Here is a 144,179-nt window from a genome sequence, read left to right as displayed (position 1 = left end):
CGCACTCGTGGTCGGAGCAGAAGCCAGAGACCAGAGACGAAGCTGACGCCGAGGCTTACAGGTCCGAGGTCTGGAGAGAGACTGCGAGACCGGGCTCCCGCACGAGTACAGCGCTGCTCCGTCGGGGGGACGCTCCCCGATAATCCCGCTAGCCCCTTTATTCATGAAGCCCTGAGGTCTGAGAAGGGTTGGATACTACGCTGCCTACCAGCACAGGAAGACGGCGGCTGCTACGGTGGGGAGAGGAAGTACTAACAGCCAGCGGAGACAACAGGCATAACAATTAAAGTCCCCTCTCACACAGCAGCAAAAGTCCGGGGCCAAACTACAAACAGCAAATAAGAAAGAAACCCCTCCAAGACCCAGAGGTACCTGGTGATGTCTGATACATATTAATGATGTTTGACACTTACTAATGGACAGTTTGATATGTGAATCTCTGACTATCTGGTACCTAATTTCAATGGACAATTAGTGAATATAATAGTCTAATTCACAGCTAACCAAAGCTATTTTGCTTAAGGGAGGCTAAGGGAGAGGTGCTAAGAGAGGATAGGAGAGGAGACCACCCATAGGAGAGGCGGGATACATATGCATACTCAAAAAAAAAAAAACAGGGTGATTTCAGATCCAGCCCATTTGCAGAGGAAATCCCAGACGGATGTGACACGGGAAATAATAAAACCCTGTCTTTTAACATAGTCTAAAATGAGACTATGCGAGCGGGATGCAAAACGTAACTAAAAAGCCTAAGACACGCTCAACCACAAAAGGACAGACTGATACTAAGCAAGTGGGAGCTATACAACTATATTTTCCCCCCACACATGTGAGTAAACAAGATAAAAATATAGTCTCTCTAACAATAAAGGTAAAGGCCATATTCAATCCTCTCCTTTAATGGCAGCAACTCCTAAAAATGTAATACCTACACACCCAGAAGGAGAAGGGGGACCACGGAACAAGGGAGGTGAAAATATTACAGAGCCAGAAAAAAAACTACTAATATGGACATCAAAGATCTTAGAGATCTTATACGGGCCCTCCCAACTAAAATGGAGATTGAATCCCTGATTTTAAGGCTGGAGGAGAAATATCAAAAAGACATACACAACGTAAAAGAGGAATTAAAGGAGGTCTCCAGTAAAATACAAAATGGGGAAAAAACCGTATTCCAAGTAACAAGTAGAGTGACGAAACTGGAAGAACTGAGTGAGCTAAACCGAGAACGAATTACCCTACTACAGCTACAAATAGAAGAAGCAGAAGATAGGAGTCGTAGAAATAACATAAGGATAAGAGGACTACCGGAGTGTAAAGAAGGAGAAGGGGAAAATCTAAGAGAGAAAGTGTTGGATATAATAATAAATCTTTTGCCCGGACGTTGACCCCATAAATATCGAGATAGATCGGGTACATAGGGTCAATGGGCCTAGACAACTAGATGGGAGTAATGCCCCATACACACGTGCAGATTATCTGCAGACTTTTGTCTGCAGACTTACCAAAACCATATAATATGAGGTCAAACCTAAACACTTTCAATTTGTATGCAATCCGGCAGGCCCTTGCACTACATAGAAAAGGTAAGTTTGCAGACAAAAGTCTGCAGATAATCTGCAGGTGTGTATGGGGCATTAGTCTCGGGACGTATTATGCCGCCTGCTAAGATACCAACAAAAGGAGGCGATCTTATGGAAAAAAATAAATAAAAAAACAAAATTATACCCGCGCTACACAATGTGAAAAATTAATGTAATGATATGCAGCTGCTGCAAACACAAAGAAAGTCTTAGGAAGATGTGATAAAAAAACAAATTTATGCAGCGCTAGCTCCAATAAAGTGTTTGAGTGCTAAGGTACATATAAACAATGATCAATAATTTATAAAGTGCATATAGGTGAATTATCATAAACACAACAGTGCTAGGTGCTAAAGAATATCTATGCAATGACCAATATAATAAAGTACATAAATCCACATGAGTGATTAAATACAGTCCAAGTGTATATTCAGTGCTTGGGAAAAGGAATCCTTATAGTGATCCAATTAAGGTGCCAAGGTGCCAAATAATTCAGGTGCTTGCAAAGTGACAGGTGCCCCTCAAGGTTCCCTACTCACCAGATTGCAGATAAAAAAAAGACCTTCGAGATTATTGCACATTTCCATTCTTTTATTTAACGGTGGAAGCGGAAGCAGACCCAAATAAGTTTGAAGGCTACATAGGAGAATTTTTGGTCCTTAAAGATCCCGGGCAATGTGCAATAATCTCGAAGGTCTTTTTTTATCTGCAATCTGGTGAGTAGGGAACCTTGAGGGGCACCTGTCACTTTACAAGCACCTGAATTATTTAGCACCTTGGCACCTTAATTGGATCACTATAAGGATTCCTTTTCCCAAGCACTGAATATACACTTGGACTGTATTTAATCACTCATGTGGATTTATGATCTTACGGAAAACATGGGAACTAGGCATAATTGACCACGAGAACGTCAAGATTAAGATATTACCAGACGTTTCAAGACCTACTCTACAACGTAGAGCCTTACTACGTCCCCTACTGGAGAAAGTGAAGACAGAAGGTTTTACTTATAGATGGGGATACCCCTTTTCAGTAACAATACGAACGGGGCACAAATCCTTTATACTGAAGACCCCAAAAGATCTTGATGGACTTTTTAAACTGGTGGAGATGAATCCAATACAAGTACCTAATTGGCTAATGGATTTGCCTCAGGGTGTTTCCACCTTCAACTCAGCCAGCCATAGAAAGGGAGAAAAATCAACTTAAGGAGACTGAAGAGGGACAGAAAAACTCTACGAAAATTAGCCCCTATACATTGAAACTCAGAATTTTACAAGAGGAGTCTAGAGAAGATGATAAAAGAGGTTAAACGGACTAGAAGTGGAGAATTAATGGACTGATGGAGGACTGATGATGATTTACCATTCCTTTTTCTGCTCATGAAGAAGTGGTTCCTTTTTTTTTTTTCTCAGAGAATACACGGAAACTATACACGAAACTCAGAAAGGACCTTATCTAAATGTACTCTCTGGGATATTGAGGGAAAAGAAAGGGAAATTTTCCCTTTTATTTTATTTTTTTTACTACACAATGAGATATTTCATCACTTGGCTGGTGGGGGGTGTTTTATTTTGTGTTTTTTTTTTTTTTTTAGTTTTTCTGGTTTTATATAGAGTGGAGAGAGTATATTGAATTTGCACCCGAGCCCCCGAAAGGGGCCTAATGAAATGTATTTATGTTTATATTTTGTAGTAATTCGTTATATTTATCACCGGGCGGATTATGGGGGAAATGGGGGGTTTTTGTACTTTTTTTTTTTTTTCTTAATACACTTTTTATACTTGCACAGATTTAATTATTTTTTTTTGACTAGGAATCCCCATACTGGGGTCAGATGAATTCAATTTTTTTTTATTGGTTGCAAGGCGCGACTTCTATATACGTTTTCTTTCGTGCGTGAGGAACATTTTTTTTCCTATTTATTTTATTTATTTTTTTTTCATTTTAGCACAGGTTTTTTTTTTTAAAAAAAAATCGAATCACTTTTATTGCTGTCACAAGGAATGTAAACATCCCTTGTGACAGCAATAGGCAGTGACAGGTACTCTTTATGGAGGGATCGGTGGTCTAAAAGACCCTAGACCCCTACACTACACTGTATTTAAAATGGAAAAAAATGCATTTTTGAATACAGTCCCTTTTTAAATTTGGCGCCTTTAGCAGCCGAGTAACCCGGACGTGATATCATGCACACTATAATAATGTCACTGGTCCTTCCCCCAAAAGTGTCAGGTGTCCGATCTGTCCACCGAAATGTTGCTGTGCTGCTAAAAGTCGCTTATCGCCACCATTACTAGTAAAAAAAATAAATAAATAAAAAAAAAATGACATAAATCTTTCCCGTAGATTGTAGACGCAATAAGTTTTGTGCAAACCAATCATTATACACTTATTGGGGGTTATTTTTTTTACCAAAAATATGTAGCAGAATACATATTTGCCCAAAATTAGGAAAAAATTAGATTTTTTAATTTCTTTTATTGGGAATGTTTTTTTTTTTTTAGAATTGTTGTTCTTTTTTTGTTTATAGCGCAAAAAAAAAAAAAACGCAGAGGTGATCAAATACCACCAAAAGAAAGCTCTATTTGTGGGGAAAAAAGGACATCAATTTTTTTCGCACGACCGTACAATTGTTAGTTAAAATAAACGCAGTGCCGTGTTGCAGAAAATGGCCTGGTCATTAACCACTTCCCCTTAGGTGGACATCATCTGACGTCCTGGGCTTTGAGTGGGATATCTGAATGATGCCTGCAGCTGCCCAGACGAAGTCTTTTGATGACGAAACGTTGGCGACTCCAGACGCCACGTCCACACGCCCCCTTACGGAGCCGGCTGCTTTACATTGCTTGATGCTGCTTTGGACATTTGCGGGATGCCGCTACCTGGTCCTGGAAACAGCACGTTCTATGTACCTGTTTTTTACCTTCTCATTGTGAGTAGTACTCTTTTAATAAATTGGATTTTATATGTTACGGAATTACGCTATGGGCTCTTATTCTTTTTATATACTCATGCTTATATGATGGAGTGATTATGAAGCATTGGAGCTTGACAACCGCTGGTGACATTGGTATAACATCTTGCTGGGAGAGGCTGTCTCATTAATTTGAGTAGCCAAGGAGTTCTGGTAAGCTGCTTGTGATACTTGTGCACAGAGGTGTCCCTATCCTTCACTTTTCCCTGGGTGTCACTGAAAACGATTGTTCTTCTCAACACTTTGCATGTGGATTCATTTTCATTTGCATCTTTGTTTTGGGACTTTATTCAGTATTTTGGACACTATTTTGCTTATATTGTATAAATTTTTTTGTGGTTTTCCACTTGTCACACTATTATTCTAATTACTTTAGCGCTGCACTTTTTGTAAACATTTTTCCCCATTGCAAACCTAGCTCACCTACCCCCAAATTCTGCAGTCCTCCCCCAGCTTCTACAACTGATGTCCGCATAGGAGGATGTCCGCTGAACTGTCTCCTATCCTCATCAGGTGAAAAGGTCTATACCTAGATATCTAGATATAGAGCCTTGAGGGTGGGCTAAATCTGTCTAAAGCAGGGGTAATGAATTAAAATTCAAGGAGGTCCGGTTGCTAAAATTTTCTTTGGGCCGAGGTCCGAATCTGAAGTCTTTGCTCTCAGAAAAGATGGGCAAAACAAAACGTGTCCATCAGCGTTGCTCTGAACATAAAATATGCCCATCAGAGTGCCCCCTAACATAAAATATGCCCATCAGAGTGCCCCCTAACATAAAATATGCCCTTAGCATAAAATTTGCTCATCAGCAGGACCCTTAACATAAAATAAGGGACACGCTGATTGGCACATTTTATGTTAGGGGGCACTCAGATGGACACATTTTATGTTAGGGGGCACTCAGATGAACACATTTTATGTTAGGGGGCACTCTGCACATTTTATGTTAGGGGGCACTCAGATGGACACATTTTATGTTAGGGGGCACTCAGATGGACACATTTTATGTTAGGGGGCACTCTGATGGGAACATTTTATTTTAGGGGGCACTCTGATGGGCACATTTTATGTTAGGTTGCACTCTGACGGGCAAAACAAAACGTGTAAATCAGCGTTGCTCTTAACATAAAATATGGCCATTAGAGTGCACCTTAACATAAAATATTCCCCTCAGCGTGCCCCTTAGCATAAAATATGCCCATCAGAGTGTCCCTTAGCATAAAATATGCCCATCAGAGTGCCCCCTAACATAAAATGTGCCCATCAGAGTGCCCCCTAACATAAAATGTGCCCATCAGAGTGACCCTTAACATAAAATAAGGGGCATGCTGATGGGCACATTTTATGTTAGGGGGAACTCTGATGGGCACATTTTTTTTTTTTATGGGGCACTCTAGAATGAGCACTCTAGCACTCTAGAATGAGCACTACAAAATATGCCCATCAATCTGCACACTTTAAAAACCTCCCATCAGCTTTAAGTGCAGCTATGACCACATTGCTTTCTCCCCTTGTGCTCCACATACCTGGAGCCAGGAGCCTAGCCAGAAGCCGCGAGCAGGTGGGCGGGGCGCGCACATAATGCCACGCCCCAACTCGCTGCTTGGCTGAATGGGAGCCGCAGTCAGGAGCGGGGGGCGGGGCGCGCGAGACGTCACGCCCCTACTCGCGGACCGACAGGACACCGACCGGGAGCCGCAGCGCAAACACAGCACGTCACTGGTTGCTGGGACACCTGCGGTCCCAGCAAACCATTGAATGAATACAGGAGGTGGCCTCGCGGTCCGGGTGAAAGCATCGTGCGGGCCGCCAATGGACCGCGGGCCGCCATTTAGTGACGGCCGGTCTAAAGAATAACATAAGAATAATAAGACAAAACTATATATTTTTTTGGTTTGGGATTGAGTGGAGAGGGATTAGAACACTTGTCAATTTTTTTTATTGCTGCCTGCGCCCCCAGTAAGGAGATTCACTCTCTCTATTTGTCCTGTTTACCGTTCTCCTTGAAAGTGAAAGTAAAAGTAAAAGAAAATCCCAAATTTTGGGTTCTCCCTAGAGAAGAAATAGCGGGGAAATCTTCCAATGACAACACTAGTTCTGGTGATCTGAGGGTCCCCAAGGAATTCCCTTAATTTGCAGAGATTTCCTCTCACTTCCTGTTTGGCTATGGGACAGGAAGTGAAGCGAAATCTCTGCATGGGACACAGATGGCGATAAAAAAAATCTGCCAGGGGTTATAACCCTCTCTTACTCTATCCGAAATGAAAAAAAAAGTTCTGCCTATAGTTCTACTTTAAGGCAGTGGGAAAAAAAAGGTAAGGAAATTTTGTGTATAAGTATTTTTACTCTTTAAGGTCCATCTCCTGCAAAAAAAACTTTTTTTTAGTCAACAGTGGAAAAAATAGAAATGAAATATTGAGGGGGGTATAAATACAGCTGCACTAGGAGAAGCCCAAAGTGACAGCTGCAATAATTATTGTTTTGTAAAATCCAGGGAGAAAGGATTACCTAATATCCCAAAACGAACCCTCCTCCAGGACATTTCGCGAGCCTCTCCCATCCTTTGGAATAACCTAGCCCAATCTGTCTGACTGTCTCCTACTCTGTCCGCTGTTAGACAATCCCTGAAAACCTTTCTCTACAAAGAAGCCTATCTGGCCCCCACCTAATAGCTGTACTTTTATTTTCTCAATCAATTCATCCTTCACAGCTATTACCCTTTGTATCATTTGACCCTCCCATTTAGATTGTAAGCTCTAATGAGCAGGGCCCTCTGATTCCTCCTGTATTGAATTGTATTGTAACTGTATTGTCTTCCCTCATAGTGTAAAGTGCTGCGCAACCTGTGGCCACTATATACCGGTAAATCCTAATAATAATAATAATATTAACACATATTCATGTAAAACTCCATGTATACAGCAGGTTTCTATGGGTCAGTACAGGTTGTACGGCAGATGCAATCTCTTTTAATATAGCAACAGCTTTGATAGTCCTTGTTATCAGCAGTCTCTGGTAATTATTCAGAAAAGATCGGCATTTGGATCTCTGATCATTTCATAGAGAATAATAGTTGCACAAACAAATCATGGAAAGGACTAAGTAACCTGTTAACCAGTTCTGGACCGGAAGGATTTGCCCCCTTAATGACCAGGCCCTATTTTGCGATTTGGCACTGCGTTACTTTAACGGACAATTGCGCAAGCGTGCAACACTTTCTGCTATATAACATTCCCAAAAAAAAAAAAATTAAAAATCAAAATTTTTTTTACATTTTATGCCAATTTGTTTTCTGCTACATATTTTTGGTAAAAAAAATTGCAATTAGCGTATTTTGATTGGTTTGCGCAAAAGTTATTGTGTCTATTATCTACGGGAAAGATTTATGTCATTTTTTATTGTTTTTTTTTTCTTCGCGGCGATCTGCGATTTTTTGAGGGACTGCGACATTGCGGTGGACAGATCGGACCCCTAACTGACATTTTTTCACACTTTTGGGGGTACCAGTGACATTACTACAGCAATCAGTGCTACAAATATGCACTGTTACTGTAATAATGACACTGGCAGGGAAGGGGTTAACAGTATAGGTAATCAAGGGGTTAAATGTGACCCTAGGGGATAGATTCTAACTGTGGTGGGGGCGTGGCTTCTGAGATGACCACAGAGACATGTGGTCCTATATAGCAGGATCACATGAGCTCTGCGATCATCCCAGGGAGAAGGACGGTCGACTGTGTTTACAACAGCCGACCGTCCTTCTCTCTCCGCAGGGAACGATCGCAGGTGTCAGGCGGCAATCGGAGCTGCCTTACACACGCGCCGGCTTCCCCGCTGATGTTTGGGGGCGGGAGCGTGCCGCCGCCGGTGCGTGCTCGCCCCCCAGCTCCTCTCAGGCGAGCGTTGTAGGTCTACTTCGTTTTGCCTGCCCGAGCCACCCTGCCGCAGTAAATAGGCAGCGGGTGGTCAGGAAGTGGTTAAACCAAAGAAATTAATAAAAATGGTTGTGATTAATAAAAGTGTGTTTTTTTTTTCTTGAATTTGTCCCTATTTTACCATCCTCGCTATAATTAAGTCACAACTTATATCCACTAAGATATTCTCACTCCTTTCAAGCCATGCTCACTTAGGCCCTCTTCACACCTGAGCATATTTCAGCTCGTAAAACGCTCATCTCTGAAGTCTCAAAATGCCCAACAAGCAAAATCCCATTCATTTCAATGGCCCTTGTTCACATCTGAGTGTTTTGTCTCCTGAAGCAAAACGCCTGAAGCTCAAAAAAGTACGTGAGCTGTCGATGCCTGCCTCCAAACAACTGCAAAAAATGCCTGAAAAAAAAAAACGTCTGAAAAAAGCCAGAGAAAATGCATGTAAAAAAGCCCCAAAAAAACACCTGAAAAAAGCCCCCCAAAAAAACCTGCCTGAAAACGATACGCTCAGGTGTGAATGGAGCCTAAAGCTGGATACACACTATCCAACTTTTGTAGTTAGATTTCCTTCAGATTTACCTTTTCTATGTAGTGCAAGGGCCTGCCAGATTGCATACAAATTGAAAGTGTTTAGGTTTGACCTCATATTATATGGTTTTGGTAAATCTAAAGGAAAAAGTCTTCAGAAAATCTTATAGTGTGTATGGCCCATTAGGGAGTTGGGGGGTGTAATTTAAAAACTTAAATGAATTAGCCTAGGTAATGTTTGAATAAAAATCAGCTTTATAATTAATATAGTCAAGTCAATGTTGGAACAAAACACACATGAAATAGTTGCCTTTATCTGATTTTCTTTTGATTTTATAACAGGTCAAATGTTAGACAAATATTTGAGTTACATGCTCACACATTCCACTCTAGCAACAACCCTATGCCCTTTAAAGGTTGACTGCATAAGTATTTCTTGTTTTTCTGAATACAGAAATCAAACATCAGCAGCTATTTTCCCTGAACATGTAATGTTAAAAAGCCATTCCTACATTTACATAATTATCTGTCCCGAATTTTCATGGGCGGTCCAAGTTTTGAATACTGATTTACAACTTCACATTATAATAACTGATTTATGGTTATTGTTTTAATTTAACACTCTACACTATATTATTATTTTATATTGTAGAAATGAATTACTAATATCAGAAATAACATTTGAATCCATTTTAATATGTCATGATGAGATTATGACAATAGTGCTCTATTGTCCTCTAGAATAATAGCATTCCTGGCAATCATCTTAGATCCTGTGGAATTGTCATACAAATACTCCTGAGAATCAAGCTACAACAAGATGTAGGCTGTAAGGACACATGTCAGAGTTTCCCCTTAGGGAAAGCAAGCAAGGAGAGGAGCAGGACTTTATGAACTATGTCCATTCCTGGCAATGGATGGAGGACTTTGGGGAAACCCAGTAAGGTACATTCTATTCCTCAAAACGCTCCATCTCTCCAACTATTAACTGTTGCCGTTTGTAACTTAAGATGTGTACCATCTCCAGGGATCAGGATATCCAATGTTGACACTGGCAAACTGCTTATGTAAATCATTGTTCATCTCCTAATCAATATTGAGAACATCTCCTGGTAACGGACTTATGTGAGTGTGGGTTACATACATAGTTACATAGTAGGTGAGGTTGAATAAAGACAATAGTCCATCCAGTTCAACCTGTGTAGGTGTGTATGGCCGTAATAATTTCTCATACCCCTGAATGTTCTGATCCTTGAGATGTAAGTCTAAGAGTCTTTTGAAAGTAGCCATACTTCCTGCAGAGACCACCTCTTGTGGTAGAGAATTCCACAATCTTGGAGCCCTAACAGTAAAGAACCCCCCACGTTTCCTGAGGTTAAAACGCTTCTCCTCTAATCGCATTGTATGCCCTCGAGTCCTCATGCAATCCTTGCGACTGAATAGTTTTTTTTCTGTGGGGACTGTCTGTATGGCCTGTAGCAGGAATGTGGAAGCACAGCTACTGGATGCAGCATAGGTCAGACCTACTGGAGGGGGGGTGCTAAGGGGGCAAGCCACAAGAACTTCCAAAGTCCCTGGATAATCCCATGATTCCTGGGACAAATCTACAGTATCTCAGTCTGCTAATGGGAACATTTTCTTGCCTCAGCATGAATAGGTAGCCAGTACATGTGCTGATCACACAGCCCAGTATGAGGCAGGCCACCATTGCACAAAACAATTATCATTACCACATAGCAATGTGTTTGTGTTAATATAACAGCAACAATAGCTTCAGAGTTTTCCAAATAAATTATATGAAGGACCAGCCTGTAAGGAGGTACACTCAGAGACTCAACCTCATGTGGGCTTGGTGTGCATAAGAAAGAGTTTAGGATCAAGCATGAATATAAGTCATCTGACTTTGGGTCAGTGACTCAGATAGTATCAATGCAGAACTAAAGTGCTTTTAAGAAAGCTTGCTAGCTGGTAAGCTTTTATAGCAGAAAAGATTTGTCATGTTCATGTAGGCCCTCTACAAAATAATCTGGGGTGGGTGACGGGACAAAGAGAAGGCAAACTTATTAAATACTTTAGCTCTCTGTATATAAAGGAGCATAGGAGAGCTTAAGTCCATAATAGGAATAATATTGACAACCCCAAATGGCTCAAACGTGATATGGTCCAGATATTTTTAGACAGAATAAAGGTAGATAAAGCGCCTGGACCAGATGGCATCCACCTACGCATCCTAAAAGAATTGAGCTCTGTCATTTTAAAGCCATTGTTTCAAATTTTTAGGGACTATGTATTGACTGGAATAGTACCGCTGGATTGGCATAAGGCCAATGTGGTGCCCATATTTAAAAAGGATCAAAGTCTTTACCAAGTAACTATAGACCTGTTAGTTTAACTTCTATAGTCACAAATATACTGGAGAGTTTAATAGAAGACCGCATAGATGAGATCTTGCTGGAAAAAAAAAAAACATTTAAAGTTTAGCACTGCCCCCTAGAGGGCTGCTGAGAATGACACTTTCTGGATTCCCCTGGGTTACCCGTTGCACAGTTTGTAGGAACTTAACACTTTAGACACTTGGCTCAGACAATGAACAGTCCAGGGGCATTGTTTTTTCATGTTTTATTTTAGAACTGGGATGGGAGAAGGGATGAGTGGGGTATGAACTATGCACAAATCTTGAGGACAACTGACTGTAGCATGTGCGGCAAGGCCGCTGCTTCACCTTGCCACTGAAGTGAAGATAATGAATATGATCCTGAATTAGTTCCTCTTCAGGGTCCTAGCTTGGCACCCCCTTTCTTACTCTTTGCGTGCTAGCCCCTGTCCACTGACTCTCCACTGGAGTGGTCCCCTTCCTGGGCAGACACCTGGCAAGCTTCCCGGTACTCATGGACACTGTTTTTCCCAAGGTTGCTTTGCCTTTCGCTCCACTTGTCAGTATCCTGGACGTCCTGGCTCAGCACCACACTTCTGGCTCACTAGGCAGACTGCCTGTGACCACCTTCCATACAGACAGGAGGGGAGACAGCCATCACCCTCCTCCTGGGACCTGGCTTCCCTCCCAAAGACACCCTGTCGCATGTGCCCATGGCTTTTATAACATATCCCAGGATGCGCCACTGTTGTGCCAACCTATTGGGATAGTCATAAAAGCCTGTGTGTTACTGGCTGGGTTTCCTCCACCGTCCAACAGGCTCCCCTATTGGATACAGTGGGGACACTCCCTCAGACCAGATGAATCACACATGGACACATGCAACAGGCCTAGCTACTGATCAGGCTCCCCTGATAAGCAGATGGAGCAAACTATAGTTTACACCAACTAGGACCTATCTAGGAGGGTGCTACATAAGCAAAAGACAGCATGGATTCATGAAAGACAGAAGTTGTCAGACAAATCTGATTTCTTTTTATGAGGAGGTAAGTAAAACCTTAGACAAAGGAGTGGCTGTGGAGGTGGTATACTTTTGCAGAAGCAGTTGACACAGTTCCCCACACACGGCTAATGTGTAAGGTAAAGTCTACAGGCTTTGAAAAATCAGTTTGTGAATGGATAGAAAACTGGCTAAAAGGTAGAATTGAGAGAGTAGTGGTCAATGATTATTATGGAAAGGTTATTAGTAGTGTACCTTAATGTTCAGTGTTGGGACCTTACTTTTTAATACCTTTATAAATGATATAGGGTCAGGGATTAAAAGTACCATTTAAGTCTTTGCAGATGACACCAAGCTAGAGGAAGTGGAATAACTTCCCTCCAGGATGTCTCCAACTTACAAGACGACCTCAATGCACTGTGTAATTGGGCCACTGTGTGGCAAATGAGGTTTAATGGTAATACATTTAAAGTTATGAACTTTGGGGCTAAAAATATGCATGCATCATACATACTAGAGGGAGTGCAACTGGGGAATCCATAGTGGAGAAGGATTTGGGGGTTTTGGTAGAGTATAGGCTTAGTAATAGCATGCAATGCAAAGCTGCAGTTTTCAAACCAAGCAAAGTCCTTTCATGTTTTAGGAGAGGTATGGACTCCAGAGAGTTATAATTTTGCCCCTGTATAAATTATGAGTATGACCTCACCTGGAATATGCAGTTCAGTTTTGGGCACTGGTTCTCAAAAAGGAGATTAGGGGGGATATGATCAACATGTACAAATACATAGGGGGTCCATATAGTGAACTTGGTTATGAGTTATTTACTTAGTAGAAGTTAGGATCTATAATTTTCATAGGTGTATTTAAATGATAGAGACAGAATATAAATAAAAAAATCCATAAAAAAACACATGATACAAATGTTATAAAGTGAGGTGCAGTTCAGTGCGTAAAATATATATTTGATCCCTTGCCAACCAACAATTATTCTGGCTCCCAAAGACTGGCTACAGTATGTGCTTATCTGGTACAAAGATTAGTCCTACAAATTAGGAAAGGTGCTCCTAACAACAACTCGTTATGTGTATAAAAGACACCTGTCCACAGAATCTCTTTATTCCATTCAAACCTCATCATCATGGGCAAGACCAAAGAGCTGTCAAAGGACTTTAGAGACAAGATTGTAGACCTGCACAAGGCTGGAATGGGCTACAAGACCATCATTAAGAAGATTGGTGAGAAGGAGACAGCTGTTGGAACAATTATTCACAAATGGAAGAAATACAAAATAACCCCCAATCACCCTTGGTGTGGAGCTCCATTCAGGAGTTTGCCTCATGGGGTAAGGATGATTATGAGAAAAGTGAGGAATCAGCCCAGAACTACACAGGAGGAGCTTGTGAATGATCTCAAGGCAGCTGGGAACACAGTCACTAAACAAACCAGTGGTAACACAGTAAGCCGCCATGGATTGAAATCCTGCAGTGCCCACAAGGTCCCCCTCCTCAAGAAGGCACATGTACAGGCCGGTCTGAAGTTTGCCAATGAACATCCAAATGATTCAGAGAAGGATTGGGAGAAAGTGCTATGGTCAGTTGAGACCAAAATTGAGCTCTTTGGCAGTAACTCGACTCGCCGTGTTTGGAGGAAGGAAAATGCTCACTATGACCCTAAGAACACTATCCCTACGGTCAAGCATGGAGGTGGAAACATTATGCTTTTAGGCTGTTTCTCTGCTAAAGGTACAGGCCGACTTTGCCGCATTGAGGGGCCAATGGACAGAGCAATGTATTGCAAACTCTTGTATGAGAACCTTTTTTCCTCAGCCAGAAGTCTGAAGATGGGTCATGGATGAGTCTTCCAGCATGACAATTACCCAAAACATACCGCCAAGGCAACAAAGGAGAGGCTTAAAAAAAAACATTTGGGGCTCATGCACACTGCAGTTTAAAAAATAAAAAAGGCTGCTTTTATTTCAGCTTGAAGAAGCTTGTGCTTTTTTGTGCTCTTGTGAGAAAAAAAAAATGAATTAATTTGTGTTTTTGGTTTGTGTTGCTCAGATACAGTATATTCCAGGGTAAGCCTGAGGTACATAGCTGGGGGGAGTACGTTTGGGGTGGGGGGGGGGGCACGTTGCTGTAAAAGAGCTAAAGAAAAGTGTTGTAGCAAAAAAACAAAAAGAAAGACCTACCATTGCATTTCACAAAGGTAAAGCACAATTTGTTAAAAAAAAGATATGTGGTCACAGCATACACTTTCATTTTCAACATCAACATTTTCAACAAACCCCCCCTGCCTCGCTCATCCCCCCCTTCCTAAACCTGCCAGGCTGCATGCTTGGATAAGGGCCTGGTATGGATTTTGGGGGGGTGGGGGGAACCCTACGCCGTTTTTAAAAAAAATGTTGCCGTGGAATTTGGAATTTCTTTTTTTCTTTTCATTTTATTTTTATCTGCATTTCCAGGAGCCGGCAATACATTACAGCCGCAAGCAAATTTAAATGACAATGTCAGTATTGCTGCAGCAGGTTCCATGCATCATACGTTCCACTTTGCAAGCACATTAGGGAACCCCTGGGCACGATATTTAAAGGAATTTTTCATTTTTATTGTTTCACTTTAAGCATCATTAAAATCACTGCTCCTTTAACCACTTGCCAACCGCCGCACGACTAATTACTGCGGCAGTCAGCCGCTCCTGGGCAAAGTGACGTAGTACTACGTCGCCCACCCATGAGCCTGTAGGGGGCAAGCGCGCACCGCCGACGGCGCGCTCCCGCCCCCGCTTGTTCCCTGGGGAGCCAGCTCGTGTGACCGGCGGCTACGATGTCCGCTGGCCATTTGCGATCTCCCGCAGGAGATGGAGAAGGACAGACGGCTGATGTAAACACAGCCATCTGTCATTCTCACAAAAGTAATCACAGAGGTTATGCGATCCTGATATATAGGATCGTATGTCTCTGTGACTACATCCCAAGCCACGCCCCCTCCACAGTTAGAATCACGCCTCTAGGGACATACTTAGCACCTTGATCACCAGTAAAGTTAACCCCTTTCCTGCCAGTGTCCTTTTTACAGTAACAGTGCATATTTATAGCACTGATTACTGTAGTAATGTCACTGGTACCCCCAAAAGTGTCAAAAATGTCAGTCAGGGGTCCAATCTGTCCTCCGCAATGTCGTAGTTCCGCAAAATAAAAAACGCAGATCGCCGCCATTACTAGCTAAAAAAAAAAAACAATAAAAATGACATTAATCTTTCCCGTAGTTAGTAAACGCAATAACTTTTGCGCAAACCAATCAAAATACCCTTATTGCGATTTTTTTTTACCAAAAATATGTAGCAGAAAACAAATTGGTCTAAAACATTAAAAAATTTTGATTTTTACTTTTTTTTTTTTGAGAATTTCATATAAAAAAAATGGGAAAAAACTGAATTTTTGTAAAATCTTACCTGTAAAATTCCTTTCTCTGAGTCCTCCGACAGTCGCCGCCCCCGCCCCTCTTTTGGGGTTTAGGTGCTCTACTGCTATTCCACTGAAACTGAAGTAGGAAACAGGAAGCAGGAGGGTATAGACTGAGGGGACCACCCCCTGGGGTGGGGATATGTTAAAAGCTTTAATATTGACATATTCTGTTGCCTAGCTACTCCTACGGAGCAAAGTCTAATACCCCATTGTGACGAATATGAAGATGACGGCGACTGTCGGATGACATTACTACAGTAATCAGTGCTATAAATAAATAAATCCACATCAAAGAAAGTAACCTTACCAAAGGAAGGAAACCAGCTGGGCAACATGAGAAAAAACTTGCTCAACGGGAGCAATAACCCAGGAAAAAAACAAATAACCCAGGGATAAAAAGAAATCCCAAACAGCCCAAAGGTCCAAAACAAGGGACCCTAAGGAACCGCCGCACTAAGAACCTTGTGGCCAAAGGAAGCATCTGCCGATGCTTGAAAATCCACTCCGTAGAATAGAGTGAAGGTGTGCACGGTCGACCAAGTCGCCGCTTTACACACCCGGGCCACAGAAGCCCCGTGACGACAGGCCCAAGACGTACTCAGAGATCTGGTAGAGTGCGCCTTCACAGGCATAGGGGAAACTTTTCCCTGCAAAGCATAGGCCTGTTCAATGGCCTGTCTGAACCAATTGGCGACGGCAGAAGCCGACGCCGCTACGCCCTTCCGAGGACCCCCGGAAGGACAAACAAGAATCCGACTTGCGAAAAGATTCAGACAATTTTAGGTAAATCCTAATCGCCCGAACAACATCCAAGGAGTGCAACTCCACCTCCATCGGATGTTTAGACTTCGCGCAAGGCGAAGGCAAGACAATGTCCTCATTGAGGTGAAATTCCGAAACCCTCTTCGGAAAAAAAGAAGGGTTAGGTCGCAAGACCACCTTAACCAAGTGAGTGACCAGATACGGACATTTGCAGGACAAGCTGCCAGCTCCGACACTCTGCGAGCCGAAGTGATCGCCACCAAAAAAGGTGACCTTCTTGGACAACATAGACAACGAGATCTACCTGATCCGTTCAAAAGGACCATGTTGTAACACGGACAGAACAAGATTCCAGTCCCAAGGAGGCAGAGGCACCCTCCTAGGAGGGACCAGATGCCCCTGAACAAAAGTGCCAACCAAGGAGTTAGATGCCATAGGACGTTGAAAGAGAACGGCCACCGCAGACACCTGACCCTTGATCGTAGCCAGCGCCAAACGCTGGCAACACCCTTTCGAAGGAAGGACAACACCCTAGACACCGAGTACGGGCGAGGTGAAAACCCCCTGGACTCACACCAGGCAAAATAGGCCTTCCAAGTACGGTAATAGACCTTCCCCGAGGAAAATTTCCTCGCGTCGATCAAAGTGTGAATGACCTCAGGGGAGAGACCCCTATCCCTCAGGACCTCGGTTTCAACAGCCAGGCCGTCAAAGCCAGCGACTGTAAAGCAGAATGGAATATCAGCCCTTGAGACCGGAGATCTTCTCGAAGAGGCAGACGCCACGGGGCGTCGACCGCCAAATGCACGAGGTCTGCGCACCAGGACCGGCGAGGCCAGTCCGGTGCCACAAGAATCACTGTGTTCTGGTTCCGAGTTCAACCTGCGAAGGAACCTGGATAGCCATTGAAAAGGTGAAAACGCATACATCAGTCGGTACTGATGCCACGGAGCTACCAACGCGTCTGACGCGTCTGCCCGAGGATCGCGCGGCCTTGCCACAAATCTTTTCACCTTGCTGTTCAGACGAGACGCGAACAGGTCTACCTCCGGAAGACCCCACTTCGCGCACCACATCTGGAAGACATCCGGGTGGAAGGATCATTCCCCCTGGTCCAGGGACTGGCGGCTTCAGATAATCCGCCTGCCAGTTCTCCACCCCCGGAATGTGAACCGCCGATATCGCCGGGACGTGTGTCTCGGCCCAAGACAGAATGTCGGCCACTTCCCGAGCCGCTCGGGCTCTCTTGGTGCCCCCTTGGCGATTGACGTAAGCCACCGCCGTGGCATTGTCCGTCTGCACCCGAACCGGAGAGCCCTGCAGCCCGTCCGGCCAACGTTGAAGGCAGAGATTCATCGCACGCAATTCCAGAATGTTGATCGGAAGGGAGGAGACCACCCCCGACCAAGTTCCCAGGGCGGACAGAACGCCCAGAACACCACCCAAGCCCGACAGACTGGCATCCGTGGTGACCTCCGTCCACGAGAGAGGACGAAAAGACTTGCCCCCCGACACCGCCGGGGACTGGAGCCACCACAGAAGATCCCTTCTGGTGTGATGGCCCAACGAAATCTGGAGATCCAGAGATTGCGGTCGCCCGTCCCACCTGGACAGGATCTCCGCTTGGAGACCCCGCGTGTGAAACTGGGCGAAGGGAATCGCCTCGAAAGCGGAGACCATCAATCCCAGACATCTCATGCGCGTCCAGAGTGACGAGCACGGAACGTCCCTGAGGGACCTGACTTCTTCCTGAAGAGTCCTGAGTTTGTCGTCCGGTAGGAAGATCTTCGCCTGGACCGAGTCCAGAATCATTCCCAGGTAGGGAAGACGAATCGACGGACACAGCGTCGACTTTGGAAAATTTATCGTCCAACCAAACTCCTGTAGAGTCAGCATCGTGATGGACAGGTCCTCCACCAGACCCTGGCTGGTCGCAGACCGAACCAGAACATCTTCCAGATACCCCAGGACAGAGATGCCCTGGGCTCTCAACAAAACCAGAAACCGGTGCAAGCACCTTGGCGAAAAACCGTGGAGCCGAAGCGAGACCAAAAGGTAAAGCCACGAATAGGTAGAGATCCTCCGCAATGGCGAATCGAAGGTACCTCTGGTGACCCTCGAAAAACAGGATGTGAAGGCACGCATCCTTCAAGTCGATGGAAGCCATGAATTCCCCCGGAACCAGGGCAGCCACCACCGACCGCAGGGATTCCATGCGGAACTTGCGAACCCGCACAAAGCGGTTCAGAGCCTGTAAGTCCAGAATTGGACGTACCCTGCCCTCCTTCCTGGGCACAGTGAACAGATTGGAAGAGAGCCCCCGAAATCTGTCCCGATGAGGCACCGGAACCGCCTGAGGGAAAAAATCTGCTCTCCGGCCGAGAGAGAAAACTCGATCTTGTAGCCAGAACGAACCCCCCTGTCCCGAACACGGGCCAACCAGGGTTGAAGAAAAACCGAGCAAGCGTCCCCCCACCCCAGAACTGGGTGAGGGTGCCCCTGCAGGCCGCATTGTTATGGGCAGCGGGTCCGGACTGGCTGGACTTCTGTTTACCTGACCACGGCTTCTTTTGGGAGCCTTGACCTTTGAACGGCTTGCCCTTATAGTGCGCCCAAAAGGCACGAAAGGACCCCTGAGAGGGCCTAAAAGAAGCATGCTTCTTACCATGAGCAACCTTAGCCTTGTGGGATTGGGGCAAGAGTGTGCTCTTACCACCCGTGATCCCCACTATCAGTGTATCCAAGGATTCTCCAAAAAGGCGAGATCCATCATAGGGCAGATTGGCTAAGGTCTTGCGCGAAGAGTGGTCCACAGACCAACACTGCAACCAAACCAGGCGGCGAGACAATACCGCCACACTTCCAAGACCGCATCACACAAATACATGACACCCTGATGGATTTGATCCACCATATCCAATGTCGCCGGTGAGGACCCTAAGGAACTGCCGCACTAAGAACCTTGCGGCCAAAGGAAGCATCTGCCGATGCCTGAACATCTACTCTGTAGAATTTTGTGAAAGTGTGTACGGTCGACCAGGTCGCCGCCTTACACACCTGGGCCACAGAAGCCCCATGACGACAGGCCCAAGACGTACTCAGACATCTAGTAGAGTGCGCCTTCACAGGCACAGGGGGAACCTTCCCCTGCAAGGCATAGGCCTGTTCAATGGTCTGCCTGATCCATTTGGCGATGGTAGAAGCCGACGCCGCCATACCCTTCCGAGGACCCTCCGGAAGGACAAACAAAGAATCCGTCTTGCGAAAAGACTCAGACGATTTAAGGTAAACCCTTATCGCCCGAACAACATCCAAAGAGTGCAACCTCACCTCCTTCGGATGTTTAGGCTTTGCGCACAGCGAAGGTAAGACAATATCCTCATTGAGATGGAATTCCGAAACTCGCTTCGGTAGAAAAGAAGGATTAGGTCGCAAGACCACCTTATCCAAGTGAATGACCAGATACGGAGACTTGCAGGACAAAGCCGCCAGCTCCGACACTCTGCGAGCCGAAGTGATCGCCACCAAAAAGGCGACCTTTTTGGACAACATAGACAACGAGATCTCCCTGATCTGTTCAAAAGGAGCACGTTGTAACACAGATAGAACGAGATTCAAGTCCCAAGGAGGCAGAGGTTCCCTCCTAGGAGGGACCAGATGCCGCACTCCCTGAACAAAGGTGGCAACCAAGGAGTTAGAAGCCACAGGACGTTGAAAAAGAACGGCCAGCGCAGACACCTGACCCTTGACCGTAGCCAGCGCCAAACGCTGGTCGACACCCGTTTGAAGGAAGGACAACACTCGAGAAACCGAGTACGTGCGAGGTGAAAACCCCCTGGACTCACACCAGGCAAAATAGGCCTTCCAAGTACGGTAATAGACCTTCCCTGAGGAAGGTTTCCTCGCATTGATCAAAGTGTGAATGACCTCAGGGGAGAGACCCCTATCCTTCAGGACCTCGGTCTCAACAGCCAGGCCGCCAAAGCCAGCGACTGTAAAGCAGGATGGAATATCGGGCCCTGAGACAGGAGATCATCTCGAAGAGGTAGACGCCATGGGGCGTCGACCGCCAGATTCATGAGGTCTGCGTACCAGGACCGGCGAGGCCAGTCCGGTGCCACAAGAATCACCGTGCTGCGTTCCGAGTGCAACCTGCGAAGGAACCTGGACAGCAATTGAATCGGTGGAAACGCATACATCAGTCTGTACTGATGCCACGGGACCACCAACGCGTCTGATGCATCTGTCCGAGGGTCCCGCGTCCTCGCCACGAACCTTCTCACCTTGTTGTTCAGACGAGACGCGAACAGGTCCACATCTGGAAGACCCCACTTCGCGCACAACATCTGGAAGACAGCCGGGTGGAGAGACCATTCCCCCTGATCCAGGGTCTGGCGACTCAGATAGTCCGCCTGCCAGTTCACCCCCGGAATGTGAACTGCCGTTATCGCCGGGACATGAGTCTCGGCCCAAGACAGAATGTCGGCCACTTCCCGAGCCGCTCGGGCACTCCTGGTGCCCCCTTGGTGGTTGATGTAGGCCACCGCCGTGGCATTGTCCGTCTGCACCCGAACCATACAGCCCTGCAGCCGGTCCGTCCAGCGACGAAGGCAGAGATTTATCGCACGCAATTCCAGAATGTTGATCGGAAGGGAGGACTCCCCCTCCGACCAAGTTCCCTGGGCGGACAGAACGCCCAGAACACCACCCCAGCCCGACAGGCTGGCATCCGTGGTGATCACTGTCCATGAGATAGGACGAAAGGACTTGCCCCCCGATATCATCGGGGACTGGAGCCACCACAGAAGATCCCTTCTGGTGCGAAGGCTCAACGAAATTAGAAGATCCAGAGATTGGGGTCGCCCGTCCCACTTGGACAGGATCTCCGCTTGGAGACCCCGCGTGTGAAACTGGGCGAAGGGAATCGCCTCGAAAGCCGAGACCATCATTCCCAGACATCTCATGCACGACCGGAGGGACGAGCACGGACTGTCCCTGAGGGACCTGACTTCCTCCTAAAGAGTCCTGAGCTTGTCTTCCGGCAGGAAGACCTTCGCCTGGATCGAGTCCAGGATCATTCCCATGTAGGGAAGACGAACCGACGGACTCAGCGTCGACTTTGAAAAATTTATCGTCCAACCAAACTCCTGTAGAGTTTGCATCGTGACGGACAGGTCCATTTCCAGACCCTGGCTGGACGCAGACCGAACCAGAATGTCGTCCAGATACCCCAGGACAGAGATGCCCTGAGCTCTCAACAAAGCCAGAACGGGTGCAAGCACCTTGGTGAAAACCTGAGGAGCCGAGGCGAGACCAAAAGGCAACGCCACGAATTAGTAATGATCCTCCGCAATGGCGAATCGAAGGTACCTCTGGTGACCCTCGAAAATCGGGATGTGAAGGTACGCATCCTTCAGATCGATGGAGGCCATGAATTCCCCCGGAACCAGGGCAGCCACCACCGACCGCAGGGATTCCATGCGGAACTTGCGAACCCGCACAAAGCGGTTCAAAGCCTTTAAGTCCAGAATTGGACGAACCTTGCCCTCCTTTCTGGGCACAGTGAACAGATTGGAATAAAACCCCCGAAATCTGTCCCGATGAGGCACCGGAACCACCACTCCCTGAGCCCAAAGGTCCCGCACCGCTAAGTGCAGGTCCCGCAAACGCTCCGGAGACAGTTGAAGATTTGAGGGAAAGAATCTGCTCTCCAGCCGAGAGAGAAACTCGATCTTGTAGCCAGATTGAACGATTTCCTGAACCCACCGGTCCCGCAAGTGGGCCAGCCAGGGCTGAAGAAAACCGAGCAAGCGTCCCCCCACCCCAGAACTAGGTGAGGGCGCCCCTTCAGGCCGCACTGTTATGGGCAGCGGGTCCGGACTGACCGGACTTCTGTTTACCAGACCACGGCTTCTTTTGGGAGCCTTGACCCTTTAACGGTTTGTCCTTGTAGTGCGACCGAAAGGCACGAAAGGACCCCTGAGGAGGCCGAAAATTAGTATGCTTCTTACCAGGAGCCCCCTTAGCCTTGGGGAAGTGGGGCAAGAGCGTGCTCTTACCGCCCGTGATCCCCTTTATCAACGTATCCAAGGACTCCCCAAAAAGGCGAGAACCATCATAAGGCAGATTGGCTAAGGTCTTGCGCGAAGATTGGTCCACCGACCAACACTTCAACCAAACCAGACGGCAAGACAACACCGCCACGCTTTGTACACGTGCAGCCAACGGCACTAAGTCCAAGTCCGCATCACACAGGTACATGACACCCTGATGGATTTGATCCACCATATCCAATGTCGCCGGCGAGGCCGAATCAGCCACTAGGACGCGCCTAAGCACCTGCGTCCAACTTGCGACAGCCTGGGCTGCCATAAGAGAGGCAAATAGAGCTTTAAGCATCGAACCAGTAACAGAATAAGTATGACGGGCAAGAGACTCCATTCTCCTATCCGTGGCATCTCGGAACACCGGGGTATCCTCTGCAGGAATCGCAGTGGATTTGTTCAAAACCGCAATTGCGTGATCCACCGGGGGTGGCACACACCACGGTTCATCAGTGGCAGGCGTGAAAGGATAACGCAGCCTGAACCTACTTGGCACAGCAAAAGGTTTGCGTAAATTGCGCCATTGTTCCTTAACAGCGCGCTGAAAATCATCAGTGCAGGGAAAGACCTGCGATGTCTTGCGTCTTTTCTGCGTCCCATAAGCCGCCAAAGCAGCAGAAGGACACAGTTCATCCTGCAAACGCAGCGTTTGTTTTATAGAAGCAACCAATTCATCCATGATTGCAAGCTCTTCAGGCGAGCCAGGGGGAGAATTATCAACCCCTTCACCCTCAGCCTCCACCTCGGACCCCACGAGATCCAGGGAGGAACGGGACCCTGATAAGGAGACCCCAGCTATAGCAGCCCCATCACCTTCACCCTCAGAATCAGAGGAAATAGAAACTCTGGGTCTTTTAGTGGATTGAGCAGCCACCAGCATCTGCACCTGAGCAGCAAGGTTAGCCACCACTTCGGCTAAATCCCCCCCTGGGGGGGAAACAGCAGTTCCCTGGCTTCCCACCAAGGTGGCAGGAAATTTTCCCTCCTGAGAATCTATTTGCCCCAAAAAAATATGCCGGAGAATAAAGGGTTAACTGCCCCTTTAACAAGCGCGGCGAGCGCAGCCCACCGCACACACACACTAGCACAATGAGACCCCCACAGGGATAAAACTGAACACAGGCAATGGATATAGGAAGAAACAGAAGGATAAAACCTGAGGAGACCCCTGCTGCTGCTGCCGCCTCGATCGGTGCACCCAGGAAAGAGGAAGTGATGAAATCAGGGCGCTCTATTAAAGCCTATGGAAGGCTACAAGAAAATGGCCGCCCGCAGTGAAAACATGCGGCTGGAGCGAGCGCAGGCAAAATGGCGCCGTTTGGCGCCGAAACCACCGCTCCCCCACTACTGTGATGCAGATAACACCACCCATGCAAAAAAACATGGCGGATCGCCGCAGCGATCGCTGTATCGTGCCCCAAACATGACAAAAACATGCCCCACAGCACACAGCCCTTCACACTGTACACAGGCTGACACAGACAGTGTCACACAGCCCCCCCCCCCCCCCCTGCAGCCCACAGCATGCAGCCAGAACGATAGGGAGACAAACAGTGTGAACAGAGGCAGGTTACACAGTCCCAGACTGACACCCCCCCCCCGACAGACACGTCCCCACATAGATACACTTACCTCTTAATGGCGTGGGGAACTCGCACAGGCGAACAAGCCGCTGCACATGAGGCAGGGAGAGTCGCATCCAGGACGCACAAAATCGGGGTTAAGAAACCGCACAGCGTCCAGTGAGGTAGCCACCTCACCAATCATCCCTGCACCGAACAGGGATGGGTCATTCACTGAGCGTTACCTGGCTGAATGATCGATGGCAGGCTGGGAAGCCACTGACCCACGACCTGCGACCAGGGGGATCAGCCCGAGACCCAGCCCGCACGAATCCTCTTCATCAGAAGAACTAACTAATGCTGACAAAAATAACAGCTAAGTAAAGAGAGAGAAAAAAACTCAAACAAAATTCAAAAAAGAATAGAGAAAGGCTGAGACAAAATGCCCCAGCATAGAGACATCCAGCTACTCCTGACAAGCTAGACATTGAAACTGAAGTAGGAAACAGGAAGCAGGAGGGTATAGACTGAGGGGACCACCCCCTGGGGTGGGGATATGTTAAAAGCTTTAATATTGACATATTCTGTTGCCTAGCTACTCCTACGGAGCAAAGTCTAATACCCCATTGTGACGAATATGAAGATGGCGGCGACAGTGCAAGTTTAGGAGATATTCACAGTGACTACAGGTAAGCCTTATTATAGGCTTACCTGTAGGTATAAGTGATGTAACAGAGTTTACTACCACTTTAAGCAAAGGGATGGGTATAGCAGTGATATCACTGGCTATATCTGAGCAATGACATTGACCATATGTGGCTATGGCCATATTTGGTCAAAAATGCACCACAATTTCCACAATTTACAAATGTAGCTGATGACAGCTCGGGGAGCTGTTATTTGGCTAGTGGTACTGTCAGGATCACTTGTTTGCTCCGGATCATCAGTTCTTTTTAACTATTATTAAAGTGGGCTTCCAGATTCAAATAAGTCCCCCCCCCCCCCCAGGGTTGTGAGCATGAAGCCCTTGTCCTCATCAATATGGGGACAGGATGCTTTGCACATGAGGACATGTGGCCTGGTATGGTTTAGGAGGAGGTAAAGCCCACCAGGCTGCATGCTTGGATTAAGGGTCCGGTTTGGATTTTTAAGGGACTTCACACTTTTTTTTTGCATGGAGTCCATCTTAAACTCTATAGCGAGCCACAAGGGTTTGATGTGGATCTCCTGGAGGAACGTATGCATTTTTTTTTTGTTTCCTTTTTTTTTGCATAAGGTACCCCCCCAAAACTTTTTTTTGCATTAGTACATATTCCGCAGGGCAATGCCCACCCCTCCCATTATATTGTTTTGACACCTGCTTGTTTATTAGCCCCGAAAATGGACATTTTTAGTTTGACAGATTTAGCGCCTATTGATTTTAGGGCAGTTTGGCTCATCACTAGTGGGGGATAGATGAAGGTCTGTATTCCAGCAGACAGGACTAACAATACTGCTTAGAATTTCAGGGTAAAAGAGCCAATGTACTGTGTTGTCAACCCAAACAGTAATTTAGGAGCACACTAATTTTCTGGGAGTTAATTTTTCCATAACCTTCATAAGAGTAATGGGATAAAACATGAGGAATATTGCATGTATTGGATAGATGTACTGAAAATTTGCTTTTTTTTTTATTTTTTATTTTATGCCTTGACGTGCACTTTAATTATAACAAAATATAATTTCTAAACTGACTGCAAATGCAATTGGAAACGCATAATTGTTATTGATGCAACTGAGAGCCCTAAGCAATTCTCAACCACTCATGTTTGATTGTAAAATTGTCCATGACAAATTAATGTGAAATGACTGAAACATTTGTGCTAAACTACACCGAGGCATGAAGCAGAGGACAAAGAGTACTAATGGCCCAGTGCTGCAATTATTTTTAATGCCTTACAGGTCAAGGCTCCCAGTAAACATCAAAGCACAGGCTATTTTCTGTTCCATTATAGCATGACTAAAACACCTATGTAATTAAACTCATACTGAAGCGATTTGCCAGCAGTTTTGTGTTATTTTCTTATTTATAGTATGGTATCATACATAACAATGTATAAAAAATATAACAATGTATAAAAAAACCCAGTTTCACATGATTAGACACACTCTCACAAGCTATTATCAGTGGTGGTTCTAATGAAATATAGCTAGTCCATACATTATACTATTTACAAGCATGTAAACATGGGAGAAAACATGCATTTTGCACTGTAATGAATGAGCCATAGAGCTTTAAAGAGTAACTCCACTTTTGTTGAGAAAAAAACATTCCCCTCTGGGTGATCTATGTACATTGCAGGGATTTTAATAAACTTTGTTGCAGATTCCTACCTTTTGTTAGTCTGAAGAAATCATTGTTTGTTCCTCTGTGCTGAGTGGGTCAAATGGGAGTGGCTTCATAATTATCTATCAGCTGTGGCAGTTGCAGTGCTCTAATGAGGAAAGCTGCTGGGCCTGCATCCCTTTAGACGTGTTCCTATTGGGGGTATCCCACCAAATATGCCATTTTTCTTACATGGGATGCCACAAATCCGACTTGTATCTTAGGGAGACTTCTGGGAAAATCGGTGAGCCAATCACACAAGCAGGAAATTATGTTTCTGGGGTGTGGCCAGTACACATTCTGTATACAGAACAGTTCCTGGCAGCCATATTGTATTGCATTTTCAGAAAATTACAGTGGCGGCTGCAGATTGAAAAGGAAAGGTAATTTTTAATAACATCTAATTATAACATGATTTGTGTCGCAATTGTATACGCTATATTGTTTTTTCTTTCTTTGCTGATTTTTTTACCCATGAAAGTGGAGTTACACTTTAAGCATGAAAGACAGGGTATCTGTTCAATCTTTACATGCAAAGAATAGCATAAATAGTATCAGCTTTAGGTACATTTGCAAAACAAATCTGCTTTCCTGAATCTCTTAAAGTGACACGAAATTATGGTTTAAAAATACAGTATTTATCGGCGTATAACACGCACTTTTTCCTCCTAAAAATGGAGGGCAAAACAGCAGTGCGTGTTATACACCGATATATTAAAAAAAAGGCCAGGCAGCGCTGAAAGGCAGAGGGGGGCCGGCCAGGCCGAGCAGAAGGAAGGACGAGCGGTCGCTGTCATAGGAAGTCCTGCCTCCTATGATAGACAGCACAGTGGCCCAATGCCGGGACGTGTGACTTCATAGGCGCCGGGACTTCAGATGACAGTGGCCGCTCGTCCTTCTTTCTCCCCTGCTCTGTGCAATGGCACTGGCGAGGCAGCAATACTGGACATGGCTCTGGCGAGGCAGCAATACTGCACATGGCTCTGGCAAGGCAGCAATACTGCACATGGCTCTGGCAAGGCAGCAATACTGCACATGGCTCTGGCGAGGCAGCAATACAGGACACTGCGCTGGTAAGACTGCATTACTGGGCACTATGCTGGTGAGGCTGCATTTATGGACACTGCGCTGATAAGGCTGCATTTGATTTTAAAAAAAAAAGTTCTGAGTTCAAAGCTGTTTATTTCAAATTTATGTTTTTTTCCTAAAAGTTCCCTCCTAAAATTGAGGTGCATGCTATACGCCGGTGCATGTTATACGCCAATAAATACGGTATATATTATAATTAATTATGTATTCCTGAAGCTGAACTATACTGTATCTGAGCACCATGAAATGAAGAAGCTAGCTAATTCAATTTTAAACCACTTGACCTCCGGAAGATTCACCCCTCTGGTCATTTATGGCGATACTGCACTGTGTTATTTAACTGGTAATTGTGCAGTCATGCAACACTGTACCCAAACAAAATGTATGTCCTTTTTTCCCACAAATAGAGCTTTCTTTTTGAGGTATTTGATTTTTTATCTTTTGTGCTATAAACAAAAAAAGACTGACAATTTTGAAGAAAAAAAACAAATAATATTTTTTACTTTCTGCTCCAATATAAACATATCCATTATAAAAAAGAACAAAAAAACAAAAACATACATTTAGGCTGATATGTATTCTACTACATTTTTGGTAAGCAAAAATTCAATGAAGCGTATATTTATTGGTTTGAGCAAAGGTTATAGCGTTCTACAAACTATGGGATATACTGTATACTGGAATTTTTATGTATTTATTTATTTTTTTAATGGCAGCGATCAGCGACTTATAGTGGGCCTGAGATATTGTGGCAGACAATCTGACACTAACTTGCACTTTTAACACTTTTTGGGAATCAGTGACACTAATACTGTAATCAGTGCTAAAAATAGGCACTGTCACTGTACTAATGCTGGGAAGAGGTTAAACATCTTGGACAATCAAATGGTTAATTGTGTGCCTCACCAGTGTTTTAGTGTAAACAGTGTGGTGCTTTCACTAAGGCAAGTAATGGATTTTATTCCCTGCTTTGCTGGGAAAGAAAACCTATTACTTCCCCACTGACAGGACAGGGCTCTGCCTTGTTTACACACGCAAGGTTCTGTCCTGTGTAAATTCTGGACAATGGACGGGTCCCGGTGGTAATCCATTGGCCGGTACCCCTGATCGACATCTGCTATGTCCAATCACAGCACGGCCAGGTCACCTCGTTACAGTAATGTAAAGGAACTACTACAACTCCAAGAATATCCCATTGCCAACCACCCCCCTTCCCCCTGGACAAATTGGATGCCAGTGCCACAAAACCAGTCCCTGGTACCAAAAAGGATTGGGCACCATTGCTTTAGAGTGTCACCTGAGTGTCAGCTCTGAGTCTGGCTTCTGTTTTTCCTCAGTCACTTACCTGGAACAAGCATACAGATGGTGAACTCATAATTCATGGTCTGTATGCTTGTTCCAGGCCAATGACTCATGCCTATTCATTTACAGCAGCCATTTTATATGCTTTTTTTTTGCATGTGATGCACAACTTGTCTTTAAGATAAAGTTCACTCACATGTAGTTTAAGCTCTAAAAATACTTTATAGACTTTAACTACTATATTACAAGCTACAGAGCCTATTATATCAAAAGGAAACAGTTTTAAATATAAAACTGAAGTTTGTATGGGAAGAATATTGTCACAGAGTCTTCCTTCTCCAAAGAATCTTTTATGTACTGGTGGGACTAAACCAAATTTAGAGGACAAAGAGTAAGAGTCCTTTCACATGGACATTATCAGTTCAGTCAGGTTTTGCACTAAGGAAAACTAATGAGTACTGTTTCATATTACATGAGTTTACATCAGTTTGCGCTTTTATCTATATTTTACATCAGTTTACTTCTATTTTTGCATCTGTTTTTTTCTGTCCATTTTTTAGTTTTTAGAAAATAGTCATAGGTGTTGAAGAAAATCTGTCATGGGTGACAAAAGTATAAAAACAAATATGTTTCTTGTCTAAAACCAGGCGTAAAAATAACAGACATAATCTGTTTACATCAGTTTATGTTCATAAAAAATGTAAAAGGATGTTTTTTTCTGCCATCAGAAAGTATTGAACTGTGGAGATGGCCGCAACTTTGGCCAATGATACCAGTGGTAGTGACAACAACCAAGCGGCAGTGGAATATCAACATGCATCTAGTGGTTTGAAGTCTATTGTTATACCATTTTAACAAAAAAGGTTTATTTGGAACATGTAAAGTAATTTATAAACAGTTTTGAGGATATTAATAAAAGTACTAGCACTGAAAGTGTGTATTATTCTTGATAGGTGAATTGATAAATTTCCATCCATTCACTTTCAGGTTATTTTTAAACTCATTACAGCATACCTCCCATATGTCCCGAGATTTAAAAAAAAAAAATCCCGCAGAGTCCTGGAGCCCAGTGCCGTAACAAGGTTGTATGTGTCTATATGTGAGTGTGTGCGTTTGTGTGTGTGTCTGTATGTAAGTGTGTATATGTGAATCTGTGTGTGTCTGCATGTAAGGCTGGGTTCATATTATATGTGAATTGGATGCGTTGTGAACCACATCCAATTCGCATGACATGTGAACTGGAAGCCTTCTCTATGGAGCCAGTGGCCATATCTGCGGGTTAGCCACGGTGCATTTTTAAAAGGAGTCCTGTGCATTTTTCAGTCCAGCTCAGGTGCAATTTCAAGTATAAATTTGTGCTTGAATTGCACCAGAACAGGTGAATAAAAACCACTGCCGGACATGTGTGAACCAAGCCTGAGCCAAGTGTGAGTGTCTGTATAGCCTTTAGAGGGTATTCTATATAGCCTTTGGAGGGAAAGGCTTAATGTAGGGAGTAGAAGTAAATTTGTGTTTAGAGGGGGAATTGGGGGGATTTGTGCTTTAATAGGGAATTTGAGGGAATGAAGTAGGATTTGTGTTGGGAGGGGAGAAGACTTATAATGGAGGAGGAATTTGAGGGGGGAGAGGATTTTTGCTGCAGGGGATTGGGGGGAGGGGGGCAAGGATTTCTGCTGGGAGGGGAAAGCATGCAGATTACTGCTAATATTCCTGGCCATGCTCTTTTTCGGAAAGACAGAGTAAAACGGAGGGGTGGTGGTGTCTGTCTCTATGTTAGAAGTGATCTCAAAGTGAGTGTGAAAGATGACCTAGTTGATGGAGAGTGAGACGAGTCTGAAGCATTATCGGTGGAACTGTACATGGGTGTGCATACTACAAAGGTTATCATTGTAGTTTGTTATAGACCTCCAAGTTTTAATGGGGAGATGGAGACTCCTTGCACAGATAGAAAGGGCTGCAAGGGCTGGGACAGTGATAAAAATGGGGGGATTTTAACTACCCAGAATTTGACTGGAGTAATGGTACTGCTGGAACAGTTAAAGGGAAAACATTTCTAAACCTATTACAAGACAATTTTATAGTGCAATTTATTGAGGCCCCTACAAGGAATGGCGCTCTGCTGGAACTGATAATCTCAAACCATGCAGAGGTTATTACCAGTAGAGATGGCCTTGCGGTTCGCCCGGCGGTCGGTTCACGGCAAATTTTGCTTGTTCGCTACCCGCCAATTTTGCAAACACATGGCGTCGTTCGCGGAGGCCATATTTGTTTACATTGGGGAGAACTTTGACCCGTGACACAGCCGTCAGGTGGAACGGGACAGCCAATTGAAACATTCAAGCACTTGGACAGTCCCCCTACCCTATAAATAGACTTGATCTGGCGGCCATTTCCCCTTTCCGCTTTCTGCCAGTGTAGGGAGAGGTCTGCTGTGCTCATCAGGGAGAGTTTGCTAGACACATATAGCGTTGTGAAGATCCACAAAAGTCCTTTCCAGGGCTGGTATTTTTCAGTATAGGTCTACTAGTATCTTTTGAGCTTAGGGAGAGGTATCCAGTGGTTGCTTTAGGGGCAGTTAGAGATTGGCTGCAGTCACAAATCGCTCTGTCAATGTCCACAAAAGTCCTTTTCAGGGCTGACATTTCGGTATAGGTATTGTATCTTGTGAGCTTAGGGAGAGGTATCCTGTGGTTGCTTTAGGGGCAGATAGAGATCGGCTGCAGTCACACACAAATCGCTTTGTCAATGTCCACCAAAGTCATTTAAAATGCTCCAATGTCGTTTTAGGGTCTATTAGAGTCTCTTTATTATAGGCCCAGGTATCCTGTGGTTGCTGTAGGGGCAGTTAGAGATCGGCTGCAGTCACACAGAAATCGCTTTGCCAATGTCCACAAAAGTCATGTAAAGGGCTGCAAATGTTTTGGTATTGCTGTGCAGTGCACTAAAAAGGGGGGGGTGGTAATCCACAGTATAATATACTTTGTAGAAAGCATATTATAGTGGATTAGTACTATTATTGTGCACTGTGCAGCATTATGACAGGTGTGGTGGTGAGACTGAGCGTTTCTGCAGAAACACTACACACAGTGCCTAAAGCAGTTATAATGTATTATAACTGGTGTGATAGACCAATTGCCCCCCCCCCCACCCCCCCAATGTCACATATTGAAGTGGGGTGTTATCTGAGTAAACTTTTTCAAGTGTATTTGTGTCATGCAACAATATTGCCTAGTTTGCTGAGTAAAGTCTGGTACACACAGCGCCAAACTCACTGGCCAATTTTTTGAACTGGTGTGCTACACCAATGCCACATATTGAAGTGGGGTGTTATTTAACCACTTTACCACCGGAGGATTTTGCTGTCTTACGTCCAGGCCACTTTTTGCGATTCGGCGCTGTGCGAATTTAACTGACAATTGCGCGGTCGTGCGACGCCGTACCCAAACGAAATTTACGTCCTTTTTTTCTCACAAACAGAGCTTTCTTTTGGTGGTATTTGATCACCTGTGCGATTTTTACTTTTTGCGCTATAAACAAAAAAATAGCATTTATTTTGAAAAAATAACAATATTTTTAACATTTTTTTATATGAAATTCCCCCCAAAAAAATGTAAAAATCAAAATCTTTTTAAATTTTTGGCCAATTGGTTTTCTGCTACATATGTTTGGTAAAAAAAATCACAATAAGCGTATTTTGATTGGTTTGCGCAAAAGTTATTGCGTTTACTAACTAAGGGAAAGATTTCTGTCATTTTTGGTGTTTTTTTTTTTAACGCATAATGGCGGCGATCTGCGATTTTTTTGCGGGACTGCGACATTGAGGCGGACAGATCGGACCCTTGACTGACATTTTTGACACTTTTGGGGGTACCAGTGACATTACTGCAGTAATCAGTGCTATATATATGCACTGTTACTGTAAAAATGATACTGGCAGGGAAGGGTTTAATTTTTATTGGAGAGGGAGGGGTTAATGTATGCCTGGTGCTTACTAACGTGTGGGGGGGGGGGGTGACTGAGTGACACAAGGACAGATCGCATGTTCAGCTATGCTGAACACTGCAATCTGTCACTCCTTGTCACTGAGGAGATCCGCCCGCTCTGTTTACACAAGCGGGTGGATCTCCAAACTAGATTCCCCGACGAGCGGGGAAGAGCAGCGGCGATCGCCGCCGCTCCTCCCCTGGCCCGACTCCCGCTGTGACTGAAAACAGCGGGAGCGAGCCTCCGGCGGCGCGCGCGCATCGCCCACAAGGGGCGGAGTCCAGCGACGTAGGACTACGTCGCTGGACGATAACGAGCCACGTTGCTGCAGTAGCAGCAATGTGAGCAGTGTTAAAGTGGTTAACAGTGTATTTTAGTCCTGCAAAAATGTGGCCTCTCGCTGTGTAAACAGTGCTACACATAGTGACAACAGTTACTGGCCAATTATTTGTAGAACTGGTGTAATAAACCTGTGCCCCCCCCCCCCCAATGCCACATATTGAAGTGGGGTGTTATATAACAGAATAATTTTATAAGAGTGTATTTTAGTCCTGCAAAAATTTGGCCTTGCTGTGTAAATAGTGCTACACACAGTGACAACAGTTACTGGCCAATTATTTGTAGAACTGGTGTAATAAACCTGTGCACCCCCCCCCCCCCAATGCCACATATTGAAGTGGGGTGTTATCTGAGTAAACTTTTTCAAGTGTATTTGTGTCATGCAACAATATTGCCCAGTTTGCTGAGTGAAGTCTGGTACATACAGCGCCTAACTCACTGGCCAATTTTTTGAACTGGTGTGCTACACAAATACTCCCCCCCAATGCCACATATTAAAGTGGGGTGTTATCTGAGTAAACTTTTTCAAGTGTATTTGTGTCATGCAACAATATTGCCTAGTTTGCTGAGTGAAGTCTGGTACACACAGCGCTTAACTCACTGGCCAATTTTTTGAACTGGTGTGCTACACCAATTCTCCCCCCCAATGCCACATATTGAAGTGGGGTGTTCTCTGAGTAAGCTTTTTCAAGTGTATTTGTGTCATGCAACAATATTGCCTAGTTTGCTGAGTGAAGTCTGGTACACACAGCGCCTAACTCACTGGCCAATTTTTTGAACTGGTGTGCTACACCAATGCTCCCCCCCCCCCCCAATGCTTCATATTGAAGTGGGGTGTTATTTAACAGTATACATTTCTAAGAGTGTATTTTAGTCCTGCAAAAATTTGGCCTCCCGCTGTGTAAACAGTGCTACACACAGTGACAACAGTTACTGGCCAATTATTTGTAGAACTGGTTTAATAAACCGGTGCCCCCCCCCCCCCCCCAAGCCACATATTGAATTGAGGTGTTATTTAACAGTATACTTTTCTAAGATTGTATTTTAGGCCTGCAAACATTTGGCCTCTTTTGCTGTGTTAACTCTGCTACACACAGTGACAACAGTTACTGGTCAATTATTTGTAGAACTGGCGGATTGACAGACCGGCAGATAAGGAGGAGAGGCAGGCAGAACTTGCATTGCAGAAGAGGTAGAAAGCAGACTGCAAATGTATCAGGAGCCACCATGTACAGTCACATCTGGCGCTCCCAGGACGCCGGCACATGGCTCCGCAGTGTGGGCTTTTATTAATGTGTCCGTTGCTGGCACCAGTGTTGCCATCTGCAGCCTTTGCAGTCAACGCATAAGTCGCGGTAAGCCCAACACTCACCTAGGGACAACCACCTTAAGAAGGCACCTGAAATCCCATCACCAAGCCCAGTGGGAGCAAAACTGTCAGAAACCCACAAAGCCACACTCCATGCTCTCCCCATCCAGCCTCTTCTCCTTCTCCTCCCCCTTCTCCTTCTCCTGTCTCCTCACAGTTGTCCAACACTCCACCTTCCATGATGCCGTTGTCACGTTTTTCTGGAAAAAGGCAGGCTTCTGTGGCTCAAATGTTGGAGCGTAAAAAAAGGTGTCAGTTCAACCCATGTGAGCTCATGTTTGCGGCCTAAACAGCCCGCCACCAACTTGTGTATACTGTGAACGCCTACTGTACCTCTAGCCATCATATACTACGTTCTTTGCTGTCAGCTCAACCCATGTGAGCTCATTTTTGAGGCCTATAGAGCCCGCCACTTACTTGTGTATACTGTGAACGCCTACTGTACCTCTAGCCATCATATATTACAAATATTCCATCTGGAATTCTGCAAGCACCTCCTCCAAGTCCACCGGAGCACCTCCAACAGTGCCTGCCGGTCTGAGCTGGGCAGATTTCCCTTACTTCTTGCAATACAGAAGAGGGCGCTATCATTCTGGGATCATCTACAAAATAGCAATCCTGACTCGTACCATCATAAGGCCCTACTGACCAATAAGAACCAGTCCAAGCCTGGCGGTCTGCAACAACTCATCAGCGCCTTGTCTATCCCAACCTCCCAACAGTCTGGCCTGACAAAATCACAAATAAAAAACATAACAAATTATTCCGAAGAAAAATATGTTAAAGAATGGAGAAATGAAATAACAAACTCAAAGAAACTAACTGTTTACCAGTCACTGCAGAGAGACTACAAACTGGCCCCATACCTGGAGGTGCTACAAGAGCCCAAAGACAGACAGACCCTGAGCCTGTACAGACTGAGCGCCCACAGCCTGGAAATGGAATTAGGACAGCACAGACAGACCTACAAGCCCAGGGAGAGCAGATTGTGCCAGCAGTGTGACCAGGTGGTGGACAACTGGTGTGATAAACCAGTGGCCCCCCAATACCACATATTGACGTGGGGTGTAATCTGAGTATACTTTCATAAGTGTATTTGTGTCCTGCCTGTGCCTCTTTTGCTGAGTGAAGTCTGATACACAGAGTGCCAAACTCACTGGCCAATTTTTTTAACAACTGGTGTGATAAACCAGTGGCTCCCCAATATCACATATTGACGTGGGGTGTAATCTGAGTATACTTTCACAAGTGTATTTGTGTCCTGCAAAAATATTTCCTCTTTTGCTGAGTGAAGTCTGATACACACAGTGCCAAACTCACTCACTGGCCAATTTTTTGAACAACTGGTGTGATAAACCAGTGGCCCCCCAATACCACATATTGAAGTGGGGTGTTATCTGAGTATACTTTCATAAGTGTATTTGTGTCCTGCAACAATATTGCCTCTTTTGCAGAGTGAAATCTGCTACACACAGTGCCAATGCCAAACTCACTAGCCAATTTTTTTTGAACAACTGGTGTGATAAACCTGTGGCCCCCCAATACCACAGATTGAAGCGGGGTGTTATTTAACAGTATGCTTTTCTAAGATTGTATTTTAGTCCTGCAAAAATGTTTCCTCTTTTGCTGTGTTAACTGTGCTACACACATTGACAACAGATACTGGCCAATTATTTGTAGAACTGGTGTGATAAACCTGTGCCCCCCCCCCCCCCCATACCACAGATTGAAGCGGGGTGTTATCTACACAGACACATGGTCTAGCAAACATGGGCAGGGAAGGTATATCACTTTTACTGCCCACTGGGTGAACCTTCTGACGGCCGTTAAGCATGCAACCCGTGGCACCCGTGTAGATTTAGTTGTACCGCCAGGGATTGCAAGCAGGCCTGCCTCTTCTTCTCCTCCTCCTCCATCCTCCCTCTCCTCCTTGGCTGACTCCTCCTCTTCTGCTGCTATCGTCTCTTCTCCTGCGGCGCCCAAGATCCCCAGAACCTATTCCACATGCCAGGTGAGACGTTGCCATGCTGTGCTGTGTCTGTTGTACCTGGAAGTCAAGAGCCACACTGGTCCTGCACTCCTTTCAGCTTTGCGTTCACAGGCAGATCAGTGGCTGACACCGCTGAATTTGTCAGTTGGTAAAGTGGTGTGCGACAATGGTGTCAATCTGCTGAGCGTGCTGAAACAGGGCAAAATAACACACGTGCCATGCATGGCACACGTCCTGAACTTGGTGGTGCAGCGATTTGTTGCCAAATACACTGGGGTCCAGGACGTCTTGCGGCAGGCCAGGAAAATCTCAGGCCATTTCCGAAGATCTTACACAGCCATGGCTCGTCTTGCTGACATTCAGCGTCGACACAACCTGCCCTCAAGCATCTTATTTGTGACTGCGCGACGCGATGGAACTCAACGTTCATAGGCGTGCGCAGCCTATTGCATTAGGGTGTGCACCCCAAAGCTCAAATACACATGCGTGTATATATATATATATAGAGCAGTAATGGCGAACCTTGGCATGAGACGGTCAGAGACTGCAGACATGATACAGGAGATGGTCAGAGACTGCAGACATGATACAGTAGATGGTCAGAGACTGAGGACATGATACAGGAGATGGTCAGAGACTGCAGACATGATACAGGAGATGGTCAGAGACTGCAGATGTGATACAGGAGATGGTCAGAGACTGCAGATGTGATACAGGAGATGGTCAAAGACTGCAGACAAGATACAGGAGATGGTCAGAGACTGCAGACAAGATACAGGAGATGGTCAGAGACTGCAGACATAATACAGGAGATGGTCAGAGACTGCAGACAAAATACAGGAGATGGTCAGAGACTGCAGACATGGTACAGGAGATGGTCAGAGACTGCAGACATGATACAAGAGATGGTCAGAGACTGCAGGCGTGATACAGGAGATGGTCAGAGACTGCAGACATGATACAGGAGATGGTCAGAGACTGCAGACATGATACAGGAGATGGTCAGAGACTGCAGACATGATACAGGAGATGGTCAGAGACTGCAGACATGATACAAGAGATGGTCAGAGACTGCAGACATAATACAGTAGATGATCAGAGACTGAGGACGTGATACAGGAGATGGTCAGAGACTGCAGACATGATACAAGAGATGGTCAGAGACTGCAGACATGATACAGGAGATGGACAGAGACTGCAGACATGATACAAGAGATGGTCAGAGACTGCAGACATGATACAGTAGATGGTCAGAGACTGCAAACGTGATACAAGAGATGGTCAGAGACTGCAGACATAATACAGTAGATGATCAGAGACTGAGGACGTGATACAGGAGATGGTCAGAGACTGCAGACATGATACAAGAGATGGTCAGAGACTGCAGACATGATACAGGAGATGGACAGAGACTGCAGACATGATACAAGAGATGGTCAGAGACTGCAGACATGATACAGTAGATGGTCAGAGACTGCAAACGTGATACAGGAGATGGTCAGAGACTGCAGACATGATACAGTAGATGGTCAGAGACTGCAGACATGATACAGGAGATGGTCAGAAACTGAGGACATGATACAAGAGATGGTCAGAGACTGCAGACATAATACAGTAGATGAGGACGTGAGGACGTGATACAGGAGATGGTCAGAGACTGCAGACATGATACAGGAGATGGTTAGAGACTGCAGACATGATACAGGAGATGGTTAGAGACTGCAGACATGATACAGGAGATGGTCAGAGACTGCAGACATGATACAAGAGATGGTCAGAGACTGCAGACATGATACAAGAGATTGTCAGAGACTGCAGACGTGATACAAGAGATGGTCAGAGACTGCAGACGTGATACAGGAGATGGTCAGAGACTGCAAACGTGATACAGGAGATGGTCAGAGACTGCAGACATGATACAGGAGATGGTCAGAGACTGAGGACATGATACAGGAGATGGTCAGAGACTGCAGAGATGATACAGGAGATGCTCAGAGACTGAGGACATGATAGAAGATAGAAGAGCACTAGGGGAGCCGGAGAGCACAGGGGAAGCAGAGAGCACCGGAGGAGGTGAAGGGCACGGTGGGGGGCCAGCAAAGGAAGTTGTATAGGAAGGGGATGGGGCAGCTGCATATAGAGGAATTTATCTTTCCCTATTCTTCCTGCAGGAGGGAGAGGAGGACAATCAGTTATTCAGCAGCTGCAGGAAGAATAGAGAAAGATGAATTCCTCTATATGCAGGTTCCCCATCCCCCTCCTATCCAGCACAGAGCACACACCCTTGAGCAATGGGCACTCACCCTCTTCCCGCCGAGGCCCCGCCCCCTTCTTCCCGCCGAGGCTCCGCCCCTTTCTTCCCGCCGAGGCTCCGCCCCCCGCTTTCAGCACGGATTGAAGGAGCTGCCACTGCAGCTGCCTTCACACTGCCATACAGGATCTCTCAGAGGACTGGCTGATACCCCTAGTGCACCCCCCCATTGGTACCCCACTGTGTGTGTGACACTGTCCTGTAGTAGCTGCTTGCGGTGATGTCGGGGGTGGGCGGGATCGAGCAACTGTCAAACACCAGCCAATGATTGGGCTGCTTAAGAAAGGGGCGGAGCCACATAAATGAAGCAGCCGCCCAGACCCCATCCCATTGGCTGGTGTTTGATAGCTGTTCGGTCCCGCCCATCCCCGACATCTGACAGCTGGTCTTTCCCCTGCAAGCAGTAACATTACCTGACAGTGTCACACACACTGAACGGCTCTGGTAAGCCGCACTATCTGCTGGAGCCAACAGCACAGCCGCCTCTCCACCAAGTATCTCACTACCCTCAGTGCCAAAGATGGAGATCTCGGGAGACAGCAGGCCCCACACTAACAGACACAGGGTGATTAGGGTGTGCCCAGGCACACCCGGCACACCCCGTGCGCACGCCTATGTCAACGTTGCATATGCTCGATAGGCTGCTCCAGCACAAATGTGCAGTTAATGACTACCTGTTCAAACTCGGCGGCAGGACAGGTTCTGGGGAGCTTGGGTTTTTTTCACCTCGCCAGTGGCTGCTCATGCGGGACGCATGCAGACTTCTGCGGCCATTCGATGAGATCACCAAACTGGTCAGTCACGGCCAGGGTGCCATAATTGACATCATGCCTTACGCCTTCTTTCTGGAGCGTGCATTGCGTTATGTCATTGATCAAGCCGTCGAGGAGCAGGAGCAGGAAGAGCAGGAAGTCGCAATGTTAAATGAATTCCCAGGGGGTGCTACTCCATCTGAGACAAATCAACAGCAGGAGTCTGAAGAGGAGTTAGAGGAGGAGGATGGTGCTGGGGGGGATGAGGAGGAGCAAGAAGAGCATGCTTTAAACCTTTCTGGGATCCCTGGTGTTATCCATGGATGGGGGGAGGAGAACGAGGACGACATTATCCTGGATGATGAGCTGGAAGCAGGCCACTATACCGCTTCCAGTTTAGTGGGAATGGGGGCCTACATGCTGCAGTATTTTAAGGGGGACCCCCGTATAAAACTCATAAAGGCCAAGGACCATGTACTGGGTGGCAACGTACTTAGACCCGGTACAAACACAAAATGGCGGAAATGTTACCACAATCACAGAGGGCGGTCAGAATGCAGCACTTCCAGGCCTTGCTGCAGGAAATGCTGCATTCTGCTTTTCCGTGCGCTGGCAGAGGAATTTCCAGTCACAGAGAAACAGTTGCGGGTATCAATCCAACAGCACCTGCAAGAAGAGGGTCGTTGGAAGATGTCTTGGTCACTTCAGATATGAGATCCTTCTTTCAGCCGAACCATCGACAGCTGTACTCCGGATCCAACATGAGGGAACGCCTAGACCGACAGGTGTCCGACTACATTGGGTTAAGGGCCAATGTGGACGCTCTGAGGAGTGATGAACCCCTGGACTACTGGGTGGGCAGGCTTGACCTCTGGCCAGAGCTTGCACAATTTGCAATGGAAATGTTGGCTTGCCCCCCATCCATTGTCCTGTCTGAAAGGACGTTCAGTGCAGCAGGGGGATCGTGACTGATAAGCGCGCTCGCCTAGCTCATGACAGTGTAGACTACCTCACATTTATAAAAATGAATGATGCATGGATCTCTGAGGAATTTAACACATGTGACCAGTAGACCAGGTTTCATCGAAATTCCTCCACCCACAACAATTCCTGGTCCTTGGCTTCGCTACATACAGCAGCATAAAAGGCATTGCATGTCCATTGAATGGCAAATTTTTGGGGCCTTTCAGGGTCGACAATTATTTTTTCTGTGAATGCCTAATGTACCTCCAGCCACCAAATACTAAGTTCTTTGCTGTCAGTTCAAACCATGTGGGCTAATTTTTGGAGCCTATACAGGCCGACACTTACGGTTCTGTGTACTGTGAACGCCTACCATACCTCTAGCCACCAAATACTAAGTTCTTTGCTGTCAGTTCAAATCATGTGAGCAAATTTTTGGAGCCTATACAGGCCGACACTTACGGCTCTGTGTACTGTGAACGCTTACCATACCTCCAGCCATCAAAAACTATGTTTTTTGCTGTCAGTTCAAACCATGTGAGCTAATTTTTGGAGCCTATACAGGCCAACACTTACCGTTCTGTGTACTGTTAACACCTATCGTACCTCTAGCCATCAAAAACTAAGTTTTTTGCTGTCAGTTCCAACCATGTGAGCTTCTTTTTGCAGCCTATACAGGCCGACACTTACTTCTGTGTACTGTGTGAATGCCTAATGTACCTTCAGCCACAGAATACTACGTACTTAGCTGTCAGGTAAACCCATGTGGGCTAATGTTTGGGGCCTGGAATGGGCGACACTTACTTCTGTATCCTGTGAATGCCTAATGTACCTTCAGCCACAGAATACTACATTCTTAGCTGTCAGGTAACCCATGTGGGCTATTTTTTGGTGCCTTTTATGGCCGACACTTACTTCTGTTACCTGTGAATGCCTAATGTACCTTCAGCCACAGAATACTACGTTCTTAGCTGTCAGGTAAACGCATGTGGGTTCATTTTTGGGGCCTGGAATGGCCGACACTTACTTCTTTATCCTGTGAATGCCTAATTTTTCAGACTGTAAATGAAAAACAATGGGTCTGTAAAGGTTCCGCCAAATTGTGGAATGGATGCGGACCCATTTTACAGATGTGTGAATGGACCCTATATGTATTAGACAATGTATTTACCGGCTGCTGTCAGTTCTGGCTGATTTATGAAAAAAAATATATATTTTTTACTGTAAAAAAAAAAAAAATTTAGGGCAACTTTTTCAATTGCAATACTTCTGTTATGACATTGTCCATGTGCTGGGACTATTTGTGCACAGCTAATACGTCTTTTGTGGCTGCAAATATGACCTAAAGGTTTTTAAAGTTCACCTCCCATTAAAGTCAATGGGGCCCGCCGCGACCTCGCGGTTCGTGGACTTTTGAGAAAATTTGCGGCTGGCGTTCGTGAACCGCCCCGGCCGATGTTCGTCCATCACTAATTACCAGTATTCATATAGAAGAACATCTGGATAGCAGTGACCACAACATGATTTAATTTGATGTTAGCTGTAATCAACAAACACATACGGGAAATATAAAAACACTTAACTTAAAGAGAGTAAATTTTCCAAGGATGAGGGCTGCTCTTCAAGATTTGAACTGGGAGGGAATATTGGCATAGATGAACACAGAACAGAAATGGGAATTCTTCAAAGACTGTACGCAAACTCACTGCAAAGGGCAATACGTTTAAAAGGGCTAAAAATAAAACCTATGTGGCTCAAGGCCAAAGATAAAAAAGCTATAAATAATCAGAAAAGAGCTGTTAAAAAATATAAAAATGAAGGAACACTATCATCATTTAAATGTTACAAAGAATATATCAGAATCAGTAAAAAGGTAGTCAAGGATGCAAAAATTCAAAACAAACGACAGATTGCAAAACATAGTAGGACAAACCCAAAAATTCTTAAAATATATTAATAGTAAAAAGGTTAGGTCTAAGCATGTAGGCACTTTACAAAATAATCTGGAGTGGGTGACTGGGGACAAAGAGAAGGCAAATTAATTAAATACGTTCTTTAGCTCTGTGTTTACAAAGTAGCATGGGGGAGCTCAAGTCCATAATGGATGGCAGTGGCACAGCCCCAAATGATCCACTATGGCTCAAAAGTGATATGGTCCAGAAATATTTAGACAGAATAAAAGTGGATAAAGCACCTGGACCAGATGGTATCCACCCACAGATCCTAAAAGAATTGAGCTCTATCATTTTAAAGCCTTGGTTTCTAATTTTTAGGGACTGGAATAGTACCACTGGATTGGCGTAAAGCAAATGTTTTGCCCATATTTAAAAAGGAATCGAAGTCTTTACCAAGTAACTATAGACCTGTTAGTTTAACTTCTATGGAAGATACTAGAGAGTTTAAAAAGACCACATAGATGAGTTCTTGCTGGAAAAAAAAACATTTTAAGCAACAGACAGACATGGATTCATGAAAGACAGAAGTTGTCAAACAAACCTAATTTATTTTTATGAGGAGGTAAGAAAAACCTTGGACAGAGGGGTGGCTTTGGATGTAGTACACTTGGATTTTAAATATTTATATATACTCAATAGAGTATATTCTTCACGCCTAGGAAGGCTAGGGGGTGGGGTGAATTATTAAAATCTAAGGGGAAGCAGCTGCTAAAATGTGTGTAGGATTAGTTGAAATAGATAAACCCCAAACTGATTGGGATATAATAGCGCTTGCTAATAGAGACTAGGAACAGGGAAATAAATATTCATAGGGCTAAATGTCACCAAATAAAATATATCATTAAGATCAATAAAATTCAATAAAATTCATAAATATCAATAAAATGATTATTAAGAGATAGCATACCCAATAAATATCATAAAAATTAAATCAAATAGGTGTCATAAGGTGCATAATGGTGCAAAAAAAAAAAAAAATATGTATATATATAAAGTCCAATACAAAGTTCATAAGGGACTTGGTGAAAGTTGATTACACTGCAGTGCAAAGAAAAGTGCAAGTGCTCAGTGTTGGATCCTCCTATGGTCCAATAGCCGAACGAGTGATTCTAGGATAGGTAAGATGTAAGCTTACCAAATGTAGTGGGTCTGAGTTACCTTATGGCACAGAGACCAGTAAAGCTTGATGGCCCTCTTGGCCTCAGATGCGGTACCTGCTGGGCTTATCCCTCACCGACCGAGATCCTATCCTAGACAGGCGATGTCCTCAAGATCCGGGTAGGGAAAAATAAATGGCTCCAGATGGTGAAGTACCGTTTCAAAAGGTTTATTTCCAAAATAGAGATCAAAATTACACGTATAGTACAATTGAAATAAAGCCGCGCCCGCTATCGTGAAGTCTGTAGCGTGGAGAGCGGTATCCCCCGTACTGCGTTCCAGCTGACTTCCGGGTATGCACGCCGACTACCTGTAGACCCACTACATTTGGTAAGCTTACATCTTACCTATCTTAGAATCACTCGTTCGGCTATTGGACCATAGGAGGATCCAGCACTGAGCACTTGCACTTTTCTTTGCACTGCAGTGTAATCAACTTTCACCAAGTCACTTATGAACTTTGTATTGGACTTTATATATATATATATATATTTTTTTTTTGCACCATTATGCACCTTATGACACCTATTTGATTTAATTTTTAGGATATTTATTGGGTATACTATCTCTTAATAATCATTTTATTGATATTTATGAATTTTATTGAATTTTATTGATCTTAATGATATATTTTATTTGGTGACATTTAGCCCTATGAACACTTGGATTTTGTAAAAGCGATTGACACAGTTCCCTACACACATCTAATATGTAAGGTAAAGTCTAAAGGCTTGGAAAGATGAGTTTGTAAGTGAATAGAAAACTAGCTAAAATATAGAATTCAGAGAGTAGTGGTTAATGATTCTTACTCTGAATGGTCTAAGGTTATTAGTGGTGTACCCCAAGGTTCAGTGTTAGGGCTCTTACTTTTTAATAACCTTTTAAATGATATAGGGTCTAGGATTAAAAGAATAATTTCAGTCTTTGCAGATGACACCAACCTGCAGTGGAATAACATCCTTACAGGGTGTCTCCAACTTACAAGCTGACCTCAATGCACTATTTAATTGGGCAACTGTATGACAAATGAGGTTTAATGTAGATAAATGCAAAGTTATGCACTTGGGGGCTAAGAATATGCATGCATCATACATACTAGGGGGGGGGGGTTCAACTGGGGGAGTCTATAGTGGAGAAGGATCCTGGGCTTTTGGTAGATTATAAGCTTAATAACAGCATGCAATGCCAAGCTTCAGTTTCCAAAGCGAGCAATGTCCTTCTTTGGATTAAGAGGGGTATAGACTCTAGAGAGAGAGATATAATTTTGCCCCTGTACAAATCATTAGTAACACCTCATCTGGAATATGCAGTTCAGTTTTGGGCACTAATTCTCAAAAAGGATATTGGGGAACTGGAGAAAGTGCAGAGAAGGGGAACCAAACTGATAAGAGGCATGGAGGAGCTCAGCTGAGGAAAGATTAGAGGAAGCGAATATTCTCTCTTGAGAAGAGGAGATTAACCACTTTGGCTCTCACACCTGTGAGTGTGGACGAGAGCAATTTTCGAATTTCTGCTATGAGCCTATTTATTTGGCGATCATTTTGTCATTATTTAACAACGTAATAACAACATTGTTTTTTTATAGACAAACAAGGCTTTCTTTTTGTGAATATTGTCCTGCAACAATAATTTTTTTCGCAATCCTTAGACACTTAAACGTAATAAAACATATATAAAGGCATTTTTTCTTTTTTTTTGAGCAGTGTTAGTTTAAACATAGTGTTACTGCACATAAAAAATCGTGCAATTTATTCTGTAATTTGTCCTGTTTAAAACAACACTAAAATTATGATTTTGGTACAAAGTATTGCAAAGTTATTTACAAATGAACAAAAGTGAGTTTTTTCAATTATGCACTTTTTAAGTGTGATACATGTAAATATATGTAAAAGGTATAAAAATATTAATGAACAGGGCAAACAAAAACAGAAAAAAAGTTTAACTATTAGTTAATAAAATAGAAAAATAAACTCCAAAAAAATTACAACTGAATGTAGAAGATGAGAGAAGGTGAATTAGTGCTAATTAGAGTAAACTAAGGGGTTAATAAGGGGTTCAACAGAGGAACATTTAAAAAAAGAAAAACTTTAACTATCGTCATATGCAGATCGAAGTTCATCCCTTTGATCTGTAGATGAAAAACACAGAAAGTTACAAATTATACAATGTTTCCGTGTAACTTTCTGTATTCCTGTCTGAGAAATATTGTTGATAAACTTTGCCAGACTGCTTTTTTTTTTTTTTTTTTTTTTTTACAGCTCCTGCTGCTGACTTTCTTTGTGTACTCTTCAATGCACCTGCGATTAATCACAGCTGAATTGTATTGTACTGGGACAGAGAAATCACGGCAGCGGAGCAGAAGGCCTGGATGTACTAGACAAGCCCTGTGTATAATTATGACGTTTTTTTGGGTGTGTCTAGTGTGTAGATACTGCAACTGGTTAAGGGGGGATACGATCAACATGTATAAATACATATGGGGTCCATATAGTGAACTTGGTGTTGAGTTTTTCACTTTAAGGTCATCACAGACTACAAGGGGGCACTCTTTACGTCATAAGGTTTCATCTGCAAATACAGAAAGGTTTCTTCACAGTAAGAGCTGTGACAATCTGGAACAGACTCTCTCCAGAGGTGGTTCTGGCAAGCTCAGTAGATTGCTTTAAAAGAGGCCTGGATTCTTTCCTTAATGTATATAATATAACTGGATAATAACATTTATAGGTAAAGTTGATCCAGGAAAAATCTGATTGCCTCTCGGGAGATCAGGAAGGACATTTTTCCCCTGCTGTAGCAAATTGGATCATGCTTTGCTGGGGTTTTTGCCTTCCTCTGGATCAACTGTGGGTATAGGATTGTATATATTGGATTGTATGATTTTTTTTGGTTGAAATAGATGGACTTGTGTTTTTTTTTCAACCCGACTAACTATGTGCCTATATGTAACTACTGATCGATTTTTTTTTTGGGGGGGGGGGGGGTTACTAAAGTGGAGGAGAGTATTGTGTGTTTGCACTTGCCTGACCCCTAAATGGCAAATGACATACCCCTGACTCCTGCACTCTTTTCGTTCTGTACTCCTGCCCCCTTTGCATTCTGTGCCTTTTGTACTCCTGGAGCCTGCAGTCTGTGGCTCATGTACTGATAAACCTGGCACTGACCGCAGCACTCTTGCATTACATATTCCTGACACTTGAACACACCCCAGACTACTGCACTGTATGTTATGTATTCCTAAACCTGGTCGATTTTTTTTTTTTTTTTTGAGGGGGGAGTGGAGATTTTTGCTTAAAGTGAACTGAACCCCTGCACTCTGCCTTACAGACTCTTGCACTATATTCACTCCATTGTTTGAACAGTTTCTGGCTGCTATAGAGTCCCTGAATATTGTAAGTCTTTTAAGTAGATTTAAAAAAAAGTGTTACTTTCTGTTTATTTTCAGTGCACAAAAGCATATGTAACGGCAGCAGTTTTTTTTTTCTTCTTTTTAATGATTGTGCTGAGGTTTCTATGTATTTGTGAGATTCTTGATTGTGGCACAGCAATCAAAGCATATTTTATAGGTATAAGGAAACCCGGATTTTGTTTAACCATGCCCCTTAAGCCCCCCTCTCCACACCGTTAACAGTTTGGTCACACCCACTGTTCACCACTATAAGGTGCACACACCAATTTACTACCCTCACTGGGGTGCCCAATGGTGCCTCATTTTTATAAAATTTAAGTAATGCCCTTCGTGCTGAGGAACAGGTCAGGGTGAAAGGTCAGAGTCAAAGGCACAGGGCGTCCCTGCAGACGATCCATCCATTGAGACAAAGTCTGATCACCCTAATTTTTATTGATGTCGATTGACAACTTGGACTCTTCCCCAGTCCAGACACCTTGGGCTGAACACACTCCCAAGACACCTCCCCATCTGGACAGACTGGCATCTATGGTGATTACAGTCCAATACAGGGGAAGAAAAGATTCCAGCATCAGACCGAAGTAGTCCAGCTATGTGGATAAAGACAGTGCCGATTTCTGAAATTCAGTGTCCACCTAATCTCCTGCAGAGTTCGCACCATAACGTCCAAGTCTGCTTCTAGAGCCGAGGAAGACTCTGCATGCAGAAGCAGATCATCCAGGTACCTAGTACCGCAATCCCCTTCTGCCATAACAGGGCCAACACTGGGGCCAAAATCTTTGTGAACACTCGAGTAGCTGAAGTGAGACCAAAGGGTAACGCCACAAATTGAAAGTTCTCCTTTCCCATGGCAAAACAAAGAAAACGCTGATGCCCGACATATATTGGAAAATGAAGGGCTGGGGACAGATGAGGGCACCTACTCAGAGGGGAACCCCGCAAAAGAGAAGGGTGAAACACAAGGGGAAGGAAGGGCACAGGAGGTGCCTACCAACCCCAAGGGAGGACCTACGACCACCCCAGGAAAGAAGGGGGGACACTACTCATTATACCACGGTCACCAGATGGGCACCACTCCCAGCAGTGTACCGCAGCATTTTGGAATGGGGGTGCTGCGGCCCTAGGTACGCTGTGACTCTGGTCGTGACTGCTGCTGTGACCAGGGCTATGCGACCTCACCAGTCCGGCTGTTGATTGTAGTTCACACAGGAACAGTTGATTGTAGTTCACATGGGAACAAAAATAATAAAGAAAAAGTAAAAAAATACCATTTAAATAGGAAAAAATGCCAGGATCGCAGATCCCAGAAGAGAGCCAGGTCCTTACTCCTGACTAGGCATAAAAAAAACTGGAATCCTACTGCAGGAAGTGATGGTATACCCTCTGGGACTGCCCCAGGGGCGTAACCACAAAGGTTTCCGTCTAGTCCTACTCTTAGAGAGAGAGAGCATAAGTCCAATGGTCTGAAGACTTGAAGCTGTGTCTGTCAGTGAACGAACAAGAAAATAGTGATTCTCAATCAAGTGTTATAATGTAACATTCTTGACTGAACGTTAAAATCATCCTAACGCTTTTTTAAGCCTTCAAACATAAAAGTCCTGTCTAAGAATAGACACAATAAGGTTGGGGTCAGCAACCTGTAGATCACAGTCTGGGCTTGCTGACCTGCCATTCTAAAGCATCAAACAGAATGCAATGCAGAGGGACTACTTGAAAAGTTTGGAGCTGTAGTAGGGAGCAAGAGCCGCATAAGAAGAGGCCTCCTCTGTAATGCTGGCTCCTGTCCCATGTGGAGTGATATCAACTGCACTTTACCTCTTATTCCGGCTAGCGGTCTCCAAAGTGGTGCCAGCCCCAGGAAAGAAGAGATCTTCAGGTCAGTGTGAAGCAATACATAATAGTATTAGGCTGCTTTTACACTGATGTGCTGCAGTTTACCCACACCTTGGGAGCAGTGCAGTTTTCCTGTAGCTTTCTTGCAGGTTAGCTGCGCTTAGCCAGCCATCCCAAGTCTCCCACGACTTGCGGGAGTCTCCAGCCTTTGGCCAGTGGCTCATGGACACCTGCAATCTCCCGGCTGCCGCGGGAGACTTAGGATGTCTGCAGTCAGTGACAGAGCCGCTGCTTCCTGTAGAGTTCCGGTTCTGTCACAGGCGGAGTGATATGAAATGCACTCCGCCTGTGACATGAGCCATACAGGAAGCAGTGGCTCGGCTCTCTACTGCAGCCGCTGCTTCCTAAAGCAGTACCCGCATGACCAGCATTACCTGCCAGGAGTGCCAGAAGTACCTACCAGCATTATCCACCAGCATTACCAGCCAGAAGTAACCGCCAGCATTACCCACCAACACTACCCGCCAGCAGTACCCACCAGCATTACGCGTCAGCAGTAACCACCAGCAGTACCCACCAGCATTACGCGCCAGCAGTACCCACCAGCAGTCTGCAAAATAAGTAGAAAAGGTATGTGCATTAGCATGTGTAAATTGCTGCAATATGTTTTTTAATAACTAGTTGAGTTTTGTCATAATATGTTATGTCCTTGTTCATAAATGTATGAATAAGGACATGAGATTTTCTGGCTGCCTAAGTCATATGTGCTAGGGGTGCAACTAGCCCCCAGCACATAACTGTAAATATGCCAGCATGTGCAGTGTCTCTGACTCCTACCACCATGACCACTTCAAATCACTGAAGTGGTCATGGTAGTTAGAGTGTTTACTTAATATCTCTCAGGAGAAGTAAACCTCTGTATACTGATTCCATTTCATTTGATCATCCTCTAGTTGTGTTAGATTAGTGCGGGAGGGCGTGGCAGAGCGGGGGAGGGGGGGAGTGCCACCTCCCTAAAATGAGTTTTTGCAGGTTGGGTTGCCTGGCTTAGCCATAGACTTCTATTATCTCCTGCAAGTTTGGTGCACTTTCTAAAAGATCACCAAAACTCCTGAAACCCAGAACAGTATGTGTTCATTTACATTTGCAGATTGGGGGGTGGTAAAACCCCATAGTAAGTATGTGTTTTTAATTTATTACCCTCGCCACAACTGCACCCCCTTTATTTGCAGTGGCCAGGGGTGTTATATGCCCTGTCATGGTTGGTGGGTGTAGCACCTGCCAAGCATGACCCATTCAAGTGAATGAGGCCACTCTGCAAGTGCCCTGAAACCTTGTGCAGTACAGCAAACAATGGGTAAAAGCAGGCAGCCTTGTGTTGCTTTCTCACCACCTGCTTTAACCCCTTGGACTGAAAAGCATGCAGTTTCAAGGCACTTGCAGAGTGGCCCCATTTACTTGAATGGGCCACGATTCACAGGCATTAGCACCTAACAAAAGCAAAAGGGGGCCTAATTCCTGCTGCAGCATTGTGTACACCTTTGCATGCTGCCTCAGCAGCTAAAGGGGAAAGGCATTGGGGGTGGTAAAACCATGACTCAACCGCAGGATCCCCCCCCCCCCCAATTTTACATGTTAACAAGCCTTAAGGGTGCCACTGGTGAATGCAGGGCTCATTCACAAGTGCAGCAGGCACTGCTGCTCCTCTGAAAAGCATTCAAGGTGTGTTTGACAGGTGGTGAGGAGACGATATGTTGTCTCCTCACCACCTGATTCAAACCCATGATTGCCGTACAATGCACACAATTGCAACACGGTAATATGACAATCAAGGGTTTAAATCAGGTGTGAGGAGGCGACACTGTTGTGCCCGGTGATCTTTGAATTCTCCTATGCTGTTCAGGTAGATCCCCACCTCTTTATGGTTGCCTACCCCTGCTATAAGGTGCTTATTTATTTCTTAAGTTAACAAAAAACCCTTCTTATATACTCCTCACCAAGTCCTGACTTCAGGGCTTACCTCAACTAAAATTCTGAAGTCAGGCCTCTAGAATAGAGTGAAATTAGTTTGAGGGAAATCAGGTTGTGTGCACTCACTGATGGTTGCTCACAGCTTCATTCATATTTCTAAATTACAGTGGTTTGATAATGGAACTTTGAAGGATGTTGAAAGTGAATCATGCTGTTATATCAAAAGCTGCTAGACATGCTAATTATGATAAACACAGCAGTAATATATATATAAAAAAAAAAAGTTTCATAAATGTCTTTTCCTTTTTCTATTTCTGGGAAAGCCTCTTTTTTTCACTTTACACAAAAATGATCATGCAGCTTTTAGAAGTTTACAGTCTTGTGGTCACCTTTAACTGGACATTTACAGTATCCTTTTATGTTTTTATCTTGAGATTTTGCAAATACTTTATGAATGGTCTCCATGAAATTTACAGATACAGATTGCTGATTTACGACACAGTACAGGCATACCCCACTTTTAGGTACACAATGGGACCAGAGCATGTATGTAGAACAAAAATGTACTTAAGGTAAAGCAATACCTTTTTTCACTTCACAATGCATGTAAACAGACTAGCTTTATGGGAAATCTTGGTCAAATTGACATGGCACTGCTCCCGAACCAGAAGTGACAGGGAAACCAAACTTGGGGAGCATGTTAAGGGGACCCAGGACTACGACATGGTAGATTACCTAGGCAAGCTGGCTGACCTCAAAATCGGATATGTTGTAGTCCTGGGTCCCCTCCAAGTTTGGTGTCACTTATGGTTTGAGAGCAGTGCCATGTCAAGCTAACCAAAATTTCCCATAGACGTGGTTTGCACCAGATACAGTCCAGTACATTTTAATCTACTTTAAAAAAAAAAAAAACATGCAGTGTTTTCCATGTATTCCAAAGGCCTTGAGCACAACAGTGCAATGCGTTCCAATGCAGTCAACAAAAGTAGAACACTCTGCATTGTGGTGTGTGCGGGCCCTTAAAGTGTGAGTTCACCTTTATCAAAAAGCACATTTTGTTAACCCATATAGGTATAGCAGCATAGTGTGCTAAACCTATCTTCCAGCCAGGGCTCCCTTTCAGTTTAACCACTTCAAGACCAGACCTATTTCTGTCATTTGTTGTTTACAAGTTAAAATTTGTATTTTTTTTTTGCTAGAAAATTACATAGAACCCCAAAACATTATACTGTATATATATTTTTTAGCAGAGATCCTAGAGATTAAAATAGCAGTCTTTGCAATATTTTATATCACACTGTATTTGCGCAGGGGTCTTTTAAACTCAATTTTTTTTTTTTAAAAATACATATCAATGATTAAAAAAAAAAAAAAAAAAACTGAACAGCAAAGTTAGCTAAATTTTTTTGTATAATGTGAAAGACACAGAGTAAATAGATAACCAACATGTCATGCTTTAAAATTGTGCACGCTTGTGGAATGGCGACAACTACGGTACCTAAAAATCTCTAAAGGCGACGCTTTAAAACATTTTTTTTTTTTATTTCAATAGATTTTTATTAAAGAATTTTACAATACTTCAGGTGTACATATAAAACATAGTACAGAGATAATATTAAACCTGACTCAAGAGATAAAGCACCAGAAAAAAAGAACATTTTTTAGGCAAACGAGTACTCGGTATTCAGTAATGCTAACCTTAATCACATCAACCATGTAACTTTGAAGATATCTTAACTTGTTCGTACCATTCAAACCATTTGTTCCAAGAGGATATCTATCCACTATCCGGTATCTACCCACTGATGATGCGAACGATACTTCATAGGTTGCATGGGTATTAGTCAGTTGTATTATTTCCTGAAGAGAGGGAGGATGCGGATTGCTCCAGTTCCTAGTCAATGACAATTTTGTTGCTAACAAGACATGTATGATAGGCCCTCTTGATCTAGGTGGGACATCATCGAGGCCTAAGGAAAATAAGACTGTATGTGGGGTTTCGGGAATCGCTAGACTGTAGATTTTGTTGACCAAACCAAAAAATCCCCCCCAGTCTTTATTTTTGGGCAGGACCATAATTTGTGGTAAAGCGTACCTGTGCAGCCGCACCCTCTCCAATATTGGGGGGGGGGGGGATGCTTGGGATGAGAATTTTAACAGTCTATAGGGGATCAAATACCATCGTAATAGTATTTTTTGAGTACGTTTCCACAGATTTATGCCTTTAGAAACGGAATAGGTTGCACACGATGCTGTTTTCCTTTGTTCCGGGGAGAAAGTTGAGACCATTTCTCGTTCCCAAGCTAGAATAGAATATGATTTAATGAATCTATTTTTGTCGTTCATTTAATTATAGAATACCGAGATGCCTTTGAATCTCATGGTGGGAGAAGTTAGGTATTGTATTAACTCCCAGGGGAGGGACACGCTAAGCGATTTTGTCACACATAAAAGGTGTGCTAGCTGCAGGTTTGTGTATTGTTCCCTTCATGGAATTGCAAATTTCAATTGTAGGGTTCTAAATGTCTTGACCGCTGGTCCTATCATGAGGTCGTCTAATGTCACGACTCCCCTGGAAAGCCATTCGGTCAGAGATATATTGGGAATAACATGAGGGACCCCTAAAATAGGCATATGTATCGTTGAGGTAGTGGAGTCATTGAAAGAGGATTTCAGTAATGTTTGTAAGGCATACCTAATGGCTCTAATGGTAGGGGATAAGTTACTCCTGTCTCCTCCTACATAGGGGCTTGCCAATAAGTATTGATACAAGTTATTGCCCGGGACTTGGAAGCTCTCCAGATTTGTCCAGGGTGCCCTGTTGGATTGTGGGAACCATTGTTTGGCTTGCACCAATACGGATGCCAGGTAGTAATCTCCATAGATAACATGCCCCACCCCTCCTGCTTTTCTGGATATAGTGAGTTTGCTAAAAGCGCACCTGGCTCTCCTTCCCCTCCACAGGTAGTTGTTCACTAGGGATTGTACTTTGTTAAAGAAAGTTCCAGGAACAAGAATAGGTAGGGATCTAAATAAGAAAATGAGCTGAGGCAGAAGTATCATCCTAAAGGCTGCCAACCTTCCCGACCAAGACAGCTCAGTCTTAGCTATGGTTTGTAGTTTGGGAGGGGAGAGATGACAGGAAGGGTAAGTATTTTCGAATACCAAGGAGTCAACATCTGGGGTCAGCGTAATCCCCAAGTATTTGATGCCTTTTTGTTGCCATGGGTAGGGGAACAGGTTCTGTAATCTAATTTAAGTCGGGCTTGGATATGTTAATCCCTAATATTATGCGACTTGGACACATTTACTTTATAGTAACAGATTTGAGAGAACAACATCAATGTAGCCCGACCGAAGCCAAGGAAGTCTCCACATTTGTTAACATTTGAATTATGTCATCAGCAAATAGACTAATGCCATGTTTAGTATTTAGGTATTCAAACCCTGTGATCCTCGGGTGTGTTCTAATGCTTATGGCCAGTGGTTCCATCATCCAGTTAAAGATCAATGGGGATAAAGGACACCCTTGGCGGGTTGCATTAGGTATCTTAAATGGTGTAGATAATACTCCATCCCTATAAACTTGGGCAGAAGGATTTTTGTATAAAAGCGAATATAGCTGTTAATATGGGCCCGCTAAAGCCAAAGGCTTCTAATACTCGGGGCAGATACCCCCCAGGGATCATATCGAACAACTTCTCGGCATCTAGTGCAAGAAGCAAAGAGGGGGTCCGGCTTGCCTTAGGAAGGTGTTTTATGTTAATGAATCTGCGGGTGGCGTCCATTGTTTGGCGGCCCTTGGTGAATCCGGCTTGGTCCGGATGTAAAAGATGGGGGGGTAAATCTACTAGACGATGGGCTAAAAGTTTAGCAAACATTTTTAGGTCATTGTTCAATAGCAAAATGGGCTTAAAATTCTGAGGTAAAACAGGATCCTTCCCCGGCTTGGGTAGAGTAATTATTGAAGCTTTAAGCATTTCCTGCGGGAAGGGCGAAGAGGCAGCAGCTGCACCATACATTCTAACCATATGCTGCATTAGTTTAGTTTTAAAGATTTTGCAATATTCTCCCATGTAACCGTCGGGTCCTGGGGATTTATTGTTTGGTAAGGAGGCAAAAGCTTGTACTTCTAAGAATGTGAATGGAGAACTGAGTGCACTTAATTGTTCCTGGGACAGCTGAGGAAGTTTCATTCCCTGTAAGAATCCCATGATTTTAGTTAAGTTGGGTTGATCAGTTTAAGGGTCTCCTTCTAGATTGTATAGCGATCCATAATATTCACTGAAGGTGTCAGCGATGTCTTGGGGGCGGGATAGTTTAACATTTGTGGTAGGGTGGTGGAGAAATTGTATGTTAGTTTTTTGTCTGTGCCCTTAAGCTTGTACGTCAATAATTTCCCGGCTCTATTGCCCGAGACCTAATAGGACAATTTTCAACCTCCTATTTGTCTTTTCAAAATCAGCTAACAGAAGGGAGTGTAGTTCGTTATGCAAAGTTAAAACCTTTTGTGATAGGTCAAGCGACTGATTATTTTTCAATTTCTGTTAGTAGTGTGTCCATATATTTTTGCCGCTGCCTCTTAGCCGTAGCTCATAAATGCCTTATGGGCGCACCAGAACGTAAAGGGATCCTCCACAGAGAAACCGTTTGTCAAAAAATTCAACCAAATGTTTTTCAGCCATTTGCTGTAATAGGTGAGGATTAACTCTCCATATAGGAGTAGTATGGGTGGCAAGAGTCTCGGATGGACAATAGAACTGATGCATGGTCAGACTATGTAATGGAGTTGATAGAGGTGGACGTAGTTTTGTCTAATAGCCATCTATCAAGTAAGAAAAGGTAAATTCTTGTATAAGATCTGTAGGGATTAGAAAAAAAAAAAAAAAGTATCTTTCCCCTGCATGGAAGCGTCACACATCATGAAGCTCATGGAGGTGGATATGGCGTTGGGAGTCCTATGTGTACTCACCAAAGTAAAGTCTATCGGCGGATCAGGGGTAATGTTAAAGTCCCCAAGGACTATCAAGCTTCCCTGCTGGTGTTTGTGGATAATCTTCATAATTTTGTTGAAGAAACGTATCTGGCGGTTGTTTGGCGCATAAACATTTGCTAATGTAAAAGTCCTGGAGTTGATATCGCAAATGAGTAACAAAAATCTACCCTGAGGATCAGCAATTTCTTTGCGTAGGGTAAAATTAACCCTGTCCTTTATGGCAATTATTACTCCCTTTGTTTTTCAGTTAGCGTTAGCCGAAAAAACATAAGGGAACTTCCTTATGTGTGCTTTTCGGCAGAGCTGTACTGAAAAATCGCATCTGAATTTAAGTGCCTCTTGCCATTAAGATTTTCTCTTCATTGGGTGATTAAGTCCGTTAGAGTTTATGGATAGAAAAGTCAGTGCCGTAATCGGTTGATAGGAGCTTGCACAGGTGTAACTGTTGTGCATTACACACTGTGGTCTTTGGATGCCCTCTAGTGGTCAGAACAGGTAAAGTCCATCTTCCTGATTTCTCTATTAAATGAAGGAATGTTGAAAACATGGTAGGATTAGGAGGTTGTTTCAACTGTGTGACTTCAGAGTACTCAGAAAAAATATAGAAAAAACAAGTGAATGAGACAAACATAATAAAGCTTTCCAGTTATACAACCTGTAGAAATAGAATGAACAGTTTTTGGACAGGTGGGTACGGAACCCGTATGTAGCATCCACTGCTCAAGCTTTAATAGAGGAATGTGGCGCTAAAAGCCAAAGCAACCTCCATTCAGGGGATCAAGGTGTGTATGTGACCCTCACCAGTATCAAGAATGCTTCAGTGAGTTTTTGCTTGTTAACGTTTTCCACTCTTGCTCGACATGTTTGGCCTTTCCTGACAATGTGGAAGGCGACCCTTCTTCCAGAAGTATCTGCCAGTTTTTCAGCAAGGAGATACTGTCAAGGGAGTCTATAGTGTGGTTGCGGCCTTCTTTTGTAATTATGAGTTTTGTAGATAATATTATGGTTCCTCAGCACTTTAGTGATGGTGTTGAGATTCGTCCTCTTCATCAAAGTGTATTGGGAAAGGTCTGTGTAAATTTGTAGCTCCATATATTGGGGAGGTATGCATTCCTTTTTGCTCATTGTATACATTAATTTCTCAGATTTAAAAATAGTGCATGAGGAGGATCACATCCCTGGGAACTTGGTCTAAGAGATGCGATGGCTTCGGGAGACGGTACACCCTATCCACAATAACATCCAGGTCGGTTGCTTCCGGGAGTATTTCTTTAAACATGGTGGTAATGTATTTGAATAGGTCAGCTTGGGATATATCGGGGATCCCCCCGATTTTCAGGTTATTCCTTCTAGACCTATCTTCAATTTTGGCTTTGACCCAGTCCATCTCCTCCTCCTTTCCTTCCTTCATCTACTAGATCATTTATGGTAGTAGCAAATGCTCCCCATTTTATGTTTGATGGGATCTACCCTGTTCTCCACATTTTTCAGATCTTTGTCAAATCGATGCATGACATGTCAGCTTGTAGGGAGCTTCGCAGTGTCATTAACATGTCCTTCATCACAGCATCCAGTACCGGTTATTTGTAGGAAGCTCCCTAATGGAAGCCAACAGGTCTCCAGCTTCTTCCCGAGTCTGTACTAAGGCTATTGTTATTGGAGTGATGTGGTTTGTCAGATTTAAATCTGGACTTACCCGGGCTACCAGAAAGAAGGGTAGAGTTGCCTGAGGTGTAGCTATTAAGGCGAGTTACTCACTGTGCTCTGCAGGCCCCGTTTGTGTCCTGGAGCTGCTGAGTCCGTTCTGGATGGGGGGGGGGGGGGAGCGCCTCCAGCGCCATCTTGGCTGTCCCCACGCTGTTGCGGTTGGAAAAATGAAGTAAGTTTTTGGGGCTTCCCTGCCTCCTTCCTCTTTCTGGACATGGCTGTTTCGGGTCCCACAGGTGCCAGGAAGGTATTGTGGTCAGAATGGCTATTTGTGATGCTGCTGGTGGGTAGCTAAGTGCCGCTCTGTCCCCTGAACCACCGGACGCAACTTGTGTATGAGTTTTATTTGGCGCATGAATCAGAGAAGGATTGGGAGAAAGTGCTGTGGTCAGTTGAGCTATTTGGTATTACCTCGACTCGCCATGTTTGGAGGAAGAAAAATGCTGACTATGACCCAAAGAACACCATCCCGACAGCCAAATACAGAGATGGAAACATTATGCTTTGGGGCTGTTTCTCTGCTAAAAGGTACAGGCCGATTTTTATGCTTTGGGGCTGTTTCTCTGCTAAAAAGGTACAGGTCGACTTTGCCACATTAAAGCGGAGTTCCGGGCACAAAAACGATATTTTTTTTTTGTGCCCCTCCGCTAGGTAGACCTCACCTGAAAAGGAATTGGATAGTTTTTTTTTTTTTGTTTACTTACCTTGTAATTGAAGATCGAAGATACTCACCTCAGAGTACTTCCTCCCTCGGAGCCGCGGCTCACCCCGTCACTTCCTGTCTCGCTATGATTCCTGGGAGCTGAACGTCATAGCTCCCAGGAATCAATGCGACGGCACCGGCCCTGCTCATCATTTCCGGGCGACGCCGCATTCCCCTGCTAAACAGCTTCTGGGCATGCCCAGATGCTGTGGAGGAATGCGGCGCCGCACCGGAAGTGACGAGAGGGGCCTGTGCAGGCGCATTCTGGTACAAGAAGACGCGGAAGAAGACACAGAAGAGGACCGCGCCGGCTTCAGCTGCCCACAAGAGAGATGGAAACGCTGTGGAAGAAATTTTATAAGTAAGTATTTCTTCTAAAAGGTAAGTGCGAACCGGGACAAATCAGAGGCTAGCCATTGTGGAATGTGCTAGCCCTGACTATCCCGGGGGTATGTTTAGTAAAAAATGACTTCTGTGCCCGGAACTCCGCTTTAAGGGGTCAGTGGACATGGCCATGTATTGTAAAATCTTGGATGAGAACCTTCTTCCCTCAGCCAGAACACTGAAGATGGGTCATGGATGGGTCTTCAAGCATGACAATGACCCAAAACATACCGTCAAGGCAACAAAGGAGAGGCTCAAGAAAAAGCACATTAAGGTCATGGAGTGGCCTAACCAATCTCCAGACCTTAATCCTAAAGAAACTTTGTACAGGGAGCTGAAATTTCGAGTTGCCAAGAGACGAAAACTTTAAGGATTTAGAGAAGATCTGTAAAGAGGAGATCCCTCCTGAGATGTGTGCAAACCTGGCAACTACAAGAAACGGCTTACCTCTGTTCTTGCCAACAAGGGTTTCTCCACAAAGTACTAACTCATGTTTTGCTTGGGGATCAAATACTTATTTTTACTCAATGAACTGCAACTCAGTTTATAACTTTTGTATCATTTGTTTTTTCTGGATTTTTGGCTGATCGTCTGTCTCAATCATTTAAAAAATACACCTACAATAAAAATTATAGACCCTTCATATTTTTGTAGGTGGGCAAACTTACAAAATCTGCAGGGGATCAAATATCTATTTTTCCCACTGTACAAACTGTAGTTCAAACCACCATTAATATGAAAGAATCACCTTAATGCTTAGAATCTCAAATATGAATGGTTCTTAGGTCACTCACCCTACACAAAAAAAAGGGAATATAAGATTCTCTCTCCATCCCACTGACCCCCCCCCCCCCCCCCCCCCCCAAGGACAAATACCACTCTATGTCTTTGAATACACTATTACCTTCTTACAATATAGCTCACCTCAAAAAAATGACATCAACCTCTAGGATGCACAGAAAGATTTCCACAGAGACCACACTGCCAAACTTTTTTTTAGAATCATTGCTTAGCATTGCAGTCAGTTCCTCATTACTCATTACTCTGCAAGTATTGCATTTCCTATACCTTGTCTATCATTTTAGAATAGTCAGAAGATATTTTGGTATAAGAGACCTTGCAGCTTAAAAAAAAAAAAAAAAAAAACACACACACACACACACACACACACACACACACACACAAAAAGACCCTTTTTACCAGGGCCCAGGATAATGGACAGCAATGCCATTTGCAGAGTTTGAGCAATTTCTGTTTCATTGTATACATCAAGTTCAATAGACCAAAAACGTGCAATCCTTGGATACTTGGACCTGTGCCCAGGTTTGTTTGACATCTCCAACATTTGTTTGACATGTGGGGAAATATTCTGTGCAACCTTATTGAATATTGATAATAGTTAAAAATATTTTTTTTTGTATTCTACTGGCCGTAGACATTTTATAAAAGCTAACAAATGGTTTGGTGAGGTGTCCTTGTGAAATTGTACTCTCCAACTCCTTTTCCCAATCAGCTATATAGTATGGCACTCTTGGGGTTGTGGAGGTCAACAATATAGCATTACTATTTGAAATTGTAGGAGTCAGGGCATGTGCCCCTAAACTTAGCTTTTCAAAGGGTGTGAGAGGTCCATGTATGGGACCCTTTTTTAAAAGGTTTATGTAAAAGTTCCTAAGCTAGAAATACACCAGCCAGTTTCCCTGTACCTGATCAGTACTCCTCGATCAATTCCCTTAGGGGATTTAGGTTATTCTCATAGAGAGCATTAGATATTGATGGGATCGAGAGGGAGGTCCACTTGAGCAATTCTCGTCTTAGTAGTCCTGGTGAAAAGATCGGATTTCCCAGAATTGGGGGTCACTGGGCCTACATAAGTCAAAATAGCTGTAGTTTTTATTAAGTGATCCCAGGTTTTTAAAAGTGGTGATAAGAAGAAGGGTAGGTCAGTATTTATTGGAAGCTTTTTAGTAGGTAGCCAAGGAAAGGTTAAAAGAGGGAGTGGGGATAGAAAAGCCTCTATCTGAACCCATTGTATATGCTTGAAGTTATATATGCTATTAGTCTAGTCATAAGAACTGCTTAACTATATTATTTAAACTAAAAAGGAGCCCTAGCTGGAAGGTAGGTTTAGTACACTATGCTGCTATACTCATACGGGACAAGCATAGTGTGTTTTCTGGTAAAAAGTGAACTTTAAAAATATGCCAGTTGTATTTGCAGAGAGGATATTACTTGAAGGTTCATTACAGGAAAAGATTACAAGAACAGCATTATCAAGGCAAATGTTTTCTGACCCAGTAGGTGGTACGAACCTTTATTATTTTACTTTCCAAAAAACGTTACTACAGTAACACATAATTAAAGGTTTACAAATGACAATATAAGAAAGAGACTAGAATGATAAATAACCACTGTCTAAATTCCAACAACAAAAAAACAGAAAATAACAATTGTTAAAGGTAGTTACAGGATTCAAAAACATCTGCTAGCTGCTCAGATGCTCTCAACAAAGTGGTGACTCCTGAAAACCAATGGTTTCTCTGGAGTCAAAAATCTCACTTCCATAACCCTGACTGCAGTGACACCTGTTGGTGAAACCCATGTCCTTCGACTTAATTCTTTGTTACAAATGTGATAGAGATAGATTTTAGTCCACCAATATATAGAGTGTTCTCCTGTGACTTACAAAGAGTGTGGGTGAATATGGAGCATTACTAAACAGAAAAGCAAGGAGCAGGAAACAGACTTTGAAAATACCGGTAAACTCCTTTAATTTGCATGTTAACTGCAATAAACTAAAACATGGGTGGTGTGCTATTCGTTTTCTTGATCCGTTCTCTGCCAATATGGCAAAAAGTGTTTGAAACAAACCTGTGCACAATGTAGACCAGACTTCGGTCTGTAATCTAAACATTGAAGGAAAGCATACTACAGTACTAAGTTTTAAATTCCTCAGTAACAGCTGTACAGTTTGCTGGTATAAGCTTTAGGCTTGTTCCTCAGCCTTGGGCTCTGGATTGTTCTCCTTTTGGATGCTGTGATGAAGAACTTTATGGTCCCATCCCACTGTTGTCAAACTCCCAAGACTGACTGGTGACCATGCCACACCTGTTACAAAATCACGGTGAGATTCATCTTTGAAGCTGTATAAGGGAGGGAGGAAAAAAATAAATAAAAAAACACAACAACATTAATACATGTACAAAGTTAAGTTTCATCCATTCTTGAAACATTTCACAAAAAACTTATATACACTAAATATATGGTGATTACTAGAGAATGCACTCAAGATTACCATAAGGGCTGCAGTAAAGACTACTAGTTTTTTGTTTTTACAATCCAGGTAATTTACATTACAAAGTAAAATACTAATAAAACTGAAAAAGGCTGCACATAATACAAGCTTACATAGCTTACCTAACTATGTTCGTTTAGTTATGTGTATCAATATTTAAAACACAAAAGATAAAATTAAAAAGCATATCAGCACGCTTCTAGGTTTCTCAAACTGCAACGTTTTAAAATGACCCAACTTGGCATTTCTTTCTCTTGAGCTGCTAATATGCAAACCAAGAGATCCCCTAAGCCAGCCAAAGAAAAATATTTTTGCCCCCCCCCCCCCCCCCCCCACACACACACACACACACACCTTGTTTAAAATAACATGGTAGATTGTAGTTGAACAGAGGAAACTTAAAAACTTCTGTGTGCGAAATGGTCTGTACAAACGATCCGAAAATCGGACGAACAATACCGCTTTCGAAGCGATTGTATGATAATCAGCTCATTAGTCTAGAGCTTTCGAGAGCCAAATCAAGACAGTTCATCCAATATCTGATCAGAAAAGCACAAAATTTCTCGTACGATACAAGATCGTACAATTTTTGTTTAATCAGTATAGTTGTCGTCCGAAAATACAATACAAACACATTACATCACTTCTGTTTTTTTATTCCATCGAATGAGAATTTTCGTAACTTTAGTACCCTCTCTATTTTTAATATGAGACTAACATGGCAAAAAAAAAAAAAAAAAAAAAATGGACGCGCTGTCATCCGATTTTCAGATCGTGTGTACGGCCATAAGACTGATAGAGGCACGAACACCATAGGATTGGTATTTTATTTAACTGCATGTACCTTTTGATTAAATCAAAGGTATTAATACATTCCTTTTGTTGACAAGCATGGCAATTGTTAATGGGTTTATGCCCTTGCCTGTGAAATACTCCTCTCACATCTAACATCTTCTTGCTAGTTATCAACAGTTTTCTTACCATCTTTGTTATTTACCTCTTTGGTTAGGTAAATACAAAATTGTGCCAAAAGTACTAAAATGCTTTTGGAGGCACCCATGTGGTACAGCTATAGTAAATGTTTAGCTTTCACCTGGCAAGTCCAGTATTAATGACTAATAAAAGCTTTAAATAATATCCAATATATAATATCCAATCCAGAGTCCCTTCCTTTAACGTGGAAGAAAAGCTTTGCAACATACTTACATTACTGAAGATTCAGAATCGAGGACTACGACTGAGCAATCTTCACTGACTGAAGCCAGCAATGGAGAGCTATAATCAGATTAAAAAAGAAAAAAAAAAAGTGCTGTTTAATAACAATTTTTATACAGATAACACTTAGTTCTAGCTTATCAACTTTGTATATTATTAATTGTTAAGTAGGTTGGAGATCAAAAGAGAGGTCATAGTAGTTTGCAAACCACAGTCAATGGACATCACATTTGGAGCAAAGAAATGAACAGCTAGCTTTCCTAAAGGGGAAGTTTTAACCACATTTCTGCAGGTAAAAAAATGTAAAGCATTGCACCCGTGATCTACTGATACCAGGATCCTGCAGACTTTCAGTCAGTGCCCTCACAGTACAATGAGTACAAGTCACCTGCCGCAGTGGCCAACAGTACTTGCAGTTTATTTACTCAGGGGAAACTGTAAATTACATGGCTGTGTGGGTGGAGCACTGCTGTTTTCAAATTCTGACAGCAGATGCGAGAAGAGGGTCCCTCGCCCACTGTCACAGAGCAGGGAGCACTGCCAGCAGGAGGTAGATGTATAGAAGCATGTTACACCTTAAAATTGGGTGTAACATGCTCCTGAAGGTTAACTTATCCTTTAAAGCTGTAGTAAAGTCTTGATAAGAAAAAAGAAATTGCCCCCCCCCCTGCAAGTTTAAGTCATAATTTACTAGTGTGCATTGCATTCTAGTAAATTATGACAGATTTACCTACAAAGTCCTTTAGCAATGCGCTGTCAAGGCTCTCCCCAGTGTTTCCATCTTCATCCGGTCTCTTCCTTCCAGGTTTCACATCTTCGCCCACTTGATTGCCCGGGCCGATGTGACGTCACTACCGCGCATGCGTGCAGTTGTCAGATCGCTCTGTGGGCCGTAAATGTTATCTAAGCTGCGCATGTGCGGTTTGGCTCATATTACCTGCTGGCCGGCAGGGGGGGGGGGGGGGGGCATGCATGACAGAAGAGACCTCTAGGATCTCTTCTGTTATAAGAAGCCTGCCTGTCAGCGAATTTTTACATTACTGACTTTACTACCACTTTAATATGGATTCTACACAATATTGAACTATTCATGGTGAGTGGAGTTAAGCTTTATGTTCAGGATATTGCCATCATTGCAAGAATTCTGGTTGGTAGAATTTTTCTATTTTCAAATACTTCTAAAAGCCTAATAAAAATGGTCTCCTTGTACTCCACTAAACATAGCAAAGGAAAAGCAAATAAAAACATTTTATCACATAAGGTTTATGAAGAATGAATCAGCCAGCTACCAATGGTTCAGAACGTTTCCTCTTTTACCACAGCTGGCACGATATCCAAGCTGGCTAGTTCTAAGGATACATTGAAAATGTCTGCACAGCATAGATTAAAGTGTCCGTAAAAGAAGTTAGGATACGAGACCCTAATCTGTGCGATTCCAACTGACAGCGGAAATCAAAAATACAAAAAAAAAAGTCTAGGTCAGTGAGGTGGTGGTTTTACCTGTGCTGTGAATAGGCCAGTCCTGTAATTGGCCTGGAATGTATGGGCACTGCCTGGGCTGATTCAGAATTCTTCAAATTTACAATGTAAATATTTCCATTCTCATCACCTGTGAAAAGATTTGAAAAAAGCCATGACTTTACTGCTACCAAACTCCATAGGATGGCACGGTCATATACATTATGATTACCTAAACCGTGCCATATATTACAACCAGACTTCGTTATAGAACAGAACAGAGCTTTATTGAGGGAAGAGGTTGAAGTAAGCCAATGCCGCCAGCAAGACAGGCATACTCTCTCCCGCACCCCCACAACAACAAATATATAAAGTAGGACTCCAGACAAAGAAATAAAGAGCCCATTTAAATATATTTGTCAGAACTATCTTGCCTGTTAAAAGATGTGGCATTCAGTTCAGCCAGCTCACACCATAGATCCAGACACCACCATAGATGGCAAGACCAGCTCCTGGATGTCCATGGCAGTTCTAGGACACAGCCAGGGGAGGGCACACATGCAGCCTGCTAACTGGGCAAGCTGCAGCAGTGCACCGATGAGGTCATTCCTGTGTTCTCCCCTCCTGTGAGAATATTCAGTGTTAAGAGGAAAGCTCTGTGCAGAGCCAAATTATTCCAGCCTGTGCAGTGATTGCAGAAAGATTACATAAAGTTACAAGGCTCAAATCACAAAAGGTGATAGTTTATGTCAGTAGGTGGAATGTCCCATCATTGGTGTCATTTGGCCTCATTGTTGGTGTCATTGGGAAGAGTTGTAACCCATCTTTGGTGTCATTGTAAGGATTTCTGCCACTTCCTTGGTGTCAGTGGGGGGGGGGGGGGGGAAATTACGCCACATTGTTGGTATCAGTGGATAAAAACAGTGACCCAAGGGCCAGATAAAAGCAAGCAAAGGGCCGCATCTGTCCCTGGGCCGCAGTTTGGAGACTACTGAACTATCACACAAAATCCCAATAAAAAAACCCATTTACGTTTTTAGTCATTACATGACAAAATGTGGAAAGTTTCAAGGAGTGTGAATACTTTTTCAAGGCACTGTATACACAGACGCGATGTGCATTCACCTACTTCAAAGACTTAATAGTATAAAAAAGGAATTCCTAAAATGTAGGCGCTAGATGCCAACCTCCAATACAGCAGGTGGCACAAGTCACATTTGGCCCAATAAACGAACCAGGCAGGAAACATAAGAATTTCTTTTTGGAGACAGTCCTATTGATACCCAAGTACTACCTAGGAAAGATGAAAGGCAATGTCTTTGCATGCAAGCACGCTGCTCTGTAGTAACACAAACTGCTACCTTGCAAACCTGCTCTATATGCAAGTTCTCATTCCTTTCATCAATCAACTTTCTAAGTACCTACTGAAGATGAGCTGCGGGATGGGAAATGACCTGGTCCACAGCTCATTCGGGTAAAAAAAAAGGTGGGAGTTTGGGTTAGAGAGCACTATGGAGAAAGCCCAAGCTCTTCTCTAGTAGTTACTGTACCTATTGGAATGTATTTAAAATGTGCAACTAAAGACAGCGTCTGTCTGGCTAGTTTTATATTAATTTGTTTTATATTAATTTGTTTCATACTAATAAATCCAATAAATAAAAGAGCTGCTTATCTTCCCACTAGAAATTAGACTGCACTCTTAGGAATATCAAATAAGCAATAACAATTGTGCAAAAGGTCTCTGGTATCCAAATCTGAATTAAAGTTCATAATAAATATACATAAAAAACTGAATTTTTGTAAAATCTTACCTGTAAAATTCCTCTCTCCGAGTCCTCCGACAGTCGCCGCCACTCCATATTCGTCACAATGGGGTAATTGACCTTTGCTCCGTAGGAGTAGCTAGGCAACAGAATATGTCAATATTAAAGCTTTTAGCATATCCCACCCCCAGGGGGTGGTCCCCTCAGTCAATACCCTCCTGCTTCCTGTATCCATACCTCAGTTTCAGTAGAATAGCAGTAGAGTACATAAACAAACCCCAAAAGAGGGGCGGGGGCGGCGACTGTCGGAGGACTCAGAGAAAGGAATTTTACAGGTAAGATTTTACAAAAATTCAGTTTTCTCTTACGTCCTCCGACAGTCGCCGCCTCTCCATATTCGTCACAATGGGGACGTCCCAAAGCAGTGCATACATGAGGGGTGGGAAACGCAGCCGCGCCCAAGGCAACGCCGGACCCACATCAGAGAAAGTAACCTTACCAAAAGAAGGAAACCAGCTGGGCAGCATGAAAAAAAACGTTGCTCAACAGGAGCAACAACCCAGGAAGAACAAATAACCCAGGGATAAAAACATCCCAAACAGCCAAGGGCCCAAAAACAAGGGACCCTAAGGTACTGCCGCACTAAGAACCTTGCGGCCAAAGGAAGCATCTGCCGATGCCTGAACATCCACTTTGTAGAACTTTGAGAAGGTGTGAACGGACGACCAAGTCGCCGCCTTACACACCTGGGCCACAGAAGCCCGATGATGACAGGCCCAAGACGTACTCACAGACCTTGTAGAGTGCGCCTTGACAGGCATAGGGGGAACTTTTCCCTTCAAAGCATAGGCCTGCTCAATGGTCTGTCTGATCCATTTGGCGATGGTAGAAGCCGACACCGCCATGCCCTTCCGAGGTCCCTCAGGAAGGACAAAGAGAGAATCCGTCTTGCGAAAGGATTTTGTCGATGACAGGTAAACCCTGATCGCCCGAACAACATCCAAGGAATGTAAGGCCACCTCCGGATGCTTAGGCTTCGCGCAAAGTGAAGGCAAGACAATGTCCTCATTGAGGTGAAATTCTGAGATCCTTTTCGGAAGAAAAGAAGAAGGATTAGGTCGCAAGACCACCTTATCTAAGTGAAGCACCAGATACGGAGACCTGCAGGACAAAGCTGCCAGCTCCGACACTCTGCGAGCCGAAGTGATCGCCACCAAAAAGGCGACCTTCTTAGATAACAGAGGCAATGAGATCTCCCTGATCTTCTCAAAGGGAGCATGTTGTAACACGGACAGAACAAGGTTCAAGTCCCATGGAGTCAAAGGCTCCCTCCGAGGAGGGACCAGGTGTCGCACCCCTTGGACAAAAGTGCCAACCAGAGAATTAGACGCCACAGGGCGTTGAAAGAGAACGGCCAGTGCAGAAATCTGACCCTTAATCGTGGCCAACGCCAAACGCTGGTCCACGCCCGTTTGAAGGAAAGACAACACCAGAGACACCGAGTATGAGCGGGGGGAAAACCCCCTGGACTCACACCAAGCAAAAAAGTCCTTCCAAGTACGGTAGTAAATCTTCCCCGAAGAGGCCTTTCTAGCATTGATCAAAGTATTGGATATGGAAAGATTGGGAGACAAGGATTTCGGGCACTTGAATTTTCATAAAATTGCTTTTTATTAAACAAACATTTTAAAAAACATCTAATGATACAAGCAGATGAAAGAAATCTACATTGAACATGAGACCAGAAAACGGTCAGCAGTATCAGATATGGTTTTGCATGAGGTGCTGGACCTTCATATAGTATAGGAATAGTTATGTACAGAACAAGTTGTATTATGCATACATCCAATGTAATATACTTCAAAGCAGACAAAAGGTGCCGGCAGACACCTCGATGCTGAGGGTGCCAGTCAGCAGAGTCGGCCGAAGTTTACAGTAAATATATAGTATACATTACTCATGACAGTTTGCTCAACATGTTTCGCCTTCTCGGTGAAAGCTTCGTCTGGAGCTTAGTAATTGTTTTGTCTGTGTAAAAACATAAGTAATTTTAAGGAAACAGAATGTATTGTCTACTACATATTCCATAAATGAGAATAATGCATTTTATATGTGATATACAATGTCAATGTAAAAGAAAAAACATTTCACACATATGATATTATTGTTCTAGCCATCAGGGGGAAGGGGGCTCGATGGGTAGGCAAGAGGATAGCCATTGGGACACATGTGGGGACACACACCGTATGAAATAGATAACACTAATTTTTTAGGCATCAGTATATATACATGATAAAGAAAACATATCTGTATAGGATATGAACATACCTGTACAGTGTATATTCTGAACTTTTTTGGTACTTTTTTGATCAAAGTATGAATGACCTCCGGGGAGAGACCCCTATCCTTCAGGACCTCGGTTTCAACAGCCAGGCCGTCAAAGCCAGCGACTGTAAAGCAGGATGGAATATCGGTCCTTGAGACAGAAGATCTTCTCGAAGAGGCAGACGCCACGGAGCGTCGACCGCCAGATTCACGAGGTCTGCGTACCAAGACCGGCGAGGCCAGTCTGGCGCCACCAGAATCACCATGAGCGGTTCCGAGGACAACCTGCGAAGAAACCGGGATAGCAACTGAATCGGTGGGAATGCATACATCAGTCGATACCGATGCCACGGAGCCACTAACGCGTCTGCCCGAAGATCGCACGTCCTTGCCACGAACCTTTCCACCTTGTTGTTCAGACGAGACGCGAACAGGTCCACATCTGGGAGACCCCACTTCGCGCACAACATCTGGAAGACATCCGGGTGAAGCGACCATTCCCCCTGGTCCAGAGACTGGCGACTCAGATAATCCGCTTGCCAGTTCTCCACCCCCGGAATGTGAACCGCCGGGACGTGCGTCTCGGCCCAGGACAGAATATCGGCCACTTCCCGAGCCGCTTGGGCACTCCTGGTGCCCCCTTGGTGGTTGATGTAGGCCACCGCTGTGGCATTGTCCGTCTGCACCCGAACCGGACAGCCCTGAAGCTTGTCCGTCCAACGTCGAAGGCAGAGATTTATCGCCCGCAATTCCAGAATGTTGATCGGAAGGGAGGATTCCCCCTCCGACCAAGTACCCTGGGCGGACAGAACGCCCAGAACACCACCCCAGCCCGACAGGGTGGCATCCGTGGTGACCACCGTCCATGAAAGCGGACAAAAAGACTTGCCCCCCGACACCGCCGGGGACTGGAGCCACCACAGAAGATCCCTTCTGGTGCGAGGACTCAACGAGATCTGAAGATCCAGAGATTGTGGTCGCCTGTCCCACCTGGACAAGATCTCCGCCTGGAGACCCCTCGTGTGAAACTGGGCAAAAGGGAATCGCCTCGAAAGCCGAGACCATTAAACCTAGACACCGCATGCCCGTCCGGAGGGATGAGCACGGAACGTCCCGAAGGGACCTGACTTCGCCCTGAAGTGTCCTGAGCTTGTCCTCCGGTAGGAAGACCTTCGCCTGAACAGAGTCCAGGATCATTCCCAGATAGGGAAGACGAACCGACGGGCACAGCGTCGATTTTGGGAAGTTTATCGTCCAACCAAACTCCTGCAGAGTCTGCATCGTGACGGACAGGTCCTTCACCAGACCCTGACTGGTCGCAGACCGAACCAGAATGTCGTCCAGATACCCCAGGACAGAGATGCCCTGGGCTCTCAACAAAACCAGAAACCGGTGCAAGCACCTTGGCGAAAAACCGTGGAGCCGAAGCGAGACCGAAGGGTAACGCCACGAATTGGTAATGATCCTCCGCGATGGCGAACCGAAGGTACCTCTGGTGACCCTCGAAAATGGGGATGTGAAGATACGCATCCTTCAAGTCGATGGATGCCATGAATTCTCCCGGAACTAGAGCAGCCACCACCGAGCGCAGGGATTCCATGCAGAACTTGCGAACCCGCACAAAGCGGTTCAGAGCTTTCAAGTCCAGAATCGGACGTACCTTGCCCTCCTTCCTGGGCACAGTGAACAGATTTGAATAAAACCCCCGAAATCTGTCCCGATGAGGCACCGGAACCACCACTCCCTGAGCCCGCAGGTCCCGCACCGCCAGGTGCAGATCCCGCAAACGCTCCGGAGACAGTTGAAGATTTGAGGGAAAAAACCTGTTTGCCGGCCGAGACAGGAACTCGATCTTGTACCCAGACCGAACGATCTCCTGAACCCACCTGTCCCGAACGCGGGCCAGCCAGGGTTGAAGAAAACCGAGCAAACGTCCCCCCACCCCAGAACTGGGTGAGGGCGTCCCTTCAGGCCGCATTGTTATGGGCAGCGGACCCGGACTGGCCGGACTTCTGCTTACCTGTCCACGGTTTCTTTTGGGAGCCTTGACCCTTGAAGGGCTTGCCCTTATAGTGCGACCGAAAGGCACGAAAGGACCCCTGAGAGGGCCTAAACGAAGCATGCTTCTTACCTTGAGCACCCTTAGCCTTGTGAGATTGGGGCAAGAGCGTGCTCTTACCCCCAGAGATCCCCTTAATCAGCGTATCCAGTGAGTCGCCAAAAAGGCGAGATCCCGTATAGGGCAAATTAGCCAAAGGCTTGCGAGAAGATTGGTCCACAGACCAACATTTCAGCCAAATCAAACGGCGTGTCAACACCGCCACGCTGTGTACACGTGCAGCCAAAGGAATTACATCTAATTCCGCATCACACAAATACATGACACCCTGATGAATCTGATCCACCATAGCCAATGTTGTCGGCGGGGCAGAATCAGCCACCAGGACGCGCCTGAGTACCTGCGTCCAATCCGCGACAGCCTGAGCTGCCATAAGGGAAGCAAAAATAGCTTTCAGCATGGAACCGGTAACCGAGTAAGTATGGCGGGCAAGAGGCTCCAGTCTCCTGTCCGTAGGGTCCCGGAACACCGGGGTATCCTCTGCCGGAATCGCAGTGGATTTATTAAAAACCGCCACCGCGTGATCCACCGGAGGTGGTACACACCAGCGTTCATCAGTGGCGGGCGTGAAAGGATAACGCAGCTTGAACCTACTTGGCACGGCAAAAGGTTTTGTTAGATTGCGCCATTGTTCACTAACAGCGCGCTGAAAATCCTCAGTGCAAGGAAAAACCTGCAATGTTTTGCGTCTCCGCTGTGTCCCATAAGAAGCCAGAACGGCAGGCGGACACGGTTCATCCTGTAAATGCAGCGTTTGTTTAATAGAAGCAACCAATTCATCCATGATTGCAAGCTCTTCAGACGAGCCAGGGGGGGGGAATCATCAACCCCTTCAACCTCTGCCTCCCCTTCCGACCCTGCAAAGTCCAGGGACGAACGGGACCCCGATAAGGGGACCCCAGCCATAGCAGCCCCATCACCATCGCCCTCTGAATCAGAGGAGATTGAAACTCTGGGCCGTTTTGTGGATTGAGCAGCCACAAGCATCTGTACCTGAGCAGCCAGGTTAGCCACAATGGTGGCCAAATCGCCCCCCTCAGGGGAAACAGCAGCAGCCCCTTGGCCTCCCAGTAAAGTGGGAGGAAATTTGCTTTCCTGAGAATCCATGCCCCCAAAAGTTAGCAGGCTAAAAAAGGGTAACTGCCCCTTTAAAAGCGCGGCGAGCGCAGCCCACCGCGCACACACACACCAGCACAAGCCGACCCCCACAGGGAAAAGTACAAACTCAGGCAAGGAATACAGGAATAAAGAGGGTAAAAACCTGGAGAGATCACTGCTGCTGCTGTATCGATCAGTTGTGCCCAGGGAAAAGGAAGTGATGCAATCAAGGCCGCTCCTATAAAGCCTATGGAAGGCTACAAAAAAATGGCCGCCGGAGGAGGAAGTAAAGGCAGAGATCCTGCAGTGCTATCATGAGGCTGGAGCGATCGCCGCCAAAATCGCGGCGCTTGGCGCCAAAAACGCCGCTCCCCGCACATAGTAAAACACCACCACACGCCTGCAGTATAATAAAATAATGGCGGACCGCAGCAGCGGCCACCGCATGTATGCACAACATGGTCACAACATGCCCCGCAGCATACAGCCTGTCACACAGCAAAAAAAGCACACAGTCTGAAACACAGAAACAGTGCAGGATGGCCCCCCTCCTTGCAGCCCACAGAAGCAGCAAAAAACAGACAGGGAGCCCAATGTGTGTACAGAAGCAGGGTTACACAGTCCCAGACTGACACCCACTAAACAGACAGGTCCCCACACAGATACACTTACCTTCTGAATGGCGTGGGGAGCCCGCCCAAGCGATCAAGCCGCTGCACAGAGGACAGGGAGAGTCGCAGCCAGGACGCAGCAGAACTGCGGTGCGAAACCGCATGGCGTCCAGTGAGGTAGCCACCTCACCGCAGCATCCCTGCAGCGAACAGGGATGGGTCGTTCACACATGCCAGGAAAAAAACCTGACTGAACGCTCAATGGCAGGCTGGGAAGCCACTGACCCACAACCTGCGACCAGGGTGGCCAGCCCGAGACCCAGCCCGCACGGTCCTCTTCATCAGAAGAACTAACTAAAGCTGAAGAAATAAACAGCTAAGTAAAGATAGAGAAAAAAACACTCAAATAAAATCAAAAAGAAGAAAAAAGGCTGAGGCAAAAAACCCCAGCACAGAAACAGCCTGCTAACTCCTGAAAGCTAGACAATGAAACTGAGGTATGGATACAGGAAGCAGGAGGGTATTGACTGAGGGGACCACCCCCTGGGGGTGGGATATGCTAAAAGCTTTAATATTGACATATTCTGTTGCCTAGCTACTCCTACGGAGCAAAGGTCAATAACCCCATAGTGACGAATATGGAGAGGCGGCGACTGTCGGAGGACGTAAGAGAAATATATATCTTTTATTAGAGTGGTTGCAAAAATAATCCTAGTTATTAACCAATAATTGCCCAAACACTAGCAGCGCTGAAAGTGAATACATCCGAGCAGGATGTTTAAATAGTAAATAAAAAGTTCAAATAAAAGTCCACCACGTGATCATTAATACTGATGATGTTGTCTGGAAGTGAGCAGGCTATTTCCACTTCGTGATACTTTAACCACACCACGCAAGTTCCTCTCCCCGTCAGAAAACAAACTCGCCAGATTATAGATCACATTAGCCTGGGACATTAATATATGTTGATTCAATGTCTCAAACCTCCATCACTGGATCAATGCTCATGTAAAGACAAATAAATGCAGCACATAGCGTAATCCTGTTAACACGTTTATTAATCAAAATCCCCTTTAAAATTTACACTGACATGCTAAAAGCAATCAAATCGCATTAAATCGACAGAATGATCACCTTTGTCGGTCTCCCTCACCCAACTCCAGGGAACCTTGAGCCGAGTGAAACCCAAGTAATACCGACAGGTCGGCAACCACTTACAAAGGCCAGGTGGTCACGCCCCGGACACGTTTCGTCATTCCGTCTTCTTCAGTGGGCGTTTTACATTTATTGCTCTACCATCACCATCGGAGATGATGTATTAATTAAGCAATTGTATGAAATCCTAATTAAAGTGCTGAGTGCCAGTAAATGCATCCAAAATGTGGAGAGAAGCAACACCCAGGATAACAGTGTTTATCCTCGTATTCCTGGTAAAAAAAACACACCGCACTCACCAGAAATATATGACCTTTCTCAAAGAAGGTCAAAACTTGCTTATAGAATCCCAAACGGGTGTTCCCAAATGAATCTGTTCGATTTTCACTCGCCAATGGTATCCTGTACACATGGGACAACTAAATCTTACCGTATACTTGATGGTACTCCTGTGCCTTTAGGAGACTTTACAGACCTTACATGCAAGGTATAAAAGGAAGAGGAACCTCTCAGTGTAGGAATATCTAGTTTTTTTTTTTTTTTTTTAACAGGAAGTTTAATATTGCACTTCCATCAATATAGAATGCTCAGGCATGCAACAGTATGGAAATAGAAACTGACAGCCAGTTTGCGCTACAACAAATGAAAAGGATGTCCCCCCGAAAGAGAGGTGAGCTCAATCTGCTGCTTTTCCTTTCACTGTTCAATCACAGCCAGGGGCCTAAAGCTGGGTACACACTATCCAACTTTTGTGGTTAGATTTCCTTCAGATTTACCTTTTCTATGTAGTGCAAGGGCCTGCCAGATTGCATACAAATTGAAAGTGTTTAGGTTTGACCTCATATTATATGGTTTTGGTAAGTCTAAAGGAAAAGGTCTTCAGAAAATCTTATAGTGTGTATGGCCCATTAGGCTACCAGACCAGTACAAGAGTCAGGTCTTCTTCCTCCCCCTGTCTGTGATTGAACAATGAAAGGAGAAGCTGCAGATTAATGCGCTCACTTCTTTCACACTCTGCTCTCTCTCAACGCTGCACCACAACACAAACTGATTGGCCCCTTGTACTGCTTCTCCCTGCACCAGTCTGAGCTCTGCTGTATGGACTACAGGAGGACAACACCAAGTCAAATTCAGTGATTGGACAAAATAAAGTAAAAAACACCAGTAATAAAGGGCTACATTTCATATGTTGGGCGGGACTTCCGGGGACACGTCATTAACAGTCTTTGGAGTGTAAACTGGTGCTTTCAGTTTCTATTTCCATGATGTTACATGCCTGAGCATTCTAGTGGTGTGCAATTTTAAACTTTTTTTTTTTTTTTTTCAATAAAACTGGATATTACTACACTATGAGAGATTCCTCTTCCTTTTTCCCTTGCAAGTCAGGTCTGTACAGAGTTTGTTAAAAGCGCAGAAGTGCCATCAAGTATATGGGGAGATCTAGTTGTCCATGTGTACAGGATACCAGTGGTTGACTGAAAATCGAACAGATGTATATGGGAACACTTGCTTGGGATACTTTGAGTTTTGACCTTTGAGAAAAGAGGTCATATATTTCTGGTGAGTGAGGTGTGTTTCTACCAGGAAATTGAGTAAAAGCACCATTCTTCTGGGTGTCACTTTCCTTCATGTTTGGATGCATTTACTGGCACTGAGCGCTTTAATTAGGATTTCATATCATGGACTTTTTGCACAATTGTTTATTTAATACCATTTATATACAGTATATATTTGCACTGACCACTTTAATTCAGGATTGGATACCTAAGACCATTTAATTTGTTTTTTGAACTAGAGATGAATTCCTTTGACAACGGCAGATTTAGAACGGTGCTTGTTAACTTAAAGGTATGGGTGGCATCTACTGTGGCTCCTGTCATCACCATACAGCCCACCCATAATGTTCAGTACAATTAATGCTAGAGAGGACTGTCTAACATGCTGAAGAAAACGATGAGCAGAGACTTTCTTTACAAGATCTGCATTTTTTTTTTCACAAAGGTTCAATTTCATACAAGAACATTTGCATTCATAATCTGTTTTTCACATGTAAAAAACAAAAAAAAAAATTACTCAACCTACCGCAAGCAAAGGTGTCCTCTTCAACAGGGTGCCACGTAACATACGTGGGAATGCTGTTTGAGGCACAAAAATCTACAGACAAGAAACACATTACAATTATTTCAGTCATAACATCACAATGACATTTTAAATAAGCAATAAATATTTGGCGGATTCTTAAAGTGGTTGTAAACCCTCTCCTATACCCTGTGAAGTGAACGGCCTCAGATGATACACAGAGATGAAACACCTTTTACATTTACTTTTACTTGTATACAGTATCTCACAAAAGGTGATGGACTGGCCAAGCATGTCTCCAGACCTAAACCCTATTGAGCATCTGTGGGGCATCCTCAAACGGAAAGTGGAGGAGTGCAAGTTCTCTAACATCCACCAGCTCCGTGATGTCCTCATGGAGGAGTGGAAGAGGACTCCACTGGCAACCTGTGAAGCTCTGGTGAACTCCATGCCCAAGAGGGTTAAGACAGTGCTGGAAAATAATGGTGGCCTTACAAAATATTGACACTTTGGATCTAATTTGGACATTTTCACATAGCGGTGTACTCACTTTTGTTGCCAGTTGTTTAGACATTAATGGCTGTGTGTTGAGTTATTTTGAGGGGACAGCTAATTTACACTGTTACACAAGCGGTACACTCACCACTTTACATTGTAGCAAAGTGTAATTTCTTCAATGTTGTTACATCAAAAGATATAATAAAATATTTACAAAAATGTAAGGGGTGTACTCACTTTTGAGAGATATGTGCCGTTTTCAGCTTTCTAGACTGTTCAGAAAGTGCACGACCTGTTAAAATTTTCTCTTCATGATTCACATGTGGGAGGAAGTTTGGCCATACACAGACAGCTGATTGGAGGAAAGGCACACACTCCCTCTCCACATAGGCAGAATCATGAGAAGCTGTGCTGTGAATAGACCAGCGGTCTGCTAATCATTTATAGCATCCACCCTGACACAAAATTTAGCCTGGTTTTATATCAGTTGATGGAGAACTTGTCAGAAGTTATCATGCTGATAACAGAAAAATGGAGCAGGAGAAAGCTACGGAACTTAGGGCTTTGAAGAGAGATATATGTGCCTAGGTCAAATTTTATAAATCAGGTTTTCATCCACTTTAACATAGCGCCAGGAAAACAGTTAAAGCCCAACTCCGGGCATAAAAAGAACAATCCCTTACAGTGGGGCTGCAACTGCACGTGTCAAGTGCTTGTTTTATCCAGGGGAGAAGAGAAATCCATATACCCACCTGACCCTCCGCTACACCCAAAAAACAGCATTCCCCCACAATCCAGCAGTGTACTGTTCCTGGCGTTCACAAGTGCAGAGCAGGTCTATGGAGCCTGCTATGGGCTTGAGGACAAAAGGATCTTTCCAGTGTTCAAGACCACTAGAGTGCAGGAAAGCATGAGCTGTGAGGATTGGTTAATCAGGTAAGCAATTAACCCTTGCAATACTGGCACAGCCCCACTGCAAAGGAAAACTTTTTTTGCCCAGAGCTCAGCTTTAATGAGAATAATTCCCTAGTCATTTTGTTTACAAACCAACAGCCTACTGTAAAGTATGCACTATGCATAAAGCAAGTATGTTGACTGATGAAACATAATTCCTTCCCACCTAGCTGGTTGATATTGCTACAAAAAAAAAAAAAAAAAGTGGAAAAAAGTATATGCAACCCAAAACCGTATATTCTCTCCCCCCCCCCCCCCAACAAAATAAAAACATTACTAAAAGAGTTAACATCAAAAGGGCTTATGTCAAAAGCTGATTTTTACTTTCCATTAGCTAAATTAATACATACCACCAGAAACTTTTAGGGGAATGGAATTATCTTTTTTTTTTTTAAACCACTTGAGTCCCAGCCAACATTTCAAACAGCACTGGGTTAAGTGCCATTTTGAAATTAGCATCTCCTGCAGGTCTCGGTCATCACGAGCGCTCTAACCATCAGCGGTCAGTGACAGTCGGGGTTCAGCGTTAAGCCCAGGGCTTCTGATGCCTCTACAGAGTGCGTCATGCAAATGACAAATGTATTTGGGAAAGTTTACAGAAAAATGCATTTTTTCTAATATTTTTGTACTTTTTATTCCCAAAATCAAAGGAAATAAGACTATATGTATCCAAGTTTACTACCAAATTAAAGCCACTATCTAAACACTATGTATATTGTGATAGACAAATACGGCTCCTGGGGTTTGCAGCATGCAGGCGCTAACACAGTAAGAACTTGGTCAGGTAGCCGGTGATGGGAGAACATTAGAAGACCTACCAGAACCGAGCCTTCCTACTGTACTGATGAGCTCCTGAAGCTCTCTCCTTCCATTTCTTGTAGCTCACCATCTGAACATCTGTCTGCGGGCCTCTCTGAGCCTGGGAGATTACTCAGAGAGGAAGCGTACAGGCTCAGAGAGTCATGGTGACAGAGAAGGCACCGAGGGCAAGATAGGGACAGCCAAAAGGCCAGATGTGGCCCCAAGGCCTACAATTTGCCCAGGTCTGGACTAAGCAGAATTATAAAGAGTTCTAAGGAATAAAACTGGTTTTCTACCCATGTTACTTACCAATACGTTTTGCAGGTTTTGCGTTTCTGGTGTCCCACAGCAATACCCTGCCATCCTATAATGACACAGAAACAAAACTGCACTTTGAAAAAGCACCAGTCATCCTTTAGGTATAGGGACCACTCAAAAATGTATCAAAATATAAAATAGCCAAAAGTGCATATTGCCATGTGTTAAATTATTAATTTTTTTATCTTGGCCTTTATAGGAGCTGTACGACTATTATGGAGCATTCCCCTCCAATTTATACCCCAGTGACTCCTTGTCACAAAGAATAAGGAGAAACCACTGTAAGTAGCACATCACTACATTATTTTAACTGGGTGACTTGGCAAGTCCGGTATTCTTTAAACATCTAAGCTGTCCCAACAAAAGTGGCAGTTAGAGGGTTGAGGCAAACAATTTACCACTGACAAGGGTGCCTAAAATGGTCAGCTTTATCCTTTATCGCCCACCAAAAAAAGCCGTTGTTGTAACTGGTTAAAAAGTGTTAGCTAGAGTCAGGCTTGAATTTATTGGTCAATTCGATCTAAGTCTGCTGGGGCATCCGACACTACCTTCTACCGGGATTGTCAATATTGCTGTCCAGAGGTATTTGTGGAGTGGAGACACCCTAAGACAGTGATGGCAAACCTTGGCACCCCAGATGTTTTGGAACTACATTTCCCATGATGCTCATGCCCTCTGCATTGTAGTTGAGCATCATGGGAAATGAAGTTCCAAAACATCTGGGGTGCCAAGGTTTGCCATCACTGCCCGAAGACAAGTAGTGTTACTGGCAGGATCACCAGGTCAAACTAAAGAAAAAAAAAAAATAATCATTGTGTCCGCCATATTTAACTACTTTAAGACCGGAAGGATTTTCCCCCTTAATGACCAGGCCCTATTTTGCGATTCGGCATTGCGTTACTTTAACAACTTTAATCGTGCGGTCGTGAGACGCTGTACCCAAATAAAATTGATGTCTTTTTCCCCACAAATAGAGATTTCTTTTGGTGGTATGTGATCACCTGTGCGATTTTTATTTTTTTCACTATAAACAAAAGAGCAACAATTTTGAAGAAAAAAAAAAAATTAAATAATAATAATAATAATAATAATAATAATAATAATATTTTTCACATTCTGCTATATGACCTTCTCAAAAAAAAAAAGTAAAAATCAAATTTTAACATTTTAGGCCAATATGTTTTCTGCTACATATTTTTGGTAAAAAAAAAAAAAAAAAAACAAATTGTAATAAGCGTCTACTAACTACGGGAAAGATTTATGTCATTTTTATTGTTTTTTTTTGCCACCATGAGAGGCATATTTGCTGCCGCTAAAGGGGCAGCCCGATGGGCCACTCAGTCCAAATTACTGGACGCTGAAAAAGAGCATTGTGCAACTGGATGATTGCTTGTATAACATCCAGCTCAGCCAAGTTGTCAGCAGAACAGATTGAGATACTGGAAGCGCCTTTGACGTCAGAGGAAATTAGTGCGGCCATACAATACTTTGCTCATAATAAAACGCCGGGCTTGGATGGCTTTCCTATAGAGTGGTACCTACAATATAAGGAAATCAATCCCACATTTATCAGGGGTTTATAATATCGCCCTAAAAGAGAGACAGTTACCGCCTTCCATGTCTGAGGCTTTACTTGTACTTATGCCAAAACCCCATAAAGACCATCTTTATTGTGAATCTTAACGTCCTATCTCCCTAATTAAATCGGACATCAAAATTCTAGCCAAAGTTCTCCCTTGTAAATTAAATGAAGTTATTACCTCTTTTATAAGGTCTGACCAAACTGAATTTATTCTAGGCCGCTCCACTTCAATTAATCTGCGCAGACTTTTTACCAACATACAAGCCAAACACGATAATATGGGCTCTAGGATAGTATTAGCCTTAGACACTCACAAAGCCTTTGATTCTGTCAAATGGCCATATCTACAGGAAGTAATGGCAAAATTTGGCTTTGGTGACAAGTTCCTTCCAATGGATCCAACTACTTTATTATAGGCCTAAGGCTAGACAGAGTGAGTGAGTACTTAGGTGTCAGATCCCTTCCCCATAGCGAGAGGCACTAGACAGGGATGCCCCCTATCATCACTATGTTTGGTATGGCAATAGAGCCCTTGGCTGAATTGAGAAGGGTCAACTCTGATATTAAGGGTTTGGTAATGAATGTAAATAATCCTCCCTAGCTATGTTATTACAGACGATCCAAAGGTTCGGTAATTTCTCTGGGTTTTTGGTGAATTGGGAAAAAAAGTCTCTTCTCTTCCCTCTGACACTCCGATATCCCTTCCATCCTCATGTCCATTAACAATTGTCAATACCTTTTGTAATCTAGACAGTACTGGCTATAACGGCTCAAAAGCCATGAAAGGCAGTTGGTACTAAAGTTGTTTGAGCAACAGGGACAGTAAGAAATGGTGCCTAAACATACACACATTTCATATGAACAGGAGGCATATTCGATTTATAGGTGAAGACACATTTTAAAGAAATCAACAGGGTTGGTCCACCAGAAATGCAGAGTGAACGAAAAATAAATACTTGAGCAAATTTTCTTGATAAGTTTCATATCAGCATGTGTAGCCTGCAGCTATAATGAACAATCCTTACCTCACTGCAGGAGAGAAATATGGTTTCTTTTCCAGGGCAGGTGGACACACAGTTCACAAAGCTGGAATGCGCTAAATAAAAAAAAAAAAAGAAAAAAAAAAAAAATGCTAAATTTCTACACACATCATGCACTTTGACTTTTATAACACAGCTAGTAATTGTAATTACATATATATTTCAGCTCAATTTAACCCCTGGCAGTATGTCAAACTTGGATGGTTTATGTAGTTTATTTAGAAACGGTCTTTGAAAGAAAGGCGACTTCCCCACCTCCTGGTTGATAAAGTTAATTTTGGTTAGACTTAAGGCCCGTACACACAATAAGAAAATCGGAAGTAAAATTTTGTCCGATCTGCCGATTTTCGGATTGTTAGTATAGTGCTTTCGACAGCCGATTACGAATTTCCGGACGACAAAACTGGATGTGCATGCTTTAAAATTTTTATCCTACATGAACACAATTTGTTTTCGATTAATTAGTACAGTTTTCGTCCGAAAAAAAAAGTCATAAGAGCAAGACTAGGCATGCTCAGAAACTAAAGAATACATAAAAAACAATTCAACACATGACATCACTTCTAAAGTTGAATTCTGTCGCACGAGAATTTTCATAAGAAAGTAACCTCTTCACTTTCCATACGAGACTACCATACAACAAAAAACAAAAGAAAATTTGTCCGATAATTTGATCGTGTGTACGAGGCTTAAGAAAGGGTTATAGTCTTATTTGCCATCTGTGTCCCCCTTCTGGAGATTTCCTTACTTTCTTTTCCCATAGCCACAAGAGTAAGAGGAAATCCCTCCAAAGTGAGGAAAATACGTGTTGTCACCAGAACCAGTGCCCCCATTGAAAGATTTCCCCTCTATTACTGTTGTGGGGACAACCCAAAATTAGGATTTTTTTTTTGGTGATAACTGACAGGTGATTTAATCCCTGTACTCTGTACTATCAAAAAGTCCTAAGACTTCTATTTACAGGAAGTGGGGTCCTTCCTGACTACATCATTGCCTGTATGATGTGAACACTTCCTATTCATAGGAGCAACACTTCCAGCAAAGGTTCTTCTCACATCAGTTTAGAGACAGAAGTATAAGAGGGCAGTGAAGGGATTGGTCACTGGGAGGTAAAGTGGCTTGTCCCCAAGGCAGGAATGCACCTTATTTATGGAGGAAACTGGTGCACCATAAGATGGGCATTTTACTGCATTCTCAAACACAAAACATTCATAAAATCATTGTTTTATAGTGGTAAAAAGGATTTTTGTTTTTTTTTTTAAACTGGTTATACTAACTTGCAATGGTTTTGCACAGAACAGCCCTGGACCTCCTCTTCTGGGGTTCCCCACTGACGCTTTTGGCTTCTCCTCTTCTGTGTGAAGCCGCTTGTTATGGGGGGCAGAAGTGTGGTCTCGCTCCCAAGCCAGGCTGCATGTCCATAGACGCACACAGCCCAGCCTGGCCCGCTCCCTCCTTACAGGATTTGACTGACAGAAGCAAGAAGCCAATGGCTCCCAATGCTTCTACTCGGTCCTGTGCTTGCAGAGAGGAGAAATCTGCTACAGATATGCACAGACGCATGATTTTTAGTGTTTCAAGTAGATTGAGTGAGGACTAAGGTAAGTATTTAGGGCCTGAGGATTGGTCGCTGGGTGCATACTGCTACAGGGACATTTTTCAATGAATTGCAGGGAATGCGTTCAGGTAGCAAATGTAATGACTTTAGAACCACTTAATTATGAATATGTACATGAAAATACAGACTGTTGTGTTGATGTACTGTAGATGGAAAAAAAAAAAAGAAAAAAAGAAAGGAATGCCCATCCTCATCCAAGAGGTTACAACAATCTGTTTTAAAAAGTACACTTTAAAGCGACCCTGTGAATAGTCTAGAAAACTAACATCTGCCAGAGAAAGCTGAGAATTGGCTGCTTGCGTCAGGAAAAAAAAAAAAAAAAAAAAAAGTGAAGTCCAGGCCATCCAGAGATTTAAAACTAGTTCTGCAAAGTGCCATATTATCAAAGAGTTGCCTGCTGCCTGCCTAGGTTACTTTGGTACTGGGCACTGCATTGTCTAATGATGGCATGGGGCAAGTCTAATTTCTACACTACAAAAAGGTGGGTAAAAACTGAAGGGGATGCCGAGTGGTGCTGCAGCAAAAGGTGTGTCCAGACAACAAATGCTGTCTGCTTCATTCTACTGCTGTCCAGGTCACATCCAGTAAACCATTCAAATGTTCAAACATGGTCTGTTTCCATATAAGCACACCGCATGAAGATAAAAAAAAAACAGCATTTCATTCTGTAGTATAAGCTAGATTTCTCTAAAACCATAAATTGCAATCGTGATTTGAACTACTGCATAACCTTCTGCTTGTTTTGGACAATCATGCTGTCCAAGAGGAACAGGGCTTAGTCCACCATGTAAACAAACTGCAGCGAGTCAGAGAGAAATAAAAAAGCAGCCCTCCTTAAAGCTGAAGACGTTTAGGTATGGCAATTTTTACAACTTTTACAAACTATTAGGGCTGAAAAATTCAAGTTAGACTTACCGGTAACTTGTTTTCCAATAGTCTTTCAGGACAGCACCTTAGAGAGATGGCTCCTCCCTCTCCTCATCAGGAAACACCCCATCCACCAGATTTTAAAAGGAGGCTTCTCCCACCATTCATCAGTTTGTAGAAGAGTACCTCCGGCCCATGCTGGAACACATAAACAGATATGGTTAATCACAGCAATACATTTTATACAATAGGGCGGGATCCTCCTGCTGTCCTGAAAGACTATTGGAAAACAAGTTACCGGTAAGTCTAACTTGAATTTTCCCTAAAACGTCTTTCAGGACAGCACCTTAGAGAGGATTATCGAGACTTACTCAATTTAGGGAGGGACCACAGCTTGCAGGACCTTTCTGCCAAAAGCCTGATCTTCAGCTGCCAAAAGGTCCAACCTATAGTGTCTTGCAAATGTAAAGTAGCTTGACCACGTAGCCGCTTTGCAGATTTGCTCTGGAGTGGCACCAGCTTTCTCTGCCCATGTAGTGGCTAACGCTCTAGTAGAGTGAGCTCTGATCCCCTGCGGGGGAGACAATTTCATTTGGGAGTAAGCCTCTGAAATAGCGGATCTGAGCCATCTGGCTATTGATCCTTTTGATGCCTGGCGACCTTTTTTGTTGCCAGAGAAAAGAACAAAAAGAGTTTGATGATCTAAACTCTTTAGTAACCTCCAAGTAGTGTATAAGAACCCTTCTTACATCTAGGTAGTGAAAGCTTTCTTCCTTATCTCCTGATGGATTAGGGCAGAAGGTAGGTAACAATTTCTTGTGAGCGGTTTCTCGTTGAAGCTACTTTTGGGAGAAACCCTGGATCCGTCTTGAGAATTATCCTGTCTGGATATATGGACAAGAAAGGTTCGATAGCTGATAAAGCATGTAATTCACTGATTCTTCTTGCTGATGTTATTGCCACCAAGAAGACCGTCTTGAGGGTAAGGTTTTTTAGTGTAACCGTTTCTAGTGGTTCAAAAGGTTCCTTTGTGAAGGCCTGAAGGACCACCGACAAGTCCCATTTGGGGAAGCTTCTGACAGGCACTGGTCTGGAGCGGGTAAGGGCCCTGAAGAATCTGATGATTAAAGATTCTGAAGAAATGGGCCTTTCCAAGAATACCCCCAGGGCTGTAACTTGTACCTTGAGGGTACTTACTGCCAAACCTTTTCCTGCGCCCTCCTGTAGGAACTCCAAAATTGAAGTAATACTGTTCAATTTTTGATCTTTCGATTCACACCAGGTATTATATGTCTTCCAAACTTTTGCATATATATTCCTTGTGACTTTTTTCCTACTGGAAAGTAGAGTAGCAATTAATGCGTCTGAAAATCCTTTCCTTTTCAGCAGTTGCTCCTCAGATACCAGGCGGTGAGCTTTAGCTTTTCCACTTCTGGATGATAGACTGGACCTTGAAGCAGTAGGTCTTGACGAAGAGGGAGCTGAAAAGCAGGTTTGACTGATAGTTGAAGGACAGTCGAAAACCAAACCCTTTTGGGCCAATAAGGTGTGATCAGGATCACTGAGGCTCTTTCCATTTGGATTTTTCTCAATACCAACGGAATGAGCTGGAAGGGGGGGAAGGCATACCCCAACCTGAACCTCCAGGGATGTGCCAGGGAATCTACTCCCAGAGAGTTGTCGTTTCTGTGGAGTGAGAAGTAAAGTGGAAGTTTTGCGTTTTCTTTCGTTGCAAACAGATCCACCTCTGGCTTTCCCCAAGTCTTGGTTATCAACATAAAGACTTCTGGGTTCAAGCTCCATTCTGCTTCTCGGATCTTCTGCCTGCTTAAATAATCCGCCACACTGTTTAGTGTACCTTTTAGGTGGATTGCTGACAAGGAAAGTAACTGCCTTTCCGCCCATTGCAGAATTTCCGTTGCCAAAAGCTGTAGGGTTTTGCTTCTTGTGCCCCCTTGCTTGTTTAGATATGCCACTGTAGTGGCGTTGTCTGAAAGGACTTGAACATGAGTCCCCTGAAGATTTTGAGAGAAGGCAGTTAGGGCTAGGCCGACTGCCTTTAATTCCTTCCAATTTGAGGATTTTCTTGTCTCGGTCTGAGACCAAACCCCCTGTGCCAGGTTTTGGTTCCAGTGGGCTCCCCACCCCCACCTGCTGGCATCCGTTGTTAACCTCTGGTCTGCCGGGAAGGACCAGGCCAAACCCTGAGACAAGGTTATCCGATTTCTCCACCACCAAAGGGACCTCTTGACCTTGGTGGGGATTTTTACCTTTAAGTCCAAAGTCTCTGGATTGTGATCCCAGATTCTGAGGAGGAAATATTGGAGTGGTCGAAAATGCAGCCTTGCCCATTGGACAGCTGGAATTGATGCAGTCAGGTTTCCAAGGACTGACATGATCTCTCTGATCGACCACCACTGATTTGTTTGTAGCCTTGCTACCAAATTCTGTATTTTGACCTGTTTGTCTTCTGGTAGGAAGATTCTTTGTTCCACAGAGCATAACTGAAACCCTAGGAACTGAACCCGCTGAGCCGGTGTGAGATTCGATTTCTTGATGTTCACTATCCATCCCAGAGCTTCTAGATGACCTCTTGCCTTGTGCAGGTCCTCTTGAAGTTTTTCCTTTGACGGGGCAAAGAAAAGCAGGTCGTCCAGGTAAGGCACCACAGAGATTCCCTGAAGGCGGAGGGGAGCTAGACACTCTGCCATTACCTTCGTAAAAATACGAGGGGAGGATGATAGCCCGAAAGGGAGTGCTTTGAATTGGATATGGAGCATTTCCTTTCCCAGATTTACTGCCAACCTTAGGAATCTCTGTGAGCGAGGGGCAATAGGGATATGTAGGTAAGCATCCCTTAAGTCGATTGATGCCATGAAGCATCCTTTTGTTAACAGGGTTCTGACTGTAAGAATTGAGTCCATTCGAAACTTTTTGTACAGAACTGACCTGTTTAATGGTTTCAGATTCAGTATAAGACGAAAATCCCCCGATGGTTTCTTTATCAAAAATATGTGGGAATAAAATCCCTGATGTTGTTCCTCCACTGGAACTGGACAGACAACTCCCTGTCGCCTCAGGTCCTTTAACAGGTCCATCATAGCCAGGGCTTTTTCTGCATCTCTTGGGAGGTTTGTGACAAAGAACCTTTCGGGTGGCGTCTCTGAAAACTCTATGTTGTAGCCTTGGGACAGCATACCCAGAATGTATTGATTTTCTGTTATGGCTGCCCAATAGGGGAGGAATTCCCTCAATCTTCCTCCCACCGGCAATGTCTTGTCATTGTGTTTTGTTGGTTGACACAGGAGGATGGAAGAGAACACCTCCTTTCCCTTTGGGTTTTTGTGTCGACCAGTTTCTTCTCTTCTCCTGGGGTCTGCTATTTTGCTGAGCTTTTTGAGGTCGAAAAAGCTTCTTTGCTGCCTGTTTCTTCTTCACAGGAAAAGACTTCTTTTTGTCTGCTGTTCTATCTAGAGCAGAGTCTAGCCCAGGCCCGAATAGTAGATCCCCTTGAAAAGGAAGTCCACACAGCTTATTTTTAGAAGCTGTATCTCCAGGCCATGTCTTTAACCAAAGAGCCCTTCTGGCTGAGTTGGATAAAGCTGCAGATCTTGCTGTCATCTTCACTGACTCTGCTGAAGCGTCAGCAATGAAGGCTATGGCCGTGGAGAGCGTGGAAAAGGAATCCAAAATTTCCTGTTTAGGTGAGTCTGCTGTGATGTGTGCTTTTAGCTGGCTAAGCCAGTATTCCAGATTCCTGGACACACAGGTTACTGCCATGGCAGGTTTCAGACTCCCCATAATGGATTGCCAGGATCTCTTAAGTTGCTGGTCCATCTTCTTATCCATGGGATCCCTCAGGACTCCCATGTCTTCAAATGCTAGGTCTGTTGACCTAGAAACCTGGGAGAAGGCTGCATCAATCTTTGGCATCTTATTCCAGGGAGCTCCTGGGTCCTCATCAAAAGGAAATCGCCTTTTAAAGGCTTTAGGGAAGAAGGTTTTCTTTTCCGGATCAGCCCACTCATGTTTTATTGCATCTGAGATGGTCTGATGCACTGGGAAGATACGGCCCTTAGGCTCTTCCAAGCCTGCATACATTTTGTCATGTAGGGACAGTTCCTTCTTTTCCTCCTCTAGACCCAGGGTGATGTAAACTGCCCTCAGGAGACCATCCACTTGCTCTAAGGATAGTTTGTATTTAGTGGGCCTGCTTTGTGCCCCTCCCTCCTCTTCTTCCTCTGAATCCTCCTTGGAATGTGAGGGGGAATTATCTCCTTGGGTGGAAGGAACCCCTTCTGTCCCCACCGAAGGAACCAATTGTGAACCCTGAGAGGACAGTGAGGCTGATGGCTGACTCAGGGCATGGACCTGTAGGGATGACCGAAAAGATTGGATGGTAGCATCCAATTCCTTCCTCACAGATGCGACTAAATCGCCACAAACTGCAGATGCTTCTTCCTTTACTAGTGCATCAATACATCCCTGGCAAAGTGTCTTTTTCCAACTTTCCGACAACTTTGCTTTGCATGAAGGACACTTTCTCTTGAAAACAGTTTCAGAGCTTTTAGCCTGGAAGACATGAATGGGAAAACATACACATGCTTCTTAAGAGTCAGCCTGATTCTCAGGGTCACCAAGGTGCACAGAAAGACATTTAAAGGGAAGTCCCATGTGCCCTGACAGGCCCCCAGCCACCGGGGGGATAGTAAAAGGGATGGAGAGAGACCCCACAGTAAGATAGGCCATATAAAGATACCCCTTACCTGGGCCTTACTGGTGCCTGTGCCTGTCCCACTCGCTGAAGAAGCTTCCATCGCTTGGCAGCGGTATCACCCGTGGCTTCGGTACCGGTTCCGGAGACCAAAGCGCACCTGCACTGGACCGGATCCGGAATAAGGCACCAGCTTGCTCCTCCCTTCTTCCTCTGCGTCCGGCGGAAATGACGCCATACGCCCCCTGCAGAACGCTGCCCTTTCCGGAACCTCACTTCCGGTCCGGACGAGCGTCACTCGATCCGGAGAAATGGCGGCAAATTTTAAAAAAAGGCGGCGGAAACCTAAGAAAAATCGTTCCGCTCCTCCAAGATGCCTTCCCAGGGCTGTGCTCTGCGGGGTCTTGACTCAGCCTAGAGCACTGAAGAGGAAGAAGGAGCCCATGCACTGCAGTCGGTCGCGTGAATGGGAGAAGCAATCGTCTCCAAAAAAGGGTAGGTGGACGTAGGAAGCCCGGTCTCTCAGGATAGCACCTTAAGAGCCCAGCTCCCCACAGAGGTGTTCCTCGGCCGGAGGAAACACAAAAACTGATGAATGGTGGGAGAAGCCTCCTTTTAAAATCTGGTGGATGGGGTGTTTCCTGATGAGGAGAGGGAGGAGCCATCTCTCTAAGGTGCTGTCCTGAAAGACGTTTTAGGGAAAAAACGAATCGACTAATCAAAAACTGATCAATTCTAAAAATAGCTGTCAACTATTTTCATAATCGAATAGTGTGTCAGCCGATTAGTTAGCCTGCATACAGAATGCATTATTTCTTTACACATTAGGAAATATAGTGCAGCAAACATACAGCTCAGTACACCATCCATACATGTCGGTATACACAGTGCACCACACATACAGCTCCACACAACCCCCCCATATATGTCAATATACACAGTTCAGCAAACCCTCCATACATGTCAGTATATACAGTGCACCACACATACAGCTCCACACAGCCCCCCCCCCCAATACATGTCAATATACACAGTTCAGTACACCCTCTATACATGTCAGTATACACAATGCAGCACCCCCCCCCCCCTCCCCCATACATGTCAGTATACACACAGTAGCACACAAACAGCTCAGTACACCCTCCATACAGGTCAGTAAGCTTGTGAATGTGTGAGGAGCAATGCCTCATAGGACATGTAGTCCTAGCAAGGAGACGTAATTTGAAGCAATTCTAAAAAGGCATATTTTTTTTTTTTTTTAACCTGGCTAAAGGGGAACTCTATATTATATTTTGCAGCTTGCTATAGAGGCACTCTTAGGACAGGAGGAGCAAGAAGTGCCTACAGGGTATACCAGAAGAGGAAGTACGAGTACTGATATTTTTCTCAAGTGCTCCCCGATATCAATTACCAATACCCATTTTTAAAGTCGTTTTTTTAGACTAATGAAAATTATTACTGTTTCTTTATAATAATTATGAAGAACAGTTCTTCTGTGGCTTTGAAATTGCACTACTTCAGCGTGATTTCTAAGCCACACATCAGCGATTTGGACCTCTGATTTATTTGTGGCTTGCTACTTCATTTAACAGAACTCAATGCAATCGCAAAATAGGTCTTGGTTTTTAGTATCAGAGTATTTGCACCGATACTGATATATATAGAGATATATTAGTGTTGTATCTGTCAGTTATTGGAGTAGATCAATAACCTCACCATATAGCTACAAATTCTGGATGGACCCTCTGCACACTGCTACACCCTTTCCAGCAAACTATGCAATGAAAAACAGGGATATTTAGTTCACATATAGTCCATCCAGAATTTGTAGTGTTCATATCTGTTCACACCCCTTTAGCACCTGATAGTTTAAATACATGTACAAGTGATTGGGATTTGAGCATAGGTATCTCTTATCATATAGCTGGATATTTGTATTTACCACTGCATAGAGATATTTAGGAATAAATTGTCTTTTTTTTTTTTAAAAAAAACTTTACATAACTAAATTATACACCACACTTTAAGGTTTTTATTTTATTTTATCCGATTAATCGAAAAAATAATCGGCCAACTAATCGATTATGAAAATAATTAGTCGCAGTCCTACAAACTACACTGTAATTCTGCATGTACCATATCTGTGGCATTCGCTACTACTGCTGCTAGCTTCTGTAACCCCTGCCAAGCGACTGCCCTGCTGCTTCTTGAACACAAGGGATCACTTGCTCGGCACAGCTGCCATTCAGGGAACACTTGCAATTTCTCAATTAATTCAAAGTATTCTCTGATTGTACAGGCTGCAGAGGTAGGGCAGTGATGCCACGATCTCCATCTTGTCCAATGAGTGAATGCAAAGTTCTATCTGAATAGTGCTTGTTCCGAGAAAGTGACCATCTGTGTTCAGTAAGCAGCAGGGCCAGCACTCAGGAGACCCAAAAGCTAGCAGCAAACACCACAGTGGCAGTGCCAACAGTGATTTTTAGCTTTCACTGGGATCCTGCAGGTATGGAACATACATACCTAAATTGTACCCATATAAAAAAATTGCCACTTAAATTTCAGCTTTAAAACCAAACATACCAACAGAGGAAAATGCACAAATAATTGTACACTCACCTTTATAGGAATTCAAGGTAGTTTTCTGAGTAAGATCCCAAACCTTTACACTATAATACAAATAAAAGGTCATTACAAACAGGATACAGACAGACATACACCAGACAGTCAAAAATGTAAACTTAAGGGGCAGTCCACAAAAGAATTATGTATCAGTTAATCTGGTAGGCCAAAATCTTCCTGTGGTTTCTTATAAGTGGTATACACACACTATAATCTGATTGTACAATCTAATTAATGCTTATTAAAACATATATATATATATATATATATATATATATATATATATATATATATATATATATATATATATATATATATATATATATATATATATATATATATATATATATCTATCTATCTATCTATCTATCTAATTTATGCTTATTAAAACATATACATACACTATATTATATACACATACACACATACAGGGAGTGCAGAATTATTAGGCAAATGAGTATTTTTGAGGATTAATTTTATTATTGAACAACCATGTTCTCAATGAACCCAAAAAACTCAATATCAAAGCTGACTATTTTTGGAAGTAGTTTTTAGTTTGTTTTTAGTTTTAGCTATTTTAGGGGGATATCTGTGTGTGCAGGTGACTATTACTGTGCATAATTATTAGGCAACTTAACAAAAATCAAAGATACAGTATACCCATTTCAATTATTTTTACCAGTGAAACCAATATAACATCTCAACATTCACAAATATACATTTCTGACATTCAAAAACAAAACAAAAACAAATCAGTGACCGATATAGCCACCTTTCTTTGCAAGGACACTCAAAAGCCTGCCATCCATGGATTCTGTCAGTGTTTTGATCTGTTCACCATCAACATTGCGTGCAGCAGCAACCACAGCCTCCCAGACACTGTTCAGAGAGGTGTACTGTTTTCCCTCCTTGTAAATCTCACATTTGATGATGGACCACAGGTTCTCAATGGGGTTCAGATCAGGTGAACAAGGAGGCCATGTCATTAGCTTTTCTTCTTTTATACCCTTTCTTGCCAGCCACGCTGTGGAGTACTTGGACGCGTGTGATGGAGCATTGTCCTGCATGAAAATCATGTTTTTCTTGAAGGATGCAGACTTCTTCCTGTACCACTGCTTGAAGAAGGTGTCTTCCAGAAACTGGCAGTAGGACTGGGAGTTGAGCTTGACCCCATCCTCAACCCGAAAAGGCCCCACAAGCTCATCTTTGATGATACCAGCCCAAACCAGTACTCCACCTCCACCTTGCTGGCGTCTGAGTCGGACTGGAGCTCTCTGCCCTTTACCAATCCAGCCACGGGCCCATCCATCTGGCCCATCAAGACTCACTCTCATTTCATCAGTCCATAAAACCTTTGAAAAATCAGTCTTGAGATATTTCTTGGCCCAGTCTTGACGTTTCAGCTTGTGTGTCTTGTTCAGTGGTGGTCGTCTTTCAGCCTTTCTTACCTTGGCCATGTCTCTGAGTATTGCACACCTTGTGCTTTTGGGCACTCCAGTGATGTTGCAGCTCTGAAATATGGCCAAACTGGTGGCAAGTGGCATCTTGGCAGCTGCACGCTTGACTTTTCTCAGTTCATGGGCTGTTATTTTGCGCCTTGGTTTTTCCACACGCTTCTTGCGACCCTGTTGACTATTTTGAATGAAATGCTTGATTGTTCGATGATCACGCTTCAGAAGCTTTGCAATTTTAAGAGTGCTGCATCCCTCTGCAAGATATGTCACTATTTTTGACTTTTCTGAGCCTGTCAAGTCCTTCTTTTGACCCATTTTGCCCAAGGAAAGGAAGTTGCCAAATAATTATGCACACCTGATATAGGGTGTTGATGTCATTAGACCACACCCCTTCTCATTACAGAGATGCACATCACCTAATATGCTTAATTGGTAGTAGGCTTTCGAGCCTATAAAGCTTGGAGTAAGACAACATGCATAAAGAGGATGATGTGGTCAAAATACTCATATATATATATATATATATATATATATATATATATATATATATATATATATATATATATATATATATACACACATATATATATATATATACACACACACACATATATATATATATATATATATATATATATATATATATATATATATATATATATATATATATATATATATATATATATATATATATATATAGCAAACCTATACAATCCAATCAATTTTTATACAAATCACATAGACCCTTACATTACATAGTTGTTGGTAGAACTAAAAGGAGATTGAACAGATTTTATAGTGTGTAACCAGAATAAATCTGGCCTTAGTTGGTTCAAATCTAGGCCAGCTCATAAGCAACCAGCTGAGATTCAAATCATGCATGGGCAGGCTAATTCGTACAAAAGTTAATCGATCAATCAACTTGGGTACAACCAGCCTGTCGGACTTTTAGAACGCGATAATTGCCAGTGGCAATAGCCACTAACAATATCCACAGTCTGTTCTCCCAGCTTGAACAGCTCCCACCGCCAGGAGAACACAATTGCTTCACGGGAGGGATTCCCCCATCAACACTAACTGTGTTGATGGGGGAATTAATTGCAGGAAAGAAAATTGCTTCATCCATAGTCGACTTTAGAGACACTATTAGAGGCGTAATCCTGCTATATTCATTAGCAGGGTCTTCACCCACTTTGGAGTTTAAAAATGTCCCCTCTCCTACTGTTGAATGTTCTATAGTTTACTAAAAAAAATAACTCAACAGGGAGAATGGGATGCCATGATATTGGTCTTGTGGGAACTCAAGCATTGATCTTACCATGACAGTCTGAAAGAGGTATATGAAGCTACAAGAAAACACTTCCTCACTTTTGGATGGACTGACTCTTTAAACTCAATTGTTTAGTACAAACCTGAAATCCTTGCTCCCACTAACAGCCTGAGAACCACCAGTAAACACACTCAGAGATGTGACGATATCATCATGTTCATATTTGGTGAATTTATTGACAAGCAGAGATTCATTATCCAGCAACTCCCATAGCTCCACTGCACCTGCAAAGACAAAAAGAACCCAAATACATGGATTTATTACAAGAAAGGGAGGCAGTTCAAATAACGTATAGGAAAAGTTTATTTTTATATATATATATATATATATATATATATATATATATATATATATATATATATATATATGTATATATATGTATATATATATATATATATATATATATATATATATATATATATATATATATATATATATATATATATATATATATATATATATATATATATATATATATATATATATATATATATATACACACACACACACACACACACACATACATACATACACACACTTTCTGTTTAGGCTTTCTTTTTTTTTCACCTGGTGATCCAAGCCAGTAAGACTAGGTTCACCTATGTGTGGGTTGGGAACGCGTGCATAATTACACGCGTTACCGACTCACAGGCCAAACACGCTGCGATTTTTAATGGCACCTCCATGCATTAGTAAACGGGGCAAGTTTTTGCCTGCACAAAACTGCTCTGTGTGGCACACAAAAAAAAAAAAAAATTAAAAAGGGGCCGGAGACTTTTTTTTCCCCCCTGTGGGTACAGCAGCCCATTCAAATGAATGGGCTACTGTGCCTGCGAAAAAACGCACCTACACGTATAGGAACATAGAACAAGTCTCATTTTTCAACAGAACAAGCTGTGCTACAGGTGTTAGAATTTTGAGGCAAACTATTTACCACTGACAAGGGTTCTTACAATAGTTTGGTTTTGCATAAATGAATAAAAGCTTTCTACCAAAAGGGAACTGGAAGGTTTTACTCCCTTAATGATCAGACCATTTTTTGCAGCACTGCGTTACTTTAACTGACAACAGTCGTGCAACACCGTACCCAAATAAAATTGATTTCTTTTTTCCTACAAATAGTTTTCTTTTGGTGGCATTTGATCACCTCTGCGATTTTTATTTTTTGCGCTATAAACAAAAAAAAAAAATAAAATTGAAAAATCTAATTTTTTTTAGGCCAATATGTATTCTGCTACATATTTTTGGTAAAAAAAATCCCCATAAGTGTATATTACTTGGTTTGCGCAAAAGTTATCACGTCTAAAAACTAGGGGAAAGATTTGTCATTTTTACTTATTTTTTACTAGTAATGGTGGCGATCAGCAATTTTTAGCGGGACTGCGACATTGCGGCAGGCAGATTGGACACCTGACAATTTTTTTTTGTGGGGGGGGGTTGGCAGTGACATTACTACAGTAATCAGTGCTAAAAATATGCACTGTTACTGTACTAATGACACTGGCAGGGAAGGGGTTAACACCAGGGGCAGCAAAGGGTTAAACGTGCCCCTAGAGGGTGCTTTCTAACTGTGTAGGGGATGGGCTTGCTGAATGAGACCAGAGTCTTGTGTTCCTAAATTGGAGGAACACAAGATCCCTGTATTCATTACTGACAGAACAGCGGTCTGCCGTGTTTACAAAGGCAGACCACTGATCTGTCACCACAGGGAATGATCGCGGGTGCCCAGCGGCAATGACGGCTGCCGGACCTGCCGATTGGCTCCCCCTGTGGCCAATCGGTGCGAGCCCCCACTAGCAGTATCGCGAAACGACGAACAGGTTTCGCAGGACAGAGTTGACATGCCGTATAAGTACGGCGGCTGGTCGGCAAGTGGTTAAAGAATGTTTGTTGGAGTTTGGCTTCAACTTGTTATTGTATCTAAATCTGCAAGTCCATATAACATTTCTCCCCCCAGATCAACAATGCTACTATCCAAAGTGTGTCTGTGCTTTTTGCATTTCATGTAAAGTCATATATTGGATCAATTAGCACGTCACTTTATTACATATATATTGGACACATTCATTTCATTTGATTCACACGTCTTGTGCTCACTCACATAAGGAAAATTCAAGTTAGACTTACCGGTAACTTGTTTTCCAATAGTCTTTCAGGACAGCACCTTAGAGAGAGATGGCTCCTCCCTCTCCTCATCAGGAAACACCCCATCCACCAGATTTTAAAAGGAGGCTTCTCCCACCATTCATCAGTTTGTAGAAGAGTACCTCCGGCCCATGCTGGAACACATAAACAGATATGGTTAATCACAGCAATACATTTTATACAATAGGGCGGGATCCTCCTGCTGTCCTGAAAGACTATTGGAAAACAAGTTACCGGTAAGTCTAACTTGAATTTTCCCTAAAACGTCTTTCAGGACAGCACCTTAGAGAGGATTATCGAGACTTACTCAATTTAGGGAGGGACCACAGCTTGCAGGACCTTTCTGCCAAAAGCCTGATCTTCAGCTGCCAAAAGGTCCAACCTATAGTGTCTTGCAAATGTAAAGTAGCTTGACCACGTAGCCGCTTTGCAGATCTGATCTGGAGTGGCACCAGCTTTCTCTGCCCATGTAGTGGCTAACGCTCTAGTAGAGTGAGCTCTGATCCCCTGTGGGGGAGACAATTTCATTTGGGAGTAAGCCTCTGAAATAGCGGATCTGAGCCATCTGGCTATTGATCCTTTTGATGCCTGGCGACCTTTTTTGTTGCCAGAGAAAAGAACAAAAAGAGAGTTTGATGATCTAAACTCTTTAGTAACCTCCAAGTAGTGTATAAGAACCCTTCTTACATCTAGGTAGTGAAAGCCTTCTTCCTTATCTCCTGATGGATTAGGGCAGAAGGTAGGTAACACAATTTCTTGTGAGCGGTTTCTCGTTGAAGCTACTTTTGGGAGAAACCCTGGATCTGTCTTGAGAATTATCCTGTCTGGATATATGGACAAGAAAGGTTCGATAGCTGATAAAGCATGTAATTCACTGATTCTTCTTGCTGATGTTATTGCCACCAAGAAGACCGTCTTGAGGGTAAGGTTTTTTAGTGTAACCGTTTCTAGTGGTTCAAAAGGTTCCTTTGTGAAGGCCTGAAGGACCACCGACAAGTCCCATTTGGGGAAGCTTCTGACAGGCACTGGTCTGGAGCGGGTAAGGGCCCTGAAAAATCTGATGATTAAAGATTCTGAAGAAATGGGCCTTTCCAAGAATACCCCCAGGGCTGTAACTTGTACCTTGAGGGTACTTACTGCCAAACCTTTTCCTGCGCCCTCCTGTAGGAACTCCAAAATTGAAGTAGTACTGTTCAATTTTTGATCTTTCGATTCACACCAGGTATTATATGTCTTCCAAACTTTTGCATATATATTCCTTGTGACTTTTTTCCTACTGGAAAGTAGAGTAGCAATTAATGCGTCTGAAAATCCTTTCCTTTTCAGCAGTTGCTCCTCAGATACCAGGCGGTGAGCTTTAGCTTTTCCACTTCTGGATGATAGACTGGACCTTGAAGCAGTAGGTCTTGACGAAGAGGGAGCTGAAAAGCAGGTTTGACTGACAGTTGAAGGACAGTCGAAAACCAAACCCTTTTGGGCCAATAGGGTGTGATCAGGATCACTGAGGCTCTTTCCATTTGGATTTTTCTCAATACCAACGGAATGAGCTGGAAGGGGGGGAAGGCATACCCCAACCTGAACCTCCAGGGATGTGCCAGGGAATCTACTCCCAGAGAGTTGTCGCTTCTGTGGAGTGAGAAGTAAAGTGGAAGTTTTGCGTTTTCTTTCGTTGCAAACAGATCCACCTCTGGCTTTCCCCAAGTCTTGGTTATCAACATGAAGACTTCTGGGTTCAAGCTCCATTCTGCTTCTCGGATCTTCTGCCTGCTTAAATAATCCGCCACACTGTTTAGTGTACCTTTTAGGTGGATTGCTGACAAGGAAAGTAACTGCCTTTCCGCCCATTGCAGAATTTCCGTTGTCAAAAGCTGTAGGGTTTTGCTTCTTGTGCCCCCTTGCTTGTTTAGATATGCCACTGTAGTGGCGTTGTCTGAAAGGACTTGAACATGAGTCCCCTGAAGATTTTGAGAGAAGGCAGTTAGGGCTAGGCCGACTGCCTTTAATTCCTTCCAATTTGAGGATTTTCTTGTCTCGGTCTGAGACCAAACCCCCTGTGCCAGGTTTTGGTTCCAGTGGGCTCCCCACCCCCACCTGCTGGCATCCGTTGTTAACCTCTGGTCTGCCGGGAAGGACCAGGCCAAACCCTGAGACAAGGTTGTCCGATTTCTCCACCACCAAAGGGACCTCTTGACCTTGGTGGGGATTTTTACCTTTAAGTCCAAAGTCTCTGGATTGTGATCCCAGATTCTGAGGAGGAAATATTGGAGTGGTCGAAAATGCAGCCTTGCCCATTGGACAGCTGGAATTGATGCAGTCAGGTTTCCAAGGACTGACATGATCTCTCTGATCGACCACCACTGATTTGTTTGTAGCCTTGCTACCAAATTCTGTATTTTGACCTGTTTGTCTTCTGGTAGGAAGATTCTTTGTTCCACAGAGCATAACTGAAACCCTAGGAACTGAACCCGCTGAGCCGGTGTGAGATTCGATTTCTTGATGTTCACTATCCATCCCAGAGCTTCTAGATGACCTCTTGCTTTGTGCAGGTCCTCTTGAAGTTTTTCTTTTGACGGGGCAAAGAAAAGCAGGTCGTCCAGGTAAGGCACCACAGAGATTCCCTGAAGGCGGAGGGGAGCTAGACACTCTGCCATTACCTTCGTAAAAATACGAGGGGAGGATGATAGCCCGAAAGGGAGTGCTTTGAATTGGATATGGAGCATTTCCTTTCCCAGATTTACTGCCAACCTTAGGAATCTCTGTGAGTGAGGGGCAATAGGGATATGTAGGTAAGCATCCCTTAAGTCGATTGATGCCATGAAGCATCCTTTTGTTAACAGGGTTCTGACTGTAAGAATTGAGTCCATTCGAAACTTTTTGTACAGAACTGACCTGTTTAATGGTTTCAGATTCAGTATAAGACGAAAATCCCCCGATGGTTTCTTTATCAAAAATATGTGGGAATAGAATCCCTGATGTTGTTCCTCCACTGGAACTGGACAGACAACTCCCTGTCTCCTCAGGTCCTTTAACAGGTCCATCATAGCCAGGGCTTTTTCTGCATCTCTTGGGAGGTTTGTGACAAAGAACCTTTCGGGTGGCGTCTCTGAAAACTCTATGTTGTAGCCTTGGGACAGCATACCCAGAATGTATTGATTTTCTGTTATGGCTGCCCAATAGGGGAGGAATTCCCTCAATCTTCCTCCCACCGGCAATGTCTTGTCATTGTGTTTTGTTGGTTGACACAGGAGGATGGAAGAGAACACCTCCTTTCCCTTTGGGTTTTTGTGTCGACCAGTTTCTTCTCTTCTCCTGGGGTCTGCTATTTTGCTGAGCTTTTTGAGGTCGAAAAAACTTCTTTGCTGCCTGTTTCTTCTTCACAGGAAAAGACTTCTTTTTGTCTGCTGTTCTATCTAGAACAGAGTCTAGCCCAGGCCCGAATAGTAGATCCCCTTGAAAAGGAAGTCCACATAGCTTATTTTTAGAAGCTGTATCTCCAGGCCATGTCTTTAACCAAAGAGCCCTTCTGGCTGAGTTGGATAAAGCTGCAGATCTTGCGGTCATCTTCACTGACTCTGCTGAAGCGTCAGAAATGAAGGCTATGGCCGTGGAGAGCGTGGAAAAGGAATCCAAAATTTCCTGTTTAGGTGAGTCTGCTGTGATGTGTGCTTTTAGCTGGCTAAGCCAGTATTCCAGATTCCTGGACACACAGGTTACTGCCATGGCAGGTTTCAGACTCCCCATGATGGATTGCCAGGATCTCTTAAGTTGCTGGTCCATCTTCTTATCCATGGGATCCCTCAGTATTCCCATGTCTTCAAATGCTAGGTCTGTTGACCTAGAAACCTGGGAGAAGGCTGCATCAATCTTTGGCATCTTATTCCAGGGAGCTCCTGGGTCCTCATCAAAAGGAAATCGCCTTTTAAAGGCTTTAGGGAAGAAGGTTTTCTTTTCCGGATCAGTCCACTCATGTTTTATTGCATCTGAGATGGTCTGATGTACTGGGAAGATACGGCCCTTAGGCTCTTCCAAGCCTGCATACATTTTGTCATGTAGGGACAGTTCCTTCTTTTCTTCCTCTAGACCCAGGGTGATATAAACTGCCCTCAGGAGACCATCCACTTGCTCTAAGGATAGTTTGTATTTAGTGGGCCTGCTTTGTGCCCCTCCCTCCTCTTCTTCCTCTGAATCCTCCTTGGAATGTGAGGGGGAATTATCTCCTTGGGTGGAAGGAACCCCTTCTGTCCCCACCGAAGGAAGCAATTGTGAACCCTGAGAGGACAGTGAGGCTGATGGCTGACTCAGGGCAGGGTCCTGTAGGGATGACCGAAAAGATTGGATGGTAGCATCCAATTCCTTCCTCACAGATGCGACTAAATCGCCACAAACTGCAGATGCTTCTTCCTTTACTAGTGCATCAATACATCCCTGGCAAAGTGTCTTTTTCCAACTTTCCGACAACTTTGCTTTGCATGAAGGACACTTTCTCTTGAAAACAGTTTCAGAGCTTTTAGCCTGGAAGACATGAATGGGAAAACATACACATGCTTCTTAAAAGTCAGCCTGATTCTCAGGGCCACCAAAGGTGCACAGAAAGACATTTAAAGGGAAGTCCCATGTGCCCTGACAGGCCCCCAGCCACCGGGGGGATAGTAAAAGGGATGGAGAGAGACCCCACAGTAAGATAGGCCATATAAAGATACCCCTTACCTGGGCCTTACTGGTGCCTGTGCCTGTCCCACTCGCTGAAGAAGCTTCCATCGCTTGGCAGCGGTATCACCCGTGGCTTCGGTACCGGTTCCGGAGACCAAAGCGCACCTGCACTGGACCGGATCCGGAATAAGGCACCAGCTTGCTCCTCCCTTCTTCCTCTGCGTCCGGCGGAAATGACGCCATACGCCCCCTGCAGAACGCTGCCCTTTCCGGAACCTCACTTCCGGTCCGGACGAGCGTCACTCGATCCGGAGAAATGGCGGCAAATTTGAAAAAAGGCGGCGGAAGCCTAAGAAAAATCGTTCCGCTCCTCCAAGATGCCTTCCCAGGGCTGTGCTCTGCGGGGTCCTGACTCAGCCTAGAGCACTGAAGAGGAAGAAGGAGCCCATGCACTGCAGTCGGTCGCGTGAATGGGAGAAGCAACCGTCTCCAAAAAAAAAGGGTAGGTGGACGTAGGAAGCCCGGTCTCTCAGGATAGCACCTTAAGAGCCCAGCTCCCCACAGAGGTGTTCCTCGGCCGGAGGAAACACAAAAACTGATGAATGGTGGGAGAAGCCTCCTTTTAAAATCTGGTGGATGGGGTGTTTCCTGATGAGGAGAGGGAGGAGCCATCTCTCTCTAAGGTGCTGTCCTGAAAGACGTTTTAGGGAAAATAATCCCCATCAGCTGGCATATTTATTGACCACTTGTTGATGCACTTTGGATATTATCGATTATTCAAGCTTGTCACCTCCCACTGAGCACTTTATATTTATATTATATATATATATTTTTTACTGCGTCATATTCTATAATTATTTATTTACTGCTCACACCACGAATCAACACTTTGTTGCACTGTTTGCACTTTTCAATATTTATTTAGGTATATTGATTATATTCATTGTGGTGTTAGATGTAGCAATACGATCAAATGTGCTTTGGATTACCCTGCTTATCAAGTTTGTGTATAGTGCCCTTACTTCCCTATTGAAAGGCAGCGCCACTCACCTCACTACCCCCTTATTTATATATTGAATACAACCCTTTGGGTTGCATTTTGAGGTAGGCTGCATCCTTAATTTATTCCATCAGCACGGATTTCCCAACCCCTTTGACATTACATTTTTGGTTAATGCCGCATTACCTAAACAGGTCCACTGGGCCAATGTAGGAGAGCAAGGGCTTTGAAAAATTAGCAGAATTAACATTTTAGCATAAAAGTATAAGCTGTAACAGGTTCTTAGCATATTTAGAGGGAGGTACACCTCCAAACACCCCAAGGAGACAAGTTGCTGACATTAGGAAGTGTTAAGTCCATGTGAAAGGTCAGCGGAGGCCCCACATCCCTGAAAACATAGTAAAGAGGAACATCCATCAGCCATCCCCCCTGCTCAGCGGGGATAAGCAGACAGATCCCCCGCTTAGCAAATGGAGTCCACCCTGTGAGAAACGGGCCTAACTGCTCCTGCCATTTGTCTTTACCTTTTTTTTTTTTTTTTTAGGTATTTCGAATTGGAAGCAATTTGTAAAGCTGCTCAAATAAGAAGCTTGGTGCTATTAGATTGTAACAACACCTTTCTTTGGCCCAGAATAGCCATAGACACCTTGGAGAGACCCAACTGGGACAGTACTGCAGTCAACCTGTCCTTTCTCTTCGCCTTCCACTGTCTCCAGCTCTACAGAGGTGGACAAGATATAATCCTGTTCAGCCGGCTGCATGTTATCAGCGATAAAATCAATAGGGGTTTAGCAGTTTTCTCATCATCCCTGTAAAAGACAAAGGCTCTCCTAGAAGTAACTTTGAAGGCTTCCTATACATTGTGTGGGATGGAGGTTCCTTTGCATTTTATTTTAGCACAAATAAACAAATAAATGGCAGACAAAATCTCTATACCGCAATCTGAAGCTACGAGGATTCCTTTCTCCAGGACCCAGGCCACATCTACTACACCAGCCTCTGTCTGAACTCCAGCTGTGCAAAGACTTTCATTAGGGGCTCCCAGGGGATCCTTAAAAATCCAAATGGAACCTCCCCAAGTGCGACTGTTTAAGCTAGAAGCTGCCATCAGCAGTGCCCCATCTGAAAAATAAGAATATACAGGTATTAAAATAATGTAGAAACTGTTGAAAACAATAACATTTCACAAAGCTGTGCGGTTATTATCTGCTGGGGCACAGTAATTGCATAGGCTATATTCTGGAATAGCTGAACCTTTAGCAGGTAGTAAACTTGGAATTAAACTTCTACCTATAGATAAGTTTATAATATGCCTTACCTGTAGATACAGACAATATTTTCTGAACTTGCGCCATTTACGAGTTATTCACATCGGCTCTAGCTAATGGTGTCAATGCACATGCACAGCGCGCTCATTATTCAGGGAACCCTGAGTGTGCCATGAATGCAGAGCATGCCGTGCTGCGATCGTGACAGCGTTTTGAAACGTACCTGTTCCCACTTCGGGTCTGATCGCCACAACAAAGTTGGCCCCCTTCCCCCACAGCCTTATGGGACACATAACAGGTCCCAGAAGGCTGCAGGACCATTCACAAGGCGCAGCACAGCTGGCATGTGCGAAGTGGGAAGCCAGCAATGAAGCTGCAAGCAGTTACAGTCAGCTTCTTAAAGTAAACATGCCAGGGCCCGAAGGTGGACAGCGCTGGATTCCTGGACAGGCAAGTGTCCATTTATTAAACATCAGCTGCTGGCTTTTATCGTCTGTTTCTATGGTAAAGAACTGGTTTAGGCTCAGTTCACACTGCTGCAACAACAATGTTGTATAACTTTGCCCTGCGGCTTCCTTCAGACTTCATCCGACTTAAATGGGATTTAGGAGGCTGTACAAGGGCTGAAATCGCACCCAAGTCAGACCAAAGTAGTGCAGGAACCTTTTCAAAAGTCGAAGCGACTTGCGTAATATCATTTAAGACAGTTCTCATTGGGAAACATTGAATTTGACATCTCATACAACTTGGGGCCGGATCCCATGTTGCAGCAGTGTGAACCAAGCCTTAAAGAGGATCTTCAGCCTGTATGAAAAAAGTTCAAAGTAAGCGGCTACAAATCCTGTAACTTCTGACCTTTATTAAAAAGGATACTCATCAGTCCAGGGATCCAGCACTGTCCTCACCAAAGCAAGCTCTTTAGGTCTCTGACCCCGGCATGTTTACTAAGGCTCCATTCACACCCAAGCGTACTGCATTTTATTTAGCTTTTTCTGCACATTTTTGTGTCATATTTTTGGAGCGGCACATTTCAATTGAATGGGCCTACCTTCGCTCCAAAAATGTGCCAAAGAAACATATGTACCAAATGTTGGTTCGTACTACAATTGCAGCATAATTGCACTTGTGTTTAAGGTGCCATTTAAAAATAATGGCATCACAAACATGTCCCGTGTTTTGCTGCAATTCTGCCTACGATTCCAAAACACTCAGGTGTGAATGAAACCTAAAAGAAGCCGGTGCTCTGCCATATCTTTCACTCAGACCAGTTTGAATAATTCTGGTGAAATCAACTGGGTTTGATCCAAATTGATGACGCATTATTTGTCTTTTCAGCGATTTAAAGATCTGATTGGAATATCTGATTCTGTAAAGAATCTAGGGCTGCAACTAACAATTAATTTGTCTGTCGACTAATTGATTATTTTTACGATTAGTCGACTAATCTAACGATTATTTTTTTGCTTGAGTGTTTTTTGATTAGCTAATTAATCCTGTAATTAATACAGACCCCTTAGTAAGCCCTTAAATGGAACCTGCTGGCTAACCAAGGCTGTCTGTAATAGAACAAATTACTGGACCTTGCTGACCAAGATTTTTACTACACAGGGTTGCTGTAGATGAAGTGGAGAGGCACTGTTGAGCACCTCAAAAGGTCTTCAACACAGGGATGCTGTAGTTGTAGTGAAGATGCACTGTCCAGCCTCTGTAAAATGTCACCTACGCAAGGCTGCTGTAGATGTAATGTGTAAGCAAAGCACTTTTTAAATGTCACCTATACAGGGCTTCTATAATTTTAGTAGAGAGGCAATATCAAGCACAAATGAAGTGCCATCTACACAGAGCTGCAGTACATTTAGTGGAGCGGCACCATCAAGCACCTAGAAAATGTCACTTCTGCATGACTGCTATAGCTGTAGTAGAGGGGCTTTGCCAAGCATGTGTAAAATGCTACATGACATTGTATGAATATGCTGTTGTATACAGCATGTCTAGTTTGTGGCTGTACCACCATTTGACACACTCAGAAGAAATATAGAATGACAGTTCCTCGCCTCCGGGATGTCATGCCGATCGCCTACTGGATGTCATGCCGCTCACAGCGGCTGGAGCGCAGCGGGGGCCGGGGGCGGGGCAGTGCAGCCTGCAGCGGCCCCAATCAATGCAGCGGCCGGCCGGCAATGCGAGCAGGGGGCGTGTGACGTCACGTGTCGACGCCTTTCACGCACGTCGACGAATTTTTGTAGTCGACGAGTCGTGGCAGCCCTAAAAGAATCTTTCAGATCGTAATGTGTACAGTCACCGTACACTCAACAATCTAATTGTACATCTCCTTTAGATCAGGGGTTGACAAAATTGCTTTGAATCTAGGAGACAGCTATAAAAGTTAAGTTTTTTTTTTTTTTTTTTAACCTTTTGCCAACTGGGCAATTTTTTTTTTGTTTTGCATTAATGTGCCGTGATGAGGCTGCACTGATGGATGATGATGAGAGAGCATTGATGGGCAGTGATAGGTAGTCACACTGGCTGTCCAGGAATTAGCAGCTCTCCAGCTGCTCAGACATGACTCAGTAGCAGTGGGAGCCTGTCCAGGGAGGAACCGAAGCCAAGAACAGGGGGATCCTCTGCGAGGTAGTGCCCATTACTGTGCCTGTACAGAGCAGCCGGTTCCTTCTGCAGGGAGTTTACCCGGACAGCTAGATGTAGAACTGCAGCCAGCTGGAGGGAGGAGAGAGACACAAAAGGGAATACTTCATGCCAGGGTCTCCCCCTGTGACCTGCCCCTCCTACTAACCTACAGCTCCGCTACTAACCCACCCTTCGGCCCTTGGCATCAGAAAACGCTCGGGACACCTGCCGGCCGCCTGGCAATGTTGAGCCCGGCTATGTCTCCTCATGCTTACCACTGGGGCTGACAAGAGCCCAGGCACCAGGCCGCATTTTCTGCTTGCCATGGCAACCTGTTGCCTGGGGCTTGTCGAGCCCTGCTTTTGATCTACCAACAAATAAATACACTACCGGTAAAAGGTTTTGGGGTCACTTAGAAATGTTCTTATTTTTGAAAGAAAAGCACTGTGTTTCCCTCCCCCCCCATGAAGAGGACATTAAATTAATCATAAATACAGTCTAGACATTGTTAATGTGGTAAATGACTATTCTAGCTGGAAACAGCTTATTTTTAATGGAGTATCTGCAAAGGTGTACAGAGGCCCATTTCCAGCAACCATCACTCCTTTGTTCGAATGGTACATTGTGTTAGCTAATCATATTAAAAGGCTAAATTAATGATTACAAAATCCTTGTGCAATGTTAACTCAGCTGAAAAATGTGCCAATTAGAGAAGCTATAAAACTGGCCTTCCTTTGAGCTAGTTGAGAGTGGAGTACGGTATCTGGAGCATCAGCGTTTGTGGGTTTGATTATACTCTCAAAATGGCCAGAAAAAGAGAACTTTATTCTGAAACTCGATAGTCTATTCTTGTTCTGAGAAATTCCATTAGAGAAATTGCCAAGACACTGAAGATTTCCTACAACGGCGTGTACTACTCCCTTTCAGAGAAGAGCACAAACGGGCTCTAACCAGAATAGAAAGACGTGGGAGGCCCCTGTGCACAACTAAGCAAGAGGACAAGTATATTAGAATCTCTAGTTTGAGAAATAGATGCCTCACAGGTCCTCAACTGGCATCTTCATTAAATGGTACCCTCAAAACTAGGGATGCACCGAAATGAAAATTTTGGGCCGAAACCGAAAATGCAGGATGCCCTTGGCCGGAAACAGAAAATGACTTTTTCCCCCAAAAAAATTTAAAATGGATAGAACAGGGGCATACACCAAAAACAGGTAGGGACGTATACCTGTCGCTGCCTCCCTGTCACAGTATATGTACTGTGATGGGTTGGCAATAGGTTAATTACCAATGGTATTTGTATTATGAAGCATGAGGGGTTAATGTATTGTCACTGCAGGTCACTCATCTATTAGTGACCGACCAGTGGCAGGTAATTAACCCCTTTGTGCTGCATTAGTGCAACCAGTATCAGTGCAACCAGTGTTAATTAACACGGATACTGGTTGCACTAATGCAGCAAAAAAGGGGTTAATTACCTGCCACTGGTCGGTCACTAATAGATGAGTGACCTGTAGGGACAATACTTTAACCCCTCATGCTTCATAATACAAATACCACTGGTAAGCTGCCTCAGCTCCCCCCCCCCCCCATTGCCTCAGCGTCCCCCTCCTCGGGTGTCCTGCATTCAAAAGTCCCGCCTCTGGCCGGCGGCACCGCCTCTCAATGACGTCCCTACTACGATCTGTGCATTATGAATGGACATACCAGGCGGGGGGGCGGGGCGAGCGGCCGCTATAGATAGAACTAATGTGATCCTTCACTGTCAGCTCAGCACGTCTATGTGTGAATGAGAACAGCACTGAGCTGACACCGGGCGGGGGGGGGGCGCTATTAGCTGTAACTATGTGAAAGCTTCACTTCCTTGTCAGCGGAGATACATGCCTGACAGTGAAGTGAAGCTCTCACATAGTTACAGCTAATAGCGCCCCCCCCCCCCCCCCCGCCCGGTGTCAGCTCAGTTCTGTTCTCATTCACACATAGACATGCTGAGCTGACAGGGATAATTCACATAGATCTATCTATAGCAGCCGCTCGCCCCGCCCCCCCCGCCTGGTATGTCCATTCATAATGCACAGATCGTAGTATGGACGTCATTAAGAGGCGGACCGCCGGCCACAGGCGGGACTTTTAAAACCTGCCCTGCGCCTTCCTCCTTCCCCACGACGGCCATATTTATTTTCGGGCAATGTTAACCCATTATCGGCCGAAATTTCGGTGCATCCCTACTCAAAACGCCAGTCTCAACATCCACAGTGAAGAGGCGACTCCAGGATGCTGGCCATCTAGGCAGAGTGGCAAAGAAAAAGCCATATCTGAGACTGACCAACAAAAGGAAAAGATTAAGATGGGCAAAAGAACACAGACATTGGACAGAGGAAGATTGGAAAAAAAGTTTTATGGACAGACGAATCTAAGTTTGAGGTGTTTGGATGACACATAGGAATATTTGTGAGATGCAGAACATGTGAACAGAGGCTGGACGAGTGCCTGATGCCATCTGCCAAGCATGGTGGAGGTAATGTGATGATCTGGGGCTGCTTTGGTGCTGGTAAAGTGGGAGATTTGTACAAGGTAAAAGGGATTTTGTATAAGGAAGGCTATCACTCCATTTTGCAACGCCATGCAATACCTTGTGGACAGCACTTGATTGGAGCCAAATTCCTCCTATAACAGGACAATGACCCCAAAGCACACCTCCAAACTATGCAAGAACTACGGTATTTAGGGAAGAAATCCACTGGTTTTCTGTCTGTAATGAAGTGGCCTACGCAGTCACCAGATCTCAACCCCATTGAGCTGTTGTGGGAGAAGCATGATCGTATGGTACGTAAAAACTGCCCATCAAGCCAATCCAACTTGTGGAAGGTGCTTTAGGAAGTGTGAGGTGAAATTTCTTCAGATTACCTCAACAAATTGACAGCTAGAATGCCAAAGGTCTGCAAGGCTGTAACTGCTGCAAATGATGAAAGCAAAGTTTGAAGGAAAAAAATATTATTTCAAATAAAATTCATTATTTCTAACCTCGTCAATGTCTTGACTTTATTTTCTATTCATTTGGCAACTCAAAAAGTGTGAGTTTTCATGGAAAACATGAAATTGGGTGACCCCCAAACGTTGGAACGGTAGTGTATGTAGTGCAAGGGCCTTCCTGATTGGATAGTTTCAGTAGAGCCTCTTATTACATAGTTTTGGTCCATATGAAGTTGATTACATAAAGATTGTAACATGTATGGTCATCCTAATAGTGGCCGTATACTGTGTAGTAAAACTGGACAATCAGTGTCTGATTCAACAAAGCCATCAAATCAGACATTAACCACATCCCACCCGCCCTATAGCAGATTGACTGCGGGATTGTGGCTGTATTATCCTGACCGGACGTCATAGGACAGCGGCAGGATAATACGCTCTGCGCGCCCCCGGGATCGGTGATGCGGGGTGTCAGTCTGACTCCCTGCATCTCCGATCTGACATAGGCTCTTTACCATGTGACCAGCTGTGTCCAATCACGGCTGGTCACATAGTAAACAGGAAGAGCCGTTGATCGGCTTTCCTCAGTACGTGCCTGACAGGCACGAGTAAAGGAGCGCCGATCGGCGGCTCCCCTGACAGGGGGGGGGGGGGGGCTCGGCACTGGTAATCAGATCATTGCTTACCAGTGCAGGCCCTCGGGGGTGCCACTAGAACCATCAGGGATGCCCACCAATGACCCCAGGGATGCCCACCAATGACCCCAGGGATGCCCACTATGGCCACCAGGGATGGCAATCAGAGCTCAGGGAGCCCCCCATTGCCCTCCCCATCAGTGCTGCCCGCCAGTGCCCTCCCTATCAGTGCTGCCCACCATTGCCATCTATCAGTGTCACCCACCAGTGCCCATTATTGCCCACCAGTGCCACCTATCAGTGCCCACCAGTGCCACCTATCAGTGCCCACCAATGCTGCATATCAGTGCCGCCTATCAGTGCCTGTCAGTGCAGTCTCATCAGTGCAGAAAAAAAAAAAAAACTTATTTACAAAATTGTATAACAAACAAAAAAAAAAATTTTTTTTTTTTTTTCAAACTTTTCGGTCTTTTTTTATTTGTTTAGCAAAAAGGAAAAAACCCAGAGGTGATCAAATACCACCAAAAGAAAGCTCTATTTGTGGGGGGGAAAATTACATAAATGTGGTTTAGGTACAGTGTTGCATGACTGCGCAATTGTCATTCAAAATGCAACAGCGCTAAAAGGGGAAAATTGGCCTGGGCAGGAAGGGGGTGAAAGTGCCCTGTATTGCAGTGGTTAAGCCACAAATGCCATGGGCGTGCAAGGAGCGTCAGATAGGGATTTCTTTTCCATGGACCCAAGTCAAGTAAAAAAACTCACACAGGGTAAATCACTGATGTAGCACCCCAGTGAATCCCTTATAATGAATCCACATGTAAGGATTCAATTTATCCCACCCTAACTTTGGTAGATCAAAACAATCACTGTGTCCCTCATCCATGCCACTCTGATCTCGCTCAGTCACTGTCCAATTGGATTGCTCTGTCAAATCAGACATTGATTTCATTGAATCAGATACCAGTAGGTTTATTGCACCTTGTATGGCCACTATAAAGAAGATTGTGTATTTCTCTGTATATTCCAGGCTCCTCTCACCTGTCCGGTACCTCACTGCTCCCAGGTGTTCCTCCATACATGCTGGGGCCCTCATTGGACTCCCCCAGGGGCTCTCAGAACTCATTTCTCCCGCACGTGTCACAACCAGGCACCGGCTTCCTCCCGTCAGCCACAGCTCGCCCCGCCTCCTCTCATTTCCAACCCCGCCCTCAGAGGAAGCGTCCACACCGCCATATTTATTATGGGAAGAGCACAAGATGAGGTTTTTACATTACACGGCTTAGCTGACTCGGTGTACACTAGTACGGGCATTAGCGTTACAATAATACGTATTACACGGATGAATGCTTTGTGTAAACCAGGCGTTGGACCCTACCATTTCTCACAAGGGCCAGTCGCTGACGCGGACTGTAACCGGAACACTTTTGTCCTAATAACTATTTGTAGTAGAATCATTTTTACAGGTTTTTAATGGCTACGTCAATTATTGCTAAAAGACGTCTGCTGGGTGTTGCCAATAGTTGACATGGCTGCCCGGTAACCTTGCCGCCTCCTGACGTATGAGTGGGCGTGTCTTTCGCCATCTTGGTTTTCGGGGACTTGTCAGGGACACGGAGGGCGGCGGTGCGGCTGGTGGTGGTTTCGTATCTTGCTTGTGTTCCTGAGAGGAGAGCTTCATCATGCTGTCCAGGGCGGCTCTGGTATCGGGTGGGTATTCTCTTCTATATGGAGGGGAGAGGAAGGGTTATAGTGAAGGACATGACTCCTATAAGGCCCTGACCTTCCACCATGGATCTCCTGATCACCTACCTGCACAGGTCATGGAGGCATGCTCTTTACTTCTCTGTCGTTGCTATTCATTCTGCTTAATGGCATTTAAAAAGCATTTTATTTTAGTGTTCCTGCAGAGAACAATGGGGTGACTTTAGAGTATATTCAGCCAAAACTTTATTTAGTCCTAGGTTATTAGTGATTGGTTCCTTCCATACTTAAAAAAAAAAAAGAAACATGTTGTACTTCCTGTGTGCAGTGTTTTTGCACGGATCAGCCCCCATCCTCCTTTTCTGGGGTGCCTCGGTGGCTCCTCCTCTTTATTAGGTGTCCCCATTGAGAGCTGCTTTCCATGGGGGCACCCATGCGGGGCGCTCACGAGTCCCGCTGCTGCGTCCATTGACACAGACAGTGGGACCTGGCCCCGCCCCCTTGTCACTGGATTTGATTGACTGCAACGGGAGCCAATAGCTCAATCTATCCGAGAACCTGAGACAGCGGTTGGAGCTGCTGGGCTCATGCACGTCGCTGGTACGTTCAGGTAAGAATAACGGGCTCTGGGCACAGCTGCAACCAAGAAGGTATTTTTTCACCTTAATGCATGGAATGCATTAAGGTTAAAAACTTGAGACTTTACAACTCCTTTAACAAAGGATTAAACCCCCAATCAGGTTATATGTGGCTTCTTGTGTCCTCCTGGTGACCTTTCTGTTCACTTCCTGTCCTGGAGCTGCAACAGGAAATGAGAGGAATTCTGTACAAAGGGGGTGGAATTCCCAGCTCAACGCTCCTTCAAACTGGTAGCAGGCCCTGCTGTCCCTTTCATAAGTGATCTGTGTGAGATTGCTTTTCAGAGGGCAGCCGGGAGTCATTATGCTGCCTACTCACTGCCAGTTTTAGGCAAGGTTCACACTTATGAGGGTGCCGCCAGAAGCTCTTTAGTAGATGGTCGGGATCCTAGTCTTAACCCAGCTGCCCAATCCTGCCAGGAAGCCAACATTGCACACCGCTAATCGCATGCAGTGAGACATTTCTTGGTCTGTGCAGCTGTGGGCCAGAAAATCCCACCTGTGAAATGTCTCTGCCTGTGATTAGCTGTGTGCAGTGTCGGCTTCCTGGCAGGATTGGGCACCTGGGTTGGGACTACGATCCCAAACATGCCTAAGCCTTTCTACTCTTAAGGAGGCATGTGGGGTGTCATTATTCTTGCCAGCATCCCCTCGCATCTGAAAAAAAAAAAAAGCAGAGTTGTTTCGGATGCATTAAAAAGAACCATGCAGTATCCATGCACCTGCGGTTTTGTAAAGACCTTTTCTCTGCATTACCCATTTGAATGGGCTGTTGTGCCCATGTAAATGCCCCCCAGGTAAATGCTGCATGTTTAGATGTGAACCTGGCCTTAAAGCGTTTGTTACCCGAACACTTCATATTCCTGATATGTGGCTGCTGTACCATGTATTTGTATGAAAAGTATCATGTTCTCTTTGTATTGCTTCCTTTATGTGAAATCCATGGTGTTCCTGCTAGTCACTCTGTTTCCTAATAGAAACTGACCACACTAAGCAGGAGGCCACACTGTGGTCAGTTCTCTAGCTCTGCTGGGAACGCACGGTCTGTACGTGAACCTCTCTGGCTTCTAGGAAGTGTTGTTCTGTGCTTGCTGCTATGAGTGCTGGCTGGGAAGGAGCCCACCCACGCTCCAGTCAATGACAGATAAGAGCAGAAGATCCCGGGAGCTGCACATCAGAACAAAACCTGTTGTGTGAATACAAGTGGCGGTCTCAGCCTGGACCCCCTGCCAGGCCATGCCCCCAAAATGTTTCACTTCACCCACTGGAGCGTACTGGAGGATGGAATGCTCTCCTCCAATGATCAGACTTGCCCTGACAAGCCCCCCACTGCGCAGCCATTCACTGGGAAGCTCAGTATGCTGCTGCTTCTCCTCCCCCTAGCTCTAATGCAGCTGAGAACAGAGGGAACGTGATCACTTATAAATAGGTTTTTTTATATATATATATATATATATATATATATATATATATATATATATATATATATATATATATATATATATATATATATATATATGAAAATGCTCTGCTTTTCATTTTTCTATTTTTTTTTTTATTTTAAATTGGGTTGTTTTATAAGGTGATCCTTTACAATCACTTTAACCCTAAATAGTCTGCGCAACAGTGCCCCAACTGTGGGTGTTACATCTGGTTGTGGCACGGCCCTATTTGCTTGGATGGGTTGCATGTTTTGGTGGTGATGTCCACAGTATGTGACTGAGTATATTCTTTGCAGCATGTGTACAGCCCCAAACAGCTGCCTGTTCTCTTTTAGGTGAACAGCTGGGGAGGGGGTGGTAAAACCGTTTTTTTTCCTCCACTTTAAACTTGTTTCGGAGCACCTTGAGTCTCCATGAATCTAGGACATCGTTCTGACCTTGTGGAGTTTGCACTTATACATTCTCCCATAGAGCTGACATTGTGAAGCTTCTTCTGAAATCTGAATGTCCAAAATCCTTCCATGGCTCTGTTAATATTAAGAGTCCACAACTTTTCCACCGACCTTGTTGGTGTTTGTCAAGGTTACTTAACTTTTGAAAGTCCACGTATTCATACATCTATTAAAAAAATAAATAAGTGAAAAAAAAAATATATATATATAGAGAGAGAGAGATTTTTAAAGTGACTTCTAAACTTGTTTAAAATGGGGGGGGGGGGGGAAATTCTCTTTCTAGGCATGCATACTTAACTCAAAAAGTTACTTCTATTGCTCACTGCCTCCTCCAAATCTCTAAATTCTGTATTTGGATGCGACTTTGATCTGACTTTACACTCTCTGGTCCAAAGTCACATCAAAAGTCAGACCAAAGTAATGCAGGAACCTCTTCTGAAGTCGCAGTGACTTCTGTAGTGTAGGAACGGCTCTTATAAAAATACATTGAATTTCACATGTCCTGCGACTTGGGGTCTCACAAGTGTAAAAGGAGCCTTAGAAGTTGGCTACATTTGTTCTTCAATTCCTGTAAGTACACAGCCCCCTCACCCCACTGTTGTTCACTTCCAAGATGGACTATGTATTGTCCATAAAGCAGAGCACATAGTCATAACTAACAAAACAAAACGCAAGTAAGAGGGGAAAGGAAAGGTTCAGGAGCTCACAAGGGATGTTACATGAGTCAAAAAACCACAGTAAGAAAAAAGTTGACAAAAAACCAAATACAGGCCGTTAATGGTGGATGTGTATGAATTTATTTTTTGGGGGTAAAGGCAATCATGCATTTGATTCAATCTATGTATGAGTAGGCTGGTTGTATCCAAATCACTCAAACGATTAACTTGGATACAACCAGCCTGTCAAATTTTGTTTTCTATAGCTGCTAGCAGTAGGGGTCACGTCATTGGAAGGAGACAGTATGGGCACATATGTAGCGCTGGACTAATGGTCCCCACTACTGGAAGCATCGCCAGAAAATGAGGTGCATAAAGGTGAGTATACCTTGCAAGCTACAAAACCTCAACCTTACAGAACATTTGTTCAATTTTCTACTAATTATTGGGGTTAAATTGTTTGTTTTGGACTGCACCGATGGGAAAATTTGAAGGAGCAGGATGGAAAATATTTTGCAAACAAATTTCTATTTATGTGGTTTTTGTTTGGGAAAGTCTTTTCACTCCAAAATCATATGTTCAAATGTAACCTTTTTGGAAGTACTTCCGTATGATTTTAGTCATATCTTTAAAGGTACTGATAAGAGTTTTCATACGAATGTTTAACCAAAAATCTACTTAGTGTATGGCCAGTTTTAAGGGCCATACACACTATAAGATTTTCTGAAGACTTTTTCGTTTAGACTTACCAAAACCATATAATATGAGGTGAAACCTAAGCACTTTCAATTTGTATGCAATCTGGCAGGCCCTTGCACTACATAGAAAAGGTAAATCTGAAGGAAATCTAACCACAAAAGTTGGATAGTGTGTATCCAGCTCTAGTCTCTGTCAAGGTTTTTTTTGCTGTCTATAATGCCACAGAGAAATGTTCACCCCTCTTGTTTGTCCCAGTGATCATTTTTACTCCTTATGCTGGCCATACACTAGCCGAAAGATTGTTCCACAATCTGTCATTTGGTCCGATCGCTCGTTAATGGGCACAAATAGAAAATAGTTTTAACTTTTCAGAGCCGAAAAATCGAAGGAACAGTTTTGAAAATCTGCCGACTGAACGATAAATTGAAAGGTTAATGTGTTTCTCGGCCGACCTGTTTGCACTAGGCATATGTGACAAACTGAACGAAAAACTGATTCATTTATGTCCATTGAACGATTTATCATTGGAAATGCGGTCATTACATGATGGCACGATCGTCTGCTCTCACTGCCGATTTTTCAAAAGTGAGTTTGCCCAATATTTCGGCTAGTGTATGGCCAGCATTAGGGTCCTTGCACGTGGGCAGGCCGCCCAGTGGACTCTGCTTTGCTCAGCCAGGGATCGATCCGCTGATTCCTGCAGGTGGATGACATGTCTGTCTCCGCACACTGTGCAGAGATGGACGTGTCAGATCCCCTTTATGGGGAGAGGACGATGAAAATGGACCATCTGTCCGTTTTTTTCATCTGATCCAATCCTCCAGACAGATGGAAAATAGGGTTACCCTCTGTCTGGATGTCACGGACAGGATCGGATAGTAACGAGTTTTAGCGGACCATTGACATCCGCTGCCCCATAGGGGTGAATAGCGCGTTAGATCAGGTCCGCCTGAAAAACTGACGGACCTGATCAGAAGGCCCGTGTGAAAGGGGCCTTACATTGGAGACACCTGTTCCAGTGACAACTGTCTGAGAGAAATTCCCCCCACTTGAAATTTATTTTAAGTTTCCGTGGCGTCTTTGGCACAAGAAATGAAGAATCTCCCCAACAGAACACAGAAAAAAATACCCAACCAATATTTTAACCATTCTCAACTCCATAGAGGGGAAAAAAAGTTTTTGGCTGTACATACAATTGAGAGATAAGCCTGTTCAGCTATTTTGTTGTAACATTTTACAGTTCATATACCCAAGATAAATCAGTTAACCCCGGCAGTCCTTTTGTAGGCGCACTCTCTTTTCATCCATCTTTTCTAAGTTGGCTTTGGACTGGAAATAGGAGTTCTTTCATGTACACTCCTCATAGGGAATTCTATTTTCCAAACTTTGTTTACCATTAAAAGATTTAGGAACATTAGTTGCTATGGAATACTGAATTGTGTTCTTTGCCTTATTTATTAGGCCTAGATGGAAAATAGTCTTAATCAGTGAAGTGTTTTCTCATAGTTTTTTTTTTTCTGTATTTACAGCCTATAGCGTAAAGAAATCTGCCCCTGCTGTAGTTGGGTAAGTAACTTTTTATTCTCATCTGTAGTATGGTTTCCTCTGAAAGGACAGAAGCTAGTTCTTTTTAGGTGGTAAGGAGTCAGGACATATTGTCCTGCCTTTACTTATTTAAAATATTTTGTTTTCTGTCCCCCACCTTTTGGTGGGCATGATTTTTCAATGAGCTCTGTGCACTTTTTAAGCTTAGGATAAGCCTATACTGAACAGTTCTTCTGCTACCTTAAAGCGGAGTTCCAGCCTCCCCTCTTCCCCCCTCCAAAAATGAAAAGTCAGCAGCTACACATACTGTAGCTGCTGACTTTTAATATTCAGACACTTGCCTGTCCTGGAGTCCAGCGATGGCAGCAACGCAGCCGATGTTTCCATCGGCTGTCGGGTGCTGCCGCTGCCATTGCCAGTGAGGGAACCCGGCAGTGAAGCCTTCCGGCTTCACGGGCGACTCCCTACTGTGCATGCAAATTGGCTTGGCGGCAGGGGAAGGAGGAGGGGGCCAAACTTCCAAGGGACAGCGCTATCTCCCTGAAGTGGGGGAGGGTACCTGTCAAAAACGGGAACCTGTTCCTCCCTCCCCCCTGAAAGGTGCCGAATGTGGCACCGGGGGGGGGGGGAGAAAGCAAATGAGCGGAAGTTCCACTTTTGGGTGGATCTCGGCTTTAAGAAGTACCGTGCTGATTGGTTTGGGGGTACCTTCCAGCCACCAGGGGCTTTTGTGTTGGCTTGGAAGCTCCTACTTTGTGTTTGGCAGAGCTTCTGCACAGGTACTGTGGCATTGATTATCAGGGCATCTAGTGTACATAGCATATTTCCTTCAGGTGGTTTCCTGGAGCCAGTATGTTTAAACTGGAATTATGTTCATCCTTTGGCATGGCTATCTTTCTTCTTTTATGGTTTCTTTCTCCCCCAGAAAAATTAGGTTAGCAGCTACAAATAATGTAGCTGCTGACTTTAAATAGAAGGGCACTTACCTGTCCAGGGATCCAGCGTTGTCCTCAGGCACCAGCATCTTAAGTAATGGAAACAGGCAGTGAAGCCTTGTGGCTTTACAGTTTGTTCCCAATGCGCAAACTGTGCTGCGCTTTGTGAATGATTGCGCAGTCTTGGAACTGGGGTGTGTCTCGGAAGGCTGGGGGCAGAACCTTGGTGATCTGTGCAGAATCGGGAGAAGCTACCTTTCAAAACTTGGTACCCACTCCCCCTACCTCCCAAAAAAACTTCCAATAATTAAAGAGGGTTGGGGGGGATTACAAGGAACTTTTGGGTGAAGCTCCGCTTTAGGCAACTTGAGTTTTTGGATTATATTTCATGGCCTGACTAAATGCCTGTTTGAGTGTCTGACAACCTTACAACAAACTATTGTTGCAGGACATAGTCAAGTATACATCAAGAAAGGGGGAGGGGTTAGTTTATGGTGGGGACAAAAGGGATAAGTACGCTTTGTTTAAAAGAGCATTTTGCCCTTTTTGTTTCTTGCTCAGGTATGTGGTGTCAGTCTCTAATGTGCTGTCCTGAAAGACTTCCAAATGTCTTTAGAAACAAATCATTTTATCAAAATAGTTTTAGGTTTGCTGTAGGTAATGTGCTTTTAGTCATACCTTATCTTACATTATATATTTTCCCATTTCTTTTTAGGATCTTGAATACATGCCAGTCTATTCACACAGGGAAGCCTTCTTTGGCCCCAGTTCCTCCTTTACCAGAGCATCCTGGGAAGGTCCGCCATGGCTTTATTCCTGAAGAATTCTTTCAGTTCCTGTACCCCAAGACAGGAGTCACAGGTCAGTATTTTCGGCTGTTTTATTTACTTTCTGCAAAGCTTTTCATGCACATACTTTTTTTTGTACTCAGCCTTGTGCTGGCACAGGAGCCCTACAACACATATAATGAAGATACTGTGAAAACTATTACATTAGCATGCACCCTATAGCAGTCCTATTTTCCATAAAGTTTTCCCTTTTGGCATCCCACAATTTTTTTTTTTTTGTTTATTTTGCTTTATGCTTTTAAACTATTTCCCCCTAGTGTATGAAAACCCAAGGCCAATGATAGTATTGCAGCTTACCCATGCTTAGATGTGGTGGTTACATTAGTTTTATTCCCCCCCCCCCCCCTTTATTTTAGCCTGGTAATCATCCCGTTACCACCTTTCCTGTTCTAGAGTGACAGCCAAACTGAGCAGCTTGTCACACTAAGGCAAGGATTGTGTTAGGACTACATAATGCCTCCCTCTGTTTTGCATAGTAGGCGTTTTGTAGGCCACAGAGCTAGCCGAGAACAATGCTAACTGATAACAGCCCAGAGGCAGAAAGTACAGGAAGTTTATCAGCTCACAAGATTTCTGGCTGGACAAACCGCTACTTTTTTGCACTTGTCGAACAGATATAATAAAACCATTTCATTTGGATATTACAAAATCATAAAAATTGCGGTGCTCTAATTTAACATGTATTATACGTGAAATAAAAATGGGATGTGCCAAAGTTTAATTGTATAAATCATGATCGCATTCTGAGTACATAAATATTGAGTTCCTTAGGTCAGTGAGTTATGATCATGTATAATCCAATCAAGTTCATCAAATGAATATCCAAGTGACAATTCTTCTGTGCTCTAGTATGGCTGCATTGCACACTCACCAGAAAAACAGGCTGCTCACTTACAGTAAGTGCGCATAAACACATATAGGATGTTAATATTCTGCTGATTCCAACCAGTCCCACAATCCAAGTGAATTCTTAGAAACTTGAACTCAGGAAAAGAACATATATCGTTATACTGCTAGATAACATCCACTTCAAACCAGCCATGGGAATAAAGTGCCACAATGATTTGGCAGCAAAGAAGGTGGTGAGTGTGCATTGCATGCGGGTGGAGGCTGTTATTTTGAAGCACTTTTTCACACACAGTGGCACTTTTATTCATGTGGCTTGTTTGAAGTGGATGTTATCTAGCAGTATCATGCTATGTTCTTTTCTTGGGTTCCAGTTTCTAAGAATTCACTTGGATTGTGTGACTTGTTGGAATCAGCAGAATATAGCCTCCTATATGCGTTTATGCTGCGCTTAAGTGAGCATAAACAGTTTTTTCGGTGAGTGTGCAATGCAGCCATAATGGCGCCAAAACATTTTTACTTGGATATTCATTTTGATTAACTTTATTGGATTATCAAATTATTTATCATAACTCGCTGACCTGATGAACTTTGATATTAAGTGGACATACTCGTAATTTGATCGCGGTTTTCGATTATTTATATGACCGAACTTTTGCACGTCATTTTTTTTTTTTTTTTTTTTTTTTTTTTTTACACGTAATTTGTTAAAGCTCTGCAACTTTTATGGCTTTGTAAGGTTTGAGGGAGAGTATACTGCCTCTTTTTTGCTAGTGGCTCTTTTCAGTGTGTAGCGCTGACTTTGTCGTTTTTTTTTTTTTTTTTCCCATTTCATTTGGATATATAATGGTCCAAAAGGAAGCAAATGAGAGAAAATTGTTAGAATTTGCATACACATTTTTTAAAAAGTTTGTTTTTTTAGGTAAACCTTGGGAAGTTTTTTTATCATTCACTAGTTTACTTTAACTCCCTGAGATCCCTAACGTCCCCTCGGCATTGTCATGTTGTTAGGTGGTATACAGGTGCATCTCAAAAAATTTGAATATCAAAAGTTAATTGAGTTCAGTAATTCAATTCAAAAATTTAAATTCATATATTTTATATATTCATTACACAGAGTGATATGTTTCAAGCATTTCTTTCTTTTAATTTTGATGATTATGGCTTACAGCTAGTGAAAATCCAAAATTCAGTATTTCTGAAAAATTGGTTATTACATAAGACCAATAAAAAAAAAAAAAAAGATTTTGAATACAGAAATATTGGCTTACTGAAAAGTATGTCCATGTACAGTATAGTATACACTCAATAACTGGCCAGGGCTCCTTTTGCACAAATTACTGCATCAATATGGCATGGAGGCGATTAGCCTATGGCACCGCTGAGGTTTTATGGAAGCCCAGGTTGCTTTGATAGCAGCCTTCAGATCATCTGCATTGTTGGGTCTGGTGTGTCTCCTCTTCCTCCTGACAATACCCCCACAGATTCTCTTTGGGGTTTAGGTCAGGGAGTTTGCTGGACAATCAAGCACAGTGATACCATGATCATTAAACCAGGTATTGGTACTTTTGGCAGTGTGGGCATGAAGTCCTCTAGAATTTTCTGGTAGAGGACTGCCCTGGCTTTGGACTTGATAAAACACAGTGGACCAACACCAGCAGATGACATGGCTCCCCAAATCTTTACGGACTGTGGAAGCTTCACACTGGACCTTATGCAACTTGGATTCTGGGCCTCTACACTCTTCTTCAGACTCTGGGACTTTGATTTCCAAATTAAATACAAAACTTACTTTCATCCGAAAAGAGGATTTTGGACCACTAAGCAACAGTCCAGTCCTTTTTTTTTCTCTTTAGCCCAGGTAAGACGCTTCTGACGTTTTCTCTGGTTCAGGAGTGGCTTGACACAAAGAATTTCGAAAGTTGTAGCCCATGTCCTGGATACGTCTGTGTGTGGTGGATCTTGAAGCATTGACACCAGCCGTAGTCCGCTCCTTGTGCATCTCCCCCAAATTCTTGAAAGGCCTTTGCTTCAAAATCCTCTCAAGGCTGAAGGTATTTCTGTTGCTTGTGCACCTTTTTCTACCACACTTTCCTTCCACCTAACTTTCTATTATACTTGGATACAGTACTCTGTGAACAGCCAGCTTCTTTAGCAATGACCTTTTGTGACTTACCCTCCTTGTGGAGGGTGTCAATGACTGCCTGGACAACTGTCATGTCAGCAGCGAAGTCTTCCCCATAATTGTGTAACCTACTTAACCAGACTGAGACCATTCAAAGGCTCAGGAAACCTTTTACAGGTGTTTTGCCTTAATTAGCTGATTAGAGTGTGACACCATGACTTTGCAATATTAAACTTTTTCACAATATTAAAATTTTCTGAGATACTGAATTTTGGGTCTTAACTAGCTGCAAGCCAAAATCCTCAAAATTAAAAAGAAATGCTTGAAATAGATCACTCTGTGTGCAATCTCTATTGGGGTCGACCTTTGCTGTTTTTTTCAGGACTGATATCGATTTTGAGGCCCCCTTTCAGGCCGATATCAGATATTGGGTGTGGATGTAAACATCCTTGTGACAGGTACTTTTTATGGAGGGATCTAGAAGACCCCAAACCCCCTCCTCTGCACTTAAAAGCATTCAAAACGCCAGGTTTGGCTGTTTTATATACTGTCTTTTTTTTTTTTTAAATCTGGTGCCTTTTAAGGGTCCAGTAACTGGAAGTGATGTCATTATATCGCTTTTGGATTACTCAATGGGAGACCTGATCATAGCCAATTCCGGCTTCCTTCGGGTCATCGGCCATCCCGCGGAAGTGGCGGCTGGTCACTCGGGCCTCCTGGTGGGGCGAGGGACCTGGGCAGAACGGCAAGAGGGGGGAACGTCCGCTCCCGCTGCTTGTAATAGCCGAGTAGCTGCATCGGTGGTTATTACAAGAAAGCATACCGTCGGCTCTTAAAAAAAAAAAAAAAAAGGTACAACCCCTTAAAGCAATATCAGTTATATCGTTAAGTTTTTGACCAATAACGATTCTTTAAAAAAGTGAATATCGGCCGCACCGATAATCGGTCATCCCCTAATCCAGTGATAGCAAACCTTGGCACCCCAGATGTTTTGGAACTACATTTCCCATGATGCTCAGCCACACTGCACAGTGCATGAGCATCATGGAAAATGTAGTTCCAAAACATCTGGAGTGCCAAGGTTTGCCATCACTATCCTAATCTATCTAATATTTTAATTTTTTTTGCAATTGATGTGCACGTGTCCACTAAAATCTCCAGAGAAGTTAAGAAATCTTGGGTGTGATTAATTTTTTCGGTGTCCTCAGAACTGAGCAATCTGTTTTTGGTGGTCTCCTGAAGCAAAATTCTATAGGTATCTTTATATTCTAACACGAACTGAACAGGATTTTGTCTTTTATAGGTCCCTACATGTTTGGAACTGGTCTTCTTGTTTACCTCTTGTCTAAAGAAATCTATGTCATTAATCATGAAACCATTTCCATGGCTTCCTTTGGACTTGTTACTGTGTATGGTATCAAGAAGTTTGGGCCTCAAGTAGCAGAGTTCATAGACAAGATTAATGAAGTAAGTGAGCTGCTTTTTTGCTTTTATGTGTCTGTATTTCATGATAACCTTCAAAATAATGAAATCTGTTTTAGGCACCTTGCACATGGGCATCATAATTTACTGATGTTTACTCAGGAACTTGTTGACAGTCCCTGCCTTAAAAAGTGTCTAAAGACCTGAGTAATGTTGAGTATAGGTGTGTAAGCATATAGACCAGGGGTATTGAATTAAAATTCATGGAGGTCCGATTAGCAAAATTTTCTTCCAGCAGAGGTCCAGATTGCATTTTGGTGTGATGACTCTGACTCTGATTCTTTACATCACAGCCCAGGTGTGCAGGCACGACAGCCCATTCATTTGCTGCCCCTTTCACATACCCCCCCACAGCATTGTCCCTCTCACATCCCCCCCAACAGCACTGTCCCTCTCACATCTCCCCCCCCCCCAACAGCACTGTCCCTCTCACATCTCCCCCCCCCCCAACAGCACTGTCCCTCTCACATCTCCCCCCCCCAACAGCACTGTCCCTCTCACATCTCCCCCCCCCAACAGCACTGTCCCTCTTACATCCCCCCCCCACAGCACTGTCCCTCTCACATCCCCCCCCACAGCACTGTCCCTCTCACATCTCCCCCCCACAGCACTGTCCCTCTCACATCCCCCCCAACAGCACTGTCCCTCTCACATCCCCCCCCCCCCCAAAAGCACTGTCAGTTTCACATCCCCCACACACACCACTGTCCCTTTTGCATCTACCCAACACGCATACACAGCACTGCCCTGTTAACACACACCCCCGCAGCACTGCCCCCTTCACATGAATCCCCACACACCACACTACCCCCCTGTACATGACTCCTGCTCCCCAATCATCCTTCACAACTTCACAGCCATGTCCTCCCTTCACTCTCCTACCTTACACAGAACGGAGAGCAGGAGGCGGGACAATCTCGAAGGCAGAAGAACAGCAGCACCGCAAGCAGAGAGGCAGCTGACTGTGTGACTCTCAGCCAATCACCTCCAACCTGAAAAGTTCAGGCAGCTGCCTCTCTCCATTCAATGCCGGTCCCGCCCCCAGTCACAGTCCCGCCTCCGGCCATCCACCCTGCTCTAATGACGGCAGCAGAGGCAGGGAAGAAAACCAGCAGCTGATCACGGCGGTCCTGATAGAGCAGCAGCTCGGGCCGGACGCGGACCGCGGCCCGTCATTTAGTGATGCCCGATATAGATGAATAAAATTTGTCTTCGTTGCCAGTGTTGTAATATATTCATTTATACTTGTGTAAACATGCGTATGTGAGTAAATTACTGCACTCAAATGTAACATTTTCTATATTTGTATATTAAATCTGTAAAAACATGTTTTCCTTTCCATGTGCAAGTGGCCTTAATATTTTGATTACTGCTACCCCCTCGAAATGTTCACTTAACTTTGAGTAAACATTTACACTCTTTTCATGCTTGTGCTACTACTGGTCATGCAACTTTGGACATCAGTCACATGGCAAGTCGTACCCCATTTTTTCCAATAATAACCAGTTGTAAGGGCTTGACATGGAGAAACATTTGTTGCTGGGTGACTGACATAAAAAATATGTCCTGCTTATTTGTGAGATGCACATGGGCATTGCATTGGGTGTTTTTGGTACGGTAACTTTCCCTCCACATTGTCCAGATGAGGTGTACAGTATATTATTATTTTTTTTTTTTTAAATGTATAAATAATTTGACTCTTCCAGGAGAAAATTGCTAAGGCTCAAGCTGTGAAAGACACTGCAATCACAGAACTGGCGGCTGCAGTTGAGGCAGAAAAGAAAGAACAGTGGAGAGTTGAAGGCCGCAATTACCTTTTTGATGCTAAAAGGGTACGTTTTTTTCATAAGTAATTTTGCGTATTGCATGCAGAGCAGCCAGGCAGTAATAAAATATGATTTTTGTAAAGTGTACAGGTTCATGATTTAAACGGTTGGTTGGTATGAATTTTAACCAGATGTGTGTGGTTTTTTTTTTTTTGTTTTTTTTTTTTTTTTTATCCTTACTGTAAAATCTGTTTCCTGATATTCATTGAGGAACACCGGATTCAGAGACAATTAGGTTATACTGCCTCCTATAGGAGCAATTGGACACATCATTTGTCATTTACTTTCTGGTTTTCCAGAAGTTTTACTCTAATCATTTTTGCTTGGGAACCAGGAAGTAGCTGAAGAAATGTAAAAAAATAAAATATAAGAACATTTTAAACATCCCAGGAGTCTTCAGAAGGGGTTTCTCAGCTTAGCACACCCTCCTGCCTGTGTGACTGAGCTAAGGGCAGATAGATTCAAGGAAGTAAATGCTACATAAATCATCTGACCTTGCTCAAGATGGCTGCAGGCAGAAATGCTAGTAAGATATTTGTCAAATTGATCTCTCAGTAAAATAAAGCATGGCGATGTGGATGAATGGGTGAGTTTGCTTTTGAATATTAAAAATCAAGCTACAGTATCCAGTATTGGTAGAAGAACCCTTTTTTTATTTAGCACCACATCCCAAAATTTAAATAGAGATGTATGTAAAATGGGACTTTTTAAGTTGCTTAGTCAATACATAGCGTTAAATATCAAAAATTCCTATTTAGTTTGTTAAAGCGGTTGTATCCCCCCAAAAAAAAAAAAAGCCTGCAGGACAATGGTATAATGTGCCAGTATGCACCACATACTAGCACATTATGAAATACCTTTTAGAACGAAGCCCCAACATGGTCGCCTGGACACCACTGAGGGAGCTGACATGTTCCCTCGGCATCTCTTCTGGGTTTGGCGGCTCCGGCGTTGAGTGGCCGGAGCCGCGATGAAATCACTCCCGCGCATGTGCGCTGGAGTTCACTTTCCGACAAGGGGCTCTGAAGGTCCGGGAAAATACGCCGGACCTTGAGAGCGCATGCGCCGCTGGTGTCAGCAGCTGCATGCAGGGTGAATATCTCCTAAACCGTGCAGGTTTAGGAGATATTAATTTTACCTACAGGTAAGCCTTATGGGCTTACCTGTAGGTAAAAGTTAAAAAGCGGAGTATACTACCGCTTTAAAAGCTTATTAAAACCAATAACAATATTTTGTTTCGTTCAACAGTACATGACCGGATCTACTTTTTTTTACAACAAGATGTTACATTCTCAACATGTTTCGCCAAATGCGTGTTTTCTTCAGAAGTTATTGTAGTAAAGTAACACTAATTAAAGCGTCACCCCACATTTATTGAGAGAAACATTCCCCTCTGGGCGATTTATGTACATTGCAAGGATTTAAAAAAAAAAACTCTTTTGCAGATTCTTACATTCTGTTATTTTGAAGAAATCACTGTTTGTGTGTATCCATTTAGGAAAGTGAGTATAATGGGAGTGGTTTTATAATTATTGATCACCTGCAGGACTCTGAGGAAAGCTGCTGGGACTGCATCCCTTTACACGCGATTTCCTAGGTAGCCGTATTGCATTGTATTTCACAGAAAATTACAGTGCTGTAGATTGAAAAGGAAGGGTCATTTTTGATGACCTTCAATTACAATATGACTTGTGTTGCAATTATATACACTATTTTTTTCTTTGTTTGCTTTTTTTTTTCCCACAAAAGGGGAGTTACCCTTTACAATATAATATTTTCACAAAGGGTGAAAAGGACCATCAGTTTCAATACTAGATTTTAAAGGCCATCAAGCTAGATGACAGATGCACTGCCTACAGGTGGCCATAAAAGAGACAAAAGGTCCTAGATAAAGCCCACGTGTTAATCTAATATGATGGGCCCAGCCGGAGCCACGGAGGAGGACCGTCGCCCATACTTACCTATCATATTGTATCAACCAACTGAGGCAAGGTGTGTTGGCGCCCTCTGGTGGTTTAATATACATATGGTCTTTATCTAGGACAGGACATGACAAATTTGTTTTGAATCTAGGAGCCAGCTAAAAAAGTTAGGAACCAGTTTTGTTTCTGTAGTTGCGCATTATGAGAAATGTAGTTCCAAAACATCTGGGGTGCCAAGGTTCGCCATCACTGTCCTAGAGCATAAAATTGGTGGTAGTTCTAATTTTTTATGTCAAACGATCTTCCCGCAAAGGTCTATGAAACACAAAATTTCAGTTAAAAAAAAAAAGACAATAAAAGTTCATTTTATTGGGCAAAAAAACTCCATAGATTATCCAATTTTATGGTAAAATATAAAAGCCAAGGTTGTACTGAGTAAATGGATACCAAACATGTTAGTACCCTAAATTTTCCATAGGCAACGCTTTAAAAGCACCCTATAAGTCATCAATATAGCGTAACGAAGGAGGTCTGTTGCTAGAACTATTGCTCTCACTCCGGCATGCGTGGCGGTATGTAATGTCCATCGCGATCAACATTTTTAGTCATGGGCACCCGCCGCATACTTTTACCTTTTGTACATGCGTATATATGGGGGGGCTCTATTTTTTCCTTTCTTTGGGGAGGTGGGGGATTTTATGTGTTTGGGTGTAACTTTAATTTCTTACAATCTAAAAGAAAAAAGAATTCCCCTGTGTGGTGGTTGTTTTTAGGGACAGGTTATTTTTGAGACACTGCATGTCTCCCCTGTGCTCTACTATATGTAATGCAATGCACATAGCATTGCATTACAGTAGGGAAAATTATTTGATCCCCTGCAGATTTTGAAAGTTTTCCCACTTACAAAGAAATGAAGGGCCTATCATTTTTGATCATAGGCATATGTTAAATGATAGAGAGAATATCAACCAAAAATCCAAAAAAACACATGGTACAAATGTTCTAAATTGAGTTGCAAGTCATTGAGTAAAATAAGTATTTGATCCCCAAGCAAAACATGACTTAGTACTTGGTGGAGAAACCATTGCTGGCAAGCACAGAGGTAAGATGTTTCTTGTAGTTGGTGACTAGGTTTTCACACATCTTTTATCTTATGAGGGATTTTGGCCTAATCTTCTTTACAGAGCTTCTCTTAATCCTGAAGGTTTCTTGGCTGCCGCTTGGCAACTTGAAGTTTCAGCTCCCTCCATAAACTTTCTATAGGATTAAGGTCTGGAGACTGGCTGGGCCACTCCATGACCTTAACCTCCTTTGTTGACTTGGCGTTATGTTTTGGGTCATTGTCATGCTTGAAGACCCATCCACGACCCATCTTCAGTGTTCTGGTTGGGGGAAGAAGGTTCTCATCCAAGATTTTACAATACACGTCCCCGTCCATTGGCCCCTCAATGCGGCAAAGTTGGCCTGTACCTTTTTAGCAGAGAAACAGCCCCAAAGCATAATGTTTTCACCTTTGTGCTTGACTGTAGGGATGGTGTTCCTAGGGTCATAGTCAGCGTTTTACTTCCTCCAAACAAGGCAAATCTAGTTAATGCCAAAGAGTTTAATTTTGGTCTCATCTGACCACAGCACTTTCTCCCAATCCTTCTCTGAATCATTTAGATGTTCATTGGCAAACTTCAGACCGGCCTGAACATGTTCCTTCTTGAGGAGGGGGACCTTGCGGACGCTGCAGGATTTCAGTTCAGGGTGGCGTACTGTTACCAATAGTTTATTTGGTGACTGTGGTCCCAACTGCCTTGATCATTCACAAGCTTCGCCTTGTAGTTCTGGGCTGATCCCTCCCTTTTCTCATGATCATCCTTGCCTCATGAGGAGAAATCTTGCATGGATCTCCAGACCGAGGGCGACTGATGGTTTTTTTTGTATTTCTTCCATTTGCGAAAAATTTGTTCAACAGATTTCTCCTCACCAAGCTTCTTGCTGATGGTCTTGAAGCCCATTCCAGCCCTGTGATTTCTACAATTTAGTCCCTGATGTCCTTTGACAGCTCTTTGGTCTTGCTCATGATGGTCGGTTTGAATGGAAGAAAGATTCTGTGGACAGGTGTCTTTTATTCTTTTATACAAATAACGAGTTGTCGTTAGGAGCACCTTCTTAAATTGACAGGACTCATCTGTGTACTACATGAGCACATACTGTAGCCAGTCTGTGGGAGCCAGAATAATTGTTGGTGGGTAGAGGATCAAATACTTATTTTTACTCAACTGCAACTCAATTTAAAACATTTGTAGCATGTGGTGTTTTTTTTTTTTTTTCTGGATTTTTGGTTGCACCTATGAAAAAATTATAAACCCTTAATTTCTTTGTCAGTGGGCAACTTACAAAATCTGCAGGGCGCTCAAATTTTCCCCACTGTACATTCTTTACTGGCTATCTTGCCTCCCCCCATCCATCCCTTTTACCCGGGGGTGCGAGAAATGTGTGAAGTATACAGGGACTAAACTTCTTGCCTTGCCGCCATGGTGACCTGGCGCCTGGGGTTTGTGAAGGCCTCATCTAGGACCTTTTGTTTCTTCTATGGCCAACTAAAGGCCACGCATCTGTCATATAGCTTAATGGGCTCTAAAATCCAGTATTCAAGCAGATGGTCCTTTTTCACGCTTTGTAAAAGTATATTATATCCTAATTGGTGTTACTTTGCTACAATAACTCCTGAAGAAGACGTGAATGTTGAGAATGTAACATCTCGTTGTACCATGAAAAATGTAGATCCAGTTATGTACTGTTGAATGAAACAAAATATGATTATCAGTTTTAATAAGCTTTGAACCAAAAATAATTGTTGATTTTTAAACGCTGTGTATTGACTGAGCACCCTAAAAGTCCCATTTCACTTACATTTTCTCTATTTTAAAATGAATCAAATAGCTTTTTTAGTTTTGTGGTGCTCAGATATAGTTTAGTCTTGCTTTAATCAGCAAATAGAAGAATTTTCCTATTAACAGCTACTGGCAGTCTTCACCAGTACAGCCATACTTAGTCTAGTGGGCCTGGAAGAACCCTCTGGTTTCTGGGTCCCACTTGGGGTGCTTTCCAGCCTATGTTTTGAGCTGGATGTTTTTAGGGTCCAGAGCCGTGGCAATGCGTATGAGTAAGCCAGGAAGGCTGGGCACTTAATCGGGGGTCCCCGTCAATTTTATAATTTGCCTTTTAGGGCTGATTTTACATTTTCCCTTTCCTCACTGGTGACAGCTTGGAAATGTTAAGCTGATGTTGTCATGGTGGAGTATCATTTGCGTGCTCCCTGACCTCTTTCCCACCTTCAAGTAATGTGAAAGCATCTCCTTGATACTGTTTCAGCCTTTGAAACATGTAAAACACAGGCTTCTGGTTCGTGTTGTGCATCTGCATTAATGCTTAGTCCCCTTTCGCTTGCCCAGCCAGTCAGTCCTGACTTCCTAATTAGCTGTCCAGCTGCTCAGGTTCCATGTGTTTACAAGCACTATCCTCCCACATGGAGCCTGCTGGTTGCTTACAGTCGTGGCCAGGGGGGGTGATTCAGCAAAGTCTTCCATTGAGTCCTGCTGTGAATACAATGCGTTTCTTGATGCTAGGAACCAGCATAGTAGTAAGTACTGTTTCTCTTTAGTGATCACTCTGGCCCCCTCTTTGAAGGCTTCCCTCTACCTAGTACCCATTAAGCTTTGATTCCAGGGATTCTTACTTAAGTCATTGAAGGATCACAGATGGCTTGGGTGCGAACTGATTTCAACCATGGAGGCCACGTGCTCTTCTCAACCTTCTCTGCCTGTGTTGGACACAAATTTGGTAGACTCTTTTGGCTGCTGCTAGTCAGTTGATGGCTTAATACTCGCCTCCCAAAGGGTAAAGTGGAGGGATGGGCTTAGATGTTTTCTCAAAGTCGTCTTCCAGGACAGCCCATGAGACGTTAGGCTCCTCCCCCAGGGACAGGAAACACATTCCAAAATTAAAACAAAAGGCGGTCCCTTAGTCCTCACCTTCAGTATTTTTGTTTCCTCCGGACAGGGGGTAACATGTTCCTGGAACTAAAGCTCCCGGTCTCCTGGACTGTCCATGGAAAGACTTGGAAAGATGCATCTCCTCGGCCCATAGCGGTACCCCTTAGTGCCGCAATAGGGGCTGACCGCTGTCTCCTGTTCTCCTAGCCTCTCGGCAGGACTACGGATGCTGTCTGGTGGAGCGTTGGGGAGTTCACTCCGTTGGTCGGCCGGTTCCTTGGAGCAGCAGTGCTGTGTACCCGTGAACCGCTAACTTCGGAAGAAATTTTGAAGTTGGCGCCAAAAACGGAGGGGGCGGAACTCAGCGTATCCACTCTGGCCTCACGGGAAGTGACAGTGTCACTTCCGGCGCAGTGACGGCATCCGCGGGCGCCGGAAACCCTCGTTCCAGTTTCCGAAGGCGCGAACAGAGAGTTCAAATGGGCGACCGATGTTAGGGGAAACAGCAGTTGCTGGGACCACCATACAGAGCGATGGACACCACGGCAGCAACCGCACAGGCGGCGGAAGTCGGCTCTGGCATCGGCACCTCTCAGGTAAGCAAGGGGGAACGACACCCTATTTGCAGGTACCTGTTAGGAACTCCGTTCCCCTTCCCCCCTCTCTTTTCTATCGTTGGGGGCAGGGGTTAAGCAGCACCGCTCCCTCTTTTCTATCCACAAGGTGGAGGGGGAAAAGTGGGAGGTGGGAGGAGGACAAGTATCTCTAATTAAATTCCCTTGTCTTTTATCTTCCAGGCCAAGGCTCAGGACAATAACCCACCTCAGCCCCCCAAAAAGAAATGTGCCGTATGCGGAGAAAAATTGAGTTCCTCTTGGAACAAAGCAGTGTGCCGGGCATGCATAGCTAAACTGGTCAGAGACGATTCTGCAGTCTCTACCCAGAAAATGCTGTCCTCAGTGAGAGATGAGCTAAAAAGTACATTTAGTTCATTCAGGACTCTCATTGAAAAGATGCAGGCACCAGCCCAGCCTTCCACCCCAGCTCAGGCTCCACCATCCCTAATTGACCCATTGGTTTTGGAGGAGGAAGTTTCTTCTTCCCACTCTTCTGCAGAGGGATCGGGATCAGGAGAGGAACCAAAAAGCAATGTTTCCCATGATAGCTCCAACTTTAAACTGAGCCTGGAGGATGTAGATGATCTACTCAAAGCGGTTTATACCACTCTAGAGATTGAGGAGGAAGAAGTGCATCTCTCTAAGCATGACTTAATGTACGCTAGTCATAAAAAGCATGCTAGAGTGTTCCCTGTGCATAGCTCACTATTGGATGTGATTAAACAGGAATGGAATTCTCCTGATAAAAAGCCTTTTTTTCCAAGAAACTTAAAAAGAAGGTATCCATTTGACGAAAGTGTGGAACAGCCCTGGAACAAAATCCCTAAGCTGGATGCCTCTCTTGCCAGAATCTCCAAAGGAACTGACTTGGCATTTGAGGATTCAGGAGCACTAAAAGACCCTATGGATAAGAGAACAGATATCTCTTTACGTAGGGTCTGGGAAGCCTCCATTATGAGCTTAAAGCCAGCCCTGGCATCCACCTGCATAGCCAGACACCTGGAGCTGTGGCTATCTCAAATCCAAACACACTTGACTGCAGGAACATCGAGGGAACAGATTAATAAATCATTTCCACTCTTATTCCAGGCAATAGGATTCCTGGCGGATTCTTCAGCTGAAGCTGTAAGAATGGCAGCAAGGACCTCAGCTTTAGCTAATACGGCCAGAAGAAGCCTATGGCTCAAGACATGGTCGGGAGATGTTACTTCTAAATCTCGCCTTTGTGGTCTTCCCTTCACAGGCGACCACCTTTTTGGCCCAGGCCTAACAGAAGCCCTGGAGCGTACAGCGGATAAAAAGAAGGGATTCCCAGATAAAAAAAAAAAAAAATTCCCCTATGCTCAGAGGAATTTTCGTGGCAGGGGCAAACAGCAGAAGTCTTTTGAAACTCAGCAAAATTTCAAAAAACATTGGACGGGGCATAAAGGAAAGGGGAGGGGTAACATCCTGTTTAACCCTCCTAAACGCCCCAACCAGCCCCAATGACTCCCTTCTCAGAGTGGGAGGAAGATTAGGGGCCTTCCTCCCACTGTGGAAGAAGATTACTTCCAGCCCTTTTATTCTGGACCTAGTAGGCCAAGGACACAGGCTGGAGTTCTGTCTTCAACCTCCAGAAAGGATCCTGATCACAAATCTTCCCAGGGATCCAGTCAAGGCCTCCGCCTTGAGTCTTCAGTTAGGGGACCTATTAGATCAAAAAGTAATTATCCCAGTCCCCAGAGAAGAACAAGGAACAGGGTTTTATTCTCACATCTTTGTGATTCAAAAACCCTCAGGAAGTCATCGACTGATCCTGAACTTACGCAATCTGAACCTTTCAATAGCATACAAACGCTTTCGCATGGAATCAATATACTCCATAGGGAACCTACTGTTCCCAGGGTGTTTCATGGCAACCCTAGATTTGAAAGATGCGTATTTTCACATCCCCATACACACATCCTATCAGAAATTCCTGAGGCTAGCAGTAAAGATAGGACCGGAAGTCAAGCACTTCCAGTTCAGGGCACTGCCCTTCGGGCTGTCCTCAGCCCCACGGATTTTTACCAAAGTCCTAGGGGAAGCACTAGCCCCTCTAAGGCTAAAAGCTATCATGATCACCCCCTACCTGGACGACATCTTGGTAGTGGCAGAATCATACCAGAAACTGGAAGCCGACCTCCTCATAGTTCAGGAATTCTTAACTTCCCTAGGCTGGATAATCAACAGACAAAAGTCTTGCCTGGTACCCTCACAAAGAGTGACCTACCTGGGTTACGAAATCTCCTCACGGGATCAGATGATCTTCCTCCCTCAGTGCAAGATGGAGAAAATGAACCTGATGGTTGCCTCTTTACAGACCAACTTATGGGTCTCTCTGAGGGATGTCACAAGAGTGATAGGCTTGATGACCTCCTGTTTCCCAGCAGTCCCCTGGGCAAGGTTCCAACAACGTCCACTCCAAAAATTCTTTCTACAGAATTGGGATGGGCAGTCAAGTTCCTTGGAACAAAAAGTAAGGGTTCCCACCAAGATAAAAAGGACTCTTTGGTGGTGGAGATCCTCTCTTCACCTATCAAGAGGGCTAAACTGGACCATCCAGGTATCACAGAGGATTACCACGGATGCAAGCGCTTCCGGATGGGGAGCATATCTGCAGGACAGATGGGCGCAGGGTACATGGTCCCCAGCACAAAGGAAGTCTTCATCAAACCAAAAAGAACTTATGGCGGTCCAAAAGGCCTTGGAGTTTTTTCAGGTAGAGGTAGAAGGGAGCCATCTACAGATCAGGTCAGACAATATAGCAACGGTAGCGTACCTGAACAAGCAGGGAGGTACTCGAAGTCTGGGCCTACAAACCATTGCACAGAAAATCTTTGTCTGGGCCGAGCGGAACCTAACATCCATTTCGGCCATTCACCTAAAAGGGACGCAGAATTATCTGGCAGACCATCTCAGCCGCCACCAGATGAACCAGGACAATTGGTCCCTCAACCCAGAGGTGTTTCTCAAAATCACAACCTCATGGGGCCTACCGGTAGTGGATCTATTTGCCTCCCAGGCAAACAGGAAAACAGAAAAATTCTTTTCCATAACTCAAGGGGATCAGGCGTTAGGCATAGACGCTTTCGCCCACCCCTGGAAAGTCAGACTCTGTTACGCATTTCCTCCGATCAGATTGATCCCACAGGTTCTTCAGAAATTCATCCTAGAAGACACAGAGATGATACTGATAACCCCATACTGGCCCAAAAGGCCATGGTTTGCACGCCTTCAGGCGTTGGCAGCGCAACCTCCAATGACCTTACCTTGGAGACCAGATCTCTTAACACAAGGTCCGGTGGTCCATCCATTTCTCAGGACCCTAAACCTGACGGCCTGGTATCTGAGGAACAAATACTAGGCTCTCAGGGGTTCTCAGACAGAGTCATCAAAACATTGACCAGCTGTCGAAAGCCGGTCACTAGAAAAATGTATGCTAAAATCTGGAAGAAATTTCATTTTTGGATGATGGAGAATCAGAGACATTCCCCAGATATACCAACTATCTTGGATTTTTTTCAGGAAGGCATAGACAAAGGTCTCTCCTTAGGGACTTTAAAGGTACAGGCTGCCGCCCTTAGTGTCTTTCTTCAGTTTTCCCTTAGAGAAGACCCAAATGTGAATGCCTTTTTCAGAGCAATTGCCCGGACAAAGCCAACCGTGCTTAAAACGTGTCCAGCTTGGAATCTATCCCTGGTACTCCAGGCCTTGGTTACCAGTCCGTTTGAACCCTTGGTAGACCTATCAGTAAAAATGCTCACCCTAAAAACTTTATTTTTAGTAGCTATAACTTCAGCTAGAAGAGTTAGCGAATTACAGGCTCTCTCAATCAGAGAACCTTTTCTTATGATTTTTGATGACAGGATTGTGCTAAAAACAGATCCAGGATTTTTGCCAAAAAGGGTCTCTTCTTTTCATAGGACTCAGGACATAGTCCTTCCTTCCTTTTGCAATTTCCCGAACAACAATAAAGAGAAAGAATTTAGCTGTTTGGATGTCAGAAGAGCCCTCTTGAGATACCTGGAGGTGACTAAAACCTTCAGGAAGACTGATACTTTGTTTTTACAATTTTCCGGCTCCCATAAAGGGGAAAAAGCTTCTAAGGCAACCTTAGCTAGATGGATCAAACAGGCTATCACAGAAGCCTATATAGTGAAAAAGGTGGCTCCACCTTTCATTACTGCACACTCTACTAGAGCATTGTCCACGTCTTGGGCTGAAAGGGCCGGTGCCTCACCAGACCAAATCTGTAAGGCAGCTACCTGGTCTAACTTTTCGACCTTTGTTAGACATTATCGCCTGGACCTCCTCTCTTCTCAGGAACAGGCGTTTGGTCGAAAGGTGCTCCAGGCAGTTGTCCCTCCCTAGACTGGTAAGTGCTTGCTCATCGTCTCATGGGCTGTCCTGGAAGACGACTTTGAGAAAAGCTGGGTTATACTTACTGATAACTCCTTTTCTAATAGTCTTCCAGGACAGCCGGATTCCCACCCGAACTATCTGGTATTATGTATAATGTATGATATGTGTCTATATATCTATGTATATGTTTTACAGGGTGTCCTGTGGTTCTCATGAAATACTGAAGGTGAGGACTAAGGGACCGCCTTTTGTTTTAATTTTGGAATGTGTTTCCTGTCCCTGGGGGAGGAGCCTAACGTCTCATGGGCTGTCCTGGAAGACTATTAGAAAAGGAGTTATCAGTAAGTATAACCCAGCTTTTCGTATTCCCAACCCACTGGAGCAATCCCACCAGGAAGCCCTCACTGCCCACCGCCAATCTTAGGCATTGAGGCATTTCCCAGTCTGCAGCTGCATATACGCATGCTGCCTATAATTGGTGGTGTGCAGTGATGGCTTCCTGGCGGGATTGCTCAGATGGGTTGGGACTACGTTCCGTACATTCCTGAGCCCATCCCTAGTAAATACAGGCATTTCATGGTTGCCCCATTCTTCGTCTTCTCCTCCTTGTCTTCCCTGAGGTGTACTTTTCGAAACCCCCACTGTCCATTTCCTTGCGAAGGCCATCCAAGCCTGGCTTTTAGTCCACCTACAAGGTCTGGCACCCCAAGAGTGTAAAAATGCTCTTTTTGTCCTTACCGAAGGACCTCGTAAAGGATTAGCTGCGTCTGCTGCGACCATATCCAGATGGATCAGGCAGACGGTAGTTTAGGCTTATTCACTGAAGGGTCAGGTTCCTCCTTTCCCAGTAAAGGCGCATTCTACTAGAGCGCTGAATGCTTCTTGGGCTTTTCGCCATCAGGCGTCAGTGCTGCAAGTTTACAAGGCGGCAAGTTGGTAGTCTGTGCATACATTCATAAAATTTTACAGTTGATGTGTTGGCATCTTCGGATGCTTCCTTTGTCCGCAAGGTTTTGCAGGCTGCTGTTTTAAGAGCATCTTTTTTGTTTCTTTGAGGGTGATTTTTTATTTTTTTTATTTTCTTCAAGGTGAGCGCCAGTCGTACCTGGTTGAGCTCCATGTTACCTGGTTGGCTAAGTTTAGCCTTTGGGGAATTATGGCTTCTTTGCGTTGTCTTCCCACCCCTCATGAATACTGCTTTGGAACATCCCAATGGTCTCTGAAGAGATGGAGCTGCGTCTGTCCATGAACGATAGAGAAAATTCGATTTTTGTAAGAACTTACCGTAAAATCCTTTTCTCCGAAGTTCAACAGATGCAGCACCCGCCCCTCTTCTGAGTGAATGGGGTTTTTTTTTTTTGTATTCTAAACACTACTTGCAAATAAACTGATTGCTGATAGCAGAGTGTGTGGGGTTATACCTTTTTCCTGCCTAGTGCCTATTCCTGTTTGAAAGAGCATAACCCAATGGTCTCTGAAGAGATGGAGCTGGGTCTATCGATGAACTTCAGAGAAAAGGATTTTATGGTAAGTTCTTTCAAAAATCCAGTTTTTTAGCTTTTGGTTTCAAGGTCAGCCCCCCCTTCCTGTCAAAGCTCAGTGTGATCTTTTCTTAAGCATTTCACCACCAGGCCTCAGTTTCCCAGTTTTGTAAGGCTGCCACTTGGTCTTATTCACTTGTTTCCAGGGATGAATAGATGAGCTACAGTTGTATATTTTTATTTATTTATTTTTTGCAGTATACAGTCTTCCTGTAGGAAGCAGTATAAGCCAGTTCAAGAATCCTTTGTCCCTCAATGGACGCCATGAAAATAATTTTACTGTGAGAACAGAAATCCTATTTTGCATAACAATCCAGAAATTCTATGTTCACTAATTGTTTTTTTTTTTTTTTTTTTTCTCTCAACTCCTCTGAAACCCACAGAACAATGTGGCAATGCAGTTGGAAACAAACTACAGGGAGAGACTATTGAATGTCTACAATGAGGTGAAGAAACGTCTAGACTACCAGGTGTCTCTACAACATCTTCTGCGCCGCAAGGAGCAGGAACACATGATTAACTGGGTGGAAAAGAATGTGGTGCAAAGCTTTACTCCACAGCAGGTAAAATAATGACTTACCAAAGCCATAGCTGCACAGTCTTGTTAGATTAATATTTTTTTAATTTAACCAGTGTGTTGCACTGTGTGCTTACCCTCCTGTTGTTGCTTGGGGTAGAATTTTCTTGATTTAGGGCTCATTACCAGCAGAACGCAGTGCGGGAAAGCCACACTCTGTGCTGGTTTCCCTCACAGCGTTAAAAAAAACAAAAACGCTCAGTGTGCAAACTGCTGCAGTTGTCGATTATACTCCTAACACCCCAAATGCAGATCACAAATGCCTTGCGTTTGTCTGCTTTGCAACGCATGGTACAGCAGTATCACTATTTGGTGCAGTACATTTTTTTCATTTATTTATTTTTTATTATTTTATAAACGGTACAAAGACAAAAATCAGACAGACATTCAAAAATGCCTGAATATCAGGTGACTATTTAATATAGTGAACAAAGCTTCAGCACAAAGGCACACAGTACAGCTCAGAGGTTATATGTGAGTAAAGGAACAATACATCTTTCCCATCTTTTGCAGGTACGTATGACATAAATGTACTCTGTAATTCCTTATCCCGACACCAGTGGTAATCTTAAAAAAAAAAAAAAAAAAAAAGCCACACCAAGGAGACTAACACTGGAGCTGGCAATCATTCAATGACACAACGCCAGATCCAACGCATATACATTGAACATAACTCTAGACACATTTATCCAGTCAAAACAATATACAGTATCTCATGAACAGAAGCAAAGACTTTCCAACTACTCCCAGATTAATCGGACACTGTAGAGGTACTCTTTGTCCATCCGCCCCACACCTTCTCAAATTTATTGGGTATACCCCTACTGGCATAGGTAGCCTTATAAAAGGGAAGTGCTTTATTTATAAGGGCCTTCCATGCCTGGATGGCAGGGGGTGTAGGCTTTTTCCAGGAGAGCACGATAATTTTCCTAGCATGGAAAAATAACAAAGTCCGCAGTGTACCTATTACTCTCTTTGGAGTTGGAGCATCTACCAATCCCAAGAGACACACTTTAATACTGGGTCTAATGCAGAGAGCAGTAACCACTTCAACGCATTCCACCACTTCCAGCCAAAACTTCTGTATGGCCACACATTCCCAGAATAAATGCATAAAATTCATTCCAGATGAGGTGCAACACCAACAGGACGACTAGGATGGAAAAATTCTAGCCAATTTGGCTGGGGTAAGGTAAATAGGATGTAGAAATTAAATTGAATGAGTGATGCTTTATCCAAAGAATCACTTCATAGTTTCAAGATCACTCTTGCAATGTAATTGGTATTGAGAATTGTATGCATGTCACAATTGTAAGTATCGAAACAGATAGGAGTTTGGTAGATTGAATGTGGATTTCATGACCTCAAACGCTAGAAGTGTGCCATTCTTAACTACATCTGCTACCCTCTTAATACCATATTTGGTCCATATAATGGGATATGGGAATTTAAAAAAGTATGGAAAATGGGGGTTATTCCACAATGGGGCATGAGGTGATCTTGCTTGTGTGCTTGCAGAGTCCACCCTGTCTGCTACCACCCAAGCTCCGATTCCTTTAATCAAATTAATGGTGCTGTAAGGGGCCCCGATGCCTCTGAGCAGGAGATGGGACATAGCCTCGTAGGAGCCCACTATCGCAGTCTCCAGTGCAGTGAAAAGTAGAGCATGCACTATTTTTTTTCTGCAATCCACTGCGATTTCTGTGAGTCATACAGTAGCAGTTTTTCTTGACCTTATAAAAATAATGTACAGAACTGAAAAAATTGTAGATAGCTTTGTTATACATTTGCAACACTTTGTACCTGAAACATATTTTCAGTGTTATTATAAACAGGACAAATAAATAATAAAGCAAAATCTTGTTTTTTTTTATCTTACTGTAGTCATTTTATTTTGTCTATGGGTTTTATAAATTAAAAAAAATATTTTTGCTGGACAGCTTTGCCAAAAGAAAGGCATCACAGAATAAATGGGCCCATAGCAGAAATGACAAAAATGTATGTAATGGATCAACTGGCACCCCGACCGGGGTACCTCCGTTGACGGATGCTCATATTGCTTCCCGAGGGCTCCAAGCACTCCACCAGACACCATAAACGCCTCAGACCCCACGAACCACCGCAGCTTGGTTAGGGTCTCGCCGTCTCCTACCCATCCTAGACATACGACAAGGCTCCAGGTTCCCGTGGGTGAACCTCTTTCCCCAAAAAGTGCAGCAGGAATAGGAACAAGCTCTTACACAAGCTCTTACAAGAGCTTAATGATTATCCAAGGGAGTATGACGGACATGGCAATCCCTTGTAGCATATTCCCCCAATGAGAGACAGGACTCTAGATTGAGAGTGAAGTATAACAACTTTATTGAACAAGAAACCTACTTTTATACAGTTTTTCCCCTCCAGGTTACCACCCAGGTGGACCTCATTGAAAACAGGCCCTAACATTTACAATTTAATGAAAACAGTTTTACACTCCCATACAGTGTACACAAAGATATACACTGTGGGACAGTCCCCCCCCTCCCCCTTAGCAGCCAATCCACATACACATATACATCCCATAATAAGCTTATCTTAAGGCAGGCAGAACAATGTGAAGTCATTAACATTTAACAATGAGACAGTCACAATCCACATTCCCTCCGAATACACAAACAATAGGGAAGTCTGCCAATGACAGTCTGTGTGTCTCTCTCACAGACAAGCACATGGAATAGACTGTGTAAGGTGGTATTAAATCTTCACATTTCTATATTAAGATATTGCTGACAAATATTACTGTACCATCTGAAGCAATTCAAGCCATTAAGTATCTGCTCCTCACCTCCAGTGACGATGAATACCATCACAATGTAGTTTTTGTAAATGTAAATAAATTAAAAAAAAAAAAAGACTTTAAAGCAAAAGATAGTAAAAGTGAGCATTGTAAGACGGTCGACTAACTAGGACTCCCAAAAAAGCAGGGAATAGAATATGAAATAGTTTTGCAAGGTGAATTCTGTAAAGCAACTCTATTTGGTAAAAAAGCAAAGACAAAGGCAGTATACTGTGACACCAGCCAGTTGCTTGGATCTTTGCTCTGTTGAAGAGTTATGGCAGCCTGAATATTATTGGTATTTTGACTCTAACGAAAGTGTCAGATGACTGCATCCACCATTGTAGTTCTTTCCACTTATCCCAATGTCACTGCCTTGTCCTGTAGTTATGAGGTGCCAGCGGAAAAAGCTATAGGGCTAAGCAGGGGACTGGGCATCCAAAATTGCTCTAATGCAAAGAGGCTATTGCTCTACAAAGCGCCAAAGATCAGAGGAACGGGCAGTGGGACAAGTGTAAAATCATGTGATTTATGCTCTGATTGCTGCAATGGATAATTGTTATAGCTTAGAGATTTGAGCCCTATGTATTCAAATTCAAGTAAAGTTACACAGAACTCTTATAGCAGCTTCTATTACATCTATTTTGTTTGGGCATCTATTTGGTATTAACTAAACAAATTTCTTGTGTTTTCCAGCAAAAAGAAAGTATTGCTAAATGCATCAGTGACTTGAAACTTCTATCCAAGAAAGCCCAAGCAACAGCTTAAGTTTTTAAAGCAGAACATTTGCACAGGAGAGCTTCAAGCTGTTCAGACCTGCCCTGTACCATACCTTGTAACTCATAAATAAATATTTCTACCTAAGTTGTGTCCCCTTGTGTACTTTTTTTGATTTGTAGGTTTTTTTTCTTTTAATTTAGCATAAGCTGAGTGTTCTAATACATTCGCAATTGATAAAAGCTGTCTGTATATGGTTGGTGATGCATTTTACTTGGGGCCCCTTTCACACGGGGCAGATCTAGTTCCAATCAGCAGGGCATCAGCTCAGAGTGGGCGCATGACACATCCATGTCTGCTCCAGTCTCTGAAGAGCGGACAGACACTGGTTGCTGAGGATGCAGCAAGCAGAGCCTGTTAAAGCGGAGTTCCACTAGTTTGTGTTTATTAAAAATCAGCAGCTACAAAAAATGGATGGGCAATCTTCTGGGACCTGTGACGTGTCCCAGAAGATTGCAGGAAGGGGGAGGGGAAAACTTCCACTCGAGCCATCTAGGCGGCCCGAGCGGAAGTTGGAGCGGGTACCTGTCAAATCTAGGTATCCGATATTCCCCCCGCAAGAAAAAAATAACATGCCAAATGTGGCATGTCAGGCCTTAAAGCATAAGTTCCATTTTCGGAAAGGAGCTCCGCTTTAACAATTTTGACACCGGAAGAAAAAAAAATACAGGAGCTGTGGAAATACCCTAATCTGCAGTCCCCCCAACCTATATGCTCCATCACACCTCCATAATTGCCAAAAATCACACACGTAGATTTGTGAATAATCTAGGCAGATGGTGCTACCCAAACTCTGCACGCCGTCAGCACAGAAACATTAGCCATGCAGTGACGTACAGTATCTCACAAAAGTGAGCACACCCCTCACATTTTGACAACACTGAAGAAATGACACAGCTACAATGTAAAGTAGTGAGTGTACAGCTTGTATAACAGTGTAAATTTGCTGTCCCCTCAGAATAACAACACACAGCCATTAATGTCTAAGCCGCTGCCAACAAAAGTAAGTACACCCCTAAGTTGAAAATGTCCAAATTGGGCCCAAAGTGTCAATATTTTGTGTGGCCACCATTTTTTCCAGCACTGCCTTAACCCTCTTGGGCATGAAGTTCATCAGAGCTTCACAGGTTGCCACTGGAGTCCTCTTCCATGACGACATCATGGAGCAGGTGGATGTTGGAGACCTTGCGCTCCTCCACCTTTCATTTGAGGATGCCCCACAAATCCTCAATAGGGTTTAGGTCTAGAGACTTGCTTGGCCAGTCCATCACCTTTACCCCCAGCTTCTTTAGCAAGGCAGTGGTCATCTTGGAGGTCTGTTTGGGATCGTTATCATGTTGGAATACTGCCCTGCGGCCCAGTCTCTGAAGGGAGGGGATCATGCTTTGCTTCAGTATGTCACAGTACATGTTGGAATTCATGGCATCCCTTAATGAACTGTAGCTCCCCAGTGCCAGCAGCACTCATGCAGCCCCAGACCATGACACTTCCACCACCATGCTTGACTGAAGGCAAGACACACTTGTCTTTTGTACTCCTTACCTAGTTGCCGCCACACACACACTTGACACCATCTGAACCAAATAAGTTTATCTTGGTCTTAGACCACAGGACATGGTTCCAGTAATCCATGTCCTTTGTCTGCTTGTCTTCAGCAAACTGACTGCGGGCTTTCTTGTGCATCTTTTAGAAGATGCTTCCATTTGGGACGACAGCCATGCAGACCAATTTGATGCAGTGTGCGGCATATGGTCTGCGCACTGACAGGCTGACAACCCCACCCCTTCAACTTCTGCAGCAATGCTGGCAGCACTCGTATGTCTGTTTCCAAAGACAACCTCTGGATATGATGCTGAGCACATGCACTCATTGGTCGACCATGACGAGGCCTGTTCTGGGTGGAACCGGTCTTGTTGAACCGATGTATGCACTTAGCCACCGTTCCTCAGCTCAGTTTCAGGGTCTAGGCCATCTTTTTTTCCAGATCCTCAGTTCTTTGCTATGAGGTGCCATGTTGAACTTCCAGTGACCAGTAAGAGTGAGAGAGATGACACCAAATTTAACACACCTGCTCCCCCATTCACACCTGAGACCTTGTAACGCGAACTAGTCACATGACACCGGGGAGGGAAAATGGCTAATTGGGCCCAATTTGGACATTTCTCACTTTTGTTGCCAGCAGCAGTTAAGACATTAATGGCTGTGTTGTTTTCTCTTACGTCCTCCGACAGTCGCCGCCCCTCAAAGTCTTCACCAATGGGGTATTGACTTCCACTCCACAGGAGTAGCTAGGCATAAGACTTGTCCCACTGGTCAATACCCCCCCCCCCCCCTGCAGTAAGCCATCCCAACTCAGTTTGTCTCTGCCTAGCGTTAGGAGTAGATAGGCTTCCCTGTGCTGGGGCTACAGTCTCAGCCTTCTAATCTTTTCTTATGATTTTTATTTGCAAAATGTCAGTTTTTTCTTTGCTTTACTAGCTGTTTATTTTGTCAGCTTTAGTTTTAGTCGGATCTTCGGATGAAGATGGATTTGCGGAGCTGGGAATTGGACTGGCCGCCCTGGCTCTCCAGGGCAGAGGGATCCCCCAGCCAACCATCGAGCGTTCGGCTATGGTTCGCCCTGGCACTATGAATGACCCATCCCTGTTCGCAGCAGGGATGCAGCCTGTGAGGTGGCTACCTCACTGGGCGCATATGCGGTTGCATGCTGCAGTGTCCTGCGTTTTTGGCTGACGGCATTCCCTGTCATCTGAGGACAGAGGCTTTCCATTTTAATAGACACCCCACGCCATCCAGTACAGGTAAGTACTTTTCTGTGTGGGGCCTCTGTCTGGGGTGGCAGTCCTGTGTTGCTGTGTGTCCCCTCATGTCTGCGTTTGTGGGGCTCCCTGATACAATCCCTGCGGGGGTCTTTTTTAGTGCACTGCTGGCGCTGTGTGGGTTTTGGGGGGCCCCTCTTCTGTCACTTTCAGTGTTTGGGAGGCGCAGACTGTGTACGATTTTTGGATGTGGGCAGCGCATGTCTGGCTTCACTATGGGCTTTACAACAGCTTGCTATGTAGTGTTTTGGTGCCATCCGGCGCCATTTTGTGTGTGGCGGAACGATAGTTCCGAGCACATGTCGGCGGCCATCTTGCCGAAGCCTTCCATTACTTTCTATGGGCAGCCATTTTCCCTTAGCCTCGCAGCATATAGTTCAGCCTCTGGTGACCTCACTTCCTTTTCCTCTGGAGCAGCGATCGGTGTGGTAACACTCTGTGGGGCTCTGCAGACTTTCTCTTCCATATCTCT

General features: G+C 44.0%; 2 protein-coding genes across 2 annotated transcripts; one reads left to right on the top strand and one right to left on the bottom strand.

Moving 5' to 3' along the window:
• Positions 1 to 61,713: 61,713 nt before the first annotated feature.
• Positions 61,714 to 110,252, bottom strand: WDR77 (WD repeat domain 77). The gene is made up of 10 exons (XM_082247163.1): positions 110,117 to 110,252; positions 102,511 to 102,696; positions 93,862 to 94,003; positions 90,993 to 91,042; positions 81,160 to 81,230; positions 78,544 to 78,598; positions 75,985 to 76,056; positions 64,874 to 64,982; positions 63,365 to 63,433; positions 61,714 to 62,006 (listed from the first exon to the last, which is right to left on the bottom strand). The coding sequence occupies exons 1-10, from the start codon at positions 110,199 to 110,201 to the stop codon at positions 61,850 to 61,852; spliced, it is 996 nt and encodes a 331-aa protein (XP_082103289.1). The 5' UTR covers positions 110,202 to 110,252; the 3' UTR covers positions 61,714 to 61,849.
• A 391-nt stretch (positions 110,253 to 110,643) lies between these two features.
• ATP5PB (ATP synthase peripheral stalk-membrane subunit b) lies at positions 110,644 to 140,975 on the top strand. Its single transcript, XM_082244728.1, has 7 exons — positions 110,644 to 110,785; positions 116,196 to 116,232; positions 117,862 to 118,007; positions 122,269 to 122,432; positions 124,154 to 124,279; positions 137,103 to 137,282; positions 140,808 to 140,975. The coding sequence occupies exons 1-7, from the start codon at positions 110,758 to 110,760 to the stop codon at positions 140,877 to 140,879; spliced, it is 753 nt and encodes a 250-aa protein (XP_082100854.1). The 5' UTR covers positions 110,644 to 110,757; the 3' UTR covers positions 140,880 to 140,975.
• Positions 140,976 to 144,179: the final 3,204 nt, after the last annotated feature.

This window comes from Pelophylax lessonae (genome assembly GCF_965119305.1).
Source record: "Pelophylax lessonae genome assembly, chromosome: 2".
In the NCBI taxonomy this organism is placed as follows: Eukaryota; Metazoa; Chordata; class Amphibia; order Anura; family Ranidae; genus Pelophylax; species Pelophylax lessonae.
Note: the sequence above shows the minus strand (reverse complement) of the source record. Positions and strands in the feature narration are given on the sequence as shown.

Bases quoted from the DNA above. Each gene is read 5' to 3' on its own strand.
- WDR77 (XM_082247163.1), bottom strand. From the start codon at position 110,201: ATGAGTTCTGAGAGCCCCTGGGGGAGTCCAATGAGGGCCCCAGCATGT. The intron at 91,043-93,861 runs GTTTGTACTAAA...TTTGTATTATAG, and splicing joins AGTGGGAGCAAGGATTTCAG to TGTAAAGGTTTGGGATCTTA. The intron at 76,057-78,543 runs GTAAGTAACATG...TCTTGTCTGTAG, and splicing joins AAAACCTGCAAAACGTATTG to ATTTTTGTGCCTCAAACAGC.
- ATP5PB (XM_082244728.1), top strand. From the start codon at position 110,758: ATGCTGTCCAGGGCGGCTCTGGTATCGG. The intron at 118,008-122,268 runs GTCAGTATTTTC...TGTCTTTTATAG, and splicing joins CCCCAAGACAGGAGTCACAG to GTCCCTACATGTTTGGAACT. The intron at 124,280-137,102 runs GTACGTTTTTTT...TGAAACCCACAG, and splicing joins ACCTTTTTGATGCTAAAAGG to AACAATGTGGCAATGCAGTT.